This window comes from Xyrauchen texanus, chromosome 39 (genome assembly GCF_025860055.1).
Source record: "Xyrauchen texanus isolate HMW12.3.18 chromosome 39, RBS_HiC_50CHRs, whole genome shotgun sequence".
Classification (NCBI taxonomy): Eukaryota; Metazoa; Chordata; class Actinopteri; order Cypriniformes; family Catostomidae; genus Xyrauchen; species Xyrauchen texanus.
Genome location: NC_068314.1, coordinates 4,719,682 through 4,845,014, shown reverse-complemented (window position 1 = coordinate 4,845,014; position 125,333 = coordinate 4,719,682). Strand labels below are relative to the sequence as shown.

Genomic DNA, 125,333 nt, shown 5'->3' with positions numbered 1-125,333 from the left:
GTGATGACCAACTCCCACCGTCGCAAGTCACAGTGGTTGCCAGGTTGCAAAAGGAATTTGCAGACGTGTTCTCCCCTCTACCTGGTCGTACAAACCTCATTCAGCACCACATTGAGACTGTGCCCAGGCTAGTGGTACATAGCTGCCCCTACTGACTGCCTGAGCACAAGAAAAAGTTGTTCGGGAAGAAATAGACGCAATGCTCGATATGGGAGTAATAGTAGAATCCCACAGTGATTGGTCCAGTCAGGTTGTTCTAGTCCCTAATAGCGATGGGTCAGTACGGTTCTGTGTGGATTATAGGAAAATCAATGCGGTATCTAAATTTGATGCATACCCAATGCCTCATATTGATGAGTTGCTCGATCGGTTGGGGACATCTCTCTTTTTTCGACACTGGATTTGACAAAGGGTTATTGGTGGATCCCCTCAATGCCAGTGACCCACGAAAAAAATTGCCTTCTTCACAACGTTTGGCTTACACCAATTTGGGACTTTTCTGTTCGGTTTGTTTGGGGCCTTGGCTACGTTTCAGCGCCTTATGGGCCAAGTCCTCAGAGCACACTCTGAGCACTCAGTTCTTGGGGCTGGCTAGCTTTAATAGAAGGTTTGTGCCTAATTATTCGGATGTCAAAAGCCCTCACCATCTCATTAGAAAGGGAGCTCCAGTGGACGGAGCAGTTTCAGCAGACATTTACACAGGAAAAAAACAGCACTTTGTGTTGGCCGGCTTTGTCATGCACCCAATTTCTCTCTCCCATTCATTTTACAGATGGATGCTTCAGACAGTCCGGCTGGGGGCAGTGCTCTTTCAGGTGGTGGAGGGGGGAGGAACATTTGCTGTACATTTGTCATGCTCAGTACAACACCATTGAAAAAATTGTCTTGCCATCAAGTGGGCCATCCTCACGCTCCGGTATTACATGTTGGGGCTTGCCTTCACCCTCTGTTCAGATCAGGCTCAGCTCCAATGGCTCCACCGCATGAAAGATACCAACGTGCAGATCACCCGCTTGTATCTGGCTCTTCAGCCATTTAAGTTCAAGGTGTTCCACAGACCGGGGGTGCAGATGGTGGTTGCGGACTTCCTCTGCAGAAATTGAGGCGGGGCAAGTGGTGAGCAGACCGGATGACGCTTTGGCCTGAGTCGGGCGGTGGGGGTATGTGGTGGCGAGGCGTGGTCAGGCGATAAGAGAAAGTGGTAAGGGTGCACATCTGAGGACTAGAATGTCTGACACATGTTTCTGATTGCAGTAAGCACTGGAGAGAGCAATAAAAGGAGAGACCACATCCGAGAGAGAGAGAGAGAGAGAGAGAGAGAGAGAGACACACTTCAACTGCCAAAGTTGTCTGTTTATGTTGAAGCTGAAAAGCACATTATTAAAGATTAACCTTTTGAGTTGAAGCCTCAGCTTTCACCCCACTGCGAACCCTGTTACAGTCACGTTGCATAATTTCACAAGTTCACTGGTAGCACATTATTTTAAAGTACTGTTCTACATTTACGAACTATATAAGAACAACAACTACAGTAACAACTAGGTACTAACTCTAAACCTAACCCCATCCCTAACCTTAACCCATATAAAGTACATGTAGTTACCTAATATTACTTAGTACTTTCCTGGGTAAGTACATTGTAAGTATACTGAAAGTAGACGTACTGTAAAATAAAATGCAGCCATTTCACTGGTTCATATAGTCCTGGAACGCCTATGGCATGCTGTCCATAACAGAGGGCTTTGAGCATAATTGGGCCTGTTCTCTGAAACCCCTTCACCAGACTATCTGACTAAAGCAAGAATTAGAAAGACAATTTTGAAATAATTGGTATATGCGTTTATTAAATATAAAGGTGGAAATGGGGAGGCAGAAGGATCGTCACCGGTGTGAGGGAAGCGGTTGTTGATAGATCATTTAGAACCTTCAGAAATGAACACACTCTGGTGCAATTGCATTGGTAGGGCAGAAGAATAGCTGTTTAACATGAATAATCACCATTTTTTGTTGAAAACTTTCTACAAATTCTAAATAAAAAAACAACGATATTTTAGTGTTGGATGCAGAAATTTGGGTATTATAATTTGTGCAAATAGGCAGACAGAGATTAAAGATGCAGACAGAGAGTTGGCATTTGTTGGGGCCATGTGAACTAGCCTATACAGTGCACAGTTGAGTTGTGGTTGCTAAGATGTTTTGAGTGGTTTTCCGAGTGGTGTTTGGGTGGTTGTTAGGGTGTTGATATTATGTCAAGAGTCCACCCCCAAGTCTTTATAATTTTTTGGTCCTTCATTTAATAAAGTTTTGCCTGTTTTATTGCAGAGTACATGAAAAATTTAAGTCTACTTGCTTGAAAAAGTAATATTGTACCTCTCCTCAACAAACCACATGATTTAACGCATAATTTATGTCTGTAACACAAAAGATGTTTCCACTGAATTTTAATACTTAAAGTTAGGGCTTTGGTCAAGTCTCAAAAGTATGAGCAAAATTAATATTGATGCTTGCCACAAACTAATTACTGCAGCAAGTGAGTACAGTGTAGGATAGTGGGCAAAATTGCTGCTTGACTCCAGTGGAATGTGACTGCTGACTCAATGTGTCTGTCATTATGTGTAGATACACACACACACACACACACACACACACACACACACACACACACACACACACACACACACACACACACAACTCCTCCCTTTAATGGGGGGTCACTTGTTGCCTTATGTCAGATTTCCTGTTAACTCTCTTGAGATTTCAAATTGTTCCCAACAGTGTCTTGTTTGGTGGCGCCAAACACTGAATTTGAGCATCAGTCTAAACATGAGTCATTGTGTGGAAAGAAAAGTTGTGCACCCTCCCTGTGATGTTTATCTTAAAATGAGCCTTCTTGTCTTGTCGTTGTGTATTTTTTCTAGGGTGGCAAAGACTGGAAATTATGACTTAAACTGTGCCCAAGTGGCCCATTCAAAGTTAGAGACTGAGAGACATGCTATACTAATACGCCACACCCTCAAGTGCCTGAAACGCCATGCACAGCAGTGTACTTTTGCAGCATAATTGTATCGCTGTGTACTTCCATGTGTTTGGGTGTTTGTATCTGGATTACATGGGCTCATATGGCCTTATCTCTTAGCGTGCTGTCAAAACAAACAGCTGTGCACAAAAAGCACTGGCAGCCATTCTGTGATCCAGTCAGCATATGCCCGGCTTGGTCTTCACCAGCGATGGGCTCTACCTCTTAAAACTAAGAATCAGCTTGTCCGCTGAGTGCCGGGGAAACCCTTTATCTCTACATCAACCCCATTACAACCCCTCCTCCTTACATTGTAAATCAATATTGCACTGCCAAAAAAAATGGCAAAGCCACCCCAGCCCGATTGTTACACCTCAGTGACAAAAACCAAAGAAATTGTTAAATGACATTGATCTATGCTTTGATTTGTGGGCATGACAGAATGACAGAGCAGATTTGTGAAATCGATATGTTAATGCTTAGTTGATAATGTCACAGTGGTCATTCAAGATGTCATTTGATAAAACTGTGCTGCACAATTTGTGTGTGTGTGGGTGTGTATGTGTGGCCTATGACTAACCCATCACCCGTATGTATGAAAAGATTATTCCGTATGTAGCACAGGGTTTGTACAGACATAGAAAACTGTGAAATATCAGATAATTTTTTAATTGTAATTTTGAGGCCTGGAAAAGTCATGGAAATGTTTACAGTGAATATAAAGTTGTGTCGAAACATTGTGTTGAATGAAGTGACACAAGGGGTCTTCCTGGGACGCCAAATGTACCTCTGAACCCGAGGAAATGACAATGTCAAGTTGGCAGACAGAATTTGCATGCCCCGCCCCGGACATACGGGTATAGAGGGAAGCAGGACAGCGAGTGCCAGTCAGGATTTTGCACTGAAGAGCCGAATATAAGGTATGGCCGTTTACAGTGGTAGGTCTAGTGCTGTAGCAAGAGGGACACAATATCTCGTTCCTTCCCTCGGGGAACGGAGAGTACAACCGTAACCATAACGTTCCCCTTCTGTCACTCACTGGACGTTGAGCCAGAACTGTAGAGCTTTGGGGCCGGGGTGCCGTGAGATCAGCGCACACCTGCTGGAGGACCCAGGGAGTGAGGAAATTGCTCTTTATTGAGAATGAAACAAGGATTCTCCTTCCGGCCCTCCACCGGGGGACGGAGTGGTCTTGGTTCCAGCTCCGGAGCGAACGTCTGACTGCCTGGGTCACCCGTCTCAGGAGCGCTTCGGAGCTTTCATGATCCTGGAAGGGTTTCTGGAGATGGGGGGCATACGCCGCCTGCGAGGTGCTCCGCTGGGGCTGAGAGCTGGGCCCGGGTTGAGGCAGGTGGGGTTTTGGCGGTGCCACGGCAAGATGTGCTGAGTGAAGTCGTCGACGGTGTTGCAGAAGAGGCCAAGCTGGGTGATGGGGGCGTTGAGAAAGCATGCCTTGTCAACGTCGCGCATCTCGCCCAGAGGTGGCGCTCCTGGACCACGAGGGTGTCCAACGCCAACCCTAGTGCCTGCGCGATGACATTCGTGGCTCTGAGAGCGAGGTCGGTGGCAGAGCGCAGTTCCTGCAGCACATCGGGGTCGGAACTACCCAGATGCAGAACTTTGAGTGCCTTGGCTTGGTGAACTTGCAGGAGAGCCATGGCATGCAGGGCGGAGGTGGTCTGTCCGGTCATTCTACGGGCTCTGGAGGGGAGTACAGGGCGGTCTCGCCAGGTGGCAGCGTTCTCAGGACACAAGTGGATCGCAATCACTCTGTCCATCTGTCCACCTGGGGGACCTCCGTGTACCACCCCGCCATCCAGGGTAGTGAGAATGGATGAGGGGAGGGGTCCTTCCGGTCAGTAAAAGGTGCCGTCCACGACCGCATCAGCTCGTCATGCACTTCCGGGAAGAACGGAACCGGATGAGCGGCGCCCTGACCTGAGGAACCGATCAAGTATCCGTGAGGGGGGACGGAGGTTTCCAGTCCAGCCTCGCGCTCACGGTGGCCCTGGACAGCATAGCAGACATCTGCCTCAGACCTGGCGAGCAGACCCGAAGGTGGCAGCCCAGACGAGTCATCAGCATCAGACGCCGTTGTGACGCTCTCCGATGCAAAAATCGTGGGGATTTACCCGACGAAACCGAGCCCATCGTTATCCCCAAATCACCTTCATCGCCAGCCGGGTCGTCCTCAGAAGGAAAATGCGGGGGGCGGCTGAAGTGGCTTTCTCTCATGAGAGAAGAAAGCCGCGACCGCAATGTTGCCATGGCTATGTTCTTGCACTGAGAACATGAACAGTCATAAAACGCTGCCTGCGTGTGATCGCAGCCTAGGCTCGCGAAGCAGCTTTTATGACCATCAGAAACGGAGAGAAATCAACCGCATCCAGGAACTACACAGAGGCGGAAAGACATCTTTAAAAAAACGCGTCCTGAAAAGGACGTTCAACACCTGCAGTGTATTGCTCTTTTATGAGTGGGAACACTTTTAGAGGAAATAAACTCTTTTTAGAGGAGAAACACTCTTTCAGGCAATGGGCGTAGACTGCACAGCATGCAGAGAGATAGAACGCCAGCTGGAAATGCACCGTAGATCCAACAGCAGTGCTTATCGCTAATGTCGAGTGAGTGACAGAATGGGAACTGAAATTAAATGGACTATTAAATATTCCATTGGTTAGAAATTGATTTTTGCGAAGACAATATCTATAAAACTATTTTTTATAAATAATTATTTTTCATTTTCATCCAGTAATCACAAACAACTATAAAAGTTTAAAGTTTAATCAACTTCATCAAAATAGTTTGTAATCAAATGAATTAATACAACTTTAATCAAATGAAGTGCTTCTTTAAGATCCTCACAGCATAATCCAAAACTAAAAATAAAATGCTGCACAACATAGCATCACATTATAAATGAAACAATTTAAAAAAAACCTTTATTCAGTACAACAGCACCCTTGCTTGTGAGATATTACTTAAATATAACAATTGCTAATATTATTACTATAAATAATACATTATACTATACAGTAGTTACATTTCTGTCACATTTTCTTCAATTCTCCCATCAAGCTTTTATTTTGAATCAAACATTAATTTTGACATAATGGCTTTTCTGTTCTGTGTAGAACGGTAGTTTCACACCTCCGGTTAAGAATATGGACCTGCTGTGTGATTATCAAAGCGAAAAAGCTGAGATTTAGTCAAACACAGTCTGCAGGTTCTGCGCACTTTACAGTAAATGTGCGAAAATGGACTTGGTACCGAAGTACCGGTACTTTTGACATCACAATGTTTGACTAAAGAGTAATGGACCCATTTTATATTAGGTGTCTTTAACTACTTTTAACTTAAGCATTTGATACAAAAATACTTATTGTGCACATACATGTTGTTGCATCTTACTTAAAGTACCTGAATTTTAATGCATCTGTAGTTACACTGTTATAGTTACACCATATCCCTAACCCCTAACCCTACTCTTAAACCTTGCCATACCTCAACCTCAGTGGCAGCATATGTAAATTTTTTTTTTTTTTTAAGAACAATATGTAATTACACAATTAATACATTGTAATAGATGTATTTTAAAGTTAGTACATAGTTAAAGTCGCCTAATATAAAGTGGGACCAGAGTAATTAGATTATAGCAATTTATAACTTTGTATCAGATTACACCCAATGATCACTGGCTGACTGTACTTTATCCTGCTTATGACACTGCTACTTACCAAATAAATAAATATAAATATTGTTTTGATTTTAAATTACTTTATTAGCACACTTGCAGATAAGCTTAAAGCATCTGTTCAGAAACTTTCACTACTATCAATTGACCAACCACAATCAACTATTTCTGAAAGCTGTGTAATAAATCTGCATAATAAGAAAAATAGAACCATAGCACATGAATCATGTTGCCTTTGAACCGTGCTGCATGCATTGCGAGAACATGCAGCAGACTTGCTTTTGCTACTCAGCAGGAATGCTGTTCACAAAAAGCTGCACTTTTCAACACGTGTTGACATTCGCACACATATGCACGCAAAGTGATGCTGTCACTCAATCTATACACACACACATGAATTGCACATTCAACTCTTCTGTACACACATGCTCACACACCCCACTTCCCTGTGGAAGAATGCTAACAGATTCCAGGAATGTGACCTCCTGACCCTTAAAGTCCGCCTGGAGATGTCCACTCCAAGGCCGGACGGTAGGGCGAGGAGACGTGTACTAGACAAACATGGTAACAGAACATTTTCAATAATAGTCGTTCAATATACTGTTACTGAAAAGAGTAACACAGATTCTAGTGTTAGATTGCAGGAAGAGTACGTCTTGTTCGTCTCTCATCAGATCCTTGCAGTCACACATTTTTTTCCTCGCGTTCATAAATCCTGACTTTCCAGTTTGACCATTTCATGTAGTTCTTTCTTTTCTCTCTCTCCCTTTTGGCAGCATTGAAACACATGTTGATCATGACCTGTATAGAGAGATATTATCTGGATAAAAGAGTATAATCTGTTCAAACAGAAACAGATAACAGCACAAATACACACTCACACTTTTGCAATCACAAACACACTTTTATGGTACGAGCAACCTCTTAAACATGTAAACCTACAACAAACACACAGCAGCTCAGAAGATGCACACAAACACACCCATCCAAGGAGACAGACATGAACACATTCATGTACACACGTCCACTGTCTTACAAAATAAGCAACCCTTCAAAAAAAAGTTCTGAATCAGTATTTTTGTGTACTATACATAATCTGGGCATCCTTTAAATTTTAGAAAATTGTCCAAGATATTGTTTGAGACTTCTTTTTTTTTTTTGTCTATTTCTTTTTTTGTCTATTTCATAATTTCATATTTATCTAGTATGTCTTGAAGGTAAATGCTATTTTCCTTTTTTAAGTGTAAACATTTAACAAGAAAACAGTAGCTCATGGGGTAAGACATAAGTTAATATAATAGATAAGGCCCTATTTTGAGCTCTAAGCAAACAATTAAATGAATTATTGATACACAAAAAATATTTAACCAAAAATATTTGTAAATTCAAATTACTCTTCAAACAAAACTAATATTCAAAAAATCAAAATGGTAAAAACATCATCCAAATCCAAACATTTTATCCTTTCCAACTGCACCTTTTGCAGTGATTTAAAAATCCCTCAACAACAACAGGTGAAAAAATACCAACACAAATTAGTTCATACGTACAATTGTAAATAAAACATAATAATTAACAATAAACCATGTTCTGTTGATAGTTTATCACCTTCAGAGTTCTGGCCACCATTCAATTGCATTGTATGGACCTACAGAGCTGAAATATTCTTCTAAAAATCTTCATTTGTGTTCTGCAGAAGAAAATCATACACATCTGGGATGGCACAAGGGTGAGTAAAAGTGAATGTAATGGGTGAACTATTCCCAGGATGTTTATATTTTTTTACTAGAAAACAAGACAATAATACTTATGTACATTTTTAAGTGAAGCTCTTGCAGAGTGTATCTGGTTGCATGCACACAGCAAAAGCTCATTTTTAACCACCACACTAAAGGAAGAAAACTCATCGAAGCGCAGACTTAATCAGGAACATTAAGATTTAACGCTAATAAACTTGGTAATAAATAATCCACAAAACAAAGCATGATGATTTATAGTACAGACAGTTTCATCAACTTAAAGTTATTGAATAATCTTGGCTGCATGTAGTGCACAAGGGGTCACTACAGAGGCAGGATATCAACTGTGTTATCTAAAGTAGCATGGCGTATTGTAATGGGCAACTATCCTGCTGTGAAAATAATTTTTGCAACAACAGCCAAGGTTGAGTCAAACCTCACCCACAGCGACAGGGGAACAGACACCGACATATCCGACAGAGCTGGTTTTACAAGTGCATGAGGACAAGCCTCTAGAATTGCCCTTAGCTTCCGAGAGGTTTACGCACCCACTTAACATGTCATTTCATTTCTATCACACACATGCATTGCAGATGAGCAAAGTATGTTTATTATAGATTTGAATTTCAAATGAGTTTTTATGTCTATTTCTGTTATTTATTTTGTCCTTTTAGTTTAGTTTTCATAAGTTTTCACTCTATGGCAATGTCCACTCTAATACATTTTCATTGGAAAATGCATTGATTTCACTATGTTTACTATGTCTCCACACTAGAACATTTTATTTTCAAATGAAAACAAATTAGTGCAGATCTATGACTGAGTGGGTTTACATGCATACTAAAATGCTGATCAACAAAAATCAACTTCTTTAAAAAAATCTGTAAATTCAAGAAAACTGTTTAAGGCGTTTACATGACATTATACCAATCATGCCTAAAAAGCAGACTATACATAAGAACATACATGAAAACACACTAATTGTTTTCAAAATTCCATTTAGTAAAGTTTTTATTTAATTTGTATGATTTTAGTATTTTCTGCTAATGTTAATGTGAAAACATATCATTTAAACTGCGTTAAAATTCTCAATGCCATTTAGCATTATCGCTATCAAGTGGCATTTTCATTTTTAATTAAGGCATTTAATTTCACGTTTAACTGTAATTTTTTGCATCAAAGCAAAATACGCTAGATCCAGGGGGTAAGTTGCACCAGCAATGCTAACGTTACAATATATAGCCTAAATACAACAGGCATTAAGTTACAATTTACACACTACTATTTAAGCTATTTTGAGCATTTTACCATTAAACTTAACACTTAAATCTTAAACCCTACAACTCTGACCTGGAGAAAAGGTTGGAAGGAAAATCAATCTGTCTGAATGACATCACTGAGCTCATGATTTTTGTGACAGATTTAAATTCATTAGGTATATATACTGTTGTTTACATTTACAAGAGAGAACCTGAAAAAAATTCTTCTTCTTAGTTACTCTTCAGCATGAAACCGATCTTAACGGTGCACTTTCCAGTGTGCGTTGTCCGGTGTCATAAAATATATAGTACATTTAAATGAATAAATATAAATGACTCCTGTCTATTGAATTAGTATTTATTTATTGCCCCTTATTCATTTAAATACTGTTTCTGTATATTATTATTTATTTACATATTGAAATATATAATTTATTATATTCTCTTATTTCTTACGTATCGTATTTCATTCAAATTAATTTTTATGTACCGCTGACAGTTAAGTGTGACGAAAAAGATTTGACCATCGACCATAACATGATATAACTGAAATGCTTGGCTTTACAACACTTGTATTTATTTTGGTTTTGTTTGAGCAATAAAGATAGCGTCATATTATGTGAGCACATGTTCCTTTATGGAGAGCTTACAAGCTACTAGCTAAGTCTTGAGTTTAAGAACTGGTGGTGCAATTAAATTAAGCACAACTGGTTACAAACAAACTAGTATGCACAGCTGGTGCAACCCTATACAGGACTGTCTTCTGCATTGTGACTTACAGTCGTTTTAATGGTCCCATTAAATCTACAGGTGTTGATCGTACCTGGGACAGACAGGCTGGTGCCAGTGGGCCATAAAACAATCAGGAAGAGGTGGTAATATCTTCTTGATTGAGTTGCAGATGCACGGCAATTGAACAATCTGAGATGATGGACCATGCTGGAATACAGCCAGGATGACTCCTTTTGACACGCTAACTTTACTCACCTACCCATGATATCCATGTTGACAAAGATATGATATACTGCACGTAGACATGACTATTAAATTATCTGATTCCTCCAGACTGTAATAAAACCTCAGAAGTTTCCAAGGATAGGCATAGTTCACCCCCTCCCCCTCTTAATGTTATATTTTACCAGCCAAGAGGTTGCCCAACTGGGATATTTTCAAGAGTTGTTTGCTTGAAAGCAGTTGAAAATCATGTTAACAAAGCAACATCTGCACATTGTGTGAGTCTAGTTCCCCGACCAAGACAGACAATGGGTGGGGGGGAATAAAGCAAACCTTCTGAGTCATACTGTTTCCTTTACTACAGCGGAAAAGGGGTCATGCAGTGAGTAACATCGGTCTCATTGAGTGGTTGAACAATTGCAACGATGCAAAGAATCTGCCAGACACAAACTCTTGCAGGACTATTATCTTAGCTCAGCCTCGGCTATTGAGTTCGGATTCTAATGGATAACAACATCACTATGGAAACAAGTCAAACAAACAGTGCGTAGGTTTTGCCTGTAGAAGAAACAGTAGACCCACAATTGACATTCACAGTTGGGTTGTTCAAAGTAGCACCTTGCTTAAGGACAAAAGCACACTTTTAGTCTTTTTTAAGAGTTTACAACTATGATTGTTATACACTAGTGGCAAACGTTTGGAATAATGTACAGTTTTTGCTATTTCAGAAAGAAATCGGTACTTTAATTCACCAAAGTGGCATTCAGCTGATCACACAGTATAGTCAGGACTATAAAAAACAGCACCATCTCTATTTGAAAAAAGTTATTTTTGATCAAATCTAGACAGACCCAATTTCCATCAGCCATCACTCAAACACCTTATCCTTGAGTAATCATGCTAAATTGCTAATTTGGTACTAGAAAATCACTTGCCATTATATCAAACACAGCTGAAAGCTATTTGGTTCATTAAATGAAGCTTAACATTAAGTCTTTGTGTTTGTTTTTGAGTTGCCACAGTATGCAATAGACTTGCATGTCTTAAGGACTATATTAGGTCAAACAGCTTTCTCCAGAAACTCGTCAGTCAATCATTGTTTTGAGGAATGGAGGCTATACAATGCATGAAATTGCCAGAAAATGTTAGATTCATAGAAAGGTGTAACTACAGTTTTCAAAGACAAAGTACAACTGGCTCTAACAAGGACAGAAAGAGATGTGGAAGGTCAGATGTACAACTAAATAAGAGGATAAGTACATCAGAGTCTCTAGTTTGTGAAATAGACACCTCACATGTCCTCAGCTGACAGCTTCATTGAATTCTACCCGCTCAACACCAGTTGAAGACTCAGGGGTGCAGCCTTATGGGAAGAATTGCAAAGAAAAGGCCACTTTTTAAACAGAAGAAACAGTGGTTCGAGTGGGCAAAGAAACACTGACATTGTTCAGCAGATAATTGGAAAATAGTGTTATGGATCTTAACCCCTTTGAGCGTTTGTGGGATCAGCTAAACTGTAAGATGTGTGAGAAGTACCCGACAAGACAGACACATCTATGGCTACAGAAAGTGTGGGGTAAAAGGTCACCTGAGTATCTGGACAAACTGACAGCTGGAATGTCAAGGATCTGCAAAACTGTCATTGCTGCACGTGGAGGATTTTTGTCAAGAAATCTTTAAAGTAATTTAAGAAGTTCTGTTTTTTTTTTTTTTTTCAAATTATAATTGTAATTTATCATGTTATTAATGTCCTGACTATACATTGTGATTAGTTGATTGCCACTTTGATGAATACAAGTACCAATTTCTTTCCATAAGAGCAAAATCTGTTCATTATTATAAACATTTGACTGCCAGTGTAGATGTTCCAATTACAAAAATATATATATTTAATGTTTACATAATGAGTGTAAATTGAACATTTGCAGCTAAATAAGTCAATCGTTTATCTGTAGGAATCAATCTACTAGAGGACAGATGGTTATAATGACCCTGAAGATTCAATATGACTCATCATTTGTTAATTAAATCAAATGTTTGGTTTCCTTAGAAGGACACCAGTCACTTTTGGGCTGCGGGCTAGACCAACCACTATGTTTGACAGATTCCATATCTGACAGCCCATCCAATTAGCAGCAGTTTTCTGGAGAAACACACTCCCTCTTTGCAGTTCACCATCATTCATATAAACAGGCCTGGTATTTTTGTATTAGCTTGGTCAGGCAGTCCACAGTTGACCCTGCCTTAGGCAAATGGAAAAAAGACGAGTGTTCATGTTAAAAATAATTAGTTCACCCAAAAATGTAATTCTGTCATCATTTACTCCCTCTCTATGTCATTTAAAACCTGCACACTGTTATTTTTTCTGTGGAGCACAAAAGGATACATTTAGAAGATTCTTGTTTATATACAGTACAATGCTCCAAAAAGGACAAAAAGCACCATAAAAGTAGTCAATACTACTTGATATATGGAACCTTTTCACACTTCCTGGTTTGGAACGTGGAAGTAAATTATAACGTGGTAAACTTCTATAGTTTAGAATATCAGTATGTTTCCACAACTCTCCGAAAGTAAAAGAAATAGAGGTGGATTGTGTCAGTCCATCATGGTCACACGGGAAATTGGCATGTTGTTTCCGAGAGTTGGCGACTCACTGACAATGGCCATCTTTCAGACATTTTTGCATCGGCTTCAGAATGTTTACCTTCTCTTTTGGCATGACTGGAAGCATCCTGCATCAGTAGCATTAGAAACCAAGGTTCGTATCCCGTTTAAAAACAATTGGAAGTAATCACCTTCATAGAATCAAAGACGAGTACAATTCGGATTAAACATTACATTTTTAATCTACTTATGGTTAGGTTTGGGGTTTGGGTTGGGTGCTTCAGTTTATAAAATATGCATTCCTCTTCACCGTATTAATGCGTGTACAGCTGTAAACAACTCACTTCACAACTCACGTTTGGCGCCCCTCTGTGGACATTGGCCCATTACAGTCACTCGTTTTTGCAGCTGTATTTGAAACCCCATCACAGTAGTGCTGACTAGTTTTTTTTTATGCCAGGGCAATATAACACAAAGTTTAATGTTAGATAAGAAAATAAATTGAAAATATAAAAAGTTAGCTAGATTTAAGCTGCTAAATTAAGAGGACATGGCTCACAGTCTGTGAAAAGACTCCGTTCTAAGTCTTCAAAAACACTATGAGAGCTTTTTGTGACTCTCTGAAAATCATCCTTTCCGCTAGAGTGCTAAAATACGATTTGTTCAAAGCTGTCATATGACTTCAGAAGACTGGAAAAGTAGCATACCGTCATATGGGCTCCTTTAATGTTGCATTAATTGCGTTTCCGTTACGGCTATCTATGTATCATGTTAATCTATAGTAGTGTAATTAATTATATGAAAAATAACCCATTGACAAAATGAACATAGTCATGCCTCCTGACCCACATGTAAATTCCATAATAAGGAATTTGTTACCATCAATGTGCTCTTGTGCTCAAAGACAGCTGGATGGAGCACAACAGAATGAAGGGATCTCTAGATGTGTTTTTCTAAGTACAAAGCTACTTTTAAATTGTAACCTAAAAATAATTTTTGGAGCTTGGCAAACAAGGTCTCATTGTACAGAAAAGAGTTGAACTAACAACATATGGGTTTGAAAGGACAGGTGAGTAAATAACAGAATTTTCATTTTTGGTGAACTACACTATTCCTCTAACCCAGTGGTTCCCAACTGTTCTTGGAGGCCCCAAATACTGCACATTTCTCTGACACACGCAATTCAGGTCCTGGAGTCTCCACTAACGAGCTGATGAGTTGAATCAGGTGTGTTTGATTAGGGAGATATGTGTTAGGGGGCCTCCAGGAACAGGGTTGGGAACCACTGCTCTAACTGAACGATTTCAAGTGTAAACATGTGGAGAATGTTTTTGTCGAAAGAGGATATTTGGGTATTAACTCTCTAGCCAAATCAGTGAGCCTTATCTCGGAGTGCATAACACTGGGTTTTATCAGAACTGCAGGTGGGAGGAACCTGATGTGGATTTCCTGGGAACGCTCAGCAACGGAGAGAAAGGTAAACACAACCAGGATAGTAAGGAGAAACAGAGATTCCGCTGTAAGGTAAACATTAAAACACAGGAGGCAAAGAACTTGATATCGAGCAATACTACGGCGCTCGCTGCTGCATAGATAACAGATGGACCAGAGAGCCACCATGTACATGACTGAACCCTAAAGGTGCTGTGTTTTCTTAGTGAATGAGACACTTTAGATGTTTAGATGATCTACTGTTCTCAAGTGGCGGGTCTTTTCTGACAGGACTGCAGACAGCAGGGATAAAAGACTGCTTAATGCAATTAACCATATAATCATGTATGGTTAGGATAGCGAAATAAACAGGCTTATCAACTTTAAACAGGATTAAAATCAAATATATTCTGTTTTTGAGGTCAAAGGCAGTGTCTCTGATCAAACTCTACAGTGTTTTGGCACTCATGTGTCTGTAGATTGCACAATTAGGTAAATTGCTTGCCAGAACGAAACAGGAACTGAACACATCACAGCAAATCTCATGCATTTAATATTTTTTCAATATTTCCTATTCAACATATTGCATTGCACATTTTGTAAAATATAAAGCAAAATCTGATGAGAACGACATCTTTAGATATTTAATTGCTTCGACAAATTAACATGGTTAAAGAATATTACAAAGTAGGATCCAAAGCACCCTTGTAACAAAGCTGTAAATCTTGAATTTCTGAGGAATCATATGCAGTGTGTTGTTTGTGCAGCTTTCTGAGAACGGACCAGACTGTTATATAATATAATGGTGTATATGAGACTCAAAGATGGAACCCCCTTAACAAACGCACATTGTGACCGATGCTGTGTGCTTGCCAGTATGGAACCCAGGACACTGGCAATAATACGCCCATTGTTCAACTGGCTCGGTTCAATGTACAGCACTCCAGTTTAACGGACAGTCCTAAAAGTGCTACTGTACACTGCTGCAAATTATGTTTACAAAAGAGTTCTAAATGTAAATTTTGTTTAAAAAAATCTCTTCTGTGTTCGACAGAAGAAAGTAATACATGTTTAGATCACAATGATAAAATATTTGTTATTTTTGGTTGTACTTTTCCTTTAAAGAAATATTCCTGGTTCAATACAAGTTAAACTCAATCTACAGCATTTGTGGCATGATAATGATTACCACAAAAATGTATGTGTGGCAATGTACAGTGAGGCACTTACAATGGAACTGAATAGTGCAAAGTTTTGATTGCTAAAATACTAAAGAGGGTTTACAAAGAGGGTTTTTTAGAAACGAGGACAATTGAATTATTCCTCGTGCATACAGTAGCCACTAGATATAAATAATGTGTGTGTTAATGAGATTTAGGTGTGATAAAACCACTTACTAACCTGTTTTGTGTTAAGTTATAGCCAACTTTCAACTTTATTACCATGACGATTTTGTCAACAAACCTTAAAACCCTAAAACGACTGTATTAATGGCGATTTAAACAACTTAACAGCTCAAACAATACTCCAGTTATCTAGAAGAATTAATGTAAGTGCTTTTATAAATTTATAAGCTTCACATTTCTGCTTTTAAACCCTAAACCACCCAAATTGGCCCCATTCGAAATAATTTTTTGTGGTAACTATCATTATGCCACAAATGCTGTCAATTGAGCTCAACTTGTATTGAACTGTCAATATTCCTTCAAACTGTTTTTATCCATCCAATAAATGCTTGATAAATGGCGAATAGATTCAGGTCTTTGCTTTGCATTTAAATGTTAACATTGAATACATTTAAACCTTCTGACAAACTTTGCATCATTGCATGTCCTACTAAGTGAGTAAATTCTACCAATTCTACCAAGCATAACAAACAAAACTAGGTCATTTTTAGGGGTGGTAGCATACTGTCATCTACAAATGCATTAAAGCAAATTGACCAAACAAAAAGTATCTATACCTCTAATTTCCCACCTGGTGCCAACATGTGTAATGGTGTGCCTACTCCATTCATGTTGGTTCAGCTGACTGACCCAATGTGCGCAGTCCACAGGACTGTGTGGGACGTATTTCCTGTGAGCTAGCCTCATTCTCATGACTCACCAACTGTGCCGTGGTCAGTGTAGGTGTCTCTTTACCCTCTGTCTCTACGGCAACCATGGGTTCTGTTCAAGCCAGACTGCCCATGTGAATCGCCACTTTGTCAAAAGTATAAACATCAGTTTGATCTGTCTGCAAATATTGTCATAATATAATGGCATAATTTTTGCCATCCCTGTTTTTATCTATTGTCCGCTAATCGTGTTTAAAGCCATTGGATGACTCGAAACCATTTGGCACTAAAGTAACCGGTCACTTTTTAAACTGCATTGGTTCCATAAATATTTTCCCTATTCATGTTCAACTTTCATTTTAAGCAAAACAGTATATGATAATAGGAAAAAATACAAAGCTACAATACTGTACTTGTGGACTGAACTACTCATCCCATGAACCATTGTGAATGACGTAATGAAATGGTATGAAAAACTATGGTATTATTTAAAACTGATGATATAAAGTCATTAGTATAAAATATAACATAAAACTTTTGTCATAAAGTATAAAAACACAATATTCTAAGTTTATTGAGAAATATTCATATATAAAAAGTTTGATAGTTGAGGGGGACCAAACAGCAAAATCGGAAAGAGTAGGTCAACTTTTCTTTAGCAAAAATCAGTATATGCTTACCGAAATTGAAAACACTGCCCCCAATGGCCAAAGCAGTGAGTGTTATAGGGCATAAAGGCACATGAGCTCCATTTATATCCAAAGAGATCGCCAAAAGCTAGCTGTGAAGCGAGTTCTTTTCAGCTGCACGTGTTGTAATACAGTGAAGAGGAATGCATATTTTATGGACTCTATCCCCAAACCTAAACCTAACCATTAATGGAGTAAATATGAAATGTTGGAGGGAGAAGTGCTCAAGCTCGACACTGATTAGGCGAACGTGACTACTTCCTGGTTTAAGCGCATATACGTATCTGGGTCTCTCACGCTGCTGATGCAATGCTCGAGTCACGTGGGAAGGTAAACACACTGAAACCAGTGCAAAAAAGTCTGGTGGGAAATGTCGCATTTCAGTGAGTCAGCATACTGTTGCTGATCCTAGGGTACTGGACCTTTCGGAAAAAGCATGCCGACTTCCTGTGTAATCATGTTGCAGCAACGTACCTCATTCACAACGCTTCCTAGAAGTTCCTGAGCTCTTTTGCCTCGATTTCAATTTCCATGGTAACAGCGAATGCTTTGATTGGTGGATCTCTTTCCAGGGGCTGAATTCATGACCACCTTAAAAAAAAACAAACAATAAAAACAGCTAAACATTAAATTCTTAAGATAGGTTTGCAAGAAAAAGTTCATAACAAGGTATCTAAGGTATCTTAACGATTGAAGAAAAACAATAAAAGTATTTTCGAGAAATACTAAATATTCATAATTTTTCTTCAGAAAACAAGTTGAAAAATTAGAAGAAAATAGTAGTTAAAGGTGCACTGAGTAATGTTTTCCTCATTAAGCTGTACAATGAATTGTAATTTTGAAACATATGTAGGAAATCATGACCACTCACATTAAAAAGAATACCAGTCATATCAGTAACCTTATAAAAGCTGTTTTATTCTACATGGAGAGGGCCCGCAAATGGGGGCTGCCATGTTAGATTCACATGACCAGCCGAGTGCTACTCGCTTTATCTCAATAACATCTAGTTATTTGACACTTTCTCTCACTGATTAAAGTAAACATGGCTGACTGTGAATTGTGAGGTTTTACATTGGCATCAGTAACTGAAAATAATTGCATTTAAATGTTGCTGCTTCCAGGCCACAAGGTCACAAGTCTAAGACAACATGAACAAGCTCTTACTTAGTGCACCTTTTAAGAAGAATTTTATTTTTAAGATGTTTTGCAAATCAGGTCTCAGTGATGTGGGTAGTTTTGTTCTTCACTTTCTTCACAGAAGTTGAAATTAAAAATAATTTGCATTTTTAAAGAAGCACATATCATCGCTTAACAATTTCAGAGATCGTGATAGGTCTGTCCTGATGGCAAACTCTTTTGCTCAACGATGTGTCCATAGCTGACGAAATGTCAAAAGCTTTCCAAATGACAAAACATTTCTTAACAAACCTGACAGTCCTAGAAACTTTTCAAAGTCAGATGCCGAGTACGTGTAAGTCAACAGAAAAATAATGCTGTAAGATTGACAAGCCAAACCTGTCAACACCAATCTACTTTCTCAGTATATTTCTCTCCTCCCCTCACTTTCTCACCACCCTCTTATTTTCCCACACACATTAAAATAACATAAAGCAGAGGTCTGAGTCGCCTCTTTTCCCACTGATGCATTTGCTGTCACCAGTTTTCCAGTCCTCCAGGGAACTGAAGGGAGGGCAGTGTAGGCCTGTAGCCACAGCAGGGTGCTTCCTGCACTGATACAGGATGTTGGGAGATAGCTCTGTATGGAGTGCTTGCCACTGGGTGGGATAGTTTAGGTAATGGGCAGTTCTCACTGACTCTCCCAATCTAATCTGGTCAGTGTTTGGAATGTGTCCGCTGGGCCATTGGCAGAACGTGTGAAAGGAAATTGGAATCACCGGCCCTTTAAATCTCAGTTGCGTCTCCTAGACAGCAATGAGATTAACTAGACAACAACACAACCTAATCTCTAGATTTTTGCAAACTGACTTTTACACGCCACATACTACATTTTGCTGCAGTTTCCTGGCGAACAACAAATGTGCATTTTATTCACTTTAACAGAAATCACGACGTCAAAGGCTGATTATGACTTTATAAATGCTTATTTTTCACACTATTACTCACATACTGCTATGTTATGATATCAAAACACTTTTCTAAATCATTTAAAAAACAACACATTTTAACATTTGTATTACTGACCTAAATTGACACACTTATTCAAACATGAGTGGCTTGCACGGTAGCTCACCTGATAGAGTGTTGGACTTTGGACTCAGACAACCAAGGTTCCGAGCCTAGCTAAGCAAGCAAGCTGACTCGTGAAAAAATTGTGTAATAAGGCGCAGAATTTAATTTAGCAAATTTGAGATCAAGCTGCAACAAAAGGAAATCAACTACAGTCCCATGAAGCATGGCAAATTATTTAGTTGAATTAAAAATTGTGGTTATAAATACAAAAACATCATTTTTTAATTTAGTGGAAAATATTTAAGATTAGATTAAGATTCAACTCTAATGTCATTGTGCAGAGTACAGGTAAAATGAAATGCAGTTGTTTTCGCATATCCAAACTAAGCTGGGGTCAGAGCACAGGGTCAGCCATGAAACAGCTCCCCTGGAGCAGATAGGATCAAGGGCCTTGCTCAAGGGCCCAACAGTGGTATCTTGGCAGTGCTGGGGCTTGAACCCCAGGCTTTTCGGTCAGTAACCCAGAGCCTTAACCGCTGAGCCACCAAAGGAAAATTAATTCAGTTGAAACATTCACATTGAATCATGGGAGATGGGAGTTTCTGCAGAGCTCTGTTGGTGCACTTTGTTTGCCGTTATTTACCAGGAATTCCGCTAATAAACACGTTTTTAAAAATAATGTTGAAATAATGCAGACTGATGGCTTCAACAGAAACATAAAGTACACCATCAGTAAACAACCTTGGAGCTTATGGTAAGTCTGTCTATAAAGGTTTATAAGTTGACATAACTTATAAACTTGAATGAGATTTTTACTTCTGGAACCTTAACCTTCCGCTCAAACATATCATTTGCATCTTTGCATACTCCTGATCACACTTAGCCTAGAATTCCTTTTTGTTGTGAATCTTTTGTGCCAAATTTTATTAGGACACATATGTACCCACAGGCATGAAAGGAAATGTAAATGTGAAGAACTTATCAAATTGCTCCACATAATTTTCAAATACACATTGATGGAGAGAGAATAGGAACAAAAGAGATGACGCAAAGAGGGTTTTGTAGAAACGAGGACAATTTAATTATTCCTCATGCATACGTCTACTTTTAGAATCATCTGTATTCTCCACCCTCACGATGTCTAGACGCTCTCTTTGAAATCTTCTTCTTTTATAAATCTATAATGTCTTCCCACACATGGTTTTCTTTACCACAGAGTTCCCTCCTTTGGCTAACTATAGAATCAAATTGAACAAAAACAGAGAAACACCCAGTCAGTGTGCCTGTTCCAAAGTTTATTGAGGATAAGCAGATTCAGTGCCCTCACAAAAGCACATTTGGTTTAAGAATTACTCATGGGACAAATCAAATAAAACAGTGTTAGGCAAATATTTGCATATAAACCTCAGATTGAGTGTAATTTGGAATGAAGACAAAGTTCTTTTTTATGCCGAATTTACAATTGATACTTTTATTTGGGATATGTTTAGAGCTTTTTCTGTGTAGTGATATTTTAGTGACCTGAAGCAACATCAACAGCAGTCTTGAAGGGGTGAACTCAAAATGTATAATTCAGATTTCTTGTGCATGCTATGTGGAGAACAAATCTGTGTCTAACACTGGTTAATACAGATGCTGTTATCAAATTTTTGTAATAATAATAATAAATTGTATGGAATTTTCGTGGTTTTTGGGCATGGCGCCATGGTATAATTTGAAGTCCTTTTAAGTACCATGTAAATACCATTGCACATGAATATGGTAATCAAACATGAACATGATATATTAACATTTACATTTATTAATTTGGCAGATGCTTTTATCCAAAGCGACTTACAAAAGAGGATGTCAAAGTACCTTGATATTACTATGTTTTTACATATGGTACCATGGTAATACCATGGTACTTCTTGATGTCCTCAGGTACAAAAAAACAAAACAAAAACAAAGGCACATGGTAATCATAAAGTACTATGGTACATATCAAAGTACCATGGTATTACCAGGGTATTCTATGAAATCGCTAGGAGTATCATGAAAATACCATGGTACATGAATATGGTAATCATACAGTGCCACGATATACTGTATATGAGAGTACCATGGCATTATTATGTTTGTACCATGGTACAACCATGGTATTCTTTGAAGCCCCCTCAGCATGCCATTTAAATACCATGGTACATGACAATCGTAGTGGTATATACCACAGTATAGTGGTTTTACCATGCTTTTATATTAATTACACTATGGTACGACCATGATTTTGATGGATGGTACTATGATTAAACCATGTTTTTATGCATGGTAGTCTTTGAAATCCCAGGAGTATCAGGTAACTACCATGGGTCATGAAAATGGTATTAATACAATACAATACAATAGTATATATATGAAAGTACCATGGTATTATTACCTGATACATCAATGTATCATGGTACTGCCACTGACATTGTTTGTCATTTCAATCCCAAAATAAAGTGTAGCAATCCCAAAATTAAACAACCTATTCCCTTCGTGTAAAAGTCTGTTTCTGACTCTGCAGCCTCTGCACATACCATCCGTTAGAGTTAAACAGATGCATGATGTTCAGAGGTGCATGACTCTAGGAAGAGTTAGCTGGGCTGTGACCCATGCACTCATGTGGGGGGTTGCTGGAGCTCACCTCCGGTTCTCTGTTTTTTGGACTGATGAGTTGTCAGTGTTTGTGCTGGAACATCCATGACCGGGAGGCACACATGGCACTTTAAACTCTTGTGCTGGAGCTTTGCCACAAGGGCTCTCACCTCTTACCCCACAACCCACAATCCACCCACTCCATGTGTCAAAGGTATTCATACATCCACACACACACACAATTATAATGACAAGAACACATATGCCCCTTCAGGAGCGGCAACAATCCTTAGGTGTCCAGATGTAAATATGCTGTATGTCACACTGCACCGCATAGGTGCATCAGAGGAAATGGTTTGCCCTTCTGTAATGAGAAGGTAGGAGAGTTAATTAGCATGCATTGCTTGTCTTTGAGAAGAAACAGCATTTGAAATGATCTTAAAAAATACTAGAGAATAATACTTAAGAAATTGCCTTACTAAGCACAGATTGATAAAAAAAATCAATCATGGTTTCAAAACCTCCATAAATGGCTTGGCCAAAAAGAAAAAACTTTCTTGGATAAGTAATTATATAGCTTAAAGGCCTGTGGGTATACTGTTAGGAAGCTGCACCTTAATAACTTTAAGGCACCCAAAGGGTTGTGTGTGTGTGGTGGGAATGTGAGTTAGAGGTCAGTGCTACGTCTATGTGTGAATGCGCTAAAACATCACATGAAATCACTGCAGCATGCTCCTCAATTCTTCTGCCAAAATCTGAAAAGTGTGAGGTCACACGGGCCACCTCCTGTTCATGATCTGTGAATAAACAACTTTATCTGGATGATTCTGGCTACTAGAGCATTTTCAGGCCAAGCTTCCCATGTTTTTGGTGTTATTTGATCAATCTTTCATCTATAATATCAAAGTCTTAATACACATTAAAAACTTTAGTGACTAGAATATTTTAGATGTACAAAACAACAATATATTTTCACTTTGGATTTGTGTTTCCAATTCTGGAACAAATGGCATTTGTTATGGAAGCATCACTATTAGTATTGCCATAGTACCATTGGTTATTTCTCAGGGCCAGCAAAGCCTTCTCTGCTGGCCTAACATGCCAAATAAATATTTCATTCTCAATCACCTTTTTGTCTATGTATTTTTAATCGCATTCCACTCTTAATTAATCTACAAACAAATAGAGAACAACTAAAATTTATCCAGTCAGAATTTATTCCTTGGCACTAACAAGCAAAGTGTGACAACTGTTTCAGAAATCACATGCCCGAAGCCATGCTGCTTAGCTGAAAACAGCACGTGAGTCTGAACTCCACCCCTTCAGGCCTTCAGAATTTCTTCAGAATCCCTCAACAGTGCAAATGTATGAGAAAATAAAGTCAGATTGTGAGATTCATCAGCCAGTCAGATTGATTTATTTGTTCTTGGTGGGTGTGATCTTTAGGACATATCCTGGTCCAGGCCTTCTAGCTGGCCTTGAGTGATACCATCACGCTTTAAGTGATGTACATAGTTCAAGAGCGAAAAGCGTAAGATCAAGCTGTCTGGCGAGTCAGCTGTCATCACTGCTGGTATTGCTGTTGAAAAAGAGATCCTTGTGGATTTAAAAACACAAGTTGTTCTGCATGACAGAGTGATTGCTTAATTTATTAAACAGGAAAGGAGGGCTGATTTTCACTTCAAACAAATCTGTAAGTGCTTTTTTCATTGTTATAGCAACATCAGGAGTTTTCTAAGTGTAAATGATGCTACTTGAGCACTCAGTGTCAGATCATTACAACTTGTAGGCTCGTGCAGATATTCTCAACTCCGATTTCGCCGAGATGCAGGGGCATGATGTCACACAAACATGTCGACACCAGGGAGATATACAAAGTAAGTGATAAACATTCACTTTGTTAAGTACTACAAATATACTACATTACATTTTATTAAAGCTTGTTTAACAAACACCTGCAGAAACAGGTGTATAATATCTTTTGATAATCGTACACCTGTAGCACAAATGCTAACTCTACAGCATTGTTTATCAGTTGGGTTGCTAGGAGACATCTCTAATGAGAGTCAACCCCCTGCTAAGATAACAAGAGCTTTGCAGTTTTGTTTCCTTAAACGTCATCTTCCGAATATCGGGGAATGAAATGCATTTATGGTCAGAGATGTCAAGTAGGAATATCCCACATCCAATTTGAATGGAACGCAGCATAACCATGTACCCTTACGAAACAAAATTTATTGCAAGCAACATTTAAATTGCAAATATTATTAGATAGATTTTTCCAGGTATCATAGACCTCCTTGGTAGATTCATTTTAAAAATTTTGAATTTTTGTTCGGGAGACGTTCATTTCACAAAACAGTCATGATGCAGTTAAAATTTGGCTTGCTTGAGAATTAAGTGTCGTTTCATGTTCTGGCTTTCATGTGTGGACATGTTTTTAAAATGTCAATTGGTATTACTAGTTAGCTGCAACATAATGTATGATGCCCAAAGGCATAGGGTGTCTAATTCATTGTAAAGTGTGTTTTCTTAATGGCATGAATCACATTGAAGGTCTAGACTTTAAATGCACAGCCCGCCACTGCATAGTACTTATTTGAGCAAACCTCTACCCTAAAAATGTGCATGAATGATGCCTTATATCATGTGGCTTGTGGAGCAGAAGTATGCTGTTGGGTCCCACAAAGCCTGTCAAGAATATGTCCTGCTTACACTTTATTCCAAATTAATATAAAAAATATGAATTATATTTTGCATGAAGAAAATGAAGCCTACATTTGGACCATTAAGATTGTTTGCTTTGTGACATTATTTTAAGGACTCTTAACACATATTACCGCCAAGTTTTTACCATTACCGTAATGCATGTTACATTTTTCTTTTACTCTTCTCATTGATAATTCTCAGTAAATTAACAGTAATTTTTTTTAACTGTTTTACAGTTTAAAAGATGCTGTTGTTCAGTGATCTTTTTCATTAAAACCAGCAAAAATAAAATACATTACAATGAGAGTACTACTATGATGTATAAATACTTTTCAATGAATTCTTCTTTTTTTTTTTTTTTACAACAATGCATTAACGTGAATATCATTAGAACAGAAAGGATGTTCCATATTGTATTGTGCACCCCCACAGCACTGTCGGACAACTAACTGTAAGGTGGCCCGCTGAATAAGTTTTGTATCGTGGCCAAGAATTTCTAACTGCAACCCTGATCACCATATTACTTTTAGAAGCAACTGGACTTACCATGTTTTTCTCGCAGACTAAAGAGATAAAACAATCCCATAGATTTACATTCAAGGAAGGGACCTGAATCATATCTAGCAACTAGAATATCATAGAAATCTGGGGCTGGGCTCTTTTGACTTGGACCAGTTACACCCAAAACACCCTAGCAACCACCTATCAATGCTCTAGCAACCATATTGCAACATGCACAAAACCACTCAGAACACCTTAGTAACCCTATAGCAATGCCCTGGTAACAACCCACAGCACCCTATGGTGGGGAGTTGTGCATATGCAAGCCCCTTCACATTTCTCTCAAAATGTATGGTAAAAATCTAGTTTGCTTTACACCTGTGGATTAGACAGAAACATTAATTGGAACACAAAGTTCTCTCTCATTGTATGGAAAAATGTGCAATCAAAGTGAATGGTGACTAAGGCTACTGAGGGCAAGTAAACAATTATATAAATGTCCTTTTTGGGAGAACTATTCCTTTAAAATTGTTCAAAACTTTATTGAAGTATTGAAGTACGCATTGATTTGCTACTGTTCATTGGTCAGGTTTCCTAATATTTTATTTGTAATGCATGCATACCATTGCAGCCAAGCTCAAACATGGCTGGTTTTGAAAATGTTGAAGTCTTTTGAAAGTGGGTGTGACAATTTTAGCATAGTTTAAGCACAGTGCTCTGTTTAAGGGAACATATCTAAAGCAATACAAAGGCTATTGTGACTGCTTGTTTAGTAGATCAGTAGTTAGTGCCTTTGAATTCAACTTATTCCTGTGATAAGGATGCGGTCAAGACCGTGCATTTAAACTTGCTTATATGAGGTCTCATGGCACATTTTATCTAGCCTACTTGATATGCGTTCACATTGTCAGTTTGTGTTAGGAGAGGGAAAAAGTGATGATGGTGTGCCTCAAGGCTTGGTACTCGGCCCCATTAAGTTCTTCTGTGCTCACAGGTGTGGGCGACTGTGTTGTCAGGAATTAATGTATGCTGCTTAGTATGGCTTTTGAGGGATAGGTAGTAATCTCCTGGTGTTATGCAAGGTCTGTTAAGTTGAAGAAACAGTTCCTACATCAACAGAATCCATTCCGCATGATTAAGCAATAAACATCTTTTTCACTTGCACACATGATTGTGATGATATAACAGCTTGCTATTGTAGTTGGTCATGGTCAATTTTATTTTAACCCTTTCATATCAGTGTTGGGGAAGCTACTTTGGAACTGTAACTTCTACAGTGCTACCCTTTGGAAAATGTTGCTAGTTTTTGGAAAAGCTACATATTGTGAAAATGGCCACGCTACTGTCAAAAATGTGGTTAAGATATAAGCGTTGCTACTTCTACTTAACTGCTCCCTAACACTTTTTCATATATGCGGTGCATCCTGAGAATCATTTTAAGCTTCATTGAAGAAGTTTAGATGTATGCTGGGCACTTATTTGCTGACTTGCCTTCATTTTCTGGTCTAACTCATCAATGAAAACCATTTATTTTAGTTATGTCAAACAATTCATGCAAATGCCTTTGTTTCAAAACTAATCAAAACTAATTTCAAACCATTCAAAATAAGTCTTTAAATCAAAAGTTTTTTTTTAACATCATGAGAAACGTAATTTCAGTCAAGTGTGTCCAAAGTTTTGACTGGTTGTGCAAATATGTTACAGTGATGCCATATTGGCATCTTCCACTTGGTAGAAGTTGATTGCATCACCACTGAGTCACACCTCCATTGTGTTCATTGTACTGTATGTTGAATATGTGAATTCCTTATAAGGTTACATTTCAGGTGACACATTTTTAAGAGCTGTCAATGGCACAAAGCTGTTATAATGTACACCCAGTGAATCACAGCCCTAGGTGCCCGTGTCTTGAAGACTCGCCTCACATTTCTTAGCGGTACTACACAATCAAGTCCAGTCTTTTCCCCCTGGGTAGCACATCTGAAATCTTTATTAGCTCTATGTGTGGGGTGACTGGGTCTTTGTGTTGCTCCAGGGTGTCTCTGAGGCCCTCCGGAACAGGAAACCAGGAGAGCATTAATGAAGCCTTGACCTTGCTTTCTGAAGACTGCTGCATGAAACGTAGCACAAATCTGGAATCTTCATTGTCCCCTTGCCAGGATACAGGTGTTTAAATGTTTCAACACAAACACTGTAAAAAGTTTTGACAATGACAGCAGTGTATATAAAATCTGCAAACAGTAAAGCTGTGATCAGTACATAGTAATTTGCATAATTTATTCATACCGCAAAGCATTTCTAGGAGCTGAAGCATGGTTTGCTGTACAACGCTCACCCCTATAAACATGCAGAAAATATGACATGAAAAATATTACTTTGTGGCTATTTGAACCTTTGAGGCTGATACTTAGTTTAAAGGATAGCAGAAACAGAGCTTGTGAAAGCATTGGACTTTTCACTTTTTCTCAAAAATAATCTGGGGAAGGAATAAAAACACTGCAGATATAAAGACTCAACAAACTCACATAGAGGGAAAATATGAGCAATTAATCTGCAAAATATCTGCAGAGCTCTACACTAGGTATGTTTATTTATTTATTTTTACATATGTTTATATTAGTATATTCATATGTACATATTCTGGCCAAAATTTTTTTTCACTGATATTTTAAAATGAACATTTACACATTGTTATGTGAGTAATTAATATGACATTATAAGCATTGTCATCAGTGTCCTGCTGTGTGACACTTTCTTTGTCAAACTATTTTAAAGAACATTTTATTGTCTTGTATAGCTATAAATACATATAAAATATATTATTATTATACTTTTTGTTTCCACAATGTCACGAACACCGGTGAAGGCGCCTCCTCCTTCAGTCATCGGAGATTGGATTCACCGGAGTATTGACCCTTAGGACTACATTTCCCTTTAGCCCGCATACCTAGGTCTGATTACTCCACAGCTGTCCCTTGTTTCCACTGCCCTATTTAATCGTGACTGTGTATTCCCTCATTGCGAAGTCTTGTTTGCCCCGGCGACATTTCCAAGCAAGTTATTCTCTGTACTCATACCCTAGTTATCCTGTGTGCCAACCTAGCCTGTTACTTAGACCTTGTCTGTTTGCTACCTGCCTTGTTTACCTCTTGCCTGTCTCGTACCTCGATTGTTTGCTGCCTGCCCAGACCCCTGCCTGTTCTAGTTACGCTATTGCCTGCCTGTTATATTCCCTGTTTGCCTGCCCACGACCTTGCCTGTACGACTTGTGTTCTGCCTTTTCAATAAAGAACCGCAGATGTATCCCAACTTACCTGAGTCCTCGTTACAGACAACCTCATATTAACTAAGACAATTGTTTATTTGCACTTCTAGAAAAAAGTTGAAAGGTGATTAATATCTTTAAAAACTTTGAAGAAATGCTGACTTGTCACAGCACCTAAATTACACACTTTCCCTTGTATGTTCATATACATTTAAACCTAACATCTGTATGTTGGGAATAAAACATTTTCAGACATGTTATTTGTCTGATATATAAAGTGCTTATTTTAATGCTTTCTCTAAAAAAGCAAACTCATCACATTTACAGTGGTTTTATATGTTTAAATAATTATGATAGTTTTTGCACTAGTTGGGCCTGTTGTCATGACTAGCAATAAATAGGAATGTCTCTTTTTTATTTATTTATTTTTTTAACACAAAAATTTTAAATTGAGCCGGAAAATGAAATCAATGATCTGGTGTTATGGTGTGGTGTGTTGCTGCCCGGGTTGGTTTGGGTGGGCCGCTCTGGGACAGAATGTCCAGGGCCACTTTTTAGTCACAGTCCGCCCCTGGCAACAACACTGTCAAGCCATGGCAACCACTTAACATCCTAACAACCACCCAGAACATCCTTGCAACAGCATGTGCTAAAACACTCAGAACATCTTTGCAACAATATTTATAGACCCTGGTGATCAACCAGGGCATCCTAGCAACCAACCACAACACCCTAGCAACTGCATGGGAATGCACCAAAAACATTCAGAACATCTTGGCAACAACATTGACATGGCGTTGCAACCACCCAGAACACCTTAGTAACCACCTAACATCCTAACTTAGAACATCTTAGCAACTGAATGGGAATGCACTAAGACACACAGAACGTATTAGCAACATTGTGATGCCCTGGCCCAAGTCAAAAGAGCCCCAAGTCTCTTTGATATTCTCATCCCTAGATATGGCTTAGGTTTCTCTTTTAATATAAGCCAATATGATTTTTTATTATCATTTTAATGTCTTCAGGAGAAATCACAAGTCTGATTGCTTAGAAAATATATTATTTAATACAACATTAATTTCAGTAGAAAAAATGGTGCAAGTTACATAACAAAGTGTAACACATAGGATTAAGGATTTGTACAAATAACTATCCTTCAGTGTAAGCAAGAGTAAAAGTGACGCTTGCCTTAGCAAACTCCACTAATTAGAAGCTTAAGAGTGTTCTTTCTTTTTTTATTTGGCTGTAAACCGCAGGAATAAAGAAGGTTGACTTGCGAAGGGACATTCCTGATAAGACTGCAGGGGTTTGGGTTTATAGGTTTCCTTTGTATGACTCTGTATGATGTGGAGACAACGTCAAGCAACAGGCATCTCCATCCTGCTGATCCAGACAGTTACTAATAATAGACAGAGTAACAGATGAGGGAAAATTAGGTTTGACAGAGCAACATGTCAGACAAATGATCTTGACAGTGTGTTATTATCATAAATAACCTCTTTATGTGTTGAAAAATGTCATGGGATATTCCCTAAAGTGCTAGTGTTGTAATATTCTAGTTTTGAAAGAAAATAGATACAGTAATACAACTTGTATTATTTTCTCTTCAAGGCAGGCATCACTACTTTTCTCATACTTAAAGAGTTGTAAAATCCCTTACCCTAACACCCTGTCTACATGGGGCCCGACCTTTGATGCAACGCAACGGATTGAGGCTGCGCATCGTCATAACTGTTCTAAACCGTTTAATTTGTGTATTAGTGCCAGTGTGTGCAGCACAAAATGAAATGGGACTGATTCGCCACAACATACGCTTCCAATGGAGACAACATCATTGACAATATTATGGGGTTCTACGGCTTTTGGCGTGCCGTGCCGCTCGCATCCATTGATGACAGGGTGTTTGTATTAAAATTTGACATTGACTACAGACATGACTGATACCTCATATGATGCCTCTTAATGAGCACAGGTGTGGTACTAGCTTTTAAGCAATCAGATTTCCAATGGCAGGTGATAAAACTGGTGAAAATATTCCCATTGACATTGACAGAAGGACCCGAGCTGAGTAAATGTCAGAATATCATAGAAACTTGAGGGTGAGTTATTTTGCCTGGGCCTGTAATCAGCCACACAGTAACCACCCAGAACACTCAAGCGACAACTTAGAACTGTCCAAGCAACCACCCAGAACCCTCTCTCAGTACATCTTAGAAACCATGTTGTAATGCCTTAGCAACCACCTAGAACACCCTAGCAACCAACCAGTAACACTTTTGGAAACTACTTGCAACACCCTAGCAAACACCTAGCAACAGTCTAACAACCACCCAGATCACCCTAGCAACTGCATCGGAATGCACTATAAACACTCAGAACATCTTGGCAACAAAATTGTGATACCCTAGTAACCACCCGGAACACCCATGCAACTGCATGGAAATGCGCAAAAAATTCTCAGAACATCTTAGAAGCAACATTTTGATAACTACCCAGAAACCCTAGTAACTTCATGAGCTAAAAACACTCAGAACATTTTGATGCACTTGCAACCACCCAGAACACCCTAGCAACTGCATGGGAATGTGTTAAAACACTCAGAACATCTTAGCAACAATATTGTGATGCCATGCAAACCACCCAGAATATCCTATCAACTGCATGGGAAGGCGCTAAAACACCCAGAACACCCTAGCAACCACCTAACAACCTCCTAACAACCAATCAGAACACACTAGCAAATGCCTAGTAATACACTAAAATACTCAGAACTTCTCAGGAACAATTTTGTGACTCCCAGAACAACCTAGCAACATCACAACACCATTCCAGAACACCCAAGAAACCACATGGCAACACACTAACTACCACCCAGAACACCCAAGCAACTGCATAGCAACATGCCCAAAACCCCTTAGATCACCTAGCAATGCCCTAGCAACCACCCAGAACTCTCAGTTTTGGACAGGCATGTCCCACTGAAATTTTCTACAGAAAATATAAAAATCTAGATCTGTTTGTAAGTGGCTACGGATAAAAGCGTCTGATAAATGAATGAATGTAAATGTAATGTGAGCAAATATTGCAAGCGCACAGGCACACACTCTCACTTTTAAAGAATGTCTGTAGCAAACGGACAGGATAGGAGGAAAGAGAAACTAATGGCGAGAAAGATAAATGAGACAGCACAAACTTTCAAGACCCTCCTTATGTCATAACACATGATGCTGCAGCCATCAAGTCAGAAAAAAGTATTTTCTGAACAGACTGAACACACCCTTGACTGAACATTCACAGCTCCGCCCACTTTACTATTGATCCCTGACAGTGCTGAACTAACACAACACATGATTGGAATGAAAGAAAACCCACGCTTCGTTCCCCAGCAATGAACGTGTCTAAACAAACATAATTTCCTAGAAATTACTCTAATAATTGCAAGTGAAAAAATTATTAATAATAGCCGTGGGTGGAGGAAAAAATTGAGTAAGGTTTCAGTAATCATTCCGGTGTTTTAATATGGAAATGTTTACATTTAACGAGCGATGCCAGGCTTGCTGCTCTTGAATGTGTGTCATATCTCTGAAGGTTTCACGTGTGTTGAAAGCATAGTGTATATGTGGCTTTCAGAGAGCCTAACGTTCCTACGAAATTGACTAAACAAATCTGAATCAGACCATCTGGCCAGCATGCTTATCATCATAATCATCATCATAACCAAAACCATAATGACTTAACATTTGTTACAGCTGAACTGTATAAACCGAGCCACATGTTACAGGCAGAGCTTCTCCAAAACCTTTGTAAAGTTTATGTGTTTGTTGACTCATTATTAATCACATCGATATATGCTCTAGTTCAAACAAAACAATGTTTTCAAGGTTCCGTTAGATGGTTATGGTCTATGTCTATGTAAAAGCTAGCTGTTGACACACACACGCACACATTATGCCTTTGAGTTCTGCAATTGTCAATATTTGATAGAAGAGTAACATTTTATATTTTCTGAACAAAAATATGAGTAGTATATGCCCATGCAAACTCACCAACATAATAGTATTCTGAATGGTTGCCAGAGCATTGCTAAGTGGTTGCAGAGGTTTTCTTTTTTAGAAACTGTATTTGTTTGCAGTTGCTAGGTGGTTATTAACTGGCCCAAATAAAATAAAAAAGCCAAGATATTTTGATATCTAGAAATGGCTCGGTCATTCCCATGTAAGTCTATGAGATTTTTCCATTCGTTTCATTAGTAATTCCAATCACTTAGAAAAGTAATAGCACACCTCTCCTTATCAAGTGGGATGAGTTCAACCTAGTCTCAAAGAAACATGTTACTATACCAAAATGTTTGCAAAATACTTAAATAGCCTACTACATTTACAAGCTTGTTCAAATACAATCAAATTGTGTGGTAGCTCAACTGATAGATTGTTGCACTTGCAATACAAAGACCAGGGATACAAGTCCTGAAGAGCACATGTGAGCTGAAAGTGTCATTGAAGAACCACAAAATAATGTGTTTTTTCATGTTATATTTGCTTTTTATGACACCAATAATGACCAATAATGTGTCTGTGAAGTTTCTGCTCAAAATACCCCACGGATCATTTATTATACCATGTTATAAATGCCTTTTTTTGGGTGGAATCAAAAACACGCTGATTTAATGTGTCTCTTTAAATGCAAATGAGCTGCTGATCCCCGCCCCCATTTCTGATGAGAGATGTGCCTTTACAACTCGTGCTTCAGATACTACAGCAACAACAAATCAGAACCTATATGACTGACAGCGAAAATACTGGAGTCCAGCCATATATGTATGAATATATATATATATATGTATATCTGGTCTCTGTGAATACAATCAGAGACAATGTAACTTTAGCTGCATTCGCCGTGGAATCGGCTAACAAGCTCATGCGGAAAGGCGATTTGCAAACATTCACAAAATATAAACTTATATCTGATACTTACATCTTCAGGATATAAAGCTGGAATACGAACAGTTGATACTGATCCATGCTTGGGAATAAAACAAAAATTGAAAATCCTGAAAAATTGGCGGACTGTGTGTAGATCACCCAGGGGAGGATGTATGATAATAGGGTGGAGTCTGTCACCAGTCGTGGGCGAGGACTACTCTAACGTGATGTCACGTTAGAGCAGAAACAAAAACCGTTCATTTTGACACACTGTTTTTGATTAATAGAAATATAAGAAAGAGGAGTGTGTGGACTTTTAACATTGTAGAGTGGTTGTGTACACACACTGCCAACTCACATTTATGTACAAACACCATGTAAAAGTACATTTTACATAATAGGTCCCCTTTAAAGTTTAGGTTAGGAAGTAGGTTTTGATCATTTAAAACTCGACAGAGCATTAATCTTAAAAACCTCATCTGTTTAGGAGAAAATTTTACATGCTTTTAACGCCATGCAGTGGATATTTCACCGAGAATGCATGTAATGAATCACGTAATATAATTATGCCAAAATGACACTGTCATTTTCATCACATCATTTTCATGCGAACAGGCTGGATGAGTTAAAACCTGAAGTTTAATACTTTAGGTTACGGTTTGTTCAAAGCCCTGACCGTAAGTATGAGCAATAGTTATGGTGATGCTTGCCTTTGAAAACACTACTAATAACAAGAAAGTAGAATTGCAGAAATGTCAGTGTCCTAAACTCATATTAAACTTATACAAATACTAAAAAACAGATTGCATGGTTTTCGTCTCACATGAGCAGCTAAAGTCATCAGCTTCCCTCCTTATCTCCAGGTTTGTACTTCGATCCTGTCGTTGGGAATGTATGCAGTGAGATTACATCAACAGGTGCAGGTCTATAACCCCGCGACCTCCATAAAAGACGATTCACCCCTTTCCACCATAACCGTCACACCCTTCCCCCACGAAGCTCCATGACAATATGCCAGCATGTCACACACATGTGGTTTTGTGAAATGTCTTATACCGGAAACATCAGCAGGTGTGAATTCTTTTATAGACATGGAGATGGTTTGAATAGGTGCTGTGGGCACCAGCGACTACTTTGAATGATCAGATGGTTGATACATCAAGGGATCCCCAAGGAAAAGTGTGTTGTTCTGAGGTTGCTATTTAATAGCTGAAGAAACTTAATGGAGTTCTCAGTCATGTTTCCATGTATCAACTTTTTTGCAGATGTTTCTCCTAAAAGGCCTTAGGAGAAAAGTAAATGATTGTTGATGTAAATTGTTGACATTTAAATGGTCTGATCTCATGAAAATGACATGGCTTTGGCAAAAATGTTTGAAAAGACGCATGGTTCACTACACTTAATGCAGCAGTTCCGAGGTAAAATGTCCACTGTGTGGCACTAAAAGCGAGTTGAATGTTCTTCCAAACAGATCAGTTTTTTAAAGGGATAGTTCACCCAAAAATAAAAACTCTCTCATCACTTTCTCACGCTCATGCCATCCCAGATGTGTATGACTTTCTTTCTTTAGCAGAACACAAACAATGATTTTTAGGAAAATATCTCAGCTCTGTAGGCCCATACAATGCAAGAGAATGGTGATCAGACATTTGCAGCTCCAAAAATCACTTTAAGCAAACACAAGTAATCCATAAGACTCTAGTGGTTAAATCCATATCCTCAGAAGAGATTAAGTAGGTATGGGATCATTTTAAATGTAAGTCCTTTTTTCACTCTAAATCTCCACTTTCACTTTGTGGTTTAGTTTCACTTTCACATCTGAAAATGAAAGTTAAAGTGGAGATTTAGAGTAAAAAAGGACTCACCCACAACTATTATATTGCTTCTGAAGATATAGATTTTACCACTGGAGTTGGATTACTTTTATGTTTCCTTGTTGTGATTTTTGGAGCTACAAAGGTCTGGTCACCATTCACCTGCATTGCATTGACCTACAGAGCTGAAATATTCTTCTAAAAATCTTCATTTGTGTTCTACAGATGAAAGAAAGTCATACACATTTGGGATGGCAAGAGGGTGAGTAAATGATGAGAGAATTTCCATTTTTGGGTGAACTATCCCTTTGAGGTTAGTGCTCCATCAAGATTAAACTCAACAAAACCTACCTCCATACCCTAAACCTTAAACCTAAACCTATAGTGTCATAAAACCTAATGTGACATAAAAAAGCAATTGCTGAAGCAACCATGTCATTGGTGGTGCATCTGCAACACTTTTGGCTCACGTGTCGACTAGCATGCTCTTCTGGACTCTTATCTTCTGGTCCTTTGCGTCATGTTCGCTACCTTGCAATTTGATCAGAAAATAAACCATTTAAAAGCGCATTGGCTTTTAGGACACTATCAGATAGGTTTAAGTGATGATTAAGTGTAAGGATGTCTGTTTTGTTCACCTATCATTTGACACTATTGGTTAGGTTTAGGTTAAAGTTTTAGGTTAGGAAGGTACGCTTTACTCTTTAAAACCTCAATCTAATATTCACCTTAAAAACCTTGTCTGATTATGACACCTTTGCACTCACTGGACATTTCACTGGGAAATTGCAGCCAAACGTAATGTAATGAAACACATCATTTTTTTTTTCACATACATGTTGCCATGATCACGTTTGTTCATGAGATTAGGCTGAAAACAAAGCAGACTGCAGTTCACATTAAAATAATTTGAAACCCATGTTTACCCTCAAGCTCAGATGAAGTCTGTTCTTTAACAACATTAGTGTTTAAACTTGCTTCATATATAGACCAGACTTCCCTATGCGTCTGATGATTCTGTTGTTTAAACATTGCAAACGTTTCTTTCAGGTTTGTTTAAGTAACCCTTTCTGCTCCAAAGGTGCATGACTGCCTGACTTTATAAGGCACTTCCTATGTATGCGAGCGATGACATCATATCACCAGTGGAGTGCTCGAATGTTTATGTGTGTGTGTGTGTGTGTGTGTGTGTGTGTGAGGGAGGTGGGAGTTGGGAGGGATCTGGCAACAGAGGAAAGTTCATGGCCATGTTTCTATCAACACAAAGCAATCTGAGCTCAGATCAGTTCAGTACGGTCTGTTCACCTGGTTGGAAAGTTAGTTACATAGAACAACAGAAAAACAGTTCACTTATTAGAATGGCAATCACTATCAGAAATTAACGGGATAGTTCACCTACAAATAATTTACTCACCCTCATGTTGTTCCAAACCAATACGACTTTCTTTCTTCAGTGGAAAATTAAAGGGGATGTTTGAAAGAGTGTTATTCTCAGTCACCATCTACTTTCATTGCATAATTTTCAAAATCTCCTTTTGTTTTGCCTGGACAAAAGAAAGTCATTTGGGTTTAATACAACATGAGGGTGCATAAATGACAAAAGTTTCCTTTTTGGGTGAATTGTCTCTTTAAGGGAAAATGGTCGCCCTCTGGATTGGATTTTTTGTGTTTTAGGGCCTATTTTTTATAACCATATACTTTAAAGTTGTATATATGCCTTGCCTATTACTTATATTTAATGTTAAATTCAATAACATACATTCTCACTCTGAGACGTATCTAGTTAAATAAAAATCAATTCTTGAAGATTTTCCCTCAGATTTTGAATTTGGGGGGCATTTTAGTCACTTTCAGTGGCATTTTTGCCCTTAGCTTGGTTAATTTATGACCCTAGTGACAATGCATTCTTTAAATGGGGAATATCATATGGGCAAACAGTTGACTAAACTAGGTAAACTGTATAGACTAATGTAAATAAAATATTAATTGTTTCTAATCTGTTTAAGTGCATTTATGTATTACACACCCAAAGTGAAGGAATATATGCACATTTGCACTGATCACATGCATGATCACACAAACACATTCACACAGATATTTACACAAAAACCATCCTGTAAACTTACAAGTTTAACAAATGCACACTTATTGGTTCAAAAATCAACAGTAAGTACTTTCCTGTCCTGGCCGCAACTGGTCCACTGGAATGTGTGGAATGTTCTTGAAATTATAAAAGGGGATTAAAGCGAGTCGGCTCATCCACGGCCAAATATCGGACGATAAGCCTGTTAGGTTCGGGGGCCAAGGCCAGACACAGAGATTTGCAACACTGTAACACAAGCACATTTTGTTCCTGCTGCATTCCTGCCTCTCAGCTCTGTTTGTTTAGCACTTTGAGGTTTTTTTGTGGGGCATTGTGTTTGACCTTATGCAGAGCTTCCCTTTAGTCACTCAGTAAGTTACAAAAGTGTTATGGTACGGAGTGTGCTGCCAGATTGTATATAATAATTAAAAAAAAATGTAATAGTTGTAAATAGTGGTTCATCCATGCAAACTAAATGATGTTAGTTGGACAAAAAAAAAAAAGTTAAAAGATCATTGAACTAAAGAGCAGATCTCTGATATTCTAAACCGATATCATGGAGAGAAAAAAATGCACTGGGTTGCGAAATACAAAAGTCAACAGTCACTGTGCAGTTTTATGCAAAAAAGAAAAGACTGATTACAATTCAGTTACAAAACAGATGTTGACTAATCGCATTCAGTATGCAAAAATTACATGGATGTCATTGTTGTCAGTTACACTTTGAATTTGAAGGGATAGTTTCTCCAAACATTTTAATTCTCATCATTTACTCACCCTCATGTCATCCCAGATGTTCTTTCTTTATTCTGCCAAACAGAAATTAAGATTTTTAGAAGAATAGCTCAGTTCTGTAGGTCCATACAGTACAATGCAAGTGAAGGGGTACCACCATTTAAAGCTCCAAAAATCACATAAAGGCAGCACAAAAGTAATCCAGATGTGTCCAGTGGTTAAATCTATATCTTCAGAAAAAAGAATCGACAAAAACAAGTGGAGATTTGTTGTACAAATGACTAATATTGATCTGTTTCTCACCCACGCCTATCATATTGCTTTAGAAGACATGAATTTAAACACTGGAGTCGTATGGATTACTTATATGTTTCCTTTATGTGATTTTTGGAGCTGCAAAGATCTGACCACCATTCACTTGCATTGTATGGACCCACAGAACAGAAATATACTTCTAAAAATCTTCATTTGTGTTCTGCAGAAGAAAGAAAGTCATACACATCTGGGTTGGCATGAGGGTGAATAAATGATGAGAGAATTTTCCTTTTTTGGTGAATATTCCTTTAAATGTGCACTTCAAGCAAAAATGACCAAAACAAAGTAAAAATTGAGCCTTTTAAGTGGTTTAAGCTGAATTTAGGGTTTGGTGGGTGCCGAAGATCACCTTGCATGCACTTTAAAAATGGGATGAGATCTATTCATCATTTCAAACGCACATGAGCATCTGGATCCAATTATATTTGATCAGGAATGGGAGTAACGGACACATGTAACGGGATTACGTATTTAAAATACAAAATATAAGTAACTGTATTCCACAACAGTTACAATTTAAATAATTGGTAATTAGACTACAGTTACATTCAAAAAGTATTTTTATTACTGAAGAGATTACTTTGCATTTTATTGTCATTTGTTTCATTTCATATTTAGTCCTTTCAGATGGAAAACATTTAAACATATAAATGATGCGATCCAAAGTGTATTTGAACAGCAGTGAAACACTTTCTTATGATGTGTGACATTCATACGAGCAGACACAGAAGTAAGTTTGAAGTAAGTTTGGAGCAGAAGAAATAGAAATAAACCTTGTGTAAACTGTCAGCTTTACGCTAAGCTAAAATGCTATTTCTAGCCATTTTACATGCACATGTTACCAGACACGATCATATTTATTATCAAGAAAATTCACGTTGGATCATAATTTTATTTTTCTAGTAAGATCTTTGATATTAGGGCAAAAATCATATTCTTGATAATACATTTTATATTGTTTTTTCTTATAAAAATATCTAAAAATCCATACATTTTATTTATCTTGTTTTAGAAACAACACAGCATAAGATATTTTGGTTTTTCAGAGAATGTAATTTTTAACATGTGTATTTTGTCTTACTGTACTGGCAGATTTTTTATAGTCAAAACAAGTGAAAAAAAATCTACCAGTGCTGAAGAAGTAATCCAAAGTATTTATAATACGTTACTGAGCTTGAGTAATCTAACGGAATATGTTACAAATTACATTTTACAGCATGTATTCTGTAATCTGTAGTGGAATACATTTAAAAAAAGAACCCTCCCAACCCTGTCTATGATATACGACAGCCGTTATCTACCTCACAAGCTATAACAAAGAGACATCACCCATTTCCATCTAGTTTGCAGACAATATGGGCTCCATCTGGCCATCTGGCCAGGATTGTAAATATAATGTAATAATAAAACATCACAGTGTTTGCTGTGCATGCGGTCTTATCAATGCTGGTGCCACCTTTATGTCTGTCTCACTGTCTGTGTGGATTCACGAGATCCGTATTCTGTGCATTATGTGCTGTAAATGGCTATCTCTCTTTGCTGTTCTCACTGAGGTTCTTTAGCCTTGTATGGTCTTGTCTGTGTGCGCAAATAATTCTCCATGAACTGTAATGCTATGTTAGCAGTCTCTCTAGTTTTATGTACCTAATGTGGATGTTTTTTGGGCTTGAGCTTCTCAAAATTTTCATTGTCATTGTTAGTCTGCGAAAAGATGATTCTTGTGCTCTTGTGCTGAAATACACAGTGTTGACATTACTCTGGTTCTGATGTGTGCCTCTGATGGCAAAATAATCAGGGTAAACTTTTTGCATAAATTAAAACATTTTAGATAATAAAGAGAGAGAGAGAGATTTTTTTAATGCCATTTCGTTTGGGGAAAACAAAGATTCTATAAAACCAAATGTTCCAGCTAATAATCTAAACTGCAAGTATATCCAATTTTTTTATTTTTATAATATAACACATATGTACGTATATATATACATATACATATATACAGTGTTGGGAGGGTTACTTTTTAAATGTATTCCACTACAGATTACAGAATACATGCTGTAAAATGTAATTTGTAACATATTCCATTAGATTACTCAAGGTCAGTAACTTATTCTAAGTACTTTGGATTACTTCTTCAGCACTGGTAGATTTTTGTTTTACTTGTTTTGACTATAAAAACTTTAAAATGTTAAAAATAATTATCTGAAAAAACGAAATATCTTATGCAGTGTTGTTTCTAAAACAAGATAAATCAAATGGATTTTGTTTTAAGGATTTTTAGATATTTTTACAGGAAAAAAATACAAAAATGATTATTTTCTTGATAAAAAAACTATGATCATGTCTGGTAACATGTGCATGTAAAATGGCTAGAAATAGCATTTTAGCTTAGCGTAAAGCTAACAATTTACACAAGGTTTATTTCTATTTCTTCTGCTCCAAACTTACTTCAAACGTACTTCTCTGTCTGCTCGTATGAATGTAACACATCATAAGAAAGTGTTTCACCGCTGTTCAAATACACTTTGGATCGCATCATTTATATGTTTAAATGTTTTACATCTGAAAGGACTAAATATTAAATGAAACAAATGACAATAAAATGCAAAGTAATCTCTTCAGTAATCAAAATACTTTTTGAATGTAACTGTAGTCTAATTACCAATGATTTAAATTGTAACTGTAGTGGAATACAGTTACTTATATTTTGTATTTTAAATACGTAATCCCGTTACATGTATTCTGTTACTCCCCAACCCTGTATATAATGTGAAATAGCTATTAATTTTTGTTGATGGTAGTGGAAATATATATATTATTTTATTATTATTTCTGAGGTTATACATGGTCATTTTTAATTCTTTGTAAATTATAGATGACTTATGTGGCTTTTCTGTCATTTAAATATTTGAGGGTGTGGCTAATACTGTATAATATATAAAGTAGTATTAGTATAATATAGCTATAATATAATAATCAATAATAACAAAACAAACTTTTTCATTTTTATAAAATTTAAAAAAAATGTTTTTTACCTTATATTAATTGTGAGATATCATGGAATATTTGCACATTATAAAAACAAAATGTCATAATGCATTAATGTTTAAGTGAGTTTTGTAACTTGAAAAAATGTCCAGTCCAATCACCTAAAATATATTCTTCCCCTTGAATATATAGATTCTAACATTTTGTCAACTGTAGTGGACATGTTTATATATATATATAACCACAATACACATTGAGGGGGACAATTCCCCCCCAATAATCAGATATGGTCAGATTGGTCAGATATTGTCAGATTGGTCAGATATTGTCAGATCCCAATAATTGATATCCTTGTTGCTGTTCTACTGCAGTCCATTATACATCGCCGTCTAGTTGTTATTAAGTTGTTGCAGGAATAACATAATGATCATCATAATGAGATCAATCAAAACGATAAAGGTGGGAGTCGAGGGACTCAAGTTTCAGAAGCTAAACAGAAACCTCATGATTATTCTGATGCCGGACATCAGCAAGCAGTTCAGATTAAGAGTGTTTGTGTCATGTGAGATGTAAGTATCTAACTAAACATGCAATATTTCACCACTGTTTTATGATTAAAATGTTGTACCAATCTAAAGTAATTTCCAAGGGTGTAAACTATTCACCATTTGACAAAATTTGCCGTTTTGAATTGAAAATATGTCATTACAGTACGTGATTCGGATGTTATTCATAATTGTGAATGTAAAAACATGAACGTGTAGTTTTCAGTATATCAGGCTTAAGACAATGAACGACTGTGTGTACATTGTAAAGAAATTAAATGAATGAGGTAATATGGCAAGCTTTTGAAGGAGCTTTTTAGAAACCTTCCTTTCTTTATGTCTTTAATTAATTCTGAATTTTGTAGAGCATCTGCTATGAGTATTCGTTTTAGCTTGAGTATGTCTTGTCAGGTCTGTGCTCAAAACATGAGCCACCAGTTAAAGTAGTTCACCTAAAAATGGAAAAATACTTTTACTCACTCATTTACTCACTCTTATGTTGTTCAAAACCCATATGCTGTTACTTTTCCTTGGAACGTAAAAATAGATATATAAAGCAGCTCTATTCCATAGAATAACAGTTTATTATGCTTCATAAATGACAAATACTATAAAGTGTAATTAAAGGTTCAGTATAAAGACATCATAACAGTAGTCCATATGACAAGTGCGGTATATTCCAAGCTTTCTGGGTCAATAGAAAAGCTTAGTGTTGTATGGATTACTTTTATGGTATTTTTATAATGATTTTTTTTTTGTTTTGTTTTTTGGACCTTGACAGCAGTGGTCAGTATGAACTGTTTTTGTATGGAAAATAGCAGAGTTAGGATTATTGAAGATTGTGTTAAGATTATACTACAGAAAAACACAGTGAGGCACAACATGAGGGCAGTAAATAATTTTGTGTATTTTTTATTTATTTTAATTTTTTTGCTAGCCAGCTGATGTCATGTCATTTTACATCAGTGATGAAAAGAAATTCAAAATGTATTCATCTTTTCTTCAAGACAGCTCAAAATAGAAAGAAAAGATGACTGAAACAGGCATATTGCTAGCAATGCAGACACAGTGTTTGTCTTGTACTGTGTAAATTTTAAATATACATTTATCTTTTAAAAACAAAAGTTATAAAATTGTGGGCCTTTATCGCATTTCAGGCCTTTATTCAGAAAATGATTGTATTCAGCAGCTTTACTATATTAAAGGACCAAAGAGAACCATTATATTTGTGACCTCAACACCCGTGACCCACAACCCCCAAAATGATTGGGTCCCCTCCAATGTTCAAAACATGGTTGTGGCCTTGGTGAGAACATTCATGTTTTAAGTCCTGTGTATCTTAAAGAGTACATATTGGGCTTTTCTGTCCTATAAATATGTAGGACAAAAAGAGTATGCCTAATTTAAGACTATGATACCATCTCTTTAATATAAAATATCAACATATAACACAGTATAAGGATATGTGCATATCAAGATAAAAGAAAACAATTTGTTCCCCTTTTTATATATTTCTTATGAAGCAAACTGCTGTAAAATCATTTAAAAATATTATACTTTCTATTCATGCCGTTTTCATTAATTGAAAGACATGGAATATTTAAACTTTAAAAAAAAAAATAAACATTTCACCCCGCAGTATTAAGTGAACTGCTTTTCAACTTGAAATATAAAATGTTCCTCTTTTTAAGCTAAAAGATTAATGTTGAAAAATAAAGTCCATGTCCATGTTATTGGTCATCGACCCAACACAAGAGACATCCACAGAGAGCAGCAGAGAAAAACGGACTGTCCCTTTAAATCCCATTGAAGGGCGGGACTTGCGTGTCTAGAGACTGCAGCGAGCAGTTAAAGCTCAGCGCACACTGACTCGTTTTTTAACGAACCACTCGCGCGCTGTAATGAATGTCCTCGCACATCTATAAAGCTGAAAGAGAGTAAAACTGAAGCTTGCAATCGGACCTAACGGGATCGTTACAGCATTATGTATTTTTAATCCAGGATATAATAGACTGCACATTTAATCTGTCAGGAGATTAAGGTGAGTTTTAATGTTTTTGTTACCCTGTTTGTGTATTTGCGTGTGTGCGCGTGCCTATGTGTGTGCGCGCTGATGACGACAGTGACGTGATATTATCACATTCTGTGACAGGACATCAGATAAGGAATGTATGTGTCTGTGTTCAATTAGGAGGGAAACGCAGGCTGCTTTCTTAGAAGAGTGTAACAGATGTAACAGTATACCTGAAACAATTTGAACAATGTAACTGAGTGAGACAATGTAACATCTGTGCGTTCTGTTCTTTTTCTGTAAATTTTTTTTCAGTTCTAGCGTTCTAAGACATAATAGAGTACACTTTCAGAATAGATTATATATTTTTAAACCCACGTTGCGTTAATAATAAAGAGCAGGTGGCCAAATATGCATGACACTATCATAAAATGGCATGATGTCATATATGTTGCTTCATCTTGTCAAACATATGTTTTTTTCCCTCCCCCTAAAGAAATGTGCGAGGTGTATTTCGTCAGGTGTGATAGAGTGTAAGTGACTCATCCCGCCAGTTTGCGGAAGCGGACAGGTAGATCGGGTATGGTTGCTTGGAAACCGCGACAGAGCGGGGTGTGAACGCGCGCGCCTGTCTCTCCTTAATACCTTCTAACAATGTCATATCAGTGGTTTGTCAGTACATTGTCAGGACGCAAATATTTCGTAATTGGTCCATGTACAATGACTTGAATTTTCCTGTCCCTTTTGGACTAAAGCTTAAAAATGAGGTGTTGTCTGTATTGGTAATGTGTTAACATGTTTAATCATTTACATTAGAACACATTACAACTGTGTTCATATGCTGTGTTTCCAGTGAATTTAATGCATGTGGGAGAATCTCACCTACCAAGAACATGTCCAAGTCACATTTCACTCCAACAACAAAGGAATTTAAATAAGAAATTATACTTTGCATAAAGACGGCTAAGCCTATAGAATAAATAATGCTTTTATTTTCACGACAATTAAGCATATTTTCAACCAGTGTGGAACACATTTCCATTACTGTTCTGATGTAAAAATTATTATATATTTAAAGAATGCATTCATCGTGGTATAATAAAAGTATGATATAAAGTGTTTAATTCTATATAATGTATTACCACCAGGGGCGGACTGGCCATAGGGAAAACCAGGACTTTTCCTGGTGGGCCGACCGCGAAACAGCCGCACAGCCGACCCCATATATATATATATATATATAACTCCGCAAAAAAGAAACACCCTTTTTCAGAATACTGTATTTTAAAGATAATTTTGTAACAATCCAAATAACTTTACAGATCTTTATTGTAAAGGGTTAAACAATGTTTTACATGCTTGTTCAATGAACCATAAACCATTAATGAACATGCACCTGTAGAATGGTCATTAAGACACTAACAGCTTACAGACGGTAGGCAATTAAGGTCACAGTTATTAAAACTTCGGACACTAAAGAGACCTTTCTACTGTCTCTGAAAAACACCAAAAGAAAGATGCCCAGGGTCCCTGCTCATCTGCGTGAACGTGCTTTAGGCATGCTGCATGGAGGCATGAGGACAGCAGATGTGGCCAAGGCAATAAATTGCAATGTCTGTACTGCGAGACGCCTAAGATAGCGCTACAGGGAGTCAAGAAGGACAGCTGATCATCCTCGCATTGGCAGACCATGTGTAACAACACTTGCACAGGATCGGTATATCCGAATATCACACCTGTGGGACAGGTACAGGATGGCAACAACAACTGCCCGAATTACACCAGGAATGCACAATCCCTCCATCAGTGCTTAGACTGTCCGCAATAGGCTGAGAGAGGCTGGACTGAGGGCTTGTAGGCCTGTTGTAAGGCAGGTCCTTACCAGACATCACCAGCAATAACGTCGCCTTTGGGCACAAACCCACTTTCGCTGAACCAGACAGGACTGGCAAAAAGTGCTCTTCACTGGCGAGTCACGGTTTCATCTCATCAGGGGTGATGGTCAGACTCACGTTTATCATTGAAAGAATGAGCGTTACACCGAGGCCTGTACTCTGGAGTATGATCGATTTTGAGGAGGAGGGTCCGTCATGGTCTGGGGGGTGTGTCACAGCATCATCGGACTGAGCTTGTTGTCATAGCTGGCAATCTCAACGTTGTGCGTAACAGGGAAGACATCCTCCTCCCTCATGTGGTACCCCTTCCTGCAGGCTCATCCTGACATGACCCTCCAGCATGACAATGCCACCAGCCATACTGCTCGTTCTGTGTGTGATTTCCTGCTAGACAGGAATGTCAGTGTTCTGCCATGGCCAGCGAAGAGCACGGATCTCAATCCCATTGAGCACGTCTGGGACCTGTTGGATCGGAGGGTGAGGGCTAGGGCCATTCCCCCAGAAATGTCTGGAAACTTGCAAGTGCCTTGGTGGAAGAGTGGGGTAACATCTCACAGCAATAACTAGCAAATCTGGAGCAGTTCATGAGGAGGAGATGCACTGCAGTACTTAATGCAGCTGGTGACCACACCAGATACTGACTGTTACTTTGTTCAGGGACACATTATTTTATTTGTTCAGTTTGTCTTAGTTGTTGAATCTTTTTATGTTCATACAAATATTTACACCTGTTGAGTTTGCTGAAAATAAAAGCAGTTTAAAGTGAGAGGACGTTTCTTTTTTTTTGCTGAGTTTATATATACATAAACTCCTTATATAATATGGAAAATGTGACCTGGGCATGTTCTTGACAGGGTATGGGAGATTAACCCTTGTAATTCTTGCACAATGCAACCAAATATCTCCAACCTTCTTTACTTATGGAGTCTGCATGTGCAGGACATAGCAGATTTCTCAGTCATTTATAAAAGGTCCACTCATTCCCCATCCCTTTTTAATGGTTGTTTAATATTTGGCCTTGTTTCATGGTGCTTTTATCTAGCTTCTAAAGTACTCTCAGGTCTATTCAGAAATCAGGGCAGAAAATGTGGAAAAAATCCATTCCGTTTGGGCCTGCTTATGGTTCGGAGACACTATAATCACAGATTTCATACAGTATGTGAAAGGGACTAAAGTTATCACATTCAGCATGCTTTGTTTACCTGCCATCTTTATAACATCCTGGTATTGTCTTCCTAACTCATTGAGAAGTGCCTGTGCCAGACACTAGGATGTCTGTCCATCTTGCACCTGTTGCAAGAGGAAATGCTTATCCCGTGGGGTTCTTTATCGCAGATCAGGTTGTGTTGTGTGCTCACAGTGACCGTATCCAAGGGCCAATGCTTTCAGGATGCATTACTGGTTCCATTTATTAATCGGATCAGGGTAGGACAACAGAAATTCTCATCCCTGTTGAACCAATTCACTCAGATCATGTGCATGTTTACAGAATAACATTGGCTAGACTGCCTGGATATGTAAGTGGTCATATTCACTAGCTTTCTTTAACTAGTCTTTTACTTTTCAACAATAAACAGTATAGAATGAAATGCATGATATTGAATAAATTCATATATCCTGATGATCCAGCTATACATATCACACTCCTGCAGAAATGTCTTGCACCATGCACATGCATTGTGCCTGTTGCTTGTAAAAAAGCCCTGCAATAAATCGTTTCTATAAAAATGCTAATAGCTTTTTAAGTGGCATAGGGCACATGCATGGTTTGTATCTCTAGAGATCGTAATGTTGCAATTTGATAGCGCGTGAGCGTGATAAATGTTTGTAAGCTAACACCAGGATGAACCTGGCCTCCAGCTCCATCACTCTTCGAGTTCTCAGGGGTGTAAAGCTGGTTTCTCAAAGTGTTTTACTGCTATACGCCATCTCTAGTGTTACACCAAATACTTTAGCAATTTCCTTTCTATATAATTTTTCAAAGTAGTGTTCCCAAGGCTGAAAATTCAAGACTCGTTTGCACATAGCCTATCATTTGATATTAGATTACTTCCTCTGTAAGGATATTATTTTCATTAGTCATATGAGCAGGGGGTGACATGCACCTATTTTTTTGAAGGGGACCTAGCTCAATTGGATTTTGACTGACAAAGTTTTGACATGTGAATAAAGATTTCTGCCACAGACATAATTTTTTACATGTAAGAATTATATTATTTAATTACAGAAGCTACAAATACATTTTTGGAAGTTCAAATCTTATTGAATGAACATGATGCATACATTTAATCACTGACATTGTGCAGCATATTCATTTATGGTGTGGTATTACTCTAATGAAGTAAAGTGTTACATTTGTGCACTGCATAACAAAAGTCTGTTTCAATGAAGTCTGTAGTTTGTACTGTTTTTGTGTGTGACAACCCAAAGCATTCTGTTCAGTTCTATCCTCGGGGCTTTGGGGGCATTAGTGTCGTTTAGTGTTGTCAAACGGAGCGCTTGTCATACCACAGACTGTGAAGCTGAGCAGAATGTTGCTCAATGTTCTCTTTCTGAAAGTGTGCGACTGGAGTCCTGTGCACATGGCTGCAGTAGTTGTGTGGTGTTGGCTTACTGCATTACAAAGCAAAGGGAAGCAAGAAGGAGGTGTATTGCAATGTGTGGTGCAGGGCTACAACTAACGATTATTTTGATAATGGTTTAATCGAACAATTATTCAAACAATGATACGACTATTCGGTGACTACTGCAATGATTAATCATGAGCTCTTAACCGGTTATTCTGCTTGTGTCCCTACTTAAAAGGATGTTTTAAATGTTAAACTTATTAACAATAAAGAGGACAAAATAATATAAAAAAATACCTTTAAATTACATTCATTGAGTTAAAGGGGGAAAAATAGTTTTTTATAAGTTTAATTCAGTAAAGAAATTCACTGCAAAACGTCCTATTGTTATCAAGTGTTTTTGTCTTGTTTTCCATTTAAAATTGTATAAAAATCCTTAAAACAAGATACATATAAAGATATTTAGACTTGCTTTAAGAGAATGTATCTTAAATATACAGTAAGTGTATTTTGTATATAAGTGTATAAGAGTGCAGAAAAGACAAAATATACTTATATTCAAGATATATTCTCTAAAAGCAAGTCTAAATATCTTATATTCTGCTTCTCAGGTGGATGTATCTTTTTTTTAAATGGATGTTTAGATATTTAAAAATTATTTTTAATATTATATTCATCATTCTCAGATAACAATAAAAAAAAAAAACTCTGTACATTTTCTTTAGCAGCTATACTACATTGTTTTAAAGGTATTTGAAATATTTATATTGGAAAACAAGCCAAATCAAATACATATTTTGTTACAGTGTATAATTGGGCGAAGACTACCCTCTCTCACATTTCTATTCACTTCAAACCATCTTTAACTCACAAAAAAACCTCTCTCTTTTTAATAAAGGTGCGTAATGCCAATTTTCTTCACGATAAGAAATGCACAGTGAAATCTGATTCAATAAGTCGCAAGCCATCATGTTATAATCTAGCTGCATTAAGCATGCGCGCGTGAGGGGTGAGCGTCCCCACGACAGAGTGTGCATCAGCCGGATGAGGTTTCAATCTCTTCCCTTAGATCGTGACACTTTGTGCAACTCATAGTAGAGGCGATGACCATACAGACAAATGCCAATTTTGAAATTTGTAGTTATTTACATGATCTGCTTCCATATTATTTGATCTTTAATAAAACTATAACGCATTAAATATAACTGCATTTAAGATGTAACGCCAGGATGTTTCCTTTAAATATGCTCAACACACAAGTTTCGCTCCACTTCACAACAAGAGTGCTTCTGTATTTACTTAATTTGTATTTTTGCATTCTAATTCCCTCATACTTTGTGATCCACATCACCTGAAGCTGTTTGGAATGTTTAGAGTGCATCTGGACTGTTCTTCATCTCCTCAGTCAGGCGCGAGGTGCAGTAATCATTAGGGTGTAATCTGATCTCATGTTACGTTAAATGAAATCAAATGACTATTCGACAAAACGTTTTGGCAATAATTTTATTGTCGATGTTGTTGATAACATCACCTAATTGTTTCAGCCCTAGTGTGGAGATGATAGACCAGGGCACCAGCCTTGCTCCATAAACAACTTTAGAAAATGCCACAATTCTTGCACAACAACAAAAACAACACAACCAAAAACATCAAGATGCTTTTTATATACTGTCGGTGTTTCTTATTTAGATTTGAATTTATAAATGATTATGATAAACCAGAAGTTGCTCTTTCATAGCTTAGGAGACCTAATGGAGTGGTGGTAGTGGTATAGTGGTCTAAGCACATATCTGGTAATCTGGTAATCAGAAGGATGCTGGTTTGACCCCCACTGCCACCACCATTGTGTCCTTGAGCAAGGCACTTAACTCCAGATTGCTCCGGGGGGATTGTCTCTGTAATAAGTGCACTGTAAGTTGCTTTGGATAAAAGCATCTGCCAAATGCATAAATGTAAAATGTAAATGTAATGGAGCTCCCAGATATGTTTGTTTGAAGAAACCGCTTTGTCTCAAGTGTTTCTGCTAGAAGAGAACTAAAAATAGAGACAAATAAGACAATTGTTGACATGCTGTAAGAGTATAGAGCTATAAAATTAATGTAGATTGGTCATTTGTTCGTAGAACATTTTTATTAGAAATGTTTCAGTGAATTAATTTTGAGATGTCTGATCGCAAACACCGTGGCAAAACCTTTCAGTTTGTGGAATTGTTTAGATATCTTCTGAAACTGCTCAGACACATGTGAAAGAGGTAGGATACGTAAAGGTGTAGCTCATGTAAAAATTAAACTTCATTTACTCACCCTCATGTTCCAAACCTGTTTGATTATCCAAAACCTGGCAGAAGTTTTATTTTGGGGTGAACTAACCCTTTAAGCAAAGGTCTACTCTCTCATTGCTGTCTAGGTGATACAATTAAGCTATTAAAGAGGGTTCATTTGTAAATTATAAAGGGAAGTCCCCTTACAAAAGATTCATGTCTTGTCCTCTAATTGCTGTGTTTCAGGTACAGGCCAACAGCTGCCAGCTTGGTGGGGCGTTTCCTGGCCTGAATGCGAACCGACTGCAGCTGGAGCATGTCCACTGCAGGCTTGACTGCCCAGGAGATCTGTTTACCCGCGCAAAGCCTTTTCCAGCGGGGCAGCCATTGGCATAGCATGGCCGGAGCTAAGCCCTCTTGGAAATACCATGATCTACGCAAGTGAGTGCAGCACCAAAACACGAATACGTTTTTCACGTGTTTTGAGAGCTAAAAATGGATTAGTTTAAAAAGACCCTGGACATCCACTGCATGACGAAACAGGAAATGGCCTGTCTGCAACATGTTTCATATGTTGTTGATGAACCGTGCATTTGTGTGCCAATCTGATAGGACACGCTCATTTGCTTTCCTGTTTTTCTTCAGCTTGTACATCAGCCTTGATACTTCTATGGATTATAACCTTCAGTCCCAGCAACAGGCGCTGTCATCGTATTCAGGAGGGGACAGTAAGTATCTTATGTCTCTAGGTTAACCCATAAAATGTACTAGAAAGTGGAATAATATATGATAACAAAGAAAACATTTTCTTAATGGATGCAGCACAAGTGTCATACATACTAAAAAATAATTAAGTTTGAGAAAGTTTGCTTGATCAAGAATTAATTTTTTATTAATTCACTGTTAAAGACATTCTTTGCCTTTTATGTTTAAACAGAACAGCGGACTAGCCATCTTCAATCACCAAACAGCCCGGGAGGTCAGCCCTTGCTCACCAAAAAAAAAAGACCTTCCAAGCTCACCCTTCTTTCGGACCATTTTACATCTAACCCTGTTGAGGACGAACAGGTGGTTCCCTGCTTTCAACGTCTAACAGTATCGAAACGCATCAGCCCTCCCCAGACACCCAGCCGAGCCACCAAACCCCTTCCCCCTATACCTGGATCAGCCGAGCTTTCCCCAGATCAAGGCATGGACAGTGAAGTCGAGTTCTTCAACGGAGATGACAGTCGCTGCCTAGTTTCCGAACCTTGCTCCAAACACTCTTCATTCCGCTATGGAATGCCCAGTAGGAGGAGTTTTCGGGGCTGTGGACAGATTAACTATGCGTACTACGAAGGTCCAACGCAGCAGAAGGATCAGCCGCATCCACACCCTCAACCGCAAACACAACCGCAGAAGCAGAGGCAAGAGCGGGAAACCCAACAAAGGGAACAAGAACTTCGCAGTCACCAGCAACAGCAGCAGCAGAACTGTCTCCGACAGCAGGAACGAACGCAACGGAAGCTACGCCGCTCCCATTCTGGCCCTGCTGGCTGCTTCAACAAACCCACCTCCTTCCGACTGTCCAGTCACAATCGGAACCTGCATGGCTTGGAGAAACCGGAGGTTCCTCCTAGAGTTCCAATTCCCCCACGTCCAATTAAAACAGAAGACTACCGCCGCTGGTCAGCTGAAGTCTCGTCAGGGGCCAACAGCGATGAAGACAGACCTCCTAAAGTGCCCCCTAGAGAACCTCTATCCTGCGGTAGCTCCCGTACCCCTAGCCCTAAGAGTCTCCCAATGTACCATAACGGTATCATGCCCCCTACCCAAAGCTTTGCCCCGGATCCCAAATACGTCAGTCGTGGCTTGCAACGACAGAACAGCGAAGGTTCCCCATGCATTCTACCTGTCATGGAGAACGGTCGGAAAGCCAGCAACACACACTACTTCCTTTTACCAGAACGCCCTGCATACCTGGACAAACACGAGAAGTATTTAATGGACAGCACAGTGAGTCGAGGCACTGACGCATCTGATTCAAGTTCAGACTTGGAATGTCAAAGCAAAAGGAAAACGACACACCAAATAGACTTGGTATGAATGAACCAACACATCACTTCGGATATGTTGCTCTACTGCTTTGACAGTCTTTTTCGTTAGTTTTAACCAATCGCTCCATAAATTGGAGCAAGTTACGTACGAATTGCAGTTACTGGGACTTTTTTTGCGCGCAATATGGAAACAGTTCTGACAGTTCACGGCTCTAGGAACGAGCTCGGAAAATATTTTTATTTCATTGTTATGTGAAACATAAGTGTTGAAAATGATAACGTGGTGCAGTTGTTTGGTGTTAGCTGGTCTGATACCTCCTTACTTCAGTGTTTTTGAGTGTTGTACATGCAGTTTTCGTAGTCTCTTTTTATATTGCATTGAAGATGGTTTTTGTCTGATCAAAGGGACATAGGGTCAGTAATGTTTCTGTAAGTTTATGTCGTCTACCATATATGAAGTATAAAATGGCCTAACATCTTTTGGGGCCAGCATTTTAAGTGAAGGGTATTCCATCTTTGACTATTCCATTGCGAATACTGCATGCAAATTGCATGCAAGCATTTAGCTGTTCTTCTGTTAGACCAATGCTCTCAGCTTTTGTCTGGACCTTCTTTTGTTTTGTTTTGTTTGTTTTCTTGTCTGTGTGGCCTGTCTGTACATCTTGTAGTCTCGAGTAGTGGTCGACCGAAATGTCGCAGAGGCCAATAAATCAGCCGATATTATGACTTTTTTCATTATCGGCATCGGCAGATAAATGTTCTTGTTTGGATGGGTTTTTTAGCTTGAGAGCTCCAAAAATCGCCTGCTTGCATGTGAAGCGACTGAGACATGTAAACGACCAGTCACCATTCATTTTGTTTTTACATGCATCGCGTTGCTACAATAATAGACCTATGTGCAACACAATGGCATTGAAATGGTCCGCATATCAGAGCCGCTGCAGACGCGTTTGAGCTCAGAGCTGTTTCATTCGCTCTCCACAACAGTTCACTGTAAATTTAACTGTCTTGTCTAATGATAAAATGGCAATATAAATCGGCATCGGCCATTAAAAAACACATAGCGGTCGACCACTAGTCTCGAGTGTGTGTGACATACTGTAGGAACAGGCTGAGTATTGCTTTTCTGTTGCGAATGGTGTGAGTGATACAGGAGAGCTTGAATGTGTTACATTGCCCAATTTTGGTGCTGCTTTTAAGCTTTTATAAGCTGTTTAAGATGGCAGCTGAAATTTTGCCCTCTAAATAAGAGTATTCCCAATCTGTGGCTTCTTACCAAGGTGTTGTGTGTAGAGTTCTTTTGTTGCACAAAAAAAGGCAATACTTGGAAAACCTGTGAATGTGTTTCTCGTCTTTTACAATGCTGTCTTCACGTGAAGCTGTGAGCCATTGTCTGGAATAGGATTTTCTCAAGTACTACCTCCCATTATAGACCTAGTTTTTCTTAATTACCCAACTGTGGATTGCAAAGACTCAACAAATCCAATCTAGTTTGACACCTGGCACTGTATTTAACCATACATGAAGGTAAAAAAGGAAACAATTTCCCTTGATCTATATATATTTTAATGGTTTTCCTATTTTGAAACAGTCAGTTATTAACACTTCCTCAATTAAAGACAAATCTACGACCAATTTTAAGCACTGTGTGGAGTTGAAGTCCATGCGTTATGCATTTGGCCGAACTCACACATACTGATTTTCCTGTTACTGTATGTGCATTCCTGTCAGGCGTGATTACAGTGGGTGTGGGCACCTGAGACTTTGGCTGCTGGCAGCTGGTGAATGAGATGTTTATTATTATATATCGTTTCCAGAACCATTGTGATATCTCGGTAAATGTAGCAAGTGCCATGCAATTAAAAATTAATAGATAGTAAGATTAAAATACATGCTGTTTGGAAGCTTTGAGGTCAAGTACAACTTTACACCTCACGAAGGAAAAGAAACTCAACTGATGACATTTATTTTCCCCTTTATTTTACCAGTTTGTGTAACTAGAAATGTTTACATTGTATGCTGTTTCTTTATTATTATTATTATTATTTAATCTTTCACTATGTCTTACCTGGAAAAAAATGAAGGCAAGTTTAAAGGGATATTTCATTTTTGGCTGAACTATCCCTTTAACAACAAATAGACATCTATGCTGTGGAATATATATATATATATATATAGATATATAAATATAAAGCAAAGTGCACTGAGAACACAGTATGTTGTGATGTGTAAAAGTATTTAACATTGTCCTCTTACCCAAAACTGAATAGTGCTTATTGTAGTGTATTCTCTAAAGTAATAAAAATAAATAAGACTTATTTATGAATCAAGTTGGTCTTTATCTGATGTTCTGTCATATGTCATACTCTGAGGTATGTCCTATCACTCCGGAACTCAAAGTTATTGCTGTTTTGCCTGTTTTATCACACCCACGCCCCTGTGCTCTGCCTCATTACTATTGGCCTCACTCCAGACAGGAGGAAGGTGAACTATACTTTTACTTTTTTTAAAGCTGGTCTTCGATCAGTTCTATGATTGCCTTGATAAAGGTGAGGGGTTGGTTTGTGGATGAGGGATACAGGTCTCAGAACAGTTTTACAGGGCACCCTTTTCCAAAACTGAAAATTACTTGCATAGTCTGGTATTCTCTGCCTTTTCTGCCTTGCTGATTGGGGGAAATGCTGTTTCTCTAGTCTCTTTTGCGCACAAGTCTCACCTGGATGAAACAATGAGTGAACAATGCCAAGTTACCTGCATATACAAACATTAACATTATAGAAACAAAAGCGAACAAATATTAGTTAAATATTGAAAAATAAAAAGATCACGTTGTATGTACACTGTAAAAAAAAAAAATGGTTCAGAATAACTGCCCTGAATTGATCTTGCTGAAATAAATCAGTTATCAGTTTATTTTACCTTTGACAATGGGACAACCCTAATGACTAATATGGTTAATATAGCAATTAAATTATAATATAAATAATTCAATTCTATTTTCAATTAAATAAAGTTGAACTAAGGAAGTCAAGTTTACTTAAAAATCATTTAACAAGTTATATTCTGATTTAAGTCAACTTTATGTTCTGTTTAAACAACTTTCCCTCTTAAGATGACACAACTTAAAATTATGGCAGTAGGAACACTTACTTTAAGTTGAAACAAAAATATGTTTTAGTGTAGCACTGACCACCACCATCAGCTCAACATCAAGAAGTAATTCTGAATTTTATATTAATGTGATGAACCTGTTAACTTTGATAACAAATTTGGCTCAAATATCCTCATTACAGAAAATTGTGCAGAACATTTTTTTATTTAGTTTATTTTTATTGTTGCCATATTTACATTTTATCCAAAAGAAGGACAAGTTATACGAGTTTTGGCCTAGTTTTAGAATATCAGTGTTTATTTATTCATTTGCAATAACTCTCTTTTTTAGGGCATCTGTGGCCCATTGGGCAGTGTTATGTAATAGTACAACAGGTGGGAAAACATGCTGTAATGATGCTACTTGTCCTTTTCCTTCCATTCTGATTTGGAGAAAATAATTTCCATCTCAATGATTTCTCAGTCATGTTTTTTGTGGAAAATGTCCTATACAATAATAGTATTAACAAAACAAGAATGACTTTTTTCATATATAATTGTAGTACAGTATGTTGACCTCACCTGAGCCTGTGAAATGGAAATGACTCTTTGAAAACCAGTAATTCAACTCTAAGAAAGATAAACTTCCTGATTAATCGCAACATGATCAAAAGACAAAAGGCAGGAAATGAAGATGGTAAAACCACATACATTAGGTCCAATCAAGTTTCCAGTTTAGATGAAATTTTATGCAACTTAAGATCCATTGTTTGTTAACCCTCATAAAACACATACATTCTTAGCTATCTTAATGAGGAACTTATATATATATATATATCATTATAATTATTATAGGCTAACCTTAAATAATAATAACTTAAGATGAACTCAAACTGTGTGTGTGTGTGTGTGTGTGTGCGTGCGTGTGTGTCTGTGTGTGTGTGAGAGAGTGTGAGATTTATTCATAAAAAAAATATATAATATACATACACATCAAGTCTGAAATTAAAAAAAAGTATTGAAATTCAAAACCAAGGAATGTCTTAAAGATTAGTTAATTATTTTATTATTGTGTTCTGTAAATGTGATGCTGCACAAATTGAATACTACATGTATTCACTTCTCCTCAATGGGGCTTTAATACCAAAGGACATTACTCACCACACTGAATCAATATAAGAAGATTGTGAAAGGTCAGGATAAACTTCCAAATCAAACAAGCATCCATCATTCTCTGTTTTCTTTGTCATCTTCTGCAATCATACAATCAGCAGGATTATCAACTGACAGTGAATTTCACATTTGCCTACAACAAACCTGATGTAGGGGTGGTGTAATTTAGTGATTAAAATCTAGGCTGATAGCAGAAAGTTGTAGGTTCAAAGCCCACAATGGTTGATCCATCAACTATCACCATTTTGCCCTTGAGCAAAAGAATTATACGGACAGTTCCCTCAAAAATGAACGTTTCATTTACTCACCCTCATGCCATCCCAGATGTGTATGATTTTTTTCTTTTGCAGAACACAAAGATTTTTAGAAGAATATCTCTGCCCTGTAGGTCCATACAATGCAAGTGAATTGTGACCAAAACTTTGAAGCTCCAAAAAGCACATAAAGGCAGCATAAAATAACCCATCCGACTTTAAATCCATATCTTCAGATGATTTGATAGTTGTGGGTGAGAAACAGATCAATATTTAAGTCATTTTTTACTATTAATTCTCCTCCCAGTGCAATAGTGGCAATATGCACAAAGAATGTGAGTCGCCAAAAACAAAAGAAGAACGTGAAAGTGAAGATTTATAGTAAAAATGGACTTGCCCACACCTCATATCACTTCTGTGTGTTACTTACCCCAACCAACCATTTAAGAGAGAAGCAACGCACAGAAAAACAGTTTATTTTGAACCAGGACAACAGAACAACACATGTTTGTCTTCTTATATGAGTTATTACTGTGACTTTATTAATATGATTATGTAAAAGTATGCAAATTTACAGTTTGGAATTAATATGGAAAATGTTTTACTCATTTAAACTTGAATTTATACATTTTTAATTCAACTTGTTTTTTATATAAATGTAAGACCATTTTAATCACATAAATGAAATGATCTATATCATTGGCTTGACATGAACATATTTGTAATAGGACTTAAAATAAAATAATAAGTATTATTTTTTCTGTGATATGTATATATGTGTGTGTATTTGGAGGTATTACATTGGTAAATAGTAAGAAAGTTCTAAATCATTTTTATTCTTTTTTTTTTTACACCTAGTGAGATAACCCACCCAATGTTCCAACCAATCTCAAAATCAATGTACCAACCAAACCCAATCTATTTGAATAAATGGTGTTAGTAAGCTACCATGGGCTTACACATCGCATATCAAAATATACCCATCACTTTTAACTAAAAAAATTATACATTTAAAAATATTTTTGGGTATTATTTCTATAACATATTCAGCAGTTTAAATGTTGTTGTTTTTTCCATTGGTAAAATGAAAAGTTGTCTTTAGTAATTTCAAATTTTAATGTTCAGATGCCCTGACAGAATCAGTGCAGGTCAAGAAAGTGAACATTTAGATTTTAAGATGATGTCAAATCATTTCAAAATGACCAGAAATGAACCAACCAACCCCGGTCTCCCCTATCTCACAGGAAATATGTCACCATAAACCGTCACCATAAATAATACAATACCTTTAAACTGTTTAAATGTTTGTTTGTTTGTTTGTTAGTCTTGACGACAGGTATATATACTTTTTATTGTGAATTGCAACATCGATTACATAGATATGGTTAGTGTTTGGGTAAGCTAAATTACAGTGGCACGTGCAAGAGTACAATCATGTTTTTATATACATCTATTGCGCCCCCTTGTGATCATAGAATGTTATTGCAAGTCTTCCACATTTATGGCAGTGGTTCTCAAACCTTTCAAGTACCTTGTGTGCTCAAACATCTTTAAAAAGTCATGGAAATGTAGACAGTGCCAATTTAAGTTTTAAGGTTTTTATTTGTAAAGTTTGTATGTAAATCAGAACATAGTGCACACAAACACACTTTTAAAACAAATACTATATCTTTGCCAACAAATACAAATATTACAGAAGTATCATCAATCACTTGTAACTTTTAACATTAAAAATACATCTTAAATACATTTCTACAATTTAAACAGTTTAGATTTGAGTCATGTAATGCACCACAAGGTTTACATGATAGACTCTGAATAATGCCAAATCAGACTCAATAATGCATGTAATCTGTTGACTCCCTGAACTTTTGGTGTCCACATTTTCCTAAACATATTATAAAGAAATCATCTCTGTTCATGAGACATCCACAGTTCATGTTGCTCTGGTCTTTCCCTGCAGCAGGGAGGTCCAAAATAGGATGGGAAAATGGTGATTAAATCAAACAAACAAGCTAACTAATTACCACAAATGCAGTAATGAATCTCAGTCTCAGTAATGAAGTTATCTTTGTAGCCCTTTTCATTTTGACAGTTAATTCAGATATTGCTATGTTTTGTGTTGCTGGTTTTGTGTTGCTGGTTTAGCTGGTCTCACTGCTTGGCTCGCTGACAAGTGCTCAAAAACCCTGTAAACCATCAAAACAGAACCACCTAAAAAATAAAAATGATTGGGAGACCAGCTAACCACCCCAGGTTGATTTAATCATTTAAAAGTTGTTTTATTTTTTTTTATTTTTTTTTTAGCAAGTAATTTCCCTCTTTCATCTCTTTATTAAATGATAAATGCACAATTGCTCATTTTACCTTACAAGTGAGTTCTTATAATATCTAGGTGTCGAGTCTTCTGCTACGGGAAAATCTCGGTGCAGAACATATTTGTTATTGAATCCTGCAATTCAAATGGACAAATATTCAATTATTCTGTTGTCAGATCACTTCTGATGCTTTTGAATATATTGTCTCATACCATAGCATAACCAATAAAAGGCACAAAGCAACAAATATAAACCATACCTCTTGGTGTAAATTCAAAGTAATCATCAAACAGTGATATCTTCCGTATGCTTGACATCCTGCAATTATTGACCCAATAAAATTTGATTGCATTATTATTTGTTTCTTTTAGTCTTTGAATGTTTAAATTATAAAAGCAGCTATACTGACCTCTTGCCTCTGTATAGCACCACAATCATCACAGCCAAAACAATGAGAAGGAGAACAAAGGCTGCTAAACTCCCAAACAGAATGGCGTAGAAGCCAGCCCCTCTGCGGTACAGCTCACACCGTGATCCATAGAACTCCTCAAAGTAAGAACGGTCACACCTAGGCAATAATAACAATAAAAAAAAACAGAGCATGTATTAAAGGTTTTGAAGTGCATTTCTTTAAAGGAATATTCCGGGTTCAATATAATTATAGTGTAATCAACAGTATTTGTGGCATAATATTGATTCCCACAATAATTCATTTTGACTCATCCCTGATTTTTGGAGGGTTTAAAGGCAGAAATGGGAAGCTTGTCATTTTTAAAAAGCACTTACTGTGCATTAGTTGTTCTGCTTTTACTCGTATACTATTTGAGATGTAAAGTTGTTTAAATTGTAATTTTTGTAGAATGACAAGGTTTATGGTGTAACATCATCATGGCAACAGTTGTGAAATTGGATATGACTTCAAACAGAAAATGTTAATAATTGATTTGATTACACTAAAATCACGTTAAATTACACATACGTATATTAAAGATGTAAAAATTGTGCATGTACACTAACACTATGTGCATGGATTTGTGCTATTTTTAAAGAAAATGTGGGACAAGTTGAAGTTAATTGATGTAAAAATCAACATTATTCCAAAAATGCTGTTGATTGAGCTTGAGTTGGTTCACCCATAAATTAAAATTATTTCTTCATTTACTAACCCTCATGCCATCTCAGATGTCTTTCTTCTGCAGAAGACAAATTAAGATTTTTAGAAGAATATCACAGCTCTTTTGATCCTCACAATGCAAGTGAATGGGTGCCAAAATTTTGAAGCTCCAAAATCCTCATTAAGGCAACATAGAAATACTCCAGATGACTCTGGTGGTTAAATCCATGTCATGTTACCACTGAAGTCATATGGATTACTTTTATGCTCCCTATATGTGATTTTTTTGAACCTTCAAAGATTTGGTCACCATTAACTTGCATTGTATGGACCTACAGTGCTGAAATGTTCTGCTAAAAATCTTGTTCTGCAGAAGAAAAAGTCATACACATCAGGGATGGCATGAGGGTGAGTAAATTATGGCAGAATTTTCATTTTTGGGTGAACTATCCCTTTAATTCCTGAATATTTTCTTTATTTTAAATACAGCCTACAATAGTGACATTTGCATCCTAAAGCATTAATCACTCGTTAAAGCTTTTTATTTTCAGATTTTCCATTCGGTTCTAAAATGATACTGCCAACCTTTGAAGATTTTTTTTTTTATATATGTTATTTATATTTGTCACGATCCCTTGTTGTCTGTCCCGTGTTTTCTGTTTCACTGATCACGTTCCATGTCACGTTTTCCTTGTTGTCCGCCCCGTGATTCACTTGTCTATTGTCATGCACTACATTTCCCATAGTTCCCTGCCTTCATCACTGCCCATGCACTTCATTGTTCTCACCTGTATGTCGTTTAGTCATTAGTGTGTCTGTGTATTTAAACCCTGTTTGTTCCTCTATCCCTTGTCATTTGTTTAGGTTTGTAGATGGTATGTGTATGTAGATTTCTTTGCCACCCATGGATGTTTCCCAGCCTGTGTTCTTCTTTTATGTCTTTCGTGTTTTTGTTTTATTTTCCCATTGTGGACGTTTGATTTGTTCCAGTGTTTGTCTAGTTATTTTTAAAACAATAAAAACCGCACTTAGATCCAAACCCCTCGTCTGACCTCGTCTGCCTTCCTGCTCAGCATAACAGAACGAACGAACACAAATGTATCTAGCGGTTCAACAGGCAAACTACCAACTTCTCTGCCTAAAGCAAGAGGACCGCCCAGTGGAAGACCACATCCGCTACTTCCTCAACCTGGCGAATATCTCGGACTTCCCGGACTCATCCCTGGTGGTCTTCTTCAGGGGCAACTTACGTAGTTCGCTGCAGGAGCGGTTGCCACCGGCAATGCACGGCTGGACTCTCCGTGACTTCATGGAGGCGACTTTACGGGACTGTGGCCGTCGTTGAGGAGGACCCTGCCACTCCTCCCATAATGTTGACTCTCCAGTCGTCCATGGCGCTTCCTGTCATGCCAGTCCCAAATGTCAGAGAGCTAACCCCCACGCCTGTCGTTGTCCATGAGCCAGCGCGGTCAACTTCGTCCGCCAGGAGGAGGAAGAGAAGACGGGCTTCTGCTTCCCATCCAACGCCTGCCCCGGTCTGCGAGCCAGAGCCCACGTCAGCCACGGTCAGCGAGCCTGACACCACGCCAACCACGCACAGCATTCCAGCGTCGCCAGTCTCATCCGCCCGGAGGAAGAGGAGAAGGGGAAAGTCCTCTGCCCTCCAGCCTCACGCAGCTCCGTCCCCAGAACCCCCCATGGCTCTGCCCTCAGTGTCCAGTGGACCCAAGCTCACGCATACCACGGTTAACCAGCCAGTAGCCTCGACCGTCCCTGAGCCAGCGCCTGTAGCCTCGACCGTCCCTGAGCCAGCGCCTGTAGCCTCGACCGTCCCTGAGCCAGCGCCTGTAGCCTCGACCGTCCCTGAGCCAGCGCCTGTAGCCTCGACCGTCCCTGAGCCAGCGCCTGTGGCCATGATCATCCAAGAGCCAGTGCCAGTAGCCATGACCGTCCAAGAGCCAGCGCCCCCCGAGTCTTCCAGTGCTCCTCCTCCTGAGCCTCCCAGGGCTCCTCCTCTCGAGCCTCTCCAGCCTCCCAGGGCTCCGCCTCTCCAGCCTCCCAGGGCTCCGCCTCTCCAGCCTCTCAGGGCTCCACCTCTCCAGCCTCCTGAGCCTCCCAGGGCTCCGCCTCTCGAGCCACTCAGGGCTCCGCCTCTCAAGTCTCGCGAGCCACCCAAGGCTCCGCCTCTCGAGCCTTCCAGGGCTCCGCCTCTCGAGCCACTTACGGCTCCACCCCCCGAGCCTCCTATGGCTCTGCCTCCTGAGTCTCCTAGGGCTCCGCCTCCCGAGCATCCTGAGCCTCCTGAGCCTCCTACGGCTCTGCCTCCCGAGCCTCCAAGGGCTCCGCCTCCGGAGAATCCCGAGCCTCCCTCTGCCGTGCCTCCCGAGCCTCCCTCTGCCGTGCCTCCCAAGAATCCCTCTGCCGTGCCTCCTAAGCCTCCCTCTGCTCTGCCTCCTGAGCCTCCCACGGCTCCGCCCCTGAGCCTCCAGAGCTTTCCATGGTTCCGCCTCCCTCGGCTCCTCCTCCTGAGTCTCCCTTGGCTCAGCCTCCTGAGCCTCCCGAGCCTTCCTTGGCTCCGCCTCCTGAGCCTCTGGAGCCCCCCTCAGCTCTGCCTCTAGAGCCTCCCTCAGCTCCGCCCCCTGAGCCTCCCACGGCTCCGTCAACCACGGCTCCGCCCCCGGAGCCTCCCTCGGCCCTGCCTACAGAGCCTTCTATGGTTCCGCCAACCACGGCTCTGCCTCCGGAGTCTCCCGAGCCTCTCCCGGCTCCGCCTCCGAAGCCTCCCTCGGCTCCGCCTTCAGAGCCTTCTTCGCCCTCGCCTCCTTCGGCTCCACCTCCTGAGCCTCCCTCGGCTCCGCCTCCAGTGGCTTCCTCAGCTATGCCTTCTGAGCCTTCTACGCCATCGCCTCCCTCAGCTCCGCCTCCCGAGCCTCCCTCGGCACAGCCTAAGCCTACCACGGCGCCGCCTTCCACGGCTCCGCCTCCGAAGTCCTCCTTGGCTCAGCCCACCACGGTTCCGCCTCCTGACCCATCCAAGGCCTTACCACCTGAGTCTGCCATGGCTCAGCCTGCCTCTGCTCTGCCCTCATAGTCTCCCATGGCTCTGCCGGCCTCTGCTCCACCCACAGTGTCTCCCACGGCTCTGCCTGCCTCTGCTCCACCCCCAGGGTCTCCTGCAGCCTTGCCTACGCCTCCTTCGGCGCCACCACCCAAGTCTTCGACTGCTCCGCCTCAGAAGTCCTCCTTGGCTCCACCAACTCCCCCAGTGGCCACTCCTCCTCCCAGGCCCCCTGAACCGGCCCTTGCCCTATGACCACCTCCTAGGCCACCTAAACCTGTCCCTGTCCTGTGGCCACCTCCCAGACCTCCTGAACCGGTCCATGCCTTGTGGCCACCTCCCTGGCCTCCTAAACCTGTCCCTACCCGGTGGACGCCCCCCAGGCCACCTGGCCCTGGCCCCGTCTCACAACCCCATAGACTGCCTGTCTGCCCTCTCGGCCTCCCTGGTCTGCCTGTCCGCCCCTTTTGCCCCCGTGGACTGCCTAATTGCCCCTTGTGCCCCCATGGACTGCCTAATTGCCCCTTGTGCCTCCTTGGACTGTCTGTTTTCCCCCTGTTCCAGCCCCTCACTCCTTGGACATTTATTTGTTTTTGTTGTTCTTGTGGTTTTCTTTAGGACCGTCTGGAATCCGGTCCTTTTGAGGGGGGGTTATGTCACGATCCCTTGTTGTCTGTCCCGTGTTTCTGTTTCACTGATCACATTCCATGTCACGTTTTCCTTGTTGTCCGCCCCGTGTTTCACTTGTCTATTGTCATGCACTACATTTCCCATAGTTACCTGCCTTCGTCACTGCCCATGCACGTCATTGTTCTCACCTGTATGTCGTTTAGTCATTAGTGTGTCTGTGTATTTAAACCCTGTTTGTTCCTCTATCCCTTGTCATTCGTTTAGGTTTGTAGATGGTATGCGTATGTAGATTTCTTTGCCACCCATGGATGTTTCCCAGCCTGTGTTCTTCTTTTATGTCTTTCGTGTTTTTGTTTTATTTTCCCATTGTGGACGTTTGATTTGTTCCAGTGTTTGTCTAGTTATTTTTAAAACAATAAAAACCGCACTTAGATCCAAACCCCTCGTCTGACCTCGTCTGCCTTCCTGCTCAGCATAACAATATTACTATTTGAGGTCAACCACTTTCCTTTAATTATTATTATTATTATTATTATTATTATTATTATTGTTTATTTGATTATTTTAGTTTAGTGTAAATCAATTAAAGTCTAAGCAAGGAACCCATTCCAAATCAGTTGTTTGCAATGAGATTATTGCACAATTACAGTAGCTGATCTTACTGGCAGACTGTTGCACTCTTCTCATTGAGGCATTGTCCATGTTGATTGCAGTATTTGGGTATTTTTTTGCATGGCCCTGCACATATCCATGATCCATTTTCAATTTCAACTGTGAAATTGGCAAAATCCACACTGCAGTGCACAAATGTTTGAAGATCTGAAATATCTAAGACAACAACAATATGACATTTTAATTAAAGAGCTCTATTAATCAATACAAAATATTTTAAGCTTTCTCAGGGCAATATAGTATATATATTTCAATCGAAGGCTAAATTTATTTTTGCACTTTATTTTAGCTTAAAGTTAGAACAAAGTTATCTGTTTAAAAAAATGCAACTTGCTTGCTATTTCGACTCTCTGCATGGCAATGACTGTATACTGAATGGAAGCATTGCCGAAAGCTGTGCCAAGATTTAGTGAATGTGAGTCATTAAAGATATTTTCCAGTGTAGTTCCCAAATCTTGGTTTAGAAAGTGAATTTGGGAGTTGTTGTTTGGATAGTTATATTCTGCAATACTGTCAGCAATGACGCTTCCTGGCCTAAAGAGAGAGAAAACGTTTTATTAAAATACATGTCGCTTATTAATATGATTTTAATTTGAAAAAGTTGTGTTTTAAAATGTCATTTTTCTATGCATGAATTTCAACAAAAAAGGCTCACTTTAGCCTGAGGATATGTACATCTTTGAAGTTTTGTGCATCTGCTCTCTTGCAGAGGATGTAAAGCTATAAAAAAGGAAATTAAAATAAAAAGACAAAAGGCAGGGTTATTGAAAGCATATAAATATAAATACAGTACCTGCACAAAATATTTTCTGTATAATAAAAATAAATGATCACATGATGTTTTCCTCATTATGCAGTTTTTATATTATTTACGTATTTCATTCGTAAACTTTTCAAGAGCGCTACCTGGTGCCTGTGATCAATATACAAACGCACAACACACCTGTATCTGTTTTTGTCAAAGAAGCACCATATTTCATTTTTTAGTGAGTGAAAACAAGGCTGACAGGGAAAGATGTACAGTCTCTTCAATGGCATGCCATACACTGTATAAAGGACCTAGATCACGTCTCATTTCTCATTTCATTGTATGCTGTTTTTGTCTTCTGAAATTTGTTTGGACAATTTTTTTTTTAAGTTTCATCAGGTGAACTATCAACACAGGAGCCTACAACTCATTGAAGAGACCATACTTCTGTCCCTCACAGCCATGTTTTCATTCACATCAAAATTAAATATGGCACTACTCTGAATAAGGTCTTAACATAAGTAAATTAATTTGCAGTCAGTAAATGGTGGAATAACATCACCGGAGCTCAACCTGTGTGGACCGTAAACCACGAGTGCCACATGTTGCATTTAAACAGATGATTGGAAAAAAACATGTTACAAGTAAGTCCATACATGGTATTTTATTTAATTATTTCTCCCCTTTTCTGCCCAGTTTAGAATGCCCAATTCCCAGTGCGCACTAAGTCCTCGTGGCGGCGTAGTGACTCGGTGCCTCAATCTGGGTGACGGAGGATGAATCTGAGACCGTCGATCCGCGCATCTTATCACGTAGCTTGTTGTGTGCATTACCGCGGAGACGTAGCGCATGTTGGGGCCCACGCTATTCTCCGTGGCATCCACGTACAACTTACCACGCACCCCACCGAGAGTGAGAACCACACATTGTAGCGACCACAAGGAGGTTACCCCATGTAACTCTACCCTCCCTAGCAACCAATTTGGGCCAATTTGGTTGCTTAGGAGATCTGGCTGGAGTCACTCAGCACGCCCTGGATTTGAACTCGCGACTCCAGGTGTGGTAGTCAAAAATGTGATTTTGCCAAAATGTAATATAATGTTATATTTTAAATAGGATTGAATTTGAATTTTTTTAAACTCCAATCCTGGACATTTCATATTTAACCAAATTGATTTAAAAATATATATATATATTATTTTATAAATATGTATTTTCAAACAGCACATTTTTGGTTCTGAATTCTTACACTGTAAATATCCCGTTTTAAAAAATACAGCTTCAAGTTTTCAAGATGAAGAAGAAATTCAGAACACCAAACTCAATATTCTAAAATTCAAACGGCAGAAATTCAGATCTACAGAAAGTGGGTCATAGGTCAAGCTTCTGTGTTCCACAGGGAAAAGTAGAGGGTCTCCGAAAAGTCGAACGGAGCATTTTGGCCAATTACAGGTCGAGGTGCAATAATTCTCTGGCGTGAGCGTGATTCAAAAGGTCGCCATTCTGACCATGAAGTGGTTCTTAAACTTGTATGATTTATATTTTTATGTGTAGCACGTTAGCACATTCTCAGCACATGAGACATTTGTCTAAGCGGCCTCTGGTATTTGTTTTAGTATAAAGTATATTTAGTATGAAAGTGATTAGTATGCGTAAGCATCACATATAACTCAATAATGAATGTAATTCTGCTTCATTCTGTGATCGGAATCCACATCAGATCCAAGTCGGATGTTATTTCAAACACTTGTCGGTGTTTGTAAGTGCGTTTTGAGCTCAAGACATGAACATCACGAATGATCATTCAGATGTGTGTGATTTAGCGGGCGTGATTACATTATACGATTCATTTCATGCAAATTGTACCTTGTTGTAAGGCATTTAATGGCTAATTTACACACCGAACTCCAACAAACGTTACAAACACAGTATGACTGTCATTCTCACACGTGCACATCCCTATTTATGTTTAGTCATTATGCCATTTATTTTTAGTTTGACTGTCAGAATCATTTTAAACAGAACATTTCATGTGTTCTTGTCATAAATCTTCAAAGTTGCAAAATAAGTTTAAACAAGCAGCATAAAAAGGTTCGATTTTGGGTAATGTTGATTATTTTTAATAATAACAATGTAAAAATGTATAAGCCTTTTTACTGTATCATAATTGTAGCTGTATTTTTTTAAATGGGATATTTACAGTGTAAGAATTCAGAACCAAAAATTTGCTGTTTGAAAATACATATTTATAAAATTGTGCCATAAAAAAATAATAATAATTCAATTTGGTTACATATGAAATGTCCAGGAGTTTAAAACATTCAAATTCAAACCTATTTAAAATACAACGTAATGTTTCTTTTGGCAAAATCACACTTATAATTCAAATTCAAAAGTCTATAATTGAAATTTACACAATTCAATTTCAAATTGTTTTGGCATATTTCTGGCTCCATAAATTTTTTAGAGTAGTTCATGAATCTGAAAACATTTTGGATCCCCATATCTCAGCTAAATTCAAGTGCAGTAGACTGTATACAGTAGCTGGTGTAACAAGAACCTCAAGAAAAGAATGAAAAAAAGTACCTCATGTCTTAAGATAGCAATTAGTTTTTGGGAATTTGGAGATTTCAAATTGTCGTAGTCAGAAATATAGTCCATCATAATTCTAAGAGAGATATTTGCCTTCCTTGTGGGTATGCTTCCAGCTGGAACAAAATCATAAATGTTAGATTGTATTATTTACACAAGTGTTAAATCAAAGAGTCAGTATAGTGATATTAGTGAGTTGCAATTTGTTTTGACTACTTTTATGGCAATAGTCAAGTGTCTTGGGGAATACAGTTTTTCTACAGGGTAAGTTTTTCCACATTGGAAAATTCTGCTCTCATTTATTCCCCCTCAGGTCATTCCAAACCCATATCACTTTCTTTCTTCAGTGGAAAACAAAAGTCCCTAATCACTTATACTGCATCTTTTTACATTCAGTGAAGGTTAGTGGTGACTGAAGCTGTCAAACCCTAACATCCTGCCTACCATGTCCTTTTGAGTTCCACAGAAGAAAGGAAGTCATCCAGGTTTGGAAAGATATGGTAGTGAGTAAATGATGACAGTGATTACATTTTTGGAAGAACTATCCCTTTAATAATCACACTGAAAATACTTTTTAAAATAAACATGTAAAATAAGAAAGACAATGGATAAAAAAGGTGAGGTTCCAGAGTGAAAAAAACAATTGAGATCATAACTAGCAATTATCATTAAGAACAATATGATAAATACTTACACAAGCTGACAGAGGAGGAACTAGATGCAAAATTGCACGAATCCCCAAAAGTGAAAGGTTTGCACTGGCATTGACATTTCCCTGATGTTTCATTGAAGACACATGGAGACCCACTGCACTGACATTGGTTACAATTATGAGTTGTTGAAATTGAAGTGAAAATTGTTGCTGATGAAGGAAGTTCAGATGTTGATGATGAAGTTTGTGGTTTGGTGGAATGGGGTAAAGTAGTCTCAGTACTAGCAGATATGGGGCTTGAAATTGTCAAGGGTGTAGAAATGTTGAATGTTTGAGCTGAAACAGTTTGGGTTGGTGTTTGAATTGATGCTTGATTAAATGAAGTTGTAGTGGTTGGGGCTGCAGATTCAGATGACATTATGCTGATGGTTGCCAGTGTTGTAAAAAATGTTGACTGTGTTGAAAGTTTTTCTGTGGTTGCAGTAGAAAGAGTGGTTTGTGTTTGCTGGCTTCTTGTTTGTTCTGAAGTACTTGAAGGTTGGATGGATGTGGTGAATGCTGAAGCAGTCTGTCCTTCTTTGGTAGAAAATGGGAAAGATGGAGATTTAACTGTAGATATTAGTGTATTTGGGAGTGTTGACCCATTTTCAGTTGTAGTTTCTAATTTAGTTGTGCTGATGGGTGTTGTAGTTGTTGTTAAAGGCGATTGAGTTGGCAATGTATACTGTGTTTCCGTAATCGGAGTAGAACGAATAGTTTGTGTCGGCAGGCTTTTTGTTTCTTCTACACTTGTTGGGAATAATTCTGTTGTGGATGAAATAAATTCTGATGTACTCTTTCCTTCTGTGGTAAAAGATGGTGAAGCTGGAGAGGCAGGCCTAACTGTGGTTAATATTGGATTTGTCAATGGTGTTACATTTTTAGATGTAGGTGACTCTAATTTTGTCATGCTAATAGGTGTGGTAAGAATGAATGAAGATGGAGAGGTACCAGTTATTGATGGTGAAAATTGTATTTCAGTGGATGGAGTCTGCAACCTTGTTGTATTTTCCAAACTAGTTGAAGATATTTCTTTAGTGGATGCAGTGAATTCAGCTGTGATTTGTCCTTCTTTGGTAGATGATGTTGAAGATGGAGAGCTACCTGTTATTGATGGTGAAGATTGTATTTCTGTGGATGGAGTCTGCAGACTTGTTGTTTCTTCCACACTAGTTAAAGATATCACTGTTGTGGTTGTAGTGATTTCTGATGTACTCTGTCCTTCTATGGTTGACAATAATTTAAATGGAGAGGTACTAGTTGTTGATGATGACGATTGTGAATCTGTGACGAGTCTGCAGGCTAGTTGTTTTCTATACTAGTTGAAGATATTTCTGTTGTGGATCAGTGAGTTCTGATGTGATTTGTACTTCTTGGTAGATGATGTTGAAGATGGAGAGCTACCTGTTATTGCGGTGAAGATTGTATTTCTAGTTAAAATAGAAAGAGTGCTTGATGTTTCTCTACCTTAGTTGAAGATATTTCTGTTGTAGATCCAGTGAGTTCTGGTGTACTCTGTCCTTCTGTGGTTGACAATTGTGTGGTTGGAGTCTGCAGGCTGGCCGTTTCATCAACACCAGTTGAAGATATTTCTTTAGTGGATGCAGTGAATTCTAGTGTACTTCGTTCATCTGTGGTTGAAAATAATGAAGATGGAGAGGTACCTGTTATTGATGGGGAAGATTGTATTTCTGTTGTTGGAGTCTGCAGACTTGTTGTTTGTTCAAAACTAGTCAAAGATAATTCTGTTGTGACTGCAGTGAATTCTGGTGTAATCTGTTCCTCTGTAGTTGACACTGGTGAAGATGTAGAGGTACTTGTTATTGATGGTGAAGATTGTATTTCTATGGATGGAGTCTGCAGACTTGTTGTTTCATCCACACTAATTAAAGATATCACTGTTGTGGTTGTAGTGATTTCTGAAGTACTCTGTCCTTCTGTGGTTGACAATAATGAAGATGGAGATGTACCTGTTCTTGATGGTGAAGATTGTATATCTGTGGATGGAGTCTGCAGACTTGTTGTTTCTTCCACACTAGTTAAAGATATCACTGTTGTGTTTGTAGTGATTTCTGATGTACTCTGTCCTTCTATGGTTGACAATAATTTAAATGGAGAGGTACTAGTTGTTGATGATGAAGATTGTGAATCTGTGAACGGAGTCTGCAGGCTTGTTGTTTTCTCTATACTAGTTGAAGATATTTCTGTTGTGGATCCAGTGAGTTCTGGTGTGATTTGTACTTCTTTGGTAGATGATGTTGAAGATGGAGAGCTACCTGTTATTGATGGTGAAGATTGTATTTCTGTGGATGGAGTCTGCAGACTTGTTGTTTCTTCCACACTAGTTAAAGATATCACTGTTGTGGATGTAGTGAGTTCTGGTGTACTCTGTCCTTCTGTGGTTGACATTTGTGTGGTTGGAGTCTTCCGGCTGGCCGTTTCATCAACACCAGTTGAAGATATTTCTTTAGTGGATGCAGTGAATTCTAGTGTACTTTGTTCATCTGTGGTTGAAAATAATGAAGATGGAGAGGTACCTGTTCTTGATGGTGAAGATTGTATTTCTGTGGATGGAGTCTGCAGACTTGTTGTTTCTTCCACACTAGTTAAAGATATCACTGTTGTGTTTGTAGTGATTTCTGATGTACTCTGTCCTTCTATGGTTGACAATAATTTAAATGGAGAGGTACTAGTTGTTGATGATGAAGATTGTGAATCTGTGAACGGAGTCTGCAGGCTTGTTGTTTTCTCTATACTAGTTGAAGATATTTCTGTTGTGGATCCAGTGAGTTCTGGTGTGATTTGTACTTCTTTGGTAGATGATGTTGAAGATGGAGAGCTACCTGTTATTGATGGTGAAGATTGTATTTCTGTGGATGGAGTCTGCAGACTTGTTGTTTCTTCCACACTAGTTAAAGATATCACTGTTGTGGATGTAGTGAGTTCTGGTGTACTCTGTCCTTCTGTGGTTGACATTTGTGTGGTTGGAGTCTTCCGGCTGGACGTTTCATCAACACCAGTTGAAGATATTTCTTTAGTGGATGCAGTGAATTCTAGTGTACTTTGTTCATCTGTGGTTGAAAATAATGAAGATGGAGAGGTACCTGTTCTTGATGGTGAAGATTGTATTTCTGTGGATGGAGTCCGCAGACTTATTGTTTCTTCCACACTTGTTAAAGATATCACTGTTGTGGTTGTAGTGATTTCTGATATAATCTGTCCTTCTGTGGTTGACAATTGTGTGGTTGGAGTCTGCAGGCTGGCCGTTTCATCAACACCAGTTGAAGATATTTCTTTAGTGGATGCAGTGAATTCTAGTGTACTTTGTTCATCTGTGGTTGAAAATAATGAAGATGGAGAGGTACCTGTTCTTGATGGTGAAGATTGTATTTCTATGGATGGAGTCTGCAGACTTGTTGTTTCATCCACACTAGTTAAAGATATCACTGTTGTGGTTGTAGTGATTTCTGATGTACTCTGTCCTTCTGTGGTTGACAATAATTTAAATGGAGATGTACTAGTTATTGATGATGAAGATTGTGAATCTGTGAACGGAGTCTGCAGGCTTGTTGTTTTCTCTATACTAGTTGAAGATATTTCTGTTGTGGATCCAGTGAGTTCCGATGTGATTTGTCCTTCTTTGGGAGATGATGTTGAAGATGGAGAGCTACCTGTTATTGACGGTGAAGATTGTATTTCTCTGGTTAAAATAGAAAGAGTGCTTGATGTTTCCACTACCTTAGTTGAAGATATTTCTGTTGTGGATCCAGTGAGTTCTGGTGTACTCTGTCCTTCTGTGGTTGACAATTGTGTGGTTGGAGTCTGCAGGCTGGCCGTTTCATCAACACCAGTTGAAGATATTTCTTTAGTGGATGCAGTGAATTCTAGTGTACTTTGTTCATCTATGGTTGATAATAATGAAGATGGAGAGGTACCTGTTCTTGATGGTGAAGATTGTATTTCTGTGGATGGAGTCTGCAGACTTGTTGTTTCTTCCACACTAGTTAAAGATATCACTGTTGTGGTTGTAGTGATTTCTGATATACTCTGTCCTTCTGTGGTTGACAATTGTGTGGTTGGAGACTGCAGGCTGGCAGTTTCATCAACACCAGTTGAAGATATTTCTTTAGTGGATGCAGTGAATTCTAGTGTACTTTTTTCATCTGTGGTTGAAAATAATGAAGATGGAGAGGTACCTGTTCTTGATGGTGAAGATTGTATTTCTGTGGATGGAGTCTGCAGACTTGTTGTTTCTTCCACACTAGTTAAAGATATCACTGTTGTGGTTGTAGTGATTTCTGAAGTACTCCGTCCTTCTGTGGTTGACAATTGTGTGGTTGGATTCTGCAGGCTGGCTGTTTCATCAACATCAGTTGAAGATATTTCTGTTGTGGATCCAGTGAGTTCTGATGTACCCTGTCCTTCTGTGGTTGACAATAATGAAGATGGAGAGGCACCTGTTCTTGATGGGTAAGATTGTATTTCTGTGGATGGAGTCTGCAGACTTGTTGTTTCTTCCACACTAGTTAAAGATATCACTGTTGTGGTTGTAGTGACTTCTGGTGTACTCTGTCCTTCTGTGGTTGACATTTGTGTGGTTGGAGTCTGCTGGCTGGCCGTTTCATCAACACCAGTTGAAAATATTTCTTTAGTGGATGCAGTGAATTTTAGTGTACTTTGTTCATCTGTGGTTGAAAATAATGAAGATGGAGAGGTACCTGTTCTTGATGGTGAAGATTGTATTTCTATGGATGGAGTCTGCAGACTTGTTGTTTCATCCACACTAGTTAAAGATATCACTGTTGTGGTTGTAGTGATTTCTGATGTACTCTGTCCTTCTGTGGTTGACAATAATTTAAATGGAGATGTACTAGTTATTGATGATGAAGATTGTGAATCTGTGAACGGAGTCTGCAGGCTTGTTGTTTTCTCTATACTAGTTGAAGATATATCTGTTGTGGATCCAGTGAGTTCTGATGTGATTTGTACTTCTTTGGTAGATGATGTTGAAGATGGAGAGCTACCTGTTATTGACGGTGAAGATTGTATTTCTCTGGTTAAAATAGAAAGAGTGCTTGATGTTTCCTCTACCTTAGTTGAAGATATTTCTGTTGTAGATCCAGTGAGTTCTGGTGTACTCTGTCCTTCTGTGGTTGACAATTGTGTGGTTGGAGTCTGCAGGCTGGCCGTTTCATCAACACCAGTTGAAGATATTTCTTTAGTGGATGCAGTGAATTCTAGTGTACTTCGTTCATCTATGGTTGATAATAATGAAGATGGAGAGGTACCTGTTCTTGATGGTGAAGATTGTATTTCTGTGGATGGAGTCTGCAGACTTGTTGTTTCTTCCACACTAGTTAAAGATATCACTGTTGTGGTTGTAGTGATTTCTGAAGTACTCCGTCCTTCTGTGGTTGACAATTGTGTGGTTGGAGTCTGCAGGCTGGCTGTTTCATCAACATCAGTTGAAGATATTTCTGTTGTGGATCCAGTGAGTTCTAATGTACCCTGTCCTTCTGTGGTTGACAATAATGAAGATGGAGCGGTACCTGTTCTTGATGGTGAAGATTGTATTTCTGTGGATGGAGTCTGCAGACTTGTTGTTTCTTCCACACTAGTTAAAGATATCACTGATGTGGTTGTAGTGAGTTCTGATGTACCCTGTCCTTCTGTGGTTGACAATAATGAAGATGGAGAGGCACCTGTTCTTGATGGGTAAGATTGTATTTCTATGGATGGAGTCTGCAGACTTGTTGTTTCTTCCACACTAGTTAAAGATATCACTGTTGTGGTTGTAGTGATTTCTGATGTACTCTGTCCTTCTATGGTTGACAATAATTTAAATGGAGAGGTACTAGTTGTTGATGATGAAGATTGTGAATCTGTGAACGGAGTCTGCAGGCTAGTTGTTTTCTCTATACTAGTTGAAGATATTTCTGTTGTGGATCCAGTGAGTTCTGATGTGATTTGTACTTCTTTGGTAGATGATGTTGAAGATGGAGAGCTACCTGTTATTGATGGTGAAGATTGTATTTCTCTGGTTAAAATAGAAAGAGTGCTTGATGTTTCCTCTACCTTAGTTGAAGATATTTCTGTTGTAGATCCAGTGAGTTCTGGTGTACTCTGTCCTTCTGTGGTTGACAATTGTGTGGTTGGAGTCTGCAGGCTGGCCGTTTCATCAGCACCAGTTGAAGATATTTCTTTAGTGGATGCAGTGAATTCTAGTGTACTTTGTTCATCTGTGGCTGAAAATAATGAAGATGGAGAGGTACCTGTTATTGATGGGGAAGATTGTATTTCTGTGGATGGAGTCTGCAGACTTGTTGTTTCTTCCACACTAGTTAAAGATATCACTGTTGTGGTTGTAGTGATTTCTGATATACTCTGTCCTTCTGTGGTTGACAATTGTGTGGTTGGAGTCTGCAGGCTGGCCGTTTCATCAACACCAGTTGAAGATATTTCTTTAGTGGATGCAGTAAATTCTAGTGTACTTCGTTCATCTGTGGTTGAAAATAATGAAGATGGAGAGGTACCTGTTATTGATGGGGAAGATTGTATTTCTGTTGTTGGAGTCTGCAGACTTGTTGTTTGTTCAAAACTAGTCAAAGATAATTCTGTTGTGATTGCAGTGAATTCTGGTGTAATCTGTTCCTCTGTAGTTGACACTGGTGAATATGTAGAGGTACTTGTTATTGATGGTGAAGATTGTATTTCTATGGATGGAGTCTGCAGACTTGTTGTTTCATCCACACTAGTTAAAGATATCACTGATGTGGTTGTAGTGAGTTCTGATGTACCCTGTCCTTCTGTGGTTGACAATAATGAAGATGGAGAGGCACCTGTTCTTGATGGGTAAGATTGTATTTCTGTGGATGGAGTCTGCAGACTTGTTGTTTCTTCCACACTAGTTGAAGATATTTCTTTAGTGGATGCAGTGAATTCAGCTGTGATTTGTCCTTCTTTGGTAGATGATGTTGAAGATGGAGAGCTACCTGTTATTGATGGTGAAGATTGTATTTCTGTGGATGGAGTCTGCAGACTTGTTGTTTCTTCCACACTAGTTAAAGATATCACTGTTGTGGTTGTAGTGATTTCTGATGTACTCTGTCCTTCTATGGTTGACAATAATTTAAATGGAGAGGTACTAGTTGTTGATGATGAAGATTGTGAATCTGTGAACGGAGTCTGCAGGCTAGTTGTTTTCTCTATACTAGTTGAAGATATTTCTGTTGTGGATCCAGTGAGTTCTGATGTGATTTGTACTTCTTTGGTAGATGATGTTGAAGATGGAGAGCTACCTGTTATTGATGGTGAAGATTGTATTTCTCTGGTTAAAATAGAAAGAGTGCTTGATGTTTCCTCTACCTTAGTTGAAGATATTTCTGTTGTAGATCCAGTGAGTTCTGGTGTACTCTGTCCTTCTGTGGTTGACAATTGTGTGGTTGGAGTCTGCAGGCTGGCCGTTTCATCAGCACCAGTTGAAGATATTTCTTTAGTGGATGCAGTGAATTCTAGTGTACTTTGTTCATCTGTGGCTGAAAATAATGAAGATGGAGAGGTACCTGTTATTGATGGGGAAGATTGTATTTCTGTGGATGGAGTCTGCAGACTTGTTGTTTCTTCCACACTAGTTAAAGATATCACTGTTGTGGTTGTAGTGATTTCTGATATACTCTGTCCTTCTGTGGTTGACAATTGTGTGGTTGGAGTCTGCAGGCTGGCCGTTTCATCAACACCAGTTGAAGATATTTCTTTAGTGGATGCAGTGAATTCTAGTGTACTTCGTTCATCTGTGGTTGAAAATAATGAAGATGGAGAGGTACCTGTTATTGATGGGGAAGATTGTATTTCTGTTGTTGGAGTCTGCAGACTTGTTGTTTGTTCAAAACTAGTCAAAGATAATTCTGTTGTGATTGCAGTGAATTCTGGTGTAATCTGTTCCTCTGTAGTTGACACTGGTGAATATGTAGAGGTACTTGTTATTGATGGTGAAGATTGTATTTCTATGGATGGAGTCTGCAGACTTGTTGTTTCATCCACACTAGTTAAAGATATCACTGTTGTGGTTGTAGTGATTTCTGAAGTACTCTGTCCTTCTGTGGTTGACAATAATGAAGATGGAGATGTACCTGTTCTTGATGGTAAAGACTGTATATCTGTGGATGGAGTCTGCAGACTTGTTGTTTCTTCCACACTAGTTAAAGATATCACTGTTGTGGTTGTAGTGATTTCTGATGTACTCTGTCCTTCTATGGTTGACAATAATTTAAATGGAGAGGTACTAGTTGTTGATGATGAAGATTGTGAATCTGTGAACGGAGTCTGCAGGCTAGTTGTTTCCTCTATACTAGTTGAAGATATTTCTGTTGTGGATCCAGTGAGTTCTGGTGTGATTTGTACTTCTTTGGTAGATGATGTTGAAGATGGAGAGCTACCTGTTATTGATGGTGAAGATTGTATTTCTCTGGTTAAAATAGAAAGAGTGCTTGATGTTTCCACTACCTTAGTTGAAGATATTTCTGTTGTAGATCCAGTGAGTTCTGGTGTACTCTGTGCTTCTGTGGTTGACAATTGTGTGGTTGGAGTCTGCAGGCTGGCCGTTTCATCAGCACCAGTTGAAGATATTTCTTTAGTGGATGCAGTGAATTCTAGTGTACTTCGTTCATCTGTGGTTGAAAATAATGAAGATGGAGAGGTACCTGTTCTTGATGGTGAAGATTGTATTTCTGTGGATGGAGTCTGCAGACTTGTTGTTTCTTCCACACTAGTTAAAGATATCACTGTTGTGGTTGTAGTGATTTCTGATATACTCTGTCCTTCTGTGGTTGACAATTGTGTGGTTGGAGACTGCAGGCTGGCCGTTTCATCAACACCAGTTGAAGATATTTCTTTAGTGGATGCAGTGAATTCTAGTGTACTTCGTTCATCTGTGGTTGAAAATAATGAAGATGGAGAGGTACCTGTTATTGATGGGGAAGATTGTATTTCTGTTGTTGGAGTCTGCAGACTTGTTGTTTGTTCAAAACTAGTCAAAGATAATTCTGTTGTGATTGCAGTGAATTCTGGTGTAATCTGTTCCTCTGTAGTTGACACTGGTGAAGATGTAGAGGTACCTGTTCTTGATGGTGAAGATTGTATTTCTATGGATGGAGTCTGCAGACTTGTTGTTTCATCCACACTAGTTAAAGATATCACTGTTGTGGTTGTAGTGATTTCTGAAGTACTCTGTCCTTCTGTGGTTGACAATAATGAAGATGGAGATGTACCTGTTCTTGATGGTGAAGATTGTATATCTGTGGATGGAGTCTGCAGACTTGTTGTTTCTTCCACACTAGTTAAAGATATCACTGTTGTGTTTGTAGTGATTTCTGATGTACTCTGTCCTTCTATGGTTGACAATAATTTAAATGGAGAGGTACTAGTTGTTGATGATGAAGATTGTGAATCTGTGAACGGAGTCTGCAGGCTTGTTGTTTCTCTATACTAGTTGAAGATATTTCTGTTGTGGATCCAGTGAGTTCTGGTGTGATTTGTACTTCTTTGGTAGATGATGTTGAAGATGGAGAGCTACCTGTTATTGATGGTGAAGATTGTATTTCTGTGGATGGAGTCTGCAGACTTGTTGTTTCTTCCAGACTAGTTAAAGATATCACTGTTGTGGATGTAGTGAGTTCTGGTGTACTCTGTCCTTCTGTGGTTGACATTTGTGTGGTTGGAGTCTTCCGGCTGGCCGTTTCATCAACACCAGTTGAAGATATTTCTTTAGTGGATGCAGTGAATTCTAGTGTACTTTGTTCATCTGTGGTTGAAAATAATGAAGATGGAGAGGTACCTGTTCTTGATGGTGAAGATTGTATTTCTGTGGATGGAGTCTGCAGACTTATTGTTTCTTCCACACTAGTTAAAGATATCACTGTTGTGGTTGTAGTGATTTCTGATATAATCTGTCCTTCTGTGGTTGACAGTTGTGTGGTTGGAGTCTGCAGGCTGGCCGTTTCATCAACACCAGTTGAAGATATTTCTTTAGTGGATGCAGTGAATTCTAGTGTACTTCGTTCATCTGTGGTTGAAAATAATGAAGATGGAGAGGTACCTGTTATTGATGGGGAAGATTGTATTTCTGTTGTTGGAGTCTGCAGACTTGTTGTTTGTTCAAAACTAGTCAAAGATAATTCTGTTGTGAATGCAGTGAATTCTGGTGTAATCTGATCCTCTGTAGTTGACACTGGTGAAGATGTAGAGGTACTTGTTATTGATGGTGAAGATTGTATTTCTATGGATGGAGTCTGCAGACTTGTTGTTTCATCCACACTAGTTAAAGATATCACTGTTGTGGTTGTAGTGATTTCTGAAGTACTCTGTCCTTCTGCGGTTGACAAAAATGAAGATGGAGATGTACCTGTTCTTGATGGTGAAGATTGTATATCTGTGGATGGAGTCTGCAGACTTATTGTTTCTTCCACACTAGTTAAAGATATCACTGTTGTGGATGTAGTGAGTTCTGGTGTACTCTGTCCTTCTATGGTTGACATTTGTGTGGTTGGAGTCTGCCGGCTGGCCGTTTCATCAACACCAGTTGAAGATATTTCTTTAGTGGATGCAGTGAATTCTAGTGTACTTTGTTCATCTGTGGTTGAAAATAATGAAGATGGAGAGGCACCTGTTCTTGATGGTGAAGATTGTATTTCTATGGATGGAGTCTGCAGACTTGTTGTTTCATCCACACTAGTTAAAGATATCACTGTTGTGGTTGTAGTGATTTCTGATGTACTCTGTCCTTCTGTGGTTGACAATAATTTAAATGGAGATGTACTAGTTATTGATGATGAAGATTGTGAATCTGTGAACAGAGTCTGCAGGCTTGTTGTTTTCTCTATACTAGTTGAAGATATTTCTGTTGTGGATCCAGTGAGTTCTGATGTGATTTGTCCTTCTTTGGGAGATGATGTTGAAGATGGAGAGCTACCTGTTATTGACGGTGAAGATTGTATTTCTCTGGTTAAAATAGAAAGAGTGCTTGATGTTTCCACTACCTTAGTTGAACATATTTCTGTTGTGGATCCAGTGAGTTCTGGTGTACTCTGTCCTTCTGTGGTTGACAATTGTGTGGTTGGAGTCTGCAGGCTGGCCGTTTCATCAACACCAGTTGAAGATATTTCTTTAGTGGATGCAGTGTATTCTAGTGTACTTTGTTCATCTATGGTTGATAATAATGAAGATGGAGAGGTACCTGTTCTTGATGGTGAAGATTGTATTTCTGTGGATGGAGTCTGCAGACTTGTTGTTTCTTCCACACTAGTTAAAGATATCACTGTTGTGGTTGTAGTGATTTCTGATATACTCTGTCCTTCTGTGGTTGACAATTGTGTGGTTGGAGACTGCAGGCTGGCAGTTTCATCAACACCAGTTGAAGATATTTCTTTAGTGGATGCAGTGAATTCTAGTGTACTTTTTTCATCTGTGGTTGAAAATAATGAAGATGGAGAGGTACCTGTTCTTGATGGTGAAGATTGTATTTCTGTGGATGGAGTCTGCAGACTTGTTGTTTCTTCCACACTAGTTAAAGATATCACTGTTGTGGTTGTAGTGATTTCTGAAGTACTCCGTCCTTCTGTGGTTGACAATTGTGTGGTTGGATTCTGCAGGCTGGCTGTTTCATCAACATCAGTTGAAGATATTTCTGTTGTGGATCCAGTGAGTTCTAATGTACCCTGTCCTTCTGTGGTTGAAAATAATGAAGATGGAGAGGTACCTGTTCTTGATGGTGAAGATTGTATTTCTGTGGATGGAGTCTGCAGACTTGTTGTTTCTTCCACACCAGTTAAAGATATCACTGTTGTGGTTGTAGTGAGTTCTGATGTACCCTGTCCTTCTGTGGTTGACAATAATGAAGATGGAGAGGCACCTGTTCTTGATGGGTAAGATTGTATTTCTGTGGATGGAGTCTGCAGACTTGTTGTTTCTTCCACACTAGTTAAAGATATCACTGTTGTGGTTGTAGTGACTTCTGGTGTACTCTGTCCTTCTGTGGTTGACATTTGTGTGGTTGGAGTCTGCTGGCTGGCCGTTTCATCAACACCAGTTGAAAATATTTCTTTAGTGGATGCAGTGAATTTTAGTGTACTTTGTTCATCTGTGGTTGAAAATAATGAAGATGGAGAGGTACCTGTTCTTGATGGTGAAGATTGTATTTCTATGGATGGAGTCTGCAGACTTGTTGTTTCATCCACACTAGTTAAAGATATCACTGTTGTGGTTGTAGTGATTTCTGATGTACTCTGTCCTTCTGTGGTTGACAATAATTTAAATGGAGATGTACTAGTTATTGATGATGAAGATTGTGAATCTGTGAACGGAGTCTGCAGGCTTGTTGTTTTCTCTATACTAGTTGAAGATATTTCTGTTGTGGATCCAGTGAGTTCTGATGTGATTTGTCCTTCTTTGGGAGATGATGTTGAAGATGGAGAGCTACCTGTTATTGACGGTGAAGATTGTATTTCTCTGGTTAAAATAGAAAGAGTGCTTGATGTTTCCACTACCTTAGTTGAAGATATTTCTGTTGTGGATCCAGTGAGTTCTGGTGTACTCTGTCCTTCTGTGGTTGACAATTGTGTGGTTGGAGTCTGCAGGCTGGCCGTTTCATCAACACCAGTTGAAGATATTTCTTTAGTGGATGCAGTGTATTCTAGTGTACTTTGTTCATCTATGGTTGATAATAATGAAGATGGAGAGGTACCTGTTCTTGATGGTGAAGATTGTATTTCTGTGGATGGAGTCTGCAGACTTGTTGTTTCTTCCACACTAGTTAAAGATATCACTGTTGTGGTTGTAGTGATTTCTGATATACTCTGTCCTTCTGTGGTTGACAATTGTGTGGTTGGAGACTGCAGGCTGGCAGTTTCATCAACACCAGTTGAAGATATTTCTTTAGTGGATGCAGTGAATTCTAGTGTACATTTTTCATCTGTGGTTGAAAATAATGAAGATGGAGAGGTACCTGTTCTTGATGGTGAAGATTGTATTTCTGTGGATGGAGTCTGCAGACTTGTTGTTTCTTCCACACTAGTTAAAGATATCACTGTTGTGGTTGTAGTGATTTCTGAAGTACTCCGTCCTTCTGTGGTTGACAATTGTGTGGTTGGATTCTGCAGGCTGGCTGTTTCATCAACATCAGTTGAAGATATTTCTGTTGTGGATCCAGTGAGTTCTAATGTACCCTGTCCTTCTGTGGTTGAAAATAATGAAGATGGAGAGGTACCTGTTCTTGATGGTGAAGATTGTATTTCTGTGGATGGAGTCTGCAGACTTGTTGTTTCTTCCACACCAGTTAAAGATATCACTGTTGTGGTTGTAGTGAGTTCTGATGTACCCTGTCCTTCTGTGGTTGACAATAATGAAGATGGAGAGGCACCTGTTCTTGATGGGTAAGATTGTATTTCTGTGGATGGAGTCTGCAGACTTGTTGTTTCTTCCACACTAGTTAAAGATATCACTGTTGTGGTTGTAGTGACTTCTGGTGTACTCTGTCCTTCTGTGGTTGACATTTGTGTGGTTGGAGTCTGCTGGCTGGCCGTTTCATCAACACCAGTTGAAAATATTTCTTTAGTGGATGCAGTGAATTTTAGTGTACTTTGTTCATCTGTGGTTGAAAATAATGAAGATGGAGAGGTACCTGTTCTTGATGGTGAAGATTGTATTTCTATGGATGGAGTCTGCAGACTTGTTGTTTCATCCACACTAGTTAAAGATATCACTGTTGTGGTTGTAGTGATTTCTGATGTACTCTGTCCTTCTGTGGTTGACAATTGTGTGGTTGGAGTCTGCAGGCTGGCCGTTTCATCAACACCAGTTGAAGATATTTCTTTATTGGATGCAGTGTATTCTAGTGTACTTTGTTCATCTATGGTTGATAATAATGAAGATGGAGAGGTACCTGTTCTTGATGGTGAAGATTGTATTTCTGTGGATGGAGTCTGCAGACTTGTTGTTTCTTCCACACTAGTTAAAGATATCACTGTTGTGGTTGTAGTGATTTCTGATATACTCTGTCCTTCTGTGGTTGACAATTGTGTGGTTGGAGACTGCAGGCTGGCAGTTTCATCAACACCAGTTGAAGATATTTCTTTAGTGGATGCAGTGAATTCTAGTGTACATTTTTCATCTGTGGTTGAAAATAATGAAGATGGAGAGGTACCTGTTCTTGATGGTGAAGATTGTATTTCTGTGGATGGAGTCTGCAGACTTGTTGTTTCTTCCACACTAGTTAAAGATATCACTGTTGTGGTTGTAGTGATTTCTGAAGTACTCCGTCCTTCTGTGGTTGACAATTGTGTGGTTGGATTCTGCAGGCTGGCTGTTTCATCAACATCAGTTGAAGATATTTCTGTTGTGGATCCAGTGAGTTCTAATGTACCCTGTCCTTCTGTGGTTGAAAATAATGAAGATGGAGAGGTACCTGTTCTTGATGGTGAAGATTGTATTTCTGTGGATGGAGTCTGCAGACTTGTTGTTTCTTCCACACCAGTTAAAGATATCACTGTTGTGGTTGTAGTGAGTTCTGATGTACCCTGTCCTTCTGTGGTTGACAATAATGAAGATGGAGAGGCACCTGTTCTTGATGGGTAAGATTGTATTTCTGTGGATGGAGTCTGCAGACTTGTTGTTTCTTCCACACTAGTTAAAGATATCACTGTTGTGGTTGTAGTGACTTCTGGTGTACTCTGTCCTTCTGTGGTTGACATTTGTGTGGTTGGAGTCTGCTGGCTGGCCGTTTCATCAACACCAGTTGAAAATATTTCTTTAGTGGATGCAGTGAATTTTAGTGTACTTTGTTCATCTGTGGTTGAAAATAATGAAGATGGAGAGGTACCTGTTCTTGATGGTGAAGATTGTATTTCTATGGATGGAGTCTGCAGACTTGTTGTTTCATCCACACTAGTTAAAGATATCACTGTTGTGGTTGTAGTGATTTCTGATGTACTCTGTCCTTCTGTGGTTGACAATAATTTAAATGGAGATGTACTAGTTATTGATGATGAAGATTGTGAATCTGTGAACGGAGTCTGCAGGCTTGTTGTTTTCTCTATACTAGTTGAAGATATTTCTGTTGTGGATCCAGTGAGTTCTGATGTGATTTGTCCTTCTTTGGGAGATGATGTTGAAGATGGAGAGCTACCTGTTATTGACGGTGAAGATTGTATTTCTCTGGTTAAAATAGAAAGAGTGCTTGATGTTTCCACTACCTTAGTTGAAGATATTTCTGTTGTGGATCCAGTGAGTTCTGGTGTACTCTGTCCTTCTGTGGTTGACAATTGTGTGGTTGGAGTCTGCAGGCTGGCCGTTTCATCAACACCAGTTGAAGATATTTCTTTAGTGGATGCAGTGTATTCTAGTGTACTTTGTTCATCTATGGTTGATAATAATGAAGATGGAGAGGTACCTGTTCTTGATGGTGAAGATTGTATTTCTGTGGATGGAGTCTGCAGACTTGTTGTTTCTTCCACACAAGTTAAAGATATCACTGTTGTGGTTGTAGTGATTTCTGATATACTCTGTCCTTCTGTGGTTGACAATTGTGTGGTTGGAGACTGCAGGCTGGCAGTTTCATCAACACCAGTTGAAGATATTTCTTTAGTGGATGCAGTGAATTCTAGTGTACTTTTTTCATCTGTGGTTGAAAATAATGAAGATGGAGAGGTACCTGTTCTTGATGGTGAAGATTGTATTTCTGTGGATGGAGTCTGCAGACTTGTTGTTTCTTCCACACTAGTTAAAGATATCACTGTTGTGGTTGTAGTGATTTCTGAAGTACTCCGTCCTTCTGTGGTTGACAATTGTGTGGTTGGATTCTGCAGGCTGGCTGTTTCATCAACATCAGTTGAAGATATTTCTGTTGTGGATCCAGTGAGTTCTAATGTACCCTGTCCTTCTGTGGTTGAAAATAATGAAGATGGAGAGGTACCTGTTCTTGATGGTGAAGATTGTATTTCTGTGGATGGAGTCTGCAGACTTGTTGTTTCTTCCACACCAGTTAAAGATATCACTGTTGTGGTTGTAGTGAGTTCTGATGTACCCTGTCCTTCTGTGGTTGACAATAATGAAGATGGAGAGGCACCTGTTCTTGATGGGTAAGATTGTATTTCTGTGGATGGAGTCTGCAGACTTGTTGTTTCTTCCACACTAGTTAAAGATATCACTGTTGTGGTTGTAGTGACTTCTGGTGTACTCTGTCCTTCTGTGGTTGACATTTGTGTGGTTGGAGTCTGCTGGCTGGCCGTTTCATCAACACCAGTTGAAAATATTTCTTTAGTGGATGCAGTGAATTTTAGTGTACTTTGTTCATCTGTGGTTGAAAATAATGAAGATGGAGAGGTACCTGTTCTTGATGGTGAAGATTGTATTTCTATGGATGGAGTCTGCAGACTTGTTGTTTCATCCACACTAGTTAAAGATATCACTGTTGTGGTTGTAGTGATTTCTGATGTACTCTGTCCTTCTGTGGTTGACAATAATTTAAATGGAGATGTACTAGTTATTGATGATGAAGATTGTGAATCTGTGAACGGAGTCTGCAGGCTTGTTGTTTTCTCTATACTAGTTGAAGATATTTCTGTTGTGGATCCAGTGAGTTCTGATGTGATTTGTCCTTCTTTGGGAGATGATGTTGAAGATGGAGAGCTACCTGTTATTGACGGTGAAGATTGTATTTCTCTGGTTAAAATAGAAAGAGTGCTTGATGTTTCCACTACCTTAGTTGAAGATATTTCTGTTGTGGATCCAGTGAGTTCTGGTGTACTCTGTCCTTCTGTGGTTGACAATTGTGTGGTTGGAGTCTGCAGGCTGGCCGTTTCATCAACACCAGTTGAAGATATTTCTTTAGTGGATGCAGTGCATTCTAGTGTACTTCGTTCATCTGTGGTTGAAAATAATGAAGATGCAGAGGTACCTGTTCTAGATGGTGAAGATTGTATTTCTGTGGATGGAGTCTGCAGACTTGTTGTTTCTTCCACACTAGTTAAAGATATCACTGTTGTGGTTGTAGTGATTTCTGATATACTCTGTCCTTCTGTGGTTGACAATTGTGTGGTTGGAGACTGCAGGCTGGCCGTTTCATCAACACCAGTTGAAGATATTTCTTTAGTGGATGCAGTGAATTCTAGTGTACTTCGTTCATCTGTGGTTGAAAATAATGAAGATGGAGAGGTACCTGTTATTGATGGGGAAGATTGTATTTCTGTTGTTGGAGTCTGCAGACTTGTTGTTTGTTCAAAACTAGTCAAAGATAATTCTGTTGTGATTGCAGTGAATTCTGGTGTAATCTGTTCCTCTGTAGTTGACACTGGTGAAGATGTAGAGGTACTTGTTATTGATGGTGAAGATTGTATTTCTATGGATGGAGTCTGCAGACTTGTTGTTTCATCCACACTAGTTAAAGATATCACTGTTGTGGTTGTAGTGATTTCTGAAGTACTCTGTCCTTCTGTGGTTGACAATAATGAAGATGGAGATGTACCTGTTCTTGATGGTGAAGATTGTATATCTGTGGATGGAGTCTGCAGACTTGTTGTTTCTTCCACACTAGTTAAAGATATCACTGTTGTGTTTGTAGTGATTTCTGATGTACTCTGTCCTTCTATGGTTGACAATAATTTAAATGGAGAGGTACTAGTTGTTGATGATGAAGACTGTGAATCTGTGAACGGAGTCTGCAGGCTTGTTGTTTTCTCTATACTAGTTGAAGATATTTCTGTTGTGGATCCAGTGAGTTCTGGTGTGATTTGTACTTCTTTGGTAGATGATGTTGAAGATGGAGAGCTACCTGTTCTTGATGGTGAAGATTGGATTTCTGTGGATGGAGTTTGCAGACTTGTTGTTTCTTCCACACTAGTTAAAGATATCACTGTTGTGGATGTAGTGATTTCTGGTGTACTCTGTCCTTCTGTGGTTGACATTTGTGTGGTTGGAGTCTTCCGGCTGGCCGTTTCATCAACACCAGTTGAAGATATTTCTTTAGTGGATGCAGTGAATTCTAGTGTACTTCGTTTATCTGTGGTTGAAAATAATGAAGATGGAGAGGTACCTGTTATTGATGGGGAAGATTGTATTTCTGTTTTTGGAGTCTGCAGACTTGTTGTTTGTTCAAAACTAGTCAAAGATAATTCTGTTGTGAATGCAGTGAATTCTGGTGTAATCTGTTCCTCTGTAGTTGACACTGGTGAAGATGTAGAGGTACTTGTTATTGATGGTGAAGATTGTATTTCTATGGATGGAGTCTGCAGACTTGTTGTTTCATCCATACTAGTTAAAGATATCACTGTTGTGGTTGTAGTGATTTCTGAAGTACTCTGTCCTTCTGTGGTTGACAAAAATGAAGATGGAGATGTACCTGTTCTTGATGGTGAAGATTGTATTTCTGTGGATGGAGTCTGCAGACTTGTTGTTTCTTCCACACTAGTTAAAGATATCACTGTTGTGGTTGTAGTGATTTCTGAAGTACTCCGTCCTTCTGTGGTTGACAATTGTGTGGTTGGATTCTGCAGGCTGGCTGTTTCATCAACATCAGTTGAAGATATTTCTGTTGTGGATCCAGTGAGTTCTAATGTACCCTGTCCTTCTGTGGTTGAAAATAATGAAGATGGAGCGGTACCTGTTCTTGATGGTGAAGATTGTATTTCTGTGGATGGAGTCTGCAGACTTGTTGTTTCTTCCACACCAGTTAAAGATATCACTGTTGTGGTTGTAGTGAGTTCTGATGTACCCTGTCCTTCTGTGGTTGACAATAATGAAGATGGAGAGGCACCTGTTCTTGATGGGTAAGATTGTATTTCTGTGGATGGAGTCTGCAGACTTGTTGTTTCTTCCACACTAGTTAAAGATATCACTGTTGTGGTTGTAGTGACTTCTGGTGTACTCTGTCCTTCTGTGGTTGACATTTGTGTGGTTGGAGTCTGCTGGCTGGCCGTTTCATCAACACCAGTTGAAAATATTTCTTTAGTGGATGCAGTGAATTTTAGTGTACTTTGTTCATCTGTGGTTGAAAATAATGAAGATGGAGAGGTACCTGTTATTGATGGTGAAGACTGTATTTCTATGGATGGAGTCTGCAGACTTGTTGTTTCATCCACACTAGTTAAAGATATCACTGTTGTGGTTGTAGTGATTGCTGATGTACTCTGTCCTTCTGTGGTTGACAATAATTTAAATGGAGATGTACTAGTTATTGATGATGAAGATTGTGAATCTGTGAACGGAGTCTGCAGGCTTGTTGTTTTCTCTATACTAGTTGAAGATATTTCTGTTGTGGATCCAGTGAGTTCTGATGTGATTTGTCCTTCTTTGGGAGTTGATGTTGAAGATGGAGAGCTACCTGTTATTGACGGTGAAGATTGTATTTCTCTGGTTAAAATAGAAAGAGTGCTTGATGTTTCCACTACCTTAGTTGAAGATATTTCTGTTGTGGATCCAGTGAGTTCTGGTGTACTCTGTCCTTCTGTGGTTGACAATTGTGTGGTTGGAGTCTGCAGGCTGGCCGTTTCATCAACACCAGTTGAAGATATTTCTTTAGTGGATGCAGTGAATTCTAGTGTACTTCGTTCATCTGTGGTTGAAAATAATGAAGATGGAGAGGTACCTGTTCTTGATGGTGAAGATTGTATTTCTGTGGATGGAGTCTGCAGACTTGTTGTTTCTTCCACACTAGTTAAAGATATCACTGTTGTGGTTGTAGTGATTTCTGATATACTCTGTCCTTCTGTGGTTGACAATTGTGTGGTTGGAGACTGCAGGCTGGCCGTTTCATCAACACCAGTTGAAGATATTTCTTTAATGGATGCAGTGAATTCTAGTGTACTTCGTTCATCTGTGGTTGAAAATAATGAAGATGGAGAGGTACCTGTTATTGATGGGGAAGATTGTATTTCTGTTGTTGGAGTCTGCAGACTTGTTGTTTGTTCAAAACTAGTCAAAGATAATTCTGTTGTGATTGCAGTGAATTCTGGTGTAATCTGTTCCTCTGTAGTTGACACTGGTGAAGATGTAGAGGTACTTGTTATTGATGGTGAAGATTGTATTTCTATGGATGGAGTCTTCAGACTTGTTGTTTCATCCACACTAGTTAAAGATATCACTGTTGTGGTTGTAGTGATTTCTGAAGTACTCTGTCCTTCTGTGGTTGACAATAATGAAGATGGAGATGTACCTGTTCTTGATGGTGAAGATTGTATATCTGTGGATGGAGTCTGCAGACTTGTTGTTTCTTCCACACTAGTTAAAGATATCACTGTTGTGTTTGTAGTGATTTCTGATGTACTCTGTCCTTCTATGGTTGACAATAATTTAAATGGAGAGGTACTAGTTGTTGATGATGAAGATTGTGAATCTGTGAACGGAGTCTGCAGGCTTGTTGTTTTCTCTATACTAGTTGAAGATATTTCTGTTGTGGATCCAGTGAGTTCTGGTGTGATTTGTACTTCTTTGGTAGATGATGTTGAAGATGGAGAGCTACCTCTTCTTGATGGTGAAGATTGGATTTCTGTGGATGGAGTCTGCAGACTTGTTGTTTCTTCCACACTAGTTAAAGATATCACTGTTGTGGATGTAGTGATTTCTGGTGTACTCTGTCCTTCTGTGGTTGACATTTGTGTGGTTGGAGTCTTCCGGCTGGCCGTTTCATCAACACCAGTTGAAGATATTTCTTTAGTGGATGCAGTGAATTCTAGTGTACTTTTTTCATCTGTGGTTGAAAATAATGAAGATGGAGAGGTACCTGTTCTTGATGGTGAAGATTGTATTTCTGTGGATGGAGTCTGCAGACTTGTTGTTTCTTCCACACTAGTTAAAGATATCACTGTTGTGGTTGTAGTGATTTCTGAAGTACTCCGTCCTTCTGTGGTTGACAATTGTGTGGTTGGATTCTGCAGGCTGGCTGTTTCATCAACATCAGTTGAAGATATTTCTGTTGTGGATCCAGTGAGTTCTAATGTAACCTGTCCTTCTGTGGTTGAAAATAATGAAGATGGAGCGGTACCTGTTCTTGATGGTGAAGATTGTATTTCTGTGGATGGAGTCTGCAGACTTGTTGTTTCTTCCACACTAGTTAAAGATATCACTGTTATGGTTGTAGTGACTTCTGGTGTACTCTGTCCTTCTGTGGTTGACATTTGTGTGGTTGGAGTCTGCTGGCTGGCCGTTTCATCAACACCAGTTGAAAATATTTCTTTAGTGGATGCAGTGAATTTTAGTGTACTTTGTTCATCTGTGGTTGAAAATAATGAAGATGGAGAGGTACCTGTTATTGATGGTGAAGATTGTATTTCTATGGATGGAGTCTGCAGACTTGTTGTTTCATCCACACTAGTTAAAGATATCACTGTTGTGGTTGTAGTGATTTCTGATATACTCTGTCCTTCTGTGGTTGACAATAATGAAGATGGAGAGGCACCTGTTCTTGATGGTGAAGATTGTATTTCTATAGATGGAGTCTGCAGACTTGTTGTTTCATCCACACTAGTTAAAGATATCACTGTTGTGGTTGTAGTGATTTCTGATATACTCTGTCCTTCTGTGGTTGACAATAATTTAAATGGAGATGTACTAGTTATTGATGATGAAGATTGTGAATCTGTGAACGGAGTCTGCAGGCTTGTTGTTTTCTCTATACTAGTTGAAGATATTTCTGTTGTGGATCCAGTGAGTTCTGATGTGATTTGTACTTCTTTGGTAGATGATGTTGAAGATGGAGAGCTACCTGTTATTGACGGTGAAGATTGTATTTCTCTGGTTAAAATAGAAAGAGTGCTTGATGTTTCCACTACCTTAGTTGAAGATATTTCTGTTGTGGATCCAGTGAGTTCTGGTGTACTCTGTCCTTCTGTGGTTGACAATTGTGTGGTTGGAGTCTGCAGGCTGGCCGTTTCATCAACACCAGTTGAAGATATTTCTTTAGTGGATGCAGTGAATTCTAGTGTACTTCGTTCATCTGTGGTTGAAAATAATGAAGATGGAGAGGTACCTGTTCTTGGTGGTGAAAATTGTATTTCTGTGGATGGAGTCTGCAGACTTGTTGTTTCTTCCACACTAGTTAAAGATATCACTGTTGTGGTTGTAGTGATTTCTGATATACTCTGTCCTTCTGTGGTTGACAATTGTGTGGTTGGAGTCTGCAGGCTGGCCGTTTCATCAACACCAGTTGAAGATATTTCTTTATTGGATGCAGTGAATTCTAGTGTACTCTGTCCTTCTGTAGTTGACTCTGGTGAAGATGTACTTGTTATTGATGGTGAAGAATGTATTTCTGTGGTTGAAATAGAAAGAGTGGTTGAAGTGGTTGAAGATATTTCCATTGTGAATTCAGTGAATTTTTGTGTACTTTGTCCCTCTGTTGTAGTTGATGGTGTAGATGGATAAGTACTTTGTGTCAATATTGGACTTTCTAATGTTGAACCAATTTCAGTTGTTGGGAATTCCAACATTGTTATGCTAATTGCTGTTTTAAATGTTGATTGAGATGATGGTGATGATTGTATTTCAGTGGTTGAAATAGAAAGAGTGGTTGGAGTTTGCAGGCTTGTAGTTTCCTTTACGCTAGTTGAAGATATTTCTGTTGTGAATACAGTGAATTCAGCTGTGATTTGTCCTTCTTTGGTCGATGATGTTGAAGATGGAGAGCTACCTGTTATTGATGGTGAAGATTGTATTTCTGTGTTTGAAATAGAAAGAGTTCTTGATGTTTGCAGGCTTGTTGTTTCCTCTACCTTAGTCGAAGACATTCCTGTTTTGGTTGTAGTGAGTTCTGGTGTACTCTGTCCTTCTGTAGTTGACAAAAATGAAAATGGAGAGGTGCCAGTTATTGATGATGAAGATTTTATATCTATGGTCATAGTCTGCAGGCTTGTTGTTTTCTCTACACTAGTTGGAGATGTTTGAGTTGAGGATGCAGTGAATTCTAATGTACTCTGTCCTTCTGTGGTAGTCGATGTTGATGATGGAGACATACATGTTGGTGTAGATTTTATTTCTGCATTAAGAGTTAAATTAAATAATTGTTAACATGTTGCTTTATTTAAGGTGAACTTAAAAATTATATTTTTACAAATGTATGCAAACACAAACAAAAATCATATTATTTTGTTTAGTTTATTTTTGTTTGTTTTATTCATGTTTTAATTAATATATTATGACTATTGTTTTAAAAATGCATGGATCTGAAGACATTTTGATGCATTGATTAGGGAATATAAGAATCAATTATCATTACTATATTAATACCCAATGTGATACAGATACCTTCTCAGAGTACACAAGACTTCTCACAACAGATGCAGACCACGAAAGATTGAAGGGAATAAATCTTACTTTAAATTATGAATGTGCAAGCTGCCCAGTTCACTTCCTGCAACCCCTTATTGGATAAGTGTGAAAATTATTGGATGGATGGATGCTGCTGAGTTTGGCTTTTTGTGTCATTATTCAAAACTGGTTGCGTCTATTTGATCGAGTAAGTCATTGTTTTTTTCTCAAATTACCGCTGATTGGTTAATGACACGTGGCAGCCATAAAAAGATAAAACATTGCCGTGAATGTGCTTGACAAGTGTAGCCACATACGTTCTGCCACATTTCCCTTTGAAAATTAATAGGGAACTTACGTACCATGTTGTGGTGATGGGGTGTGGCTGCGTGATGTCTGTAAAGATTGACAACTGTGGGAAATTATTTCTAACAGCTGTTCTGTGTTACAGTGAGAGCTGGAGAGGGATAAAAGGGAAGTCCAGACTGCCCTTACTCTCCCGGTCTCACTCTCTACAGATGTAGCTCGGCCACGGCCCCATAACCACACATGTAATACTGCCTTTATACACTATTAGGGCCCTATGATTTCCGCGATGCCGAAAACATGGACGGAATCATGGAATCCAGTCATAAAAATTTTATTAAATATTAATACATTATTTGGGATAAAATGAATGTATAGATGCACAATTAATCAAATTAAAATTGTAATATGTCCTATTGTGACAATTAAACTACAAAAGTTTGAGATTTAATAAAAAAATTAACCTCCTTTATGTTTTGATGAATGTGAGAAGCAGCTGCTTACACACCAACTGCATCATTAACATCATGTGCGCTCTGTGACAAATGACAAAGAGCAAAGCACAGCTCATGCAGACTATATATTTATATAATTAAATCATAGCATTTTGTGGTTTAATAAGCACATCAGCTCATAGTGAAGTCATCAAAAACATAATCTTTGTCCTGCCAAAACACCAATATAAAAGCTCCATTTAACTAGATGCATGAAATTGAAAAAATGGGACAGAAATGTATTACTTCTATATAATAAAATGTAATATTCAGTGCAGTAGTAGTAGGAATAATAATGATAATAATAATATATCAATAATAAGAACATTATAGTTATACATTATATCTCACAATCAAGAATTTCCTCACTGCTTTCATTAAAATTGTGACGCTCTACTGTGCAGCACTTATTTTATTAAAATTACATGAATTCATTTCATTAAACAGTTTTTTTATGATAAAATGTTATTAAACTTTAATCCAAAATTCAGGGAAAAGAAAAAAGAAAACACGATATTTGGGAAAAATAAAATGGATTTCATAGGGCACTACACTACTAATAGGTAGTTGTTAATTCTATGACTCTGCTTGATTTAAACATGTGCCTTATATGTCTGCACATGACATACTGAATTTCATTTGTAATTACTGGTGCAAAAAATGTTTATGTGTGTGTTTGCATCAAATCATTATGTTGCTTCAGACATTGTTATCCTTTATTCTTATCAGATCTATAATGCATAACTTTAGTATTACTTTCTGTTTATATATGCAGCCATACATAGTGCTCAAGTCTGGTGCATGTCTGTACTGTCTAAATTAAGACCGTTCAGTATAAACTTTGATTATTTTTTTCTGAATAGTTTTGAAAATAATAATTCTAAAATAATAAAAATCAAATCATGACCAAATTTCAGATTTTGTGATGCAGTCGTAATCATTAGGTAAAAAGTTGTAATCCAATCGAATTGGGTTTTTTTTATATTTACACCCCTGGACATGTATCATATAATGATATAATGTAATATTTATTTAGTTTTTAGTACTAACTATATTAAATACTAAATATTTTCTAATGTAATACAGTTCCTTGGAAAATATATATATATATTTTTTTTTTTTTTTTTTTTTTCATTTTTATTTTAGTGACTGGAAAGACTGTATAACTGATAAATAAATACACAATATAACAGAATTATTTGATTTACAATCTGTGCAACAGTCCAGTGATTCACTTGAAGAATGTGTACATATACAGTTTTCATATTATATTTTTCACCAGCCAGTCACAATCATTGCTATTATTCTCCCCAAATGCTAACAGATCATTTTGTAATGAATTACATTTAAAATAAAATTTCAGTTAATCTTTTGGTTTAGCAAAAGAATGAATTAAACAAATGTATAAATAATAATCTTTTGAAACTTACCTTCTCCAAAGATCATGACTGTTAAATATACTAGCAGAATAATGACATTCCTTTTCCAGACATGCATATTTTAGTATATATATAATTTTCAGTCTTTCTAAAATGGAAATTGACAGCCAAATGCACCTGTCATCACTGTTTCTCCTCTGTTATATTTCAATTGCCACCTGAGTAGGCAGGCATACTAATTTTCTGGTGACAGTAAATGTCAGCAGGTATGGAACACTTGTGCATTGAAGAAACTTAAGTCCACACCTTGAGTAAACCACACTGATTGGCAGTGTGTATGATTTTGAAACCACTAAGTAGTTATCTGACCTCCAGCTTCCACCAGCATACACCCTTTCCAAGAACTGTTCAGTCTGACATAATGCAATAAATCTAATAAATAACCACAAAAAAAAAAAAAAAAAAAAATCCTTGTGTTGCATTAGTTTATGTCTAAAATATTGTATTTGCCATGATGTGACCAAACGTGGAATTGTTATAACAAATACAACAGGAAAGATTATGTATTAATTTAAGAAAAAATAGGTCAAAATTAACTTAAATAGTCATAACACCTAATTACCCAAACGTTTTTATTTTTAGATGCTACAGTCGCTCCCCAAATCAGCATACAAAGTGAGGTGAAAGCCAAGTGTTATTGAATTGATGCTTCGTCAAATTCGTCAAGTCTTGTTATGGTAGTGGAAAAAGACTGAATTACAGCATCATGTTACTTCCTTGAGAAACCATCTGTTTAAAAGTTAAACTGGACCAAAACAGAAACTAGATCAAACCAGTCAAAATAAGGAAATAAACAGTTTTAAAGGTTGTCTTTTTAGCTTTATGTTGCAGTTGGTTACTGATTGGTAAAATTGAAAGGGATAGTTCATGCAAAAATTTATATTCTATTATCATTTACTCACCCTCATGACTTTCTTTCTTCTGCAGAAAACAAATGAAGATTTTAGAAGAATATCTCAGCTCTCTAGGTCCATACAATGCAAGTGAATGGTGACCAGAACACAGAAGGACCAAAAAGCACATAAATGCAGCATAAAAGTAACCCATAAAAAATGATAGGTGTGGGTGAGAAACAGATCTAATTCCGTTGACTATAAATCTCCACCTTTGACCAGCCCTGACCCGTAGGTTGTAATACACATGAAGAATGATAATTGCCAAAAAACAAAAGAAGAATGTGAAAGTGGACAGTTATAGTCAAAATGATTTAAATATGTACCTGTTTCTCATTCACACCTATCATATCACTTCTGAAGACATGGATTAAACCACTGGAGTCTTATGGAGTACTTTTATGATGACTTTATTTGATTTTGGAGATTCAAAGTTCTGGTCACCATTCACTTGCATTGTATGGACCTACAGAGCTGAGATATTCTTCTAAAAATCTTCATTTGTTTTCTGCATTTAATAAAGTTATTAATAAATAATTAAGTTAATAAATTGCATTTAATACGGCAACCACAGGAAAACAAGGACAGGACTCTAGGCATATCTTTACTCCTATAGGCGACATGGGCAGCCACCCTCTTATGTTATTTATAATGAGGTATTTCTTCCACTGTCTTTAATTTAATGTTTTGCACTGTACAAAGAAGAATCAAGACAAATGTAGTGCAACAAGTTTGGTAAAACAAACAATGACTAGCAGCTAGCATTATACAGGGCCACATCGCACCTGCAATGGCAAATCTATTATGAATACACATAAACCACCCCACTAAAGCAATGCCTTACCTTCAGTGAGAATATTTCATATATTTCAACAGTTCACACCCAGATACAGAAAAACACACACACACACACACACACACACACACACACACACACACACACACACACACACACACACACACACGTTGTGTTTCCATGTTTTATGGGGACTTTCCATAGACATAATGGTTTTTATACTGTACAAACTTTATATTCTATCCCCTAAACCTAACCCTACCCCTAATCCTAACCCTCACAGAAAACTTTCTGCATTTTTACATTTTCAAAAAACATAATTTAGTATGATTTATAAGCTGTTTTCCTCATGGGGACCGACAAAATGTCCCCACAAGGTCAAACATTTCAGGTTTTACTATCCTTATGGGGACATTTGGTCCCCACAAAGTGATAAATACACACTCACACACACACACACACACACACACACACACACACAAACACACACACACACACGATGCACAGTTTGCACATATTGTTATTGAAAATAAATATGTTGTCAGCCAAACTTATTTCTCAAGTGTCCGTGTATGTCTCGCAGCAGCTGCCGCAGAAGATAAAAAATTATAATAATTGATATTGGCTTGAGCGGCAGCCGCATTGGTCTGTAATCAGTCTGAAATCTTTAAAAATGTCATTGAGCTCTTTTACTGCAAAAACATGGAGAACTTTTGAGTCATAAATTGAACAGAATTGTCCTTCAAAAGTGTCAGAGATGTAGGCTAAATTAAAAAAATTATTAAATAAAAATGTAAAATATAAACATGATAACCAACTAAATTCATCTTGTAACAAGAAAATCTTCATGCACAAACCCAGTCATCGAATAATACATTTATTTTATAGTCTATAATTAAATTATAAACAAAGCATTTCACTGCCCAAAATGTCCTATAATATTTTATTGTGCATGTTTGAATGTTGTGAATAGTGGACAAATGCTGTAAAAGAATGTATTTTAAGCAGCTTGTCCATGCTTTGAAAAAAGTTAATAAATAATAAATAGGTTCTGTTTATCTGTTTAGAGTTTCTGTCTGCTGTAGCAATAACACCCCCAATTAAAAGTTTCATGTTTAATTCATCGAGATATTATGGACCAGTTCAAGCTGACAACACTGCGTGGACCACAAGAGACTACAGAAGCCTACATGTGTAGATACATTATGCCTAAAAAGACTTAATATCCAATATTAATACTATTTTTATTTTGTTATGCTGTTTTCAGTAAACTGTGAGAGACATGAATTGTGACTTGACTCAATGAAGTTCTTGATTTTTTGTTTTTTGATGAAACCACGATGCGAGCATTGGCTGCACAAACTCCACACACAATTTTACCAGTAGTCAGGTCCCGTGTCATGTGAAACTGCCTTGTTTAGTTTCTATTACATGGGATACATACCGTCTTTATGTTTTCGTCATACCAGCCACCTCAGAAATGTATGTTATACAGTACTCTCTGTAGTAACATTTAAGCGTATTGTTGACTGATGAGTGTGCCTGTGCACGTGCATATGTGTTTGCATGTGTTTGCTTAAACAGTGAAACAACTCTGGCTACGTCAACGTCTAAAGGGGCTAATACAGCTGCATGCAGACAGAGATGTGTTCTTTAATTTCTGTTTTGTTATTTTTTTTTTCCATTGCATTACAAATGTCAATACAAAGGCTCAAGTCCGAGTCAAGTCCGAGTAAAAATGCATCGGAGTCTGTGTCAAGTCCCAAGTCCATTAAAATTGGACTTGTGACTTGGACTCAAGCCCAAGTCCAAACTCGAGAACCCCAACTCTACTAAATATTTTACAGGGAAGATAGCAAACACAACGTCCTCTCTATGAACACCATTTATCAATCAAATACTTAATGCGTGCACACCGATCACAAGGGAGAGGCACACCTGCGCAATAACGGAGATTTGAGCATAATATTAGCATAATAATGATAGAATAAATATTAAAGCTATCTAATTAAACACTTATAATTATGATGCATGCAACTTTTTTAAACTCATAGTAATTGAGATACATTTACAATTTCATTTGTAACACAACCATTTAAAATGAACTAGTGAATTAAAAAATGCGCTTGAGAATTAGAATAATCTTAAAGGAAATGGTGACCATTTACAAGTCCTGTACATGCTGATTATAGCCTAATGCTTAAATTAAGACTCTTAGAACTTATCTAACTTAAAATCTTGATGCCAACCATTCATTTTAACAAAGAATTCACTCTAAAGAACAGCATGTCAACATGGCTTAAAGTTTGTGGGTAAAATCAGAATGTTAGATGTATTAACTAATTGAAACATTTGCCATGAGCCTGTTTATTCATATATTTTTAAATAAAAATAATGTAATTTTAATTTTCCTCAAATTAGGTGAATCTTTGCTTGTCTTTAAACAAATAGCATGTCATCGGCATAGGCAAATATTAAAACAGCAAATTATGTATCATATTTGTACAGGGGACATTTAAGGTATAATACAGTTGCCCCCCTACAAGCACACCCACCCCCAGTCAAAATGGTCTAGAACCGCCCCTGATTATATAAATAAATATTTGAAAATCTGATTCATACATATTCTTTTGAAATGTTTTTGCATTTAGAGTCCATCAATGAGTTACACAATTGTGCATAGACAGTAAGGAAAGCTGTCACATTTATAACAAGACATTAATGATTGTTAAATCTGTGGTTAGGGGACACTGTGATACTGATTCATATTTCCTCATTCCTTGTGGATATGCATGTGGACTTCTAGGGTGTGTATGGACTTAGCAATGTTTCTTGTTCTTTTTTGTTAAAGACCCAACCTAATACAGAAAGTGTTCAAGCTGTATTGTCTTATCTGTGGTTCAGTTGCTTCATTAATTCTCATACATTTTTCTTTGTGCACGGGTAACGTCTTGGTTACCAACAGTAACCAAGATGTTCCCTATCTGTCACTCACTCAGCGTTGTGTCGATGTAGTGACACTAGGGGTCCCTATTCAAAACGCCACAACTAGCTGAACTGTGTTACGTGAACTGCCGATGCAAGCAAGCTGCTGTGTGTGAAATAGCAGGTGCACTCGGTCTGCATGTAGGGGGTCTTTTACTGCTTTTTATTCACGTTGGGGAAGGTGTTCTTTTCCTTTCCTATTCACGTGCTTGCCCTGGATCAACTGGAAAAGCCTCCGCAGGGCAAGCAGTACCGCCAACAACATGAGGCAGTTGATATGCCAACACAGTTGCGGTCCTGTCCAGGAGCCAGCGGCTGCGTGCCTGTTGCACATGGTGCCCCAGCCTAGCTTAGAGGCGTCTGTCATAACCACGGACACTTGGTTATGACAGACGGACACTTGCTGTAAGGGAACCCCCGCCCATAAAAATGCAACTTCAGGCAGCTCAGCACTGACTGCGTGCACTCACATGTGAGGCACGCTATCATGGAGACTGAGTCTAACTCCATCCAGAGAAAAGAGATGCTCTGAACCAGGGAGAGCTGAAGCCCCAACCGGCCGAGGTGCTCGAGCAATATGTCCCTGTGCGCACACAACAAATCTTGAGAGTGAGCTAGAATTGGCCAGTCATCAAGGTAGTTGTGGATGCAAACTTTCGTGAAGACGCGAGGTGACAAGTACCAACCGAAGGGGGCCCTCGAAGGCAAACCGTAGGAAGGACCTATATCGAGGTAGAACCGAGACATGGAAGTACGCGTCCTTTAGGTCTTCCGCTGCGAACCAATCTTTGTGCCAGACGCAAATACGTTTCCGCATCAGCATCTTGAACAGGAGTCTGTCAAGGCCCGGTTCAGAACTCGCAGGTCCATGAATGGCCACAACCCACTGCCTTTCTTTGGCACGATGAAGTAAGGGCTGTAGAACCCTATCTTCATCTCGGCTGGAGGGACAGGCTCTATCGCGTCCTTCTGCAGAATGATCACGATCTCCGTGCACAGGGTGGCGGCATTCTCGCCCTACACCAGGGTGAAGCGAACGGCGCTGGTCCGGGGCAGGTGCCTGGTGAACTGAATCGCATAGCTGAGTCGGATGGTCCTGGCCAGCCATCGCGATGGGTCGGAGAGCGCTAGCCACGCCTCCCAGCTCCGGGCGAGGGACACTATGGGTCTGACGTACCTGGGGGTGGGGCCTCGTGGCAGGAGGAAGCAGGAGACGCCACGTCGAGGAACCTTGCTTTGTCCCGAACTCATGGCTGCACTGAGGGGAACCTCAAAGCACTTACCTTGCTCCGTGCACCCAACATAGGGCGGGTCAGCGACGGGGGAGGAGAGGCCCTCTGACCGTCCTCGTAGCTCATCAAAACTCCTGACCGTGGGTGTGAGTGTGGTGCGGCCGGGCACGCAAAGTCGGGAGGTTCGTGTTCGCAGCACCCTGGCAGCGAGTACTCGGTGTCTGGTTGCCATGATAACTGCTGTGTGACCCAAGGAGTGAGGAAACTGCTCTTTCTTTTGAAAATTTGAGTACCGCAGCCTGTCCGTGGTTCGGTGAACACTAAACAAAAGGGAACACAAGATTCTCCTCCCAGCACTCCACCAGGGGATGGAATGGTCTGGTCACCAGCTCCAGGGATCTGGCAGAAGTCTTCCTTCCTGGGTCGTCCATCTTAGAAGTTTCCTCGGAATCTTAGCGCCGGACCGTGAGCCGTCAGCTTCCCCTTTGGCTTTTGCCACAGCTGGGAGACACCCTTCGCCAGGGCAAGATGTGCTGTATCACCACTGTCTGCTTCTTCACCCCAAACCCAGGAACCGATCATCAAGCCGTGAGCTTCAGGTTCCACTCCAGCCCGACACTTGCGGCGGCCCGGGCAAGCATGGTGGTAAGCTCCGTGTCTGCCTCAGACTGGGCAGGCACACCCCAAGGTGGCAGCCCAGTCGAGTCCTCGGCATCCGACATCACCAACACGCTCTCCGATGCTGCTATCGAAAACCTCATCCTTCTCGCGAGCTCCGAAAGAGACATTAAGCTGGCACTGAGGCGAGCTGGCTGTCTCATCCCAGAACTTCTCATCTCAGCAAACGAGCGTGCTGGGGAATGGACAGTCTATGGGGGATTACCCGATGGAGCCGCACCCATTGGAGTCCCCAAATCGCCTCCACCTTCAACCGACCTGGCCTTATACCCATAGGTAGAGGCGGCTAGAGTGGTTTTCCCCATGAAGAAGGAAAGCCTGACCATGGTCATGTTCTCGCAATGAGAACATTAACTATCCATGAACGCAGTCTCAACGTGATTATGTGTGTGCTCCTTTTATACCCGTATGTCCGGGGGAGTGGCATGCAAATTCCACTCACCAATTCCCATTGGACTTTTCTCAAAGATCAGAGGTGTTTGGGGCTCCCGAGAGCAAACCCTAGGTTCACTAAATCGACATAATTGAGTGAGTGACAGATAGGGAACACAGGCTATGCTATAAAACAATTATGTGTAAATTGGTGGTGTTTTCTCTATTGAGAGATGTTTATGTTTCATATATGAATCTCCCATCTTATGACCTAGTAGGACATAACAATGAATACTTTATTACATGATCAGTCCTTCATCTCATACTGATCTTATTTATTTATCTAAAATTATCATAAGTAACTATTTTTAAATAAATAAAATGACAGCAAGATGAATGTCCATTTCAACATTTCCTTAAAAGTTTGTTCATCACAATGGTGGCCTAGGCAATATCTTTATTCAAAGATTCTGTACACTGTGTTTGGTATAGAACAAAGTAGGACAAGAGCTGAAATCTACATATCAGTCCATTTTCTCAGTCAATTTTATCGGCATAAATTGAACATACATAACAAAAACTATAATGTAAAATCATACTGGCAAAGGCACCAAGACTTTTTCAAGATTACAAATTGCTTTTTTACATGAACTGTATTTCTTTTAATCTGTTAAACTTATTAACTGCTGACTAATTCAAGACCAACCCAACTGACTCATTTATATTAAAACTTAATAGTCGGAACAGTTTGCTTTCACCTGCTTACACAAGATATCGATGGATGGATGTTAGTTCTGTAAGGGACTCCATAAAGAAACACTGTCAATGACAATTTACTGTATGTCTCTATAAAATTAATGTCAAGCATTTAAGCATAAGCCTTTAGATCAAAAGGTTTGAAGATTATGAGAACACATACATTTAATAAAATGTGTCCAAACTTTTGAATAGTAGCAAGGAGTGTATGCTTAAGTCACTATTCACTTTCATAGTATTTTTTATTTTTTTATTATTTATTGAAAAAAATGACTAAAGCATACACTTCTTGACACTATTCAAAAGTTTGGATACACTTCACTAAATTGTTGTGTTCTCATGATCTTAAAAATCTAAATAGTGCAGCCAGCCCTCCTAAGCAAGCAAATTGGCCCGGTTGCTAGGGAGGGTAGAGTCACACTCGTGGTCTGGATTAGTGGTTCTCCCTCTCAAACTTAAGTTGTGCGTGGATCGCGGAGAGTAGCATGAGCCTCCACATGCTGTGAGTCTCCGCGGTGTCATGCACAGGGAGCCACATAATAAGATTCACAGATTGACTGTCTTAGAAGTGGAGGCAACGTCCAGAAGTTAAGGCCAAGGCTATTCAGTTTGATCGTGTACATCGTCTAGGCGCAAAAAGACCAGCAGGGCCTCCCATAGTTGTTAAATTTGTGCTTCATAAAGAAAAAGAATAGGTGAAGCGCTGCGGTAGACAGCTCCGGGGAACCGACTACAGTGTGAATGATCAGTTCCCAAAAGAAATTCTGGAGCATCGTAAGATCTTGTTCCCCATCAGGAGGAGATTCCTGGAGGAAGGAGCCCGCGCTGTCATCTCGGTGGACAAACTGTATGTAAATGGGCACCTACATCGAGACCAGAATACTACCCCTTGGCTCTACTGAAATCAGATATGTATTCTCTTTATTTAGTTTACATGAGAGAGATATGTTAATTTGACTCACTGGTCTTAATACATAAGATCTGCTAATTGATGGTGATATTTATTCACTATAATACTGCCAGTCTCTAGTTTGTCAATAACCATTTTTTAATGGTTTCTGTATTTAATTTCTCTTTTTTGTTGTTGTTTTTTTTTCTTTTCTATTTTCTTTTCTTGCACTATTTTCTTTTTATTTTTGCACACTATTCTCCGCTCTCACTCCCCAGGACACTTCATTAATACAAAGAATATACACATAGAAACATATTGGTATCTGTATAAGATCCATACATACAGTCATATTATACAGATAGAATCACATAAATGTAAAGATACATACACAATTACACACACCATGTACTCGTTTATACGCACACACACATTTATAGATAACATTCAACACACATCGCCACTATGAGCATGAACACATTTAGATTTATTACGTGGAATGTACACGGAGCCGGGACCAGAGAGAAGAGGCTAAAAATTAATAATCAATTAAAAGACTTAAATGCTGATGTTGTGTTCTTACAGGAGACTCATATGTTAAATACGTCAGTTGATATCCTCTCTACAGTACAGTTTCCGCATAACAGAGAGGTGTTGCTATTTTGATTAATAGAAAGGTCAAATTCACAGTATTCAACATAGTTACAGATCCTGAAGGGAGATTTATAGTAGTTAATTTATCAGTTCAGAATATGAAACTGTGCTTAGCCAACTTATATGGTCCAAATGTTGATGACCCTTCCTTTTTTCATTCCTTCTTCACCTCACTGTCTGAGTATACAGACAGTGTATTGATTATTGGAGGGGACTTCAACATGGCAATGGACCCCACAGCTGACAGGCTTAGTAATGCAGGTAACTATCGAAACTGGCAATCTGTTAATACAGTTAAACAATACATGGAGGACCTGGGACTATGTGACGTCTGGCGTTCTTACCACCCCAATCTTAAAGAATATACTTTTTTTTCTTCAGTTCATCATTCATACTCTAGATTAGATTACTTCTTAGTTAGCAACTCTTTAGTGAGTGAGTTATCTGATATTCAAATTCACCCGATCATCGTGAGTGACCATGCCCCAGTTTCTTTCAACCTGAGGAATAAATCAATTAACTTACCCTCTAGGAACTGGAGATTCAATTTGGCATTGCTTAAAGACCCTGAGTTTATCAGTTATTTCAAAAGAGAATGGTCTAATTATTTAGAAAACAATGACACACCAGGAGTCTCAGCAGGTATCCTATGGGAAGCAGGGAAGGCAGTGATGAGAGGAAAAATAATTTCTTTTGCATCATATAAAAAAAGAAGGAAAATGCAAATATGTCAGAATTAGAATTAAGAATTAAATCACTAGAGGACATCTACAATACATCACCGGAAGAACAGATGCTTAAGCAAATAAGGAAAGCTAAATTTGAATTAAATGAAATAATCAATAAGAAAACACAGTTTATGGTACAACGGTTACGTTTGGAGCAGTTCGAACATAGCAACAAATCTGGAACATTTTTAGCTAACCAATTAAAAACTAACAAAGAAAAATCAACAATTAATTCAGTAAAAGACTCAGCAGGTAATATCGTACATGAGCCCAATGCAATAAACGACACTTTTAGAAACTTCTATAGAACTCTATATTCATCCGAACTAGATCCACCAGACAGCGACATCCAGAAATTCTTGGACAACATAAACCTTTCAAAATTAAATGAAGAACAAGTCATAGCCTTAGATTCTCCCCTTACAGTGGCAGAGCTACATGAAGCCCTTAAACATATGCCTTGCAATAAAGCTCCCGGACCAGATGGCTTCCCAATAGAATATTATAAAGAATTTTGGACAATTCTGGCACCAACTTTTTTCAAAATGGTCCCACAAATTAAAGAAGAAAACTACTTAACATCAACCATGAACACTGCAAACATTATCGTACTGTTAAAAACTGGCAAAGATCCCACATTACCATCTAGCTATCGCCCCATATCATTGATAAATGTTGACCTTAAAATAATCTGCAAAACCTTAGCAGGAAGGTTAGAGAAAATAACTCCTTTTATAATTCACCCTGACCAAACAGGTTTTATAAAAGGCAGACATTCCTCTACAAATATGCGTAGATTTATTAACTTAATAGATTATTCCAACATTAATAATTTAGAAACAACTATAGTATCTTTGGATGCGGAAAAAGCCTTTGACAGAGTTAATTGGAAATTTCTATTAGCTACTTTAAGTAAATTCGGCTTTGGATCAACTTTTATTAACTGGATTAAGATCTTATATAAATCTCCTAATGCAAGAGTTAGGACAAATGATCAAACCTCTTCTAGCTTCAATTTGCAGAGAGGCACTAGGCAGGGATGCCCTCTTTCCCCATCGCTTTTTGCCATCTTTATAGAACCTTTAGCAATGGCAATCAGACAAAATCAGTATATTAAAGGTGTTTGGTCCTTAAAGAATGAACATAAGATAAGCCTTTATGCTGACGATGTTTTATTATTCCTTCAGAACTCACGTACATCCTTTTCTGAAACAATCTCATTAATCAATAAGTTCTCATCTTTGTCCGATTATTCTATTAACTGGTCAAAGAGCACCGTCCTACCGATCAACTGTAGGTTTCAAGGGCCATCCAGTATAGCATTACAATCAGGCAATATAAGATATCTTGGCATAAACATCTCTTCCAGATTGTCGGATTTATTTCAGTTAAATCACACTCAGCTACTGAAGACCATAGAAGACGATTTGCTCGGTGGAAATCTTTACCCATCTCACTCATGGGTAGAGTTGCCACCATAAAAATTATGATCTTACCTAAAATCAATTACTTGTTTTCTATGGTTCCTACGAAACCTCCTTATACGTGGTTTAGATCACTAGAATCACATATTTCTCAATTTCTCTGGAAGAATAAACCCTCTCGAATCAGCCTGAAAACTCTACAGAAAACTAAAGACAGGGGTGGAATAGACTTCCCTAATGTTCATCATTACTTCTTAGCAAATAAGTTACAGTATATTTCTAAATGGCTCAAACCTAGTGCATCAGATGAAATATGGATGGATATAGAGCAAGCATTATGCGGAAACATGGACATTTCTAATCTATTGTATTTTAGCTCAAATATTAAGTCTCATAAGTGCTTTAAGAGCATTAACATCAGTACTTGTTTGACAGCCTGGTGGGAATTTCTTAAAAAAACAGACTCTTCAATGATCCCATGTAGGCTCACCCCTATATGGAATAATCCTGATATCACACTAAACAAAAATATGATTAATTTTATCCAATGGAAAAACAAAGGAATTAATCATCTAGAGCATTTAATCCATAACTGTAACTTTTTACCATTTCAAATAACCACCTCACAGTATGAGATAAGTAATAACAGATATTTAGAATATCAACAACTCAAATCAGTAATAAGTAAAAAATTCCCTCTTAAGCAAATAAACCTGGAACTCCCACCAAGTGTTATAGAATTCAGGAGCCTTGGCACTCCAAAGCTACTATCGAAAATATATAGAGTCATTTCCAAACTAGATGATACAATCTCGTTACCAATTGCAAAATGGGAGTCAGATCTATCACTGAATCCCACCAATCAGTTTTGGTCAGAAATAATATTAAATAACTTCAATATGACTGATCTTGACTTAAATCTACAATTCATACAATACAAAATCCTCCATAGAACTTATTACACAGGACAAAGGATGTTCAAGACGGGTTTTAATCAATCAAATATTTGCACGCAGTGCACAAGTAATACAGCAGACGATTACATGCATGCCTTGTGGCTTTGTACACCAGTCCAAAGATTCTGGACTAAGGTTTGTGAGGACTTATCAATATGGCTTAAGTGTAATATACCTACTTGCCCAAAACTATGTATATTAGGGGATTTAAATGATATTAATATGGAGATCGACAAAGCACACATGGTCCTCACCACACTATCTGTTGCAAAGAAAACTATCCTTTTGAATTGGAAAACTAAAAATAATCTTAGCATTAACCAGTATAGAAATCTCCTGTCTGATCATATCAGTCTGGAGTCCATGCTTGCTTTTAACAAACTTTGATCGGCTGACTTCGACTCTCTCTGGGCCCCGCTGATTAATTATGTCACTTAGTAGGAGGGAAGGGATATATGTTCTGCCTTAAAAGGAAAAAGTGTTATGTGTATCAATTTGTATATGGTTAATCCGAATATAACATATTGTGTATGTACTTAAAAAAGATATTACAGTTTCTGGAATAAAAACAAAAATAAAAATAATAATAATAATAATAAAGTTGTCCTCCGAAGAGGGGGGGTGGAGGTGGGGAAAAAAAAAAAAAAAAAAGAAGTGGAGGCAACTGAGACTTGTCCTCTGCCACCCCGATTGAGTTGAGTAACTGCGCCAAAAATAGTGTCCCCTTTTAGTCCCCAACCTTCTGTTTAAAGGAATAGTTCACTCAAAAAAGCTCCTCGTAATGCAATGGAATGATGACCAAAATTTTTAAGCTCCAAAAGTACATAAAGGCAGCATAAAAGTATTCCATAATACCCCAGTGGTTTAATCCATGTATTCAGAAGCAATATGATAGGTGTGGGTGAGAAACAGATCAATATTTAAGTCGTTTTTGCTATAAATTCTCCTCCTTGCCCATTATGTGGAGATATGAACAAAGAATGTGATTCGCCAAAAACAAAAGAAGAATGTAGAAGTGATAGTGGAGATTTATAGTAAAAAAGGACCTGATCCAAGACATGGATTTAACCACTGGATTCTTATGGATTACTTTTATGCTACCTTTATGTGCATTTATGAGCTTCAATGTTTTGGTCTCCTGAAATATTCTCCTAAAAATATTATTTTTTCTTCTGCAGAAGAAAGTCATACGCATCTGGGATGGTGTGAGGGTGAGTAAATGATGACAGAATTGTGTTTTTGGGTGAACTATTCCTGATAATTTGAGCCTCTGACAAATGTTAAACAATGACTAATACAAGTACATGGTGTAGCAAAATACATCTGTTAAGTTGCTTGCCTCAAAGGAGTTACACAATCGTGTGTAATCATTTATAGGTTCTGATCAGTTTATCTGATGTTAAACAAGGAAGGAAATTTCAACTTTCATTGTAAATGGTCCAAACCAGATCATTGATTAATTTATTTTCTCAGCACATCATTGGTTCTCAATGAATAACAATTTCAGTGTCAGACAGTTTAATGATTACAGAATGCACTTCAAAAGAATAAGCCCCCCCCCCTTTCATCAAACAATATTTGAATGTCTGAAATTTAACCTGATCTAAAGCTTACAACCAAACATTATTACAAAACATGTGAAACAAAACCTCACCGTTACAGAAGTACAATATTACATTGCAACGACTGAGAAATCATGAACACTAAATTTAGCATTTTTAGTGAAACTCCGTTTTACATCTCTGCATGCTTTTCCTCTTGATCTTGACTGTCAGTCTTAATTTCTTCTGTCAAAGCAGCTTTTCGTCTCCGCTCTGCTTCTGTTATTGTCATTGGGTGTAGTGGGAAAAATCCAGCCAATCCTGGTCAGAACAATAAATGAATCGATTTAAGACAGTGAGATTACACAACCAGTCAAAGGTTTGGATATTATAAAAATGTCCACATTTTAGAATAATAGCTAAATGGATAGTTCACCCACAAATGAAAATTCTCTCATCATTTACTCACCCTCATGCCATAGCACGTGTATGACTTTCTCTTTTCTGCTGAACACAAATGAAGAGTCTTAGAAGAATATCTCATCTCTGTAGGTCCAAACAATGCAAGTAAATGTGGCCAAAACTGTGAAGCAACATAATACACACCAAGGCATCATAAAAGCAACACAAACGACGTGGTTAAATCTAGATTTTCAGAAGCGATATAATAGATGTGGGTGAACAACATAACAATATATACATCCTTTTTTTTTTTTTACTACTAATTCTCCTCCCTGCCCAGTAGGTGGTGATATGCACAAAGAATGTGAATCGCCAAAAACACAGAAGAAGAACATTTTAGTAAAAGTGGACATTTATAGTAAAAAAGGAATCAAATGTTGATCTGTTTCTCACCCAAACCAATCATATTGCTTCTGAGGACATGGAATAAACCACTGGAGTCTTATGGATTACTTTTATGCTGCCTTTATATGATTTTGGATATTCAAAGATCTGGCCACCATTCACTTGCATTGTATGGACCTAGAGAGCTGAGATATTCCTCTAAAAATCTTCATTTGTATTCTGCAGATGAAAGAAAGTCATACACATCTGGGATGGCATGAGGGTAAATGATGAGAATTTTCATTTTTGGGTGAAATATTCCTTTAAGAAATAACACAAATGAAAGTATGGAAATTATGCAATGGCCAAAATAGGTTAAATAAAAACTCTTATTAAAAAATAATATTCTTATAAAGAATAAAACAAATCTTATATTTTAGCTTCTTTCAAATAGTCACCCTTTGCTAAGATTATATCTCTTCACACTCTGATCATTCTCTAAACCAACTTCTTCAGGTGCATCCTGCTTTTTTAAACAGTTCCCATGTATGCTGGGCACTAATTTGCTGAATTCCTTCATTATCCGATCCCATCTATTTCAATACTTTAATATACACTGGCGGCACAATGTACAGATTTTCCTCTTATGGAAAGAAATTGGGTGAGTGTGAGTGTATGCCTGTCTATGTGTGGCCCTGCGATGGACTGGCGACCTGTCCAGGGTGTCCCCCGCCTTTCGCCCACTGTTAGCTGGGATAGGCTCCAGCCCCCCGCGACCCTGTACACAGGATAAGCGGTTGACGATGGATGGATGGATGGATGGATGGATGGATGGATGGAAAGAAATTGGTACTTTTATACACCAAAGTGGCATTCAACTGATCACAATGTATAGTCAGGACATTAATAACAGGAAAAATAACTATTACAATTTGAAAAAAAAAGATTCTGAACTTCTTAAACTCCTTCAAAGAGTTGTCATCAAAAATCCTCCATGTGCAGCAATGACAGCTTTACAGATCCTTTGCATTTTAGCGGTCAGTTTGTCCAGATACTCAGGTGACCTTTCACCCCACACTTCCTGTAGCACTTGCCATAGATGTGGCTGTCTTGTCGGGCACTTCTCACACACCTTACAGTTTAGCTGATCCCACAAAAGCCCAATGTGGTTAAGATCCATAACACTCTTTTCCAATTATCTGTTGTCCAATGTCTGTGTTTCTTTGCCCACTTTAAACTTTTCTTTTCTCTGTTCTGTGTCAAAAGTGGCTTTTTCTTTGCAATTCGTCCCATAAGTGCACCCCTGATTCTTCTCTTTACTGTTGTACATGAAACTGGTGTTGAGCGGGTAGAATTCAATGAAGCTGTCAGCGGAGGACATGTGAGGTGTCTATTTCTCAAACTAGAGACTCTGATGTACTTATCCTCTTGTTTAGTTGTACATCTGACCCTCCACATCTTTCTCTTCTTGTTAGAGCCAGTAGTCCTTTGTCTTTGAAGATTGTAGTGTACATCTTTGTATGAAATCTTCTTCATTCCTCAAAACAATGATTGACTGATGAGTTTCTAGAAAAAGCGGTTTCTTTTTTGCAATTTTTTACCTAATATTGACCTTAAAACATGCCAGTCTATTGCATACTGTGACAACTCAAAAACAATCACAAAGACAATGTTAAGCTTCATTTAATGAACCAAATAGCTTTCAACTGTGTTTGATATAATGGCAAGTGATTTTCTACTACCAAATTAGCAATTTAGCATGATTACTCAAGGATAAGCGTGTTGGAGTGATGGCTGCTGGAAATGGGGCCTGTCTAGATTTGATCAAAAAATTACTTTGACAGGGGCCTGGTTAGCTCAGCAAGTATTGACTACCACCCCTGTAGTCACGAGTTTGAATCCAGGGTGTGCTGAGTGACTCCAGCCAGGTCTCCCAAGCAACCAAATTGGCCTGGTTGCTAGGGAGGTTAGAGTCACATGGGGTAACCTCCTCGTGGTCACAATTAGTGGTTCTCGCTCTCAGTTGGGCGTGTGGAAAGTTGTGCATGGATCACGGAGAGTAGCAAGAGTCTCCACATGCTGTGAGTCTCCATCGTGTCATGCACAGCAAGCCACGTGATAAGATGCACAGATTGACTGTCTCAGAAGCAGAGGCAACTGAGTCTTGTGAGTAACCACGTCACCACAAGAACCTAGTAAGTAGTGGGAATTGGGCATATCAAATTGGGTAGAGAAAAAAAAAATTGACTTTGACCACTTGATAGAATCACAACTCATTGTCCATCTATGCATGAAATCAAATATTGAGTCAGGCATCATCATTTTGAGAATAAAGTGACAAGGAGTACTGTATTGCAATTTTGGACTGATGTTGGGTGTTACTCACCTAGAAGTTTGGCCACAGGTTTAGTGGGATGGGCGCCACAGCCAATCCAGTATTTGATTCTGTCATAATTGAAGGCAACCAGTTTTTCATTGTAGATGTTCGGCAGAGGGTCGTATGATCCCAGCTGCTCGATATATTTACTGTCTCTCGCCCTCTTATTATAGGCGGCCACGATACGGTAGAAGGGTCTGTTAGTGGCGCCCCCTAGTGCCAGTCTGATGACCACATACCCACCGTGGTATTTTTTCAAGAGTAAAGACGCTGTTAAAATCAAATGCACAACAAAAGCAAAGCATAATGTCAGAGATTGAAGCTTAACGTTGGAATGGCAATGCTTAATGTCAGAAACACGAGCCTTAAATCTAAGAAATGAAGCACTAGGAATACTTACACAGGTGAACCATGATTGATCGAAACTATGTACAAAAGGAAAGAACAGATATAGTGAAGAAACAGAAAATATAGTGTTGACCACTATTAATATATAATAGAATGTATGACCATCTTGTTAGACAACAAAGATCAACATATGAACCGGTCATTACGAAAGCACAAAGCAGCGTTATATGTATAAAAATTCGTAACACAGCGCACACATACCTTATTAATCCGCCAACTGCATAGAAAGGTTGATTATATTACTATTATCTGTTTACAGTTTAAAATGTTGGTTGTCGTACACAAAAACACACGTCTAGATAGGCTACGTTAACATCATGACATTCGCAAGGGCGCAGCCATGTTGGTCAAACACAACCAGACGCGTTTTTACTAACCTTACTATGGTGAAGGCATACCTAATGAATATTAAGTAATGTCCCAAGGTGCGTTGCACGACGTACTTAATATTCATGAGCTAAGCCTTCCTCGAACGATACATAACTGCGCCGCTTGTATCAAGTGTTGTAATTTTGGCCACTAGGTGTCGACTTTGGTCTGCAATGGGTTTTGAAGACACGTTTTTAGAAATTATTTTGTGCAAAAGGATATTTTTTTTCCCGTTCTTGCCCAGCTGTTTCTCAAAGAGATTAAGGACTTTTGGTGTGTGACACATTTCAGAAAGGAGTAAGTGGGCAAAAAATTGTGTTCTTTGAAATACCTTAGATTAATATTTAAATACCATAGCATGTTAATATATTAATATAGTAAATAAATTGCCGTAATTAATTTCAATGTGCCATAGTATTAACATTTGATTCCATCTCTGTACCATGGTGCATCTGCAGTGTGGTTTATAATGGTTAAATGTAAGATTTTAACTAATAATAATTATAATAGCCTCAAGTGGCAATTATTGGGGTCCAAGCAGGTTTGGGAACCATAACAGTCAAATTTGAAAGAATAGATACTGTACATGCTGTGCATACAGGTCAATTAGTCCAACTGAGCAATGCCTAGGCAATTAATTGGCCTATATCTTCAAAACACATTGACCAATCAAAATGTTTCGATAACTTTTTTGCCAACATGGTCTAGAGCTGACTTGTGCAACATGTGCTGAAGATCTGATGAACGCCCGAGGAGATCAAAAAAGGTATGTTTTTCAGAAAATGTGAATGACGGAAACAATTTGGTGATGTAAATAAAACGGAGAATGACGCAAGTATTCAGATAAAACAATAATTTTGATTTTAGTCCACAAGGATGCAGAGTTATGAGCACAAATTTAAATTTGTTTATTATAGTGCCTACTTGTGGCCGATTCTTACAAAACAGCCTCGTTTTTGACACTATGTATGAATATCTCCATTTTTGTAATGGTCCGCCATTCATATTTGAGGTTGTTAGCTGCTGAAATTTGATTGGCTGCTGGCAGACGTGTTTCTTTATTTGTCCAGGTGATATGATAGTATATGTTAACATTTGTGAAAAACAAGATGCATACCAATTTTCAACTTCATTGATCATACGGTTGCGGAGTTAGGAAAGTTGTTTTAGTTGTAGGGTCCCTATTGACGAAATTTGACTTTGCATGCTGCCTCAGAATGTCCTATTGACTATGTTTAAGTTTTGTTACATTTGTCCTTGTTGTTTGGTAGATATGTCAATTAGTAAAAAATTGATGACGCCTGACCAATTCATTGGCTTAAATCTTTGCAATGTTTTGATGAATCACATTTTTTGTCGAGAGGGTCCATAGTACAAAATGACACATAAATCGGACATACAATCTAGGAGGAGTTTGAAAAAGTAGTTTTTTCCAAAATTTCAAAATGGCGGAACAATTTCATAGGTGGAAATTAAACTGCCAATAAAATTTTATTTTTTAGAGTTTGACTCAAGGATTCAGCGATAACAATTATTTAGATTCTAGCCCATACGGTTCCAGAATTGAAATAGAAAATGTGAAGGACCTTATTATAGCGTCACCTAGTGTCTGACAAATGTGTTTTTGCTTGCCTGAGTAGTAGGTGCAATTATGAACCATCCCACCAAGTTTGGGGTCTCTGAGGTGTACGGTCACTGACGCCCCGACACTTTAAGGGCAGAAAAATAATAAGAAGAAAACCCTACTAAAACAAAGGGTTCCAGCACTTCGTGCTTGGACCCCTACTAAAGAAAGATTTAGAATAAATAATAGTGAATGAATAGACACTTACCAGTGTTTGCAGAGCAAACCGAATGCATCTTATATGGTGAATCAACAGAGAAAGTTGAGCTGAAGACTCCCATTGATTTCACTTGGGGCTGATACACTTGTGAAGATCTCATGCTCCTCTGGACCATAAGACAAGCTTTTACAGTCATAAACATCTGTGACTGTCCTTTTTGGGTGTGTTCGGATTTCCAGATAACACACCAGAGAAAGAGAATTCTTCACTTAGGGACAAGGTCTGATTTTAAAAAAAAACAAGGTTTTCTCTTTATACCACTTCGGAACGTTTATATTGCATGGAATTTGTACAACCTATGTCAAATCATTTTGAATTTTTAATTAAAGATACATCCTTTCTTTATGATAATCTTCAACCTCAGCAAATAAGAGTAGACAGAAGAGTATTCTAACACAAAACACCTTTTTTTTGTTTCATATTTGTTGAGTTGGACAGAAGAGGCACATTAAGAGGATGTTGATGACACAATGTTGTATGAAGGCCAGCTTTTTAGATGCAATATGTACTTTTGATCAGCATATTAAATCCACTATTTCTGTACCAAATGACCATTTAATATGCAAAGTGATTAATATCTTGATCGAACTATGTGTAGTAGAATGCACACAGCATCACATTTCCAGTTTAATTTATGTTTTCTAGGCAGAATTTCTTCAGAATTACTTCTGACAAATTGTCAATAAATTGAGACGATTTAGTACTGTGGCTACTCTCCCTAGAAGTGGTCGTCCAGACAAGATGACTCACCGGCACACCGCAGAATGCTCAAAGAGGTAATAAAAAACCCTAGAGTGACCGCTAAATTCTTATAATTGGAATTGGTTAACATCTCTGTTCATAATGTCCATGGCAGGACACCACAAAGGAAGCCACTGCTTTAGAACAAATACATTGCTATGTGCCTGAAGTTTGCCAAAGACCACCTTGACACTCCACAACACTACAGGGAAAATGTTTTGTGGACTGATGATGAAACTAAGGTTGAACTATATGAGAAGAACACTCAACACTACTGTATAGTATGGTGTAAAAATGGCATGCATACCAACATGAAAACATCATCCCAGTTGTGAAGTACAGTGGAGGGAGCATCATGTTTTGGTGCTGCTTTGCTGCTTCGGGACCTGGACCGCATGCCATTACCGAGGGGAAAAATTAATTCCCAAGTTTATCAAGATATCCTACATGATAATGTCAGGGTGGCTTTGCACCAGCTGAAGCTCAGTAGAAGTTGGGTGATGCAGCAGGACAGTGACCCTAAAAATCCACCTTTTGGAGAGGCCCAGTATAAGCCCAGACCTTAACCCAATAGAGATGCTGTTGAATGACCTCAAGAAAGCTATTTACACTAGACATCCTAAGAATATGGCTGAGCTGAAGCAGTTCTGTAAGGAAGAATGGTCCAAAATACCTTCTGAATGTTGTGTGGGTCTAATTCACAGCTACCGGAAACACTTGGTTGAGGTTATTTCTGTCAAAGGAGGATTGACCAGATAATAAATCCATTGCTTAACTTACTTTTTCCACAGTGCTGTGAATGCTTAATGGAATGTGTCCAGTATAGACATGAAAGATTATTATTTTTGTGCGTTGTTAGCATAAGCACATTGTGTTTGTCTATACTTGTGTGACTTTGATGAAGATGAGATCACATTTTATGACCAATTAATGCAGAAAACCAGCTTTTTCCAAATGGTTCACATACATATTGCCAATGTAAATAATTTGTATACATTTTCTTGGTTACCTATCTTATTTATAGATCTGGCTGTTTTAAGAGATTTGTGTGTAAATGTGTGTGATTTGTTATCTGGTTGAACACTGCCTCACGTATCAAGGATCAAATGATCTGTTTTATCTGCCATGGGATTGTGGGACGGATTTATCTGAAACTAATGTGGACTGCATGCAAAATGGATAGTGCCACTTTCATCATGGGCAAACAGAGAGTTTCCTTCATTCTGCTGAAAAGTGGGATGTCTTAACTGATTAAAAGATGTAACAGCATGTTTATCACATGTCAGTAGGCCTCATAAAAGTCTCATATGACTGTTGATTTGGAAGCAAAATTATAGCATACTTGTGTTTGCAACCTTTTAAATTTCATAAGCATCACAGCTATGACAGAGAAGAAAACATAGGTTATATTTGTCAGAAAAAGAAAGTGTTTTATTTGGCCAAGTGTGGTCACACGCACAAGGAACTCAATAGTTTGCTAACAGTTACTTACAAGTAATAACATGTACAAAGAGTTGTCAAATAGGCTACTGAATAGTTCAGTTAGGATCAATAAATATAAAGTCATTAGATTTTAGGAAAGTAGAGATGTATTATCGAAAAGTTTGTAAACTAAGCACAGACATTGCCTGACTAAAATGCATTGAGAACAACTAATTTTGAACTTTGCTTCATGTATTCTTTTGCAAAGTTGTTTTAACTTGCATCCGTTGCAAACATTATGAGTAAACAGTTAACTTAATAAACATTGAGCATGATCACGTCCACAATCTTTCACCGATTTTGCCTAATAATCCGATAAACACGTAAAGTCCCTTAAATGCCTTAAACTACTTTGCTTTATTGAGGTAAGATCATTAACGGTGTAAGCATAAACTGATTGGCACATTGTTGATTTTGCCCATTACCCTGATTTCGTGTTGTATTTAAACACCTTTACCAGCTTTCTGACCGGCTGAGCCAATGTGCGCATGAGTTTATATTTTAACATCATAAGCAGAGAATAAATTGATGATTTCAAATCTCGTGAATTATTTCATTGTCAGTTTTTTGTTTTTTAATTATTCACTAATTCTGTCCCTTGTCAGTTTTCTTGAGTTCATGGTTCACACTGAACAATTATATGTATAAAAATTTATGTTTAAAGAATTAAGTTATGTATACATTTTAAAAAACATTCGTACATTTAAACCAAAGGAAATCAAATAAATGAACATACAGTACAGTAACTTAATTTTTTACTCAAAAAAGATTTCAATTTCAATTTCATAACAAATTTCTATAAAATTGAAGAGTAATCTTTAAAAACGTTAAAAAAAAGGTTCACTAATTTAATTTAGTCAAAGACCACACAATTACATTTAAAATTAGTTATAAAATTGAAATTATTAAATCTTAAAAAAAATTATATTTTCTTGTTATGATTGTTGGCCATAATGAATCTAAGATATCTTACAATAAAAGTAAAGAAATTAGTTTTTTGTACATGCTTTTTTTTTTTTGGACATCTCAATCAGCCGAACAAGCCGGTTCACTCAATTTAATCAGACTTTATTATGAATGTGTTTGATTCTCCTCCTTGCATAGTGTGCTTTTAAACAAGGGTTCACACATACAAACACGTGGTGAAAATATCCCCATTGTTCAAAGTTGCCTTATATTGTTCCTGAAAGGCTAAGTAGTAGAAAAATTTGGGGCACCTTTCTCACATCACGTGAAATTATTCCAATTTTGCATTCCGGAATATAATTTTTGTGTAAGCTGCTTAAACAGTACATTTATTGAGTCATTTGCAGTTTGAACAAAAAATGATCGACAGATGTAGATATTTGGCTATACACAATTTCGTGTTAAATGCCAATACCTCTTACCAGTTAATCCAATGTGTGTAAGTGTTGTGCACATGAATATTCTCTATAATCTTGATGTCAAATGTGGAAAGGCCCCGGCATACTCACGGTGAAGTGCTTCTTCGTTCTTTGCTCAGAGCCAAAAAAACGCTTACAACAGCAGGGCAATGACATACTGTTTGCAAATATCCAGACACCAACCACACTGCTTAGAGGTACATTTGCATATAAGGATGCCAAAGACTACATGTGAAACATCAACTAGTGTGTTATCAATGACTTCGTGCCTCAATCTATCAGCAGAATTCACAAAAAAATCAGTAAAAGAAGATATTTTATGTTCTCGATGTTGATTTAAAGTAATGTATACAAAGTAAATAATGTGTAATTTGTAATGTTTATATTTTGCATTCATGGTGCTAATATGCTTACACACTATAGGTGGCCATAATATGCGCTGATTACACACTATTATTATAATTTATGGTGACACTGATACTACTGCAAAGATTAGTGCATAAAAGAGTGTTAATGGGTAGCATGAATACAAAAGAATGATGATAGAAATGTCTTTTGAACATATGTTTGAATGGGCACTTAAGACGTTTTGAGTATATTTGACTCCTTTTGAAGAGTAATTAAACCAAAAAAATGCATGACTTGTTCTTGGAAAATGTCTCTACAAAAATGATTGTACAGATGTAGATAAGTTTGCACCAGTTCACTAATAACTCTACACACCGTTGTTGACTGACCTTAACTGACTGGATGGGAATTAGCTGTCGGACTCAAAGTAGGTGGTGCTCCAGGTCACACCTACCTATGACATGGACCAATGGCAGTAAGCAGGTGTTTAGCTGCAGGTAACGTTCGCCCTGGCAAGCTGTTTTAAACCACCAAAACAAACTCAAAAACTTTTCGGACAGATTTTGTTCTAAATGATTTTACACCTGTTCGTTCTTCGATTTCATTGGAAGTGTGTAGAGGCCTTAATCCGATGAATTACATGTGGGATTCTTTCTTTGTACACTAAAGAGACCTTTCTACTGAATCTGAAAAACACCAAAAGAAAGATGCCCAGGGTCCCTGCTCATCTGTGTGAACGTGCCTTATGCATGCTGCATGGAGGCATGAGGACTGCAGATGTGGCCAGGGAAATAAACTGCAATGTCCGTACTGTGAGACGCCTAAGATAGCGCTACAGGGAGTCAAGAAGGACAGCTGATCTTCCTCGAAGTGGCAGGCCATGGGTAACAACACCTGCACTGGATCGGTACATCCAAATATCACACCTGCGGGACATGTACAGGATGACAACAACAACTGCCCGAGTCACACCAGGAATCCACAATCCCTCCATCAGTGCTTAGACTGTCCAAAATAGGCTGAGAGAGGCTGGACTGAGGGATTGTATACCTGTTGCAGGTCTTTACCAGACATCACCGGCAACAACGTCGCCTTTGGGCACAAACCCACCTTTGCTGGACCAGACAGGACTGGCAAAATGTGCTCTTCACTGGCGAGTCATAGTTTTGTCACACCAGGGGTAATTGTCAGACTTGTGTTTATCATCGAAGCAGTGAGTGTTACACCGAGGCCTGTACTCTGGAGCGGGATCTATTTGGAGGTGGAGCATCCATCATGGTCTGGGGCGGTGTGTCACAGCATCATCGACTGACCTTGTTGTCATTGCAGGCAATCTCAATGTTGTGCGTAACAGGGAAGACCTCCTCCTCCCTCATGTGGTACCCTTCCTGCAGGCTCATCCTGACATGATCCTCCAGCATGACAATGCCACCAGCCATACTGCTCGTTCTGTGTGTGATTTCCTGCGAGACTGGAATGCCAGTGTTCTGCCATGGCCAGCGAAGAGCCCGGATCTCAATCTCATTGAGCATGTCTGGTACCTGTTAGATTGGTGGGTTCCCCCAGAAATGTCCGGGAACTTGCAAGTACTTTGGTGGAAGAGTGGGGTAACATCTCACAGCAATAACTGGTGAATCTGGTGCAGTCCATGAGGAGGAGATGCACTGCAGTACTTAATGCAGCTGGTGACCACACCAGATACTGACTGTTACTTTTGATTTTGACACCCAACTCCCCCTTGTTCAGGGACACATTATTCAATTTCTGTTAGTCACATGTCTGTGAAATTGTTCAGTTTATGTCTTAGTTGTTGAATCCTTTTATGTTCATACAAATATTTACACATGTTGAGTTGAAACTAAAAGCGGTTAAAAGTGAGAGGACATTTCTGTTTTATACTGAGTTATATGTGTCGATATGTCCTGGAGGAGAATATAAACAATTCATTCTCATTCACTTTATAAGGCTTTATGGATGTAAAAGCCCTTTTTTTAGTTGGGCAGATTAGATGAGCTCTCCACTCCTCTTCATAATGTGCCTTTAGCTGAGAGGGCGGTCAGGCCAGACAGTGGCAGCATAGGATAGTCACACTTCATTAAAGACAAGAACTATCATCCCTATGTTTAAGAAGGATACTTATCTCACTGTGACCTCCCTGCTGGGTCATGACCTGATCACATCATGGAGTGTCCAGGCGCTGTTTGAGCAAGTAAGTTCAAGAGGTCAGATTTCTGTTTGCAGGACGCAAGAGGATACGGTCCAAGCTTGTTTGATCATCTTCAGTCGCATGACAGTTTTTCCGTGAGATGACACCAAGACTCGTATTCGTATTCTTTAAAAACTCACATAAATCTAGTGAATGGCTCTTGAGATTGGAGTACATCTGAGACATAAGAAATTACATACTAACGACCATGCTAAAAAGCTGAAAACTAAATCAGTATGTAATTACAATAGGCTGTATGTTTTATATACATATCCATATACAGTATATGTTATGTCTATATAGCTGTTCCCATGTATTAAAACCTAAATCGATACATTTTTAAGAAAACTGCCATTTCATTGCACCACAACAATGCCAAATGGGGTAATCAGGATCCCAGCAGGATCTTAATTTGGGTCAATTGATATCAGTTTAATTTTCAAGCTGTTCTGGCCAGAGTAATGAATTCTTTACTGATAAATCGTGTGCTCCATATAATAAAGGTTTGTGTTATCACCATTTTTCATTGAAAAATAAAAACCTTGACAATAAGAAACAAAATGTTGTAGAACTATCAAGTTAATCAAATTATGCTAGATTGAAGTGACAACTGTGAATTCTGGATGCTTTTCAAGTGTCACAATGGGAACATGTACCTGGGTTCTCTCAGGTCGCTTTAGTCGATATTAATATTATTTTAATAAACTCAGCTTATTAAACTCACACATTATTCAGAATTAGGGATTCAAATAGGTTCAAGTAACGAAAACCGAAAACGAATAACATTTTTAGCAGCGCGTAACCGAAAACCAGAACAAAGTAATTTTCAGTTGATTGAAAACTTTATTTTTAAATGATGGTTACTGGTTATAACTGGTTAATATTGTTCTGATTATTTTTTCATTAAACCAAATGTTATGTTGCCCGAAAATGTTTTAAATGTGCTTTAATCACATTTCTTTGCCCATTGTGGATGTCGCATTCTGTGAACGAAGACCTATTTAACAACTATATATAATTACTACATATACCATACATGCACGATTAATATAGATACAAGGAAAAATATCAAGATAAAAATAAAATTTCTCAGTTGTTTCCAACTCTTCACTGAATTATTGTACTATCAGGAAGACTCGCAGACAGTGAAATTTAAGATGACATTTATTTGATGAATATAAAACAGAAAAGAAATGTTTCTCTTTGGCGTAGGCCCTGTCTGGTGGTCCGAAGATGTTGTACTCGGAACCGTCATATCCTGCCAGAGATAGGAGGCAGGGGCAAGGAACCTACCCCTGTGCAGGACGGGATTCAACTGGTGGTGGTGGGGTGGTGGAGGTTGCCGTGTTAGCACACTGAAACAGCACTGTGATAGATTGTGAGCAGACTTATATAGCAATGGCTTACATGTGATTGGCTAGGAATTACCCAGCTGATGGTGCGATGATGTACAGCTGCTAGTCTTCCCGCTAGAACTACGCTGCGTTTACATTTAGATATGATGCATTAAAACAGATTTGATGTTGCTGAGTATTGACTGAGAAGCAGATCTGTCAATAAAATTATACCAGAGACTATTTAGCAGAGATGGGCCACTTCTATTTAAATTAATGGGAGAAATTGGAACACCCAACCAAAAAACTCATGACCTCAATGGTCAACGGATGTAGAAAGGAAGCCCCATCTTACAGGTAAAAGAGCCAATCATCTTTTAGATACAGACTTCACCTGTCAATCAAATCGCAAGCGCATTAGCTACCCAAGCTGGGAAAATGTTGTTTTTTAGTGTAATATGAGGTAAAGAAACACAATTTATGGTACAAGTATTGTCAGATTTGATTGCTGATTTGAAATAAGTTCTTTGATCATAATCTTGACCAACCGTATTTGTAATTTTGCTCTTTCTCCATTCAAGTTGAGAGGATCTGCACTGTCATTAATGGAAATAGCCTCCAGAGTGTTCCAAAGATGGCCGACAGTGGACTGACTTGCTAGAACGACTTTGATTATACTTAACTGTTAATTAACTACTTGTTATGATTTCTTTGCGGATAAATCCACCACATAGGAAAACAATTAATTGCTTATATTCACTTATTTTGGTGAGGCAAGTGGCTTATTTTGGGCTTGTTTTTCCAGACCATGTTGTTTCTCTTGTGAGATCTTGCAATACTGCAATTGGTATTTCACCCACCCCTTGGTGCAGAGTACTGTCATTTTAAAAAGAACGTTATTAACCGTTCTTTTATTTTGTTCTAACCTTTTGGAAAGGAAGCTGTGAAACTTCTGAACCGGAACGGAAAATACAGTTTTTTTCTCCAAACGAACCGGAATTAAAAACATTGAAAAAGCTTGACAAAAATGGCTTTTCCGTTGGGCACTCCTATAGATGTATTTAGGTGTCATTGCAGATGTTAGGCTATATGTTCATTTGGTAATGAGGGCTGACACAGTTTAATGCATTACATGCTCTTCTCCAGATTTATTTAAAGATTATTTTTATTACAAATGTATTACAAATGATCCGGCAACAACATGTTTTACTTTTCTTTTTTTCTTCTTTTTTTTTTTTTTTTTAGAAAATCCCACTTAAAAGTCCTAAAACACACATTAATTCCATAGGCTCTCATTGGAAAATAGCAAACACTTGTCAGGGTAATGGCGGCAGGGCAGCAGTTGCTAGGACAGGATTGCTAAAACAGGATTGGTCAGAATCGCCTTTAAGGCGAGGCTTAGCGAAAGGTGAATTGATGCAAAAATGTCCGATGGGTGATGCCGCTTGTCAGTTATTCAGCTGAACAGGGTTGATTTCAGGGTGTATGAACTTTCGGAAGTAATGTGTTGATTTCATGTGTGATCATGTTTACTTTTCCAAGCAAAAAGAACAGACCATAAAATGGGTGAAAATAATCCCATAGCCATAAATTGAAGAAGGGACCAAAGCCATATCTAGGAAACCTGGGCTCTATTGATTTGGGCAGGTCTGCGCCCTATAATCACCCACAACACCCTGTCATCATGGCAGTGAGATTTAAATGGGTGAGCACCTCTGATGCATTCTTCCGAAAATTGTAAAATCTTTGGATTTTATTTTTTTTACTTTATAGATCTATATTTATAGTTTTTAGGGCTTATATTTTAATTGTATTAAAAACCTCAGTCCAAGCTGTGGTCTAGTGGTTTGCGCACATGCTCTGACTAAGTGAGCCATGTTCCTCGTGCAGGTGGCTTGATTTCAACTCCAGTTTGTGACATATCCCCTCTATCCCTTCATTATTTCTTGTCCTCTATTCTTGAGTGGTGGTAAACAGTGCTAAATAAAATGATAATGCAATACTTCAGAATTGATTTAACATTGCTACTCTCTCTAATTCACAGTAAAGATGTAAAGGTCCAGTGGAGTGAGCTGTGTTTAAACGGTGGCCAAAAACACCACAGATTCTTGATATAGAATGAAGATATCTTGCTCCTGTGAGACTCCAATTTTACCTTGTGATCTATGTGTGTGTCATATGTCTCATAGAGAGAGAAACTGTGAAGTTAAACAAGCAGCAGCCCTGTCCTCACACTTAACACTTTTGCTCTCTTTGTCTGATAAAATAATTCTGCTTTGGAAGCAGTAACACATTGTGATAATTCTCAGCAGATGTGAGCATGCCTTAGCAAGTTAACAAGAGTCTGAAGGGAGTGTGGACAGTGTGAAGCAAGAACGGAAGAGGTCTGCGGTTGTGTTCTGGGTTCCCCAGCGCATCTCAAACCTGGCAGCAAAAATCTGGAGCCCATCCAGTGTCTATATACACAAAACAGACTCAGCAGGGATTGTGCAACTAACAAAACCTAGAGATTGCTATAGTTGGGCGAATTGATACAAATGTCGTCATGTGATGAACTAGTATAAGATTAACAATGATTGCAATACCTTTTTAGAGAGATTGGGCCCCTTTCTTCCTTTTGCTATGAAGAATGAGACATGACAGGCAAACTTGGTCAATGAACTTGAAGTGAACTTGAGTATCAGTTTTAGGTGTTTTTCTAATTTGTATATTGTCTATATTGTGCTTTCTTTTCTTTATCCTCATATAAATCAATAAAATGCAACAGTAACAAAGATTCATGGGGTTGTTGCTGTATTTTTGTTGAAAATGGTCACTATATACATTCTGCACAATTAATACAATCTGTTCTATGATTTCTGGACTCAAAGATAAAGACACAAATGATCAGAAAGAAGGGTAGCATTCACTTGCTCTTTAAGAAAAGTGTGAATTCAACTAGATGAGCAAGTATCACACATGACCAAGAAGTGCATTACAGGCAGGATGTTAAAAATCAATTTACCAATTCTTTCGTGACATAGTTAACCTACAACGCCTGCTAGTGGACACATACATTAATTTACGCATCACGGAGTGAATCCTTTCTGAAGCGAAGCTCATTGTCAAATGCAGCGAGAAGAACACATTGTGGATGCGTGTTTACTGCTAAACCTCAGCAGCCTACTACCGTTTAGTTTTCTTTAATTGTTTTTCCACAGTTGTTTTAAAGCTTTATTGCATTATGTTTATGCTATACACTCGATTTTAATGGATTATGACGCTGAATAGTAGAAATATATGTGTGTGTGTGTGTGTGTGTGTGTGTGTGTGTGTGTGTGTGTGTGTGTGTATGTATATATATATATATATATATATATATATATATATATATATATATATATA

The 125,333-nt window shown here is 38.4% G+C and overlaps 3 protein-coding genes across 4 annotated transcripts; 1 reads left to right on the top strand and 2 right to left on the bottom strand.

Annotated features, from left to right (window-relative positions):
• The first annotated feature begins 44,025 nt into the window (after positions 1-44,025).
• LOC127632642 (ERBB receptor feedback inhibitor 1-like) lies at positions 44,026-55,257 on the top strand. Its single transcript, XM_052111347.1, has 4 exons — positions 44,026-44,172; positions 51,111-51,305; positions 51,510-51,592; positions 51,802-55,257. The coding sequence occupies exons 2-4, from the start codon at positions 51,157-51,159 to the stop codon at positions 52,947-52,949; spliced, it is 1,380 nt and encodes a 459-aa protein (XP_051967307.1). The 5' UTR covers positions 44,026-44,172; positions 51,111-51,156; the 3' UTR covers positions 52,950-55,257.
• Positions 55,258-58,985: 3,728 nt separating this feature from the next.
• LOC127632736 (serine-rich adhesin for platelets-like) lies at positions 58,986-87,540 on the bottom strand. Of its 2 annotated transcripts, none has more exons than XM_052111481.1 (13): positions 87,320-87,540; positions 76,803-77,063; positions 73,959-74,528; positions 71,778-72,344; positions 69,244-70,344; positions 68,544-68,665; positions 65,865-65,929; positions 65,544-65,743; positions 65,200-65,365; positions 60,145-60,303; positions 59,995-60,053; positions 59,785-59,869; positions 58,986-59,606 (listed from the first exon to the last, which is right to left on the bottom strand). In XM_052111481.1, exons 1-13 carry the CDS (start codon positions 87,534-87,536, stop codon positions 59,528-59,530), a joined length of 3,651 nt encoding a protein of 1,216 aa, XP_051967441.1. In that variant the 5' UTR covers positions 87,537-87,540; the 3' UTR covers positions 58,986-59,527. The 2 variants fall into 2 exon arrangements, with proteins under 2 accessions (XP_051967441.1, XP_051967442.1); XM_052111482.1 differs by having other exon boundaries at positions 58,986-59,374.
• A 19,621-nt stretch (positions 87,541-107,161) lies between these two features.
• Positions 107,162-112,646, bottom strand: LOC127632722 (28S ribosomal protein S16, mitochondrial-like). Its single transcript, XM_052111460.1, has 4 exons — positions 112,442-112,646; positions 112,233-112,257; positions 111,842-112,102; positions 107,162-108,990 (listed from the first exon to the last, which is right to left on the bottom strand). Exons 2-4 carry the CDS (start codon positions 112,243-112,245, stop codon positions 108,863-108,865), a joined length of 402 nt encoding a protein of 133 aa, XP_051967420.1. The 5' UTR covers positions 112,246-112,257; positions 112,442-112,646; the 3' UTR covers positions 107,162-108,862.
• Between the last annotated feature and the right edge of the window lie 12,687 nt (positions 112,647-125,333).

Excerpts from the sequence above, each read along its gene's own strand:
- LOC127632642 (XM_052111347.1), top strand. The coding sequence starts at position 51,157 with ATGCGAACCGACTGCAGCTGGAGCATGTCCACTGCAGGCTTGACTGCC. Across the intron at positions 51,306-51,509 it reads AAATACCATGATCTACGCAA|CTTGTACATCAGCCTTGATA; the intron begins GTGAGTGCAGCA and ends GTTTTTCTTCAG. Across the intron at positions 51,593-51,801 it reads ATCGTATTCAGGAGGGGACA|AACAGCGGACTAGCCATCTT; the intron begins GTAAGTATCTTA and ends ATGTTTAAACAG.
- LOC127632736 (XM_052111481.1), bottom strand. The coding sequence starts at position 87,536 with ATGGATGAAACAACAAGTCTGCAGACTCCATCCATAGAAATACAATCT. Across the intron at positions 59,870-59,994 it reads CTTTGAATTTACACCAAGAG|GATTCAATAACAAATATGTT; the intron begins GTATGGTTTATA and ends TTTGAATTGCAG. Across the intron at positions 59,607-59,784 it reads TATAAGAACTCACTTGTAAG|GGTTTTTGAGCACTTGTCAG; the intron begins GTAAAATGAGCA and ends GATGGTTTACAG.
- LOC127632722 (XM_052111460.1), bottom strand. Across the intron at positions 108,991-111,841 it reads ACCTGTGGCCAAACTTCTAG|GATTGGCTGGATTTTTCCCA; the intron begins GTGAGTAACACC and ends TGTTCTGACCAG.